This window comes from Trifolium pratense, linkage group LG6 (assembly GCF_020283565.1).
Source record: "Trifolium pratense cultivar HEN17-A07 linkage group LG6, ARS_RC_1.1, whole genome shotgun sequence".
Classification (NCBI taxonomy): domain Eukaryota; kingdom Viridiplantae; phylum Streptophyta; class Magnoliopsida; order Fabales; family Fabaceae; genus Trifolium; species Trifolium pratense.
The window spans coordinates 29,614,637-29,735,710 of NC_060064.1; the positions used below are offsets into that span (position 1 = coordinate 29,614,637).

General features: G+C 32.7%; 14 protein-coding genes, 1 long non-coding RNA gene and 1 other non-coding gene across 28 annotated transcripts; 7 read left to right on the forward strand and 9 right to left on the reverse strand.

The window, feature by feature from the left end:
• The first annotated feature begins 461 nt into the window (after positions 1-461).
• Positions 462-8,995, forward strand: LOC123890151. The gene is made up of 13 exons (XM_045939705.1): positions 462-596; positions 678-839; positions 1,020-1,124; positions 1,279-1,362; positions 1,466-1,581; positions 1,722-1,823; positions 2,173-2,286; positions 7,274-7,330; positions 7,431-7,497; positions 7,594-7,650; positions 7,731-7,805; positions 8,208-8,243; positions 8,733-8,995. The coding sequence occupies exons 1-13, from the start codon at positions 513-515 to the stop codon at positions 8,817-8,819; spliced, it is 1,146 nt and encodes a 381-aa protein (XP_045795661.1). The 5' UTR covers positions 462-512; the 3' UTR covers positions 8,820-8,995.
• A 1,668-nt stretch (positions 8,996-10,663) lies between these two features.
• Positions 10,664-15,225, forward strand: LOC123893108 (SUPPRESSOR OF GAMMA RESPONSE 1). 2 transcript variants are annotated; one of them, XM_045943029.1, is made up of 6 exons: positions 10,664-11,030; positions 12,457-12,592; positions 12,849-13,029; positions 13,514-14,001; positions 14,139-14,708; positions 14,796-15,225. In XM_045943029.1, exons 1-6 carry the CDS (start codon positions 11,023-11,025, stop codon positions 14,847-14,849), a joined length of 1,437 nt encoding a protein of 478 aa, XP_045798985.1. In that variant the 5' UTR covers positions 10,664-11,022; the 3' UTR covers positions 14,850-15,225. The 2 variants fall into 2 exon arrangements, with proteins under 2 accessions (XP_045798985.1, XP_045798986.1); XM_045943030.1 differs by having other exon boundaries at positions 10,664-10,907; positions 14,796-15,162.
• A 2,920-nt stretch (positions 15,226-18,145) lies between these two features.
• Positions 18,146-20,868, reverse strand: LOC123892578. Of its 2 annotated transcripts, none has more exons than XM_045942397.1 (2): positions 20,344-20,868; positions 18,146-19,627 (listed from the first exon to the last, which is right to left on the reverse strand). In XM_045942397.1, the coding sequence occupies exons 1-2, from the start codon at positions 20,404-20,406 to the stop codon at positions 18,530-18,532; spliced, it is 1,161 nt and encodes a 386-aa protein (XP_045798353.1). In that variant the 5' UTR covers positions 20,407-20,868; the 3' UTR covers positions 18,146-18,529. The 2 variants fall into 2 exon arrangements, with proteins under 2 accessions (XP_045798353.1, XP_045798352.1); XM_045942396.1 differs by having other exon boundaries at positions 18,146-19,630.
• A 5,194-nt stretch (positions 20,869-26,062) lies between these two features.
• On the reverse strand, positions 26,063-30,535 carry LOC123889784 (ribosomal RNA-processing protein 8-like). The gene is made up of 9 exons (XM_045939278.1): positions 30,317-30,535; positions 30,172-30,233; positions 28,556-28,607; positions 27,834-27,948; positions 27,639-27,733; positions 26,756-26,862; positions 26,553-26,667; positions 26,371-26,415; positions 26,063-26,291 (listed from the first exon to the last, which is right to left on the reverse strand). The coding sequence occupies exons 1-9, from the start codon at positions 30,455-30,457 to the stop codon at positions 26,217-26,219; spliced, it is 807 nt and encodes a 268-aa protein (XP_045795234.1). The 5' UTR covers positions 30,458-30,535; the 3' UTR covers positions 26,063-26,216.
• A 2,794-nt stretch (positions 30,536-33,329) lies between these two features.
• On the reverse strand, positions 33,330-38,298 carry LOC123889475 (altered inheritance of mitochondria protein 32-like). The gene is made up of 5 exons (XM_045938823.1): positions 37,964-38,298; positions 37,791-37,876; positions 36,166-36,471; positions 35,991-36,074; positions 33,330-33,948 (listed from the first exon to the last, which is right to left on the reverse strand). Exons 1-5 carry the CDS (start codon positions 38,183-38,185, stop codon positions 33,606-33,608), a joined length of 1,041 nt encoding a protein of 346 aa, XP_045794779.1. The 5' UTR covers positions 38,186-38,298; the 3' UTR covers positions 33,330-33,605.
• Positions 38,299-50,867: 12,569 nt separating this feature from the next.
• On the reverse strand, positions 50,868-55,194 carry LOC123889029 (protein kinase PVPK-1-like). Its single transcript, XM_045938202.1, has 3 exons — positions 54,691-55,194; positions 53,072-54,063; positions 50,868-51,884 (listed from the first exon to the last, which is right to left on the reverse strand). The coding sequence occupies exons 2-3, from the start codon at positions 54,043-54,045 to the stop codon at positions 51,038-51,040; spliced, it is 1,821 nt and encodes a 606-aa protein (XP_045794158.1). The 5' UTR covers positions 54,046-54,063; positions 54,691-55,194; the 3' UTR covers positions 50,868-51,037.
• Positions 55,195-60,582: 5,388 nt separating this feature from the next.
• LOC123892562 lies at positions 60,583-66,393 on the reverse strand. 2 transcript variants are annotated; one of them, XM_045942373.1, is made up of 2 exons: positions 66,002-66,393; positions 60,583-60,927 (listed from the first exon to the last, which is right to left on the reverse strand). In XM_045942373.1, exons 1-2 carry the CDS (start codon positions 66,203-66,205, stop codon positions 60,745-60,747), a joined length of 387 nt encoding a protein of 128 aa, XP_045798329.1. In that variant the 5' UTR covers positions 66,206-66,393; the 3' UTR covers positions 60,583-60,744. The 2 variants fall into 2 exon arrangements, with proteins under 2 accessions (XP_045798329.1, XP_045798330.1); XM_045942374.1 differs by having other exon boundaries at positions 60,583-60,924; positions 66,002-66,385.
• A 389-nt stretch (positions 66,394-66,782) lies between these two features.
• LOC123892963 (RNA-directed DNA methylation 4-like) lies at positions 66,783-73,673 on the reverse strand. 5 transcript variants are annotated; one of them, XM_045942871.1, is made up of 13 exons: positions 73,515-73,673; positions 73,350-73,424; positions 72,593-72,691; positions 71,113-71,226; positions 70,919-70,999; positions 70,100-70,188; positions 69,835-69,909; positions 69,610-69,651; positions 68,270-68,400; positions 68,069-68,184; positions 67,695-67,770; positions 67,547-67,617; positions 66,783-67,464 (listed from the first exon to the last, which is right to left on the reverse strand). In XM_045942871.1, the coding sequence occupies exons 1-13, from the start codon at positions 73,564-73,566 to the stop codon at positions 67,181-67,183; spliced, it is 1,305 nt and encodes a 434-aa protein (XP_045798827.1). In that variant the 5' UTR covers positions 73,567-73,673; the 3' UTR covers positions 66,783-67,180. The 5 variants fall into 5 exon arrangements, with proteins under 5 accessions (XP_045798827.1, XP_045798829.1, XP_045798826.1 ...); XM_045942870.1 differs by having other exon boundaries at positions 66,789-67,464; positions 72,593-72,700; XM_045942873.1 differs by lacking the exon at positions 73,350-73,424 and having other exon boundaries at positions 66,784-67,464; positions 73,515-73,670.
• A 2,027-nt stretch (positions 73,674-75,700) lies between these two features.
• LOC123891324 (RNA-directed DNA methylation 4-like) lies at positions 75,701-81,195 on the forward strand. The gene is made up of 10 exons (XM_045941162.1): positions 75,701-75,918; positions 76,021-76,101; positions 77,325-77,413; positions 77,636-77,710; positions 77,898-77,939; positions 79,522-79,673; positions 79,903-80,018; positions 80,318-80,393; positions 80,478-80,551; positions 80,638-81,195. The coding sequence occupies exons 1-10, from the start codon at positions 75,825-75,827 to the stop codon at positions 80,916-80,918; spliced, it is 1,080 nt and encodes a 359-aa protein (XP_045797118.1). The 5' UTR covers positions 75,701-75,824; the 3' UTR covers positions 80,919-81,195.
• Positions 81,196-82,283: 1,088 nt separating this feature from the next.
• Positions 82,284-93,004, reverse strand: LOC123891322 (ABC transporter B family member 26, chloroplastic-like). 6 transcript variants are annotated; one of them, XM_045941156.1, is made up of 18 exons: positions 92,595-93,004; positions 90,455-90,582; positions 90,006-90,048; positions 87,931-87,975; positions 87,682-87,804; positions 87,495-87,598; positions 85,898-85,952; positions 85,741-85,811; positions 85,075-85,177; positions 84,433-84,643; positions 84,272-84,345; positions 83,998-84,054; positions 83,843-83,917; positions 83,619-83,693; positions 83,262-83,543; positions 82,916-82,977; positions 82,779-82,839; positions 82,284-82,543 (listed from the first exon to the last, which is right to left on the reverse strand). In XM_045941156.1, the coding sequence occupies exons 1-18, from the start codon at positions 92,943-92,945 to the stop codon at positions 82,460-82,462; spliced, it is 2,004 nt and encodes a 667-aa protein (XP_045797112.1). In that variant the 5' UTR covers positions 92,946-93,004; the 3' UTR covers positions 82,284-82,459. The 6 variants fall into 6 exon arrangements, with proteins under 6 accessions (XP_045797112.1, XP_045797115.1, XP_045797113.1 ...); XM_045941159.1 differs by lacking the exon at positions 92,595-93,004 and having other exon boundaries at positions 87,682-87,757; positions 90,455-90,545; XM_045941157.1 differs by lacking the exons at positions 87,931-87,975; positions 90,006-90,048 and having other exon boundaries at positions 87,682-87,757; positions 92,595-93,002.
• A 3,252-nt stretch (positions 93,005-96,256) lies between these two features.
• LOC123891325 (high affinity nitrate transporter 2.7) lies at positions 96,257-101,723 on the forward strand. The gene is made up of 2 exons (XM_045941164.1): positions 96,257-97,682; positions 101,269-101,723. The coding sequence occupies exons 1-2, from the start codon at positions 96,535-96,537 to the stop codon at positions 101,516-101,518; spliced, it is 1,398 nt and encodes a 465-aa protein (XP_045797120.1). The 5' UTR covers positions 96,257-96,534; the 3' UTR covers positions 101,519-101,723.
• A 1,711-nt stretch (positions 101,724-103,434) lies between these two features.
• On the forward strand, positions 103,435-104,183 carry LOC123891326. The gene is made up of 3 exons (XR_006803065.1): positions 103,435-103,584; positions 103,678-103,778; positions 103,947-104,183. It is a non-coding gene; the product is annotated as an uncharacterized LOC123891326 (long non-coding RNA).
• Positions 104,184-107,254: 3,071 nt separating this feature from the next.
• Positions 107,255-114,844, forward strand: LOC123891327 (protein ANTHESIS POMOTING FACTOR 1). Its single transcript, XM_045941165.1, has 10 exons — positions 107,255-107,439; positions 107,557-107,657; positions 108,997-109,106; positions 109,204-109,270; positions 111,402-111,501; positions 111,824-111,940; positions 112,019-112,156; positions 112,558-112,639; positions 112,718-112,767; positions 114,361-114,844. The coding sequence occupies exons 1-10, from the start codon at positions 107,356-107,358 to the stop codon at positions 114,535-114,537; spliced, it is 1,026 nt and encodes a 341-aa protein (XP_045797121.1). The 5' UTR covers positions 107,255-107,355; the 3' UTR covers positions 114,538-114,844.
• On the forward strand, positions 113,950-114,046 carry LOC123893355. Its single transcript, XR_006803459.1, has one exon. It is a non-coding gene; the product is annotated as a small nucleolar RNA snoR109 (small nucleolar RNA).
• A 484-nt stretch (positions 114,845-115,328) lies between the features above and the next one.
• Positions 115,329-116,476, reverse strand: LOC123891328 (oleosin Ara h 10.0101-like). The gene has a single exon (XM_045941166.1). It carries the CDS (start codon positions 116,213-116,215, stop codon positions 115,577-115,579), a length of 639 nt encoding a protein of 212 aa, XP_045797122.1. The 5' UTR covers positions 116,216-116,476; the 3' UTR covers positions 115,329-115,576.
• A 1,807-nt stretch (positions 116,477-118,283) lies between these two features.
• Positions 118,284-119,302, reverse strand: LOC123891329 (2-hydroxyisoflavanone dehydratase-like). Its single transcript, XM_045941167.1, has one exon. It carries the CDS (start codon positions 119,300-119,302, stop codon positions 118,310-118,312), a length of 993 nt encoding a protein of 330 aa, XP_045797123.1. The 3' UTR covers positions 118,284-118,309.
• Between the last annotated feature and the right edge of the window lie 1,772 nt (positions 119,303-121,074).

Consider the following 121,074-nt stretch of genomic DNA (forward strand, 5'->3'; position numbering starts at 1 on the left):
TAGGATACTGACCTTAATATATGCGATTATATTCGATCAATTCAATTTCTTAAATTATTGTTATGTTTATGTTTGTATCGGTGATTCATAGATTATTGTATTATAAAATTGATAAGTTTTGTTTTGTTGATTCAAATGTACCTAAGAGTTTAGGACGGTGCTACTATATGGTTAGAGAATGTAGATTTCACTACTGATATATAATTAACATGTTTACTAAGTTTTTTACATGTATGATTTTTTCAGAAGTGATTATTTGGCTGCACATATATAAGATTCCTTTTCAGTAGAAAGGCATCTTGCATAGTCAATGAGTGCATACCCCAAAAGACATTGAGTATTATGGGGACTCCTACAAGAAGGTATGACATGGATATAAATTTTCATTTTCCTATATAGCTATTTCCTATTTCTCACTTGAAAAATAAAAGTAGCAAAGAAATTTGCATTATACCTCATAATACTTTTCTGTTTTGTCTTGTAGTGGAAATATTATAAAAACTAATGAAGTAATGAAGCTTATAGTAGCATCCATTGTTGGAGTTGTTTTTGGTTTCTTTGTAGGAGTATCCTTTCCAACACTATCATTAACTAAGGTATGTATAATTTTGCACCATATATATTTTATGGCATTTTAAGTGATTAATCTAACATTGTGAATTATGTTTTCATGTAAGATGAATCTCCCATCAAGTCTTTTTCCATCCATTGATCTCACATATGTTGAGGACAAGTACTCCAAAATTCAAGCTAATTCTATTTGGGATGCTTGGGATTCATTGAGAGGTGGTGATAGAAACTTGTTCAATGAACTTCACAAATTCTATGAGAATACAAAGGTATGGTACTATACTCTTTTTATTATACCTTTAACCTCAAAATCCTTTATATTGTAGCTGCAATTGTGTTTTCAGACCGCAATTTAAAACCTTGACTATAACTACTATTATCCATTCATTTTGAATATTGGAATCTTGCACTTATATAATTGATATTTGATACATTTGATTATGATGTAGATTTGGGTTCCTTCGAATCCTCGAGGAGCCGAAAGACTACCCCCTAGAATTGTAGAATCTGAATCAGATTTCTATCTTCGTCGGTTGTGGGGTTTACCACATCAGGTGTGCAAAATCAATTCACCTTATTCTATAGATGGCAGATGCTAACTAGTGTCTCGGATCACCAGTTAAAAAATCCAATTCCAAATATAATAAAAGTTCTACTATTTCATATTCTCTAATATGACTCTTTTCTTGATGGAGGTGGCACTTATAGGACCTAAGTATCCAACCAAGGTATCTTATAACTTTTACTGTCGGGTATGAACAGAGTGCCAACATTGATGCTGCAATTAAAAAGGTCTTGTTAATTAACTTTGTTCTTTAACTTTTATTTAGTATGTGCTCATTTTCCTAATGTCTATATATGTTTTTATAACTCTTGGACTTGATAAATATTACAGTTCTCTGAGAACTTCACTATTGTGTTATTCCACTATGATGGTCGAGTTAGTGAATGGGATAAGTTTGAGTGGTCAAAGAAAGCAATTCATATCAGTGCTAGAAAGCAATCTAAATGGTTAGTAACTCATTTTACATACTTCTTAATTGCTTCATTTTATAAATTACTAGTGAATAACCTATTTAGTCAATGACGAGTTTTATTTAGGCCTCTCTATTTATCAAGTTTTGACATAAAATTATGAAATTTGGTTGAAGGTGGTATGCTAAACGATTTCTACATCCTGACATTGTGGCTCCCTATGATTACATCTTCATTTGGGATGAGGATCTAGGCCTCGAGCATTTTGATGCAGAGGAGTAAGTATCAAAATTCTTAGCCATTACTAGTATATATGGAAATGGATTCAGCGCAGACATTTTTTGTGGAGTCAAACTTCAGTTAACAGCTCTCAACCGTTTGATAAGCATTAGGTGACTCAGATTTTAATGCAGTTTTGATTTTTTTTTAAAACATAAACATTTTGACTTTAAAATCTAAACTGTCTAATTAAAATCGAACGGTTGTGATCGCTCCGACTGCATGAAGGTGCTAAGTGCTGACCGCACTCAATCCACATCCTACTAGTATTACCCTTAGTTTGGGAATTAAAGTGTTAGTGAAAATTTAATTAGCAGTTGAAAAAATATTTCTTTCTCTCTATTGTAGGTACTTGAAAATTGTAAAAAAACATGGTTTGGAGATTTCACAGCCTGGTTTAGATCGAAGTAGTGATTTTACATGGGAAATGACAAGGAAAAAGGATGGTGGTGAAGTCCACAGGTAAGTTCATAACTTTTTAGATTAGACTGGTAACAAAAGTACTACAAATTAATAGTAATATCACATTTGGTTATTTAGTTCTCAAGAAATTCGAGAGTTTTGAATCGCAAGTATGTGTGTGCGCGCGCGTAAAAGGTCGAAAATTCAAAGTACAATGAGTACTGAGTCCAAGCCGAGAAGCTATAAAAAATTAAGTACAATGAGTCAATGATGTTACAATCTAGTTTTTACGTCAACTCGTTTCGGAGAAGTGGAATTGAAACATAAGCTCGTAGAGTTGCCTCAAGTTTAGGATTGGGAATAGGTCAGGTCAGCCTACACGTGCCTACGGCCTAGCCTACATAGGCTCATGTCAGACCGGTCTATTTCTTTAAATAGAGCAGACCAACGATTTCTTATAAGTCTAGTTAGCTAAAAATGTCAGGTTGCACGCCATTAAAAAAGTATTTTATGCCTACTAGGACGATCTATTTAAGTTATCATGAATAATAATTTTACTACTATTATTATTTATATATTAAATTTTATACTTTGATTAAATTATAAATCTATTAACTTTTACAATAGTTTAAGTTTATTAATCTTACATTAATTTTTCACATATATAAGTGTATTATTATGAACTAGAACTAGAATTGAAATATGATGTCATATATAGTCAAATTCTCTAAAATATCATATTAAACATCAAAAGAAGTTAATCTCATTGGTTTATTAGTTCATTAGAATATTTAAAAATAAATATAATTATTTATTTAAAATATTAATATGAAATAAACTTTTAAACAAGCAAACATATCATATAAGACTTTCAAAAGGTCAGATTCATGTCTTCAATTTTTTGACAGGTCAGACCTAGGCTTGGCAAAGTAGCTCAACCTAGTTTATGCCCAACCCTAATTTTGAATATAATCTTAAATTAATAATTTTATTTTTAATTTAAAAATTTAAGTATTATGAATAATAATTAAAGAAAATATGACAAAATTAATATATTATTAATTTTAAATATTAGATAATTTACACTTAATTGATTTTATCTCATTCTCATTAGGTAAATATGACTATAGTCATGCATTTTAATAAAAAATAACACGACAACTATACACCCATCAATATATCTTGTAAAGAAATAATATCAATCTCATTTTTTCATGTATTAAATATGACTCTTTGAATCATGCATGTTATGTGAGATTGATTTTTTTTTAACAAGCTTAAATGAAATATATATTAACCAAACAATATGAGATTGAATATTATATATATGATTGGAATTGGAATATATTGTGATTGTTTATATAAAAAAAATATAAAATGATTGTATATTTTAACCCCTATTGTTTTATTTTAATTTTACGAAACTCCTGTTATGTTGAAACTCCTATTATATTATGTATTTTTTTTACAATATATATATATATATATATATATATATATATATATATATATATATATATATATATATATAATATTATTTATCAAATTACTTATTATTATATTAAATGTTCACAAATATATTTAAATGCCACAAATCATAACTCAATCGACAAAAATGTCAAAATTGTTAGGTCGGACGTCATTTTGTCTATCTACAAAAACAATTATTATATTTAAATAATCCCATAAAATTTTGCAATATTATATTATTTTATCAAAATATAATTACTTATTTATTTTGTTTCTCACTTGTTTTAATCTATTTTTTTTGTATTTTTTTTTTGCACACGTGCATAAAAATATGATACATTGTTGGGAACACATGACCACTAAAAATTATTATTTGTGTCTAACTCTTAATGTACTTCTTTCGTTCCTCTGTTCCCTTTTATAAGAAAAATTTTCTTATTAGGATAATGTACTTGGTCCAAAATATAACAAGATAATCAATTATCTAACCATGAATTTTTATTTAAAAAAAGAAGAACAGACATAGTATACTATTATAAAAAATAATCACAGGTGTTACTTTTAATAATTCACATATGCTATTATAAAAAATTAAGTGTCTCTAGATATTTTATTGTATTGTATTTATTACTAATATGATAAAATTGAATTTTTGAGTTGACTAGTAAAAAAAAGTTTTGAATTGTTAGGTGAAAACATGTGAGTTTAAGTAATTTTATTGATTTATAGAGAGTTAAATTGTGTAAACTCATTCTGATTTCCAATTTGACTCAAAATGAATTTAGCTCCGATTTAACACGAAAGTCATATTTAAAAACATAGAATCCATAGGAGTTTGCGATTCATAACGAGATTTTAACAACCTTGCAATGAGTATCCTGGCCGAAAAGCTAAAAAGAGAAAACAAAAAACAAAATGTCATTATACAACAAAGAAACCAAAATAAGCAATAAAAAAAATTCGAAAAGGATCCCAAGAATGATATGGAAAGCCATCCCGACAACCAGATAAGGGGAAATCGAAAATAATAGAGTAGCCAAGAGTCCTTTTGACCGGAAATTAAACGATCCCGTCATGGACTATCTCAAAATCCTCACTCAGTTGGCTTTGGTTGGTGATTGTGGTGCTTACCATTTTTTGTTCTACAAAGCTCATCGAGGGTCTGTTTGATATGTAAGAGAGGTTGTAAAGAGAGAATTTGCTAAGAGATAAAGAGGTGAGAAAAAAGTGAGAAATAGAGCAGATCATATGTAAATGTAATGTTTGGTAGAAGAAAAAAAAAAAGAGAAATAGAAGAGAGAAAGAGAGAGTATTGTAATTTTTTTAAAACTTTAAACAAAATAAAAAGAAAACATTAAATTTTTCTTTCAACATTACTTAAGATATTTATTTTAATTTAATCAAGCAATTAATACTATCTTAATAAACTTCTTAAATTTTATTTTAGTTAATTATTTATTTTAATTAATTTTATTAGCATAAGTTATTTGATTTTTATGAATTAAATTAATTTATCAATTAAACAGTGCATCGATAAGTTTTTTTTTTTTTTTTACGGAATTAGCTCTCATTTTTTTCCTAGAAGCATAATTTCATAGATTAGGCAATAGGCAATAAAAAAAATATAATCCATTTATCCCTTACACAGTGTTTGCATTTTTGTCTTTTGTGGTATAAATGATGGGTAGAATAGGAAGATAGTAAAGTTTACAACTATCTCCTCCGTTTCTTCTCACATATGGGAAGTAGGGTTGGGCACAACCGACCCAATCCGATTGAAATCGTTCGGCCCAAACCGAAACAGAGCATTCGGGTCGGTTTCTGTGGAACCGCGGATTGGAATTTGTAAACCGTGGATATTAAGGCATTGAATGGGTGGTTTACGGTTGGAAGGTTTCGGCCCATCGCAAACCGAAACCGAACCGTTATTAATTTATTATTATTATTATTAATTATTATCAAGCATATAGCTACTAACAACATAATCATTTAAAAAAATAAGTAATTAAAAATTTAGATCAAAGATTTAGACAAGATATTTGGATAAAAAAATAGAAAATAATGGGCTAAGAATATGGCTAAGTTTAAAGGCCCTGAAATTGGGGAAAAAACGTTTGGACAAAAAATGACACAAGTAACCTGCAATTATATTGGGCCAATTTTAATTAAAAATTTGAGAAAAACAAAATTTTTAAAAAATGGTTTAAACCGTTGAACCGAACCGAAACCGAATCAATCCGAGAAACCATAAACCGATCAAACCAAGTATTTAATTGGTTCGATATAGTTATGCATATGTCACCCATCGGTTCGACTGGTTCTAAGGTTTGAGCCCGAAACCGAATCGAACCGAACCGATGCCCAGCCCTAATGGGAAGAGTGGAAGACTCAAATATAAGTGGGTCCCACAGATTTTAACTCTCTCTTCCTCACGCAACCAAACAAAGAGAAATTGTTGGTCTCTCTCCTAACTCTCTCTCTTCAAGCTCTTTCTCCTCTTTTTCACCTCTACCAAACACACCATGAGAGAGAGTCTATGCTAGTCTATAATCTAGTTACACCATTTGCTGTTTGAGACATAGCTATAGTCACCGGCTATTTTATGCAACAGTCGAGTTTTAATAGTTGTTTAGCCTTGATAGCTTTTGTTTCTTATTATTAAAACAAACTATGGGTTTGTTTTATTTTTCAATAAATGTGTTGTCTATTGTGTGAATTTATTTGAGTATATTGATAGCCTAATTGATTGTGTATTCTCTAGACAGTGATCTACTGTTTGTGGCATGTCTTCTACTACCTTGTTATGGTAGCTAGGAAAAATGTCAACCATATAACCATGCTTTAGACCAGCCAACTCGATTTTTCAGACTAACCTCTACCAGCCCAAACAAAGAATAGATTCCACCTCATACTCATTATCAAAAAGTCATTCCCCCGAAAAATATTTAACTTTATTCATATGCATAATTGTTACCGTCTTTCAACAGAAAATAGAATTGTTATGGACGTTCTAAATTGATCACAAAACTAATAACAATCCTAACCTGACTACAATGTATCGAACAAAGAAGACAAAGCTTTCGACAAGACCAACACCCACCCTAACCACCTTAATAATTCTATACAAATCCAAATGACTAGATTGCAAGCAACAAACAAATGGAAGGACGACTCCACCAAATCACCACATACAATGCGTGAAATACCGCTAAGGTCCGCTAATATCCTACATTTCCAAAAGTTTTTGTGAGTGGCATCCTATCTTAACGGAGCTATTCAAAACAAAAATCATAGATGGAGCTAAGCTCTACCAAACTAAAGCCAAAACACGGGCCTCGTCTTGATGGCGGCCACCCCCAACTTGGGAGGTACTGGAGATCAAAGAGTAAACCGATATAACGACTACAACCCAAAATGACATGAGTAATTCAATGTTCCTATGTATGTAGTGCTATCAAATAATTATATTGTTGCTTAATATTAATTTTTCATTACATCATATTAGTTATTTTATTTTTTACAAATTACATTATATTACTTAGTCAACAGTACATTCTTTTTCAATAATCTTTTGCAGGGATGCTGTGGAAAAAGATGATTGGTGTTCTAATCCACCAAAGCCACCTTGTGCTGCGTAAGAAAATACTATATGTTAACATTTTATTTAACGATTAATTAATTCTTAATATAAGAAGCACATTTCTTCATCAATTAATATATGTTAAAATTCTCAGATTTGTTGAGATAATGGCTCCAGTATTTTCAAGAGATGCATGGCGTTGTGTGTGGTATATGATACAGGTCTATACACATTTTTGTGTATTATATATGTATTGTTATTTTTCACCACATAATTAATTCAATTTCTTACTCATTTTTTTATTTATTGCCATGTAGAATGACCTAATTCATGGATGGGGCATTGATTTTGCTCTTAGAAAATGTGTGGACGAGGTTAATAATTTATATATTTTTTTTTTTATAATAAGTACCTATTTGGCCATCAAATTGGATCTAATGAATTTTGATTATAGCCTGCTCATGAGAAAATTGGAGTTGTTGATACTCAATGGGTTATCCACCAAAAGGTTCCTTCACTTGGAGACCAGGTAAATCAAGTTTTAAGATGCATTTTGTGTGGTGTTTAAGATTTTTGCACACAGATTATTAATAGTAATAATAATTATATTGTGAAAAAATGACAATTTTATTAAACTATTGGTGTTTTTTTTAAGCTATTAAAATATGATAATTAGAAGGTAATTGAAAATAAGATAATTATTTTATCTCAAAAAGTGTAAACAACATTCATTTTAAAATAATTTTTTCGTTAAAGTGCCACTTATTTTTAATCTGACGGAGTAACTTGTGTTTAACATGTTTTTTTTTTTTTTTTTTTGGTCAAGTGTGTTTAACATGTTTTATAGATTAAGACATAATTTTTTTCATCCAAATAATTAATTATAGTACCTCACAATGCAAAATTTGTTTGAATGGGTTCTGTCGTGTAGGGGCAATCGGAGGATGGAAAGGAACCTTGGGAAGGGGTATGTATAAATTTTGGGTTTTCAAATTTATATCAAAAAATGGTATCAATGCCTACAACAAAATTAAATTAAATTGAAGACTCATTTTAATCTCTTACAGCTTTTTGACGGTCTAATTTAAACCGTGATAAAAATAAAATCTTAATTAATCTCTAATATTTAATACTCGAGATGTATTAGTATATGGTTCGTTATAATGGTCCAATTTAGTCCTCAATTATAACGAACCATATACTTTTTAATGAATAAAAGTATATGGTTCGTTATAATTGAGGACTAAATTGGACCATTAAAAAAATATGAGAACCAAAATAAATCTTTATTCTAATTATAGTGTCACTTCCTTATAAGTTATTTGGGAAAATTTTCTTATATATTGACGTTGCATATCAATTAAACTCTATTGAGCAATTTATCTGCTTCTAGTACTAGTATTGTAATGAAACATGATGGAATTGAATTGAAGATGAATTTGCTTTGCATGATCAGGTGAGAGAGAGGTGTCATAGAGAATGGTCAATGTTCAAAGAGCGGTTGGCTAATGCAGAGAAGGATTATCTTGAAGCAGCAAATTAAGGGAATTGCCTTACATTTATTAAAGCATAAATCAATTTCTTAGTTTTTTTCTTATATTTGACTTTAGAGTATAGAGAAAATCTCATTGAATTAAATCAATTGGTGTTATGATTTTAGCATCATATATAGTGAACTCATTAACATTTTTTTTTTTTGACTAAGAACTCATTAAGATTTTATATTTGTTTTCTGCGTTGGCTTAATCTAATTATGTCGACTAAAAATCAAGTGATTAAACTTTTGTTGTGGGATCCAACTATTGCCATATCATCATAATCATCCGAAGACAAGTCGCATTTTTTATGATTATACAGATGTTGGTGTGTTCTGAAATGTAAAGTGACAAAATACATGTAAATGAGAAGTAATATATTTAGCACTACAAGAAAATACCAACTTCTTGGTGCCCAAAAGCCCTTAAGAAAAAGCAAAAGGGCCCAAAAAGTTTAAATTTGTTGGTAGCTAGCTAACGGTCAAAATCTGTCAACAAGCAGCTTATTGCTAAATTTCTTGGCCGCCGACAAGTGGAACGGAGAATTAACGACAACTTCTTGGAGGCTAAAGTCGCCAACAAATGGTGTGAAAGTTCCGGACGAAGCTGTCATCAAATGGTGAGAAAAGTTTAAGAGATTTAAAGAGAATTTAGAGAGAGAATGGTTGTGTATAGAAATGAATGAAAAGCGATGAATATATAGAGGAGAGAAAATGTAACTGTTGCACATTAGCCAATTTTTTGGCAGCCAGGCAGCCAGAAAATTAATTTACATCGAGCAAGAGTTGTTAGCTGCTTTAGTCTTTGCTATCTTCTGGGCCAACAAACTTGTTGGCGATTCGGTCGCCAAGAAAGGTTCCGTCAAAATTATTAATTTGTCCTTATTAGTTTTAATAATATTCTAAATTTTGTATCCTTTATTGTAATTTATCTAAAAAACAATTATTGAAAAAAAAAGAAAAAAGAATAAGATGAATACAATAAAAGAACTATATATGAATCCATACATAAAAATAGGAACAAAACAAAGACAATAAAAAGACAGTGTTAACTTGGTTTTTAAATTACAAAGAGGTAGTTTTTTAAATTAAAAAATAGTTTTCTTTTATTTTTTTAAAAATTAAAAAACACCAATAACCACCACCTTGTGAGTGGAACAACAAAAAATGCACTTAAAGCAATGCATGTAAGTCTTGTCCATAATTTTTATCTCAATAATAACAAAATTTCTTGTAGCTCCACTAACTTAGAATTATTAAGATTGTTTCGATAAAAAAAAGAAAATGTTAAATAGTATCTCCGACTCCGAGACACTAGTTAAAATAACTCAATATAGCAAATTTACATTAAAATTTGTGTAATTAATATTTGTAAAATATAAAAAAAATATTATTTTCAATAAAAAGTTTATCCTTTTTTATCCGGCTCTCGACACTAGTTAGCGAAATCTATATAAAAATAAAATAAAAGGATAATCTATACTATATGTAAAGAGGATTAAAAAAAAATTGGTGTGGACTTTTCATAATACCAACAATACCTTTGATTTTTTTTTAATAACAAAAATATTTTATTAACAAACTCACCATCATATTTTTTAGTAGCAATAATCTTTTATTAATAAACTCACTAATTTTTTTTTTTAAAGGATTAACAAACTTACCACTAGTACTAGTATAACATAAGACATCTATTTATATTTTTAGAACATAAGTTAGACACAGACAGACGCGAAAGACACCCTATCAGTACTCGCAAGTTATAAATAAAAAATATAAATGTGGACCCACAGGAGTTTACTTAACAATGTTAACTTGGTTAAACTTGGGGAACAAGGTGTCATAGTGCCAATCACTCTGTCTTCGAACCTCTAACCTACTGTTCAATATCCGAACCAAAAAGGCTCGGTTTTTGCTTCGGTCAACGCTATTCCCAACCAAACCACCCTCATTCCTTCGTTTAGTCTCCCCGAACCACAGGTTCGGAAACCGAGGCACAAATATACCAACATCAATACATATATCGATTTTCCCGCTCATACACACTCTCTGTCCGCTTTCACTCTGTCGATTGAAAAGGAAAGAGAAATCAGAAATGTATGAATGAATTAATCAATTTAATACTCTCAAACTGAAATTGAATTGAACTCTTCTGCTTCCTTCATCGTGTTCTCTATCGAATGTTTCTTCTTTCATTTCTGAGATTCTAATTATGGCTAGGTCAGCTTAGTAACACTTTTTTTTTTCTTTCTTTCTTTCTTTCAATTGCTCTTCTATCCGTGTTGCTCAGCTAAAAATACGCGACCAGAGACAGTTTCCGGTAGTATTTGAGGGTTTCTGAGTAACACGGATGAAAAGAGCAATTTTTTTTTTGTCTGGTAGTCTAGTAGTTAGACTGACTGATATGGTGTTCAAATTTCGACCCTTCTAAAAATTCCACTTGGTAACTGAACTACCCTGAGTAATCATCAATTTTTTTTATTTGGGGGTTTTTTGAAAAATGTGGTCTTTTGTAGTTTAATGTGTGACAAGGTTTGTTTTTTTTTGTATAATTTTTCTATGCATTTTGGGGTTTTGACTTTTGAAGAATGTGGTATTCTGTGGTCAATGATTGATGTGAATGGTTTATTTTGGATTTTTTTTCTTCTATTTTTGGAATGATAGTTTGTGGGTAAATAAAAGTGGATTTTTATTTTCTTCTAAATACACTATCGATAGCGATAGTGTGTTTAATGGGAAAAACAAACTACTGCTTCTGTGACTGAGTAACACAGGAGAGAAAGCAATTATCTTTTCATTTTTGGGGTTTTTGAAAATTGTGGTATTTTGTAGTTTAGGGTGCTACATTACATGGTTTATTTTTGGTTTAATTTTTCTACTTTTTTTTGGGGTTTTGAAGAATGTTGTATTCTGCAGTGGATGAATGATTTATTTGGCTTTTTTTACTTCTATATATGGAATGATAGTTTGTGGGTAAATAAATTGGAATCTTCAATTTGGGGTTTTATGAGTATAAATGTCAATCATTGAAGTTTTATTGACATTGCAGAAAATGGTATAAATGTTACTGATGCTAATGTTGAAGAAGCAATTGGTTGTATTTTATAAATTATAATCTTCATAGTTGTCTAATACAAATTAGAGAGACGCCGTAAATGCAATTTCTCAACTCAGTAGCCCTTATGAAAGTTTTAAATAGGGGTATGTGCCCGCAATATAAGCAGTGGCTTAGGGTTTTAGATGCCACTGTGACTGTAACACGGCCACATTGAGGATGAATCAGTTGTATTTGACTGCAGTTTTCCTACCATGTCAACGATTGTTACACGACCGCGTTTAAAAACTTTGTCTCTTGTATTTTGGTGTTTTACCGTGTTTTCTTTCGTTGATATTTTTCTAGACTTTGTTAAAGATATGCTGGTATTTCAAGTTTCATTCATCCGCCTGCGCATTAGTTCTTCAAGTTTGACTCAATTGTTTGTCCTAATAACTGATATGGTTCCTCAAAAGCCAACTTTCTTTGTGTTTTGTTAACAATCATCTTTTTAAGTTATCTGTAATAATGTATTACAAGTTCTTCAACTAGCGATTTTGTTTGTATGGAATAACGAACTTACGGAGTATTTTTGTTAATTTGTTCCTATAGGAGCTGCTGGTTTTTTAACAAAGGGGCATTTGCAAAGAAATTGAAAAGCACTACACTCTCTTTAGCTGATCAGATCAAGGATTGCGGTGCATATTGCGAATGTCCAAACTGTCATTATCGTATAGACAACAGCGATGTATGAAAAATTTATATTTTGTCATCATATTTGTTTTAAGTTCATAATAGCACCATATGCACCTATTTTTGCCAAAGTTTTTTACCAATTATTTGCCCCTATATGGCACCTATATATGCACCCTGCATTTTCTTCTTTTGGAAATGGCTGCAAACTTTACCTCCACACTAAATTAAATTCTTGGAAAGTTTAGCATTGGTTTTAATGATTGTAGAATGTAGATATTTCGTTAAAAATATTGGTTTTGTTTGTGTAGGTTTCGTGGCCTGGCCTTCCTCTTGGTACAAAGTTTGATCCTTCTGATATAGAACTATTGGAACATTTAGCAGCTAAATGTGGTGTTGGGAATAGAGAGCCTCACCTGTTTATTGAAGAGTTCATCCCAACATTGGAAGGAGACCAAGGCATTTGCTATGCACATCCTGAAAATCTTCCAGGTGAGAATTCTTCGATCAATTTAAAGTACTTAAACATTAAACATTATGTGTATTGTATTTGATCAATGAGCTGGTAAAATAAATTGAGTACACCTTACCTAATGATAAGGAAATAGAGGGAGATGTCAATCATAGTATTTAGCAGGGTAGATGAAATGGGGGATTGCCTCTGGCGTGATTTATTTGTTATAGAAAAGTATCAAAGAACTTGGAAACTCATTGTATGACACTGAATGTTGGACAGTAAAGAGCTAATAATATAACTAACTCAATGTTGTAGACGTTAAAATGTTGCCATGGACGAGTGGTCATACAATAGAAGAAAGGATCGAGAATCATGAAATACTACATCATATATTAGTCTAATGATAGACTATCTTCTGCATGCTAGCTTTCTACATGCTTTGACTTTTGAATTGTGTTCAATGACATTCACTGATCTTTTGTTGGTAACTAAGAACCTTGTTATCTGTTTTGCTTTTAGGTGCTAAGAAAGATGGGAGTAGTGTTCATTTCTTTCACAGAACAATGAATGCATATAGTATTGGTCAACGAAAGCGTCGAAAGATTCATCATCAAGGTTTGACTGAACCCCATGTACGCTGGCATAAGACTGGTAAAACCAAAGCTATAATAGAAAATGGAGTACATATGGGCTTTAAAAAGATCATGGTTCTATATATAAGATCTGGGAATGAATCCAAGTCCTACAAATCCGACTGGAAAATGCATCAGTACCATCTAGGGACTGATGAAGATGAGAAGAATGGAGAATATGTGGTTTCAAAAATATTTTATAAACAGGTTGAGAAAATCGAGGAGAAACCAATGGCTGAAGAACATGATGACAGTATAACATTGCGAACAAATCCAACGACTCCAAAACCAAATCCTCCAAATCCACCACGCACAGGAAAATGTGTTGAAAATGATGATAACATTGATGAAACTGCACATTTGTCATTTGTAGAGGTGAGTGGCAGTCTATGATGCGATATAATATGGTTATGAAAGCGACATAACAGTTTTAGTCATAGCTGTTAGTATTTCACCATGTCTATCTACTACATTGTATTGTTCATCTCTAACATTTAAATTTTATGAACTAGGATGCCAAGTCGATCACTGTAGAATCACGTGCCCCTCAATCTGATATTCAGGATCACGGCAATGCAGAAAACTCAGCATGGTTGGCTGGTGTATCACAGGCTTTGGAAAAATCCTTATATGATGACTTAGATGACATATTATTGTGCAAGGAGATTTTAGATTCATCTACTCTATTTGATGATTTTGGATTGGACTCAATCACTACCAATGGCCTTGCATATTATGAAAACAAAATGACGGGAAACGGTAATGTAACTAGTGGAACATCAACTTCTGTCCTGGATACATTGGAATTGAGTAATCCTCCAGAAAACTTGGCATGCTTGGCTGGTGAATCACAGGCTTTGGAAAATTCTGAATATAAAGGCTTGGATGACTTATTATTGTGCAAGGAGATTTTAGATTGGTCTGCTCTACTTGATGATACTGGATTGGACTCGATCACTACCAAGGACATTCCATACTATGATAACAGAATGACGGGAAACAATAATATAACTAGTGGAACAACATCAACTTCTGTTCTGGATACACTGGAATTGGGTACTCCTCCAGATTTTGATCTTTCGGTAAGCATCTGTGTATAATCACCTTGACTTCACTTTTTAGAATTTTCTGAGTTACTGATATGCTATGTATTCTCAATTTGAATGCAGAATTTGACATTTGGTTCTCAAGACAGCATCCTTGACTGGGTGGACCGGTTATGAGGTGTTTTTTGACGCCAGTTCTGTTTTGTACCGATGTTGTTAAATCATCTACCTAGTGCCTGAGTTTTCGCTTTCTTCACGAAGGTGGTATTTGTGTTAAATTAGTTTTGGCGGTGTATTTGGTTCCTCTATGGCCAATATAAACTTTAGTTTTGAATCATTTTGTTAAAGCCATGAAATTGGTGAATGGATATTTGGTGCTGAAATCCAAAATGGTGTATTTGATTCTTAGCTATATGTACGATATGTGAATTGCATGAATGAATGTAGTATTTTGTAGAGGGTACCCTTTATTGTTGGGGGTGTGCCATCTCTCAAATATTGCTTTTAAGTAACTTCTTTTTTTTTTGATATATAAGTAACTTTCTTTAGCCAATCATCTAACTAAGTGCTATGAGCTTCATTTGGTAAGGTAAAGTGTTCATCTTCACTTATACTTGTAGTCAATGAAGCACATACACGGATACGGGTATTGGATACGATACATATCCGATACGGTGATACGTCAATCTTCGAAAAAATAGGATACAATACATTTAAGATACATATACAAAAATTAAAATTAGACTCTTTTACACGGAATAAAAGGTTAGCAAATGATACAAATAACAAACTATTAAATTTAAAATATGATACTTTGATCACTCTAATATGAAATGTATCAAGCATGGTGTGTTTTTCTCAAAAGGCTTAGTGTACTATTTATATAGTGTTGGAACTTGGAAGTTAAACAATGTATATAATCTAACTGAAATAGGACTAAGTTTTTTCAAAATAATACAAATTAATATGTTCTACTATTCCATGTGAAACTCTAGAATTTTTATTTTCAATTGACACATTATATTACATATGCTCTATGTTTTAACACCACTAATAGTTAGATAATAGATAAACTAACATTTTAAGATTTTATTTTTTGAGTTTCTAGTTAAGTGTTTTTACTTACACCCCAAATATTTCTGGCTACACTCAATACGACAAAAATACCCTTAACCTTTTTGAGTTGTAGGATATTTTTTAGTTTATTAGTATAATTCCTATAAAGTAGGAATGTATATAGTAGTATATTGTTATTTCGACACATCTGAGAACTTATGAGAACTTTTTGTTGGGAAGCTACTGCAGCACTTGAACAAAGAATATATTGATAACGAATGCATGTACTTGAAGATTCAAAGCGTGTATATACAATAACTTTTAGGTTCGATTCGCCCCCATCAATTAATGTATATTGGACGCAATTGGGAAAACCAGCGAATTCCGTTCAGGATACTTTGAATTCCTTGATGTGGTTTGCACTAACACACCAAACTTATCTTTGATAATAGTTTACAAAAATATGATTCGTACAATTCACTCATCCATTAATGAATTGAAGGATGATTTAGAATAATGTAAATAGGAGAGAAATTGATTGAAGTAATTCCAATTTTCGGATGTCCTAAGTGATTCTCAATCTCTCTATTTATAGAAAGATTAACATCACTTGGTGAGGAGAAAGATCCCTTAACACAAGTCAGTACTGAACCGAACCTTTATTACTGTTGACGATTATATGATATAATCAACCGTAGATTTTGTAAAATTTACATTCGTTAAAGTGTTATTGAGCGGTGTAATATTATAAGCTCAAACATTATTTGAAATGAAATTTCATAAAACTTTATAATGGAAAATGCTAAACAGTGCCCCCAGTGCCCCAAGGACACTGATTAAGCATTCAATACCTCAAAAGTATCAAAAGTTATATGTTCATTATTATTAATTTTATTTTTTATTTCCTTTTTTAATATGTTTAACAAGTGCCCGGACATTGTTTAGCATGAGCCTTCGTAAAAAATAGTACAACTACAAGCTATTTTTATCATAAGCTCATACACTATAAATTGTACTTCAAACGGCCTTAATTATTAGCAAATTGTTACTTTTAGATTCACTAGGTAACCAATGTATCTAGTCTATAATGATGACTAGATACATTAGTTATTCAATTAATCTAAAAAGTAGAAATTTGCTTGTAATTAACGTCGGAGGGAGTAAATAAAATAGTTTTGGCATGGCCAAACATAGCTCAAAATGAGTATATTTTTTTCCTTTCTCTTGTCACATTTCTCTCTCATATCTTTCCCTTTTCCCAATTTTTCATCCCAACCAATCGCATGAAAGAAAGCACACTAAAAGATTCTAACTTAAAAGAAACATCCAAAAAGAACAAGTCAACAAACAAGAGTTAGCTCATGGAAACCATGTATTAGGAAATTGACCGGTTCGTTAATATGAGACACATAATATACCATATCAAAAAAAATTTGGAGGTAAAAGACCATATTAATAAAGGGAGTCAATAAGAGAATGAATATGAGGAATATTAAATTCAAGACGTGCTCATTACTTATACTGGTAGGGACTCCAATATAATTTCTCTCTAGAAAAAGTTACTCAAGGCACTTTCATGGTTGGTGAAAAGAAAAGCAACTTCATTCCTCCAAGTCTTGGAAAAGTAGTAGTACATGTCAATTTCCAAGTAAAATACTAGGTCAATTGTAACTCAATCAAGTCAACACAAATTCCACTCGCAAATATACTCCCTCCGGTTTCAAATACAAGCAGAAAATCAGTTTTTTTTTTTTCATGTATTTTGACACCAGAGGGAGTATATAAGTTGCAGATAAAGACGATTAAAAAAGAAGTTTAGACAAAAAATGTAAAAATTGATTATGGTCAATATTTACAAGCTTAGGGGGATATCATGTGACATATACCATAGACATGGGACATGCAAAGTATATTTCATGATACCAAATTTTAATATTTGCAGGGAGCGGGAAATCATGTGACAGACATAGGACATGCAAAGCCTCATTTGTCATAAATTTTAGGGACCAAACCTTATGGTAGCAATAAAGCAGTAGTATATCCAAATTCTGAGGAAAATGGATATGCAGCAGGCACAAGTTCACGTAGATATGCGTCTCAGACGAACATCAAATAAAGATTGGACGACGACTCGAATTATAAATTTGAATTAGTCAAGACAATAAGAGTCATCATCCAATCTTATTCACTCAACGGTCGAAGATAAGATTGGACGACTCTTATTGTCTCGAACTACAATCATTGCAGAGAATCCAAGTTTGTTATGACAACAGTGGCACAGGTGTTTCCAACAGTTGCATCACTTGATATCTGATATGATTCTAACAAATAAAATGGCAAAATATGCATGACAGAATGAGTTAATACAACGGAAATAGGAATCTAAATTCAAAACTAATCAAAATGGGGTCGAAAAGCAATTGAATTAAAAGTTAAAATCAGTAAGCAACCAAAGTGGTTGTTATGTGTATAACTTATCCGATAAAATCCAAATTCCCACAAGAAGAGCTCGGGATACGACAAGCAACTATTAGGGTTTATGCAAACCTAGAGATAAGGTACAAAAGCTTGCCCAAAAGCCATTAAAAAAAACTAGTTTTCCCTCATTCTCCTCACTTGAGAATCTCACATGTCTCTCCACAATCCATAAGGATTGAAAATTGGATAAACAGTGGTTTCCTGTCAAATTTCAAAATCTTATCAGGCTTATCTATCTGAGTATCCCTCTAAAGAATGACCCTAAGAATCATTCAATAAAGCTCAATTTGTACCAAAATTAAAGGAAACACCTACATTTGGAGTCAGCCACTTTCTCTTTTGCAGTTACCAGGTAACAAGTACTTGTATCTATCGGCGTTATTTAACAAATATGCAGGAAGATGCACTGCGGAATAAGAATGAGGAATAGGTCCTAGTTTTCCGATGATCTCCTTAAATGTATACTCTTCAGGAAGCATGTCGAATAAGTCAGCCCCTTTACATATCACATTCTGAATTCGGTCAGGATTTAAGTAATGAGGAAACCGCACCCGATCGTAGTGGCTGTAAGCTTTCATCTTAAATACAAATTGACTGATATGGCGGAAACAAAAGCTGCAATGCCAGCCAGCATCCGACAACAGTAGATCGGATTGTCTATAGTGTGCATACCTTGTCTTGTCAGCTTGGTATCTATGGATTGACGCTCTCCAACTTTTGTTGTCGAGAAAAAACTCGAAAGAATACAAGTAATTCCTCAGTTGAAGGTGAAGTATCGGAGGGATTTCGTCGCACCACCTCAAGAGATTAATTGTGTGTGCACTAGGAATCTCATCAACATCAGACATTATCAAAAGATCATCATCTTCAATGCCTGCTATCCTCAGAAGCTGATCCAAGGCAACTCTTTGATACGCCTCCTCAACGAAAGGATTTTCCTTTTTCCTAAATCTTCCACCAATAACCCCATATGTCAGCCGTTCCTCAATAAACTTGAACTTGTCTCGATTGCTTGCGAAAATCAACGGTTTGACAAATCCTGTAAACGTTGAGTTTGATTCGAGAAGTACATACTGAGAAACATACGGATACATTTCTTTCCACCGGATAGTAAGCATGTCAACTTCATTACTAAACAAAACAGCATCAAAGACTCGTCTAGGTGATTCGCGAATTCCCCACCCATGAAGTTTGCAAAGAGACTTCATCGACACATTCTCATGATAATAGTGAGGGATTTCATGAAACGGTTTCGGTGGAGATTCCCACAACGGTCTCAGAAAGTATGATATTTTCTGACCATGCAAATAAATAACAAAGAAGCCTACCGGGATTATCACAAACATGAATATATATGTCCTGAAGTCCAATCCTCGGAAAATACACCTCAGTCTCGACATACTCAGTGCTGCAGGTGTTCCCTGCTGCATAGAAAACATAAAATCCCTAAGCCCATAATTACAACTTAATCATCAAAATTTCTTTAAGCTAAATCCTTGTTTGCACAAAATTACATCAGAACATGTCAATCAGAACATACAAATATTAAAATGAAATTACATTACTTGAACAGAAAATGGTTCAAAAAACAACATATTCTCATTTTTTTTTTCATAATCTTCAAATGAAAACAACCATCATTTAAAAAGGAAACAACAAAAAAATTTCAAATTGAAAACCCTAATTCCAATGCTACATAAAACCTACATTTCAGACCTTGAAAAACCACAATGGTCTATTAATCAAAGGCTAAACCCATCAACAATTTGTACATTCCAAACAACAAATAGCAAAATAATCAAACATCAATACCCATAAACAAAGGGAAAAAATAGCGAAGAAGATTATATCATCAATTACATAAAAAAATTCAATTAAAATTTGAAGAAAAACAAAAACCCAATAAATATTTGAATTGGGTTCTGAAAAAAGGATAAATTTTCCGCACACAGAAAAAAAAAATCAACTTCCCAGTTTTGCATTGACAACAAAACCCAACCACAGAAACTCAAAAAACCATAACCAATTTTTTAAAAAAAAAAAAAAACAAAAATCATTTTTTTAGTAGAGTAGCAAAAGAAATTAAACTAAATAAAAATAAAAATAAAAAAACACAATCAAGAAAGAAAAAAATTACCTGTCCACAAACATCATCGCAGATATCATCAGTTTTCTTCGAATTAATATAGCTCTCAGACATGGTGAAGAACAACCAACGAAAACAAAAACAAAAGTTTATGTTTTTTTTTTTGTGTGTGCGTGTTGGAAAATATATAAAAATAGAAAATGCAAAAAAGGAAAGAAAAGTGGAGAATTTGTTTATGGATACTGTAAATTGAAAACCCTTTTAAATAAAAGGTGACAAAAAATGAAAAATAAAAAGGAAAAATGTAAAGAGGCAAAAACCCAGTAATGATCTTTGGTTTTTGAGGCTATGTTTGTTTCTCTCTCTTAATTGAACAGAAAAGAGAGGTTTTTTGTATTGTAATTGGAATTTGGAAAAAATTGTAGTAATTGGAATTTGGAAAAAATTGTAGTAATTGGAATTCTTAACGCCAATTATAGCCGTTTGGTGTGCGTTTTGTTGCACTTTATAAGTAGATAGATAGGGTCACTTCTCTCTCTATTGGATGAATGAGTGACGATACAATCGAACAAAGATATTAGTAATTGTATTAACCCTCTAATTTATAGGAAAAGAAGTTTTAGAATTCGATTTCGAGATGATTAAAGTCTGGTGAAATCCTAGAGTAAATAAGTGAAGAGTATCCGAGGTTTGAATTCAAACTCATACATATATAATATGTCATGTTTCTGTCAATTGAAATTTTAGTTTTGTATAAACTACACTTAGATACGTATTAAGAGTATTGATTAATAGAGACTAATGAAGAAACAAAGAAGAAGAAAAAAAATTATAAAAGAAAATGTCTTACTATGCTTATATAAAGTTTAGTTAGAAAATAAAAATAGATTGAATAATTGTTGATTTGGTTTGGTTTTATGAAAATTATTATTATTATAGTAAAAAGAAATAAAAATATATAATTGTTCCTCTAATGATTTTAGGGGTATATATTTAGTATCAGACTAGCAGGGTGCTAGGCAACGTTACTTTCCTGATGATTATGATGTCTTATATAGGAATGTCATAGGAGATAATGAAATGAGTACTTGAGAGATTGTATGGAGTAATGAGATGATAGTGGAGTAAACATATGGAATAGTGGGCTAGTTCAATGGCCTGGTCTTTTGGGCCTCTCTGACTTGGATGAGCGGCCCAATTAAGCATATTAGGCTTAGGCGAATGGTACCATGATATTTTGTTCGGTACACAGCCCCCCAAGCATGAGGCATGTAAGGGTGAAATGCTTGAGATAATAATCCTAGATAATTTTAATGGTTTCTTAGTAATACATCTAGTACATTTGTAGTTTTGATCATCCAATGATAATTCTCAATGCTAAGTGGATGAGAGTGGTCATGAAACGTCGCAACCGAATTGTTCAAACATTAGTGAGCGAAGTGTATATGAGTCTGTACAAGTGTACCCGAGTCTATCTGAGTCTATCAAAAACTGATTCTATACACGAGTCCACTCACTTTTGCTTTCTAGACTCGTAAACTCGTACGAGTTTAAGGGTCTACCCGCAAGTTTGATAACCATACTATAATTAATGACAAATCATTTAGGGATTATTTTCATAAAATTAAAATAATTTTAATAAAAAATATTGTAAAGAGTCAACGATTGGATAGGTTTGTTTATCAAATATTGTATAAAAGAAATTAATTAAAGATTATAGTTCTTTGTGAAAAAAACTTAGTTTTTGTAGCTAGCCGGACCTTCAATTTTTTTCTTGGTTACTCCTCTTGATCGTACACCCACCATTTTTGGATTGGCTTTATTTGTCCATTTCACTTTCAGTAAAACAACTTTGAAGAAATGCCTAGAAAACAAAAATTCAAAATCTAACGTCAAGACAAAGACTTTTGTGTGTTCAAGCCTTAATATGAGATGGCAGTAAATCAAATAAATACATCCATTCCATTTAATAGCTTTTCTTAATCATCATTGGGACCATAGTGTTAAATTTCAAGGTATGGACTCCAAATAAACCGGTATATACAATGTTCTTATAATACTCCATGAATTTAAAAAATGTCAACCAATATTGAATCGGTTCAGGTGATAAGAATTTTGGTCCTCTTAAACATGTGGTCTGAGATTCGATTCATCGTTTATGCTCCAACGGAGATTAATCATCGTTAATCGTGGTGGAAATTTCGTACCAATATCATGGTAAAACAAATGTCATAGAAAGATAATTTTATTATATTTAGTTTTTTCGATATGGGTCCATATAAAAATAATAGAAATAGATTACAGTTTGAATGTATTGCATTGTGATACCTAAATAAAAAAACTATTTATTAGAAGAAACGGCCTAATTAAGCGAGTTGGAGTTCGCAGAGTTTCTCTCGGTTTATAATAGGATAAGCGAATGCAAATACAATCAAGGCGAGTTGGAATTAGTATTGTTAATTTTTACTATGTGGAAATCGAACTCCTAATAACCTCCTTATCATTTCACTCTCTATCTCATCCACCTCAACGACCAAACCATCCTTAACTTCATTGTTTTCCTTTATTTATTTGGACACACCAATTTTGATCACATATTTAATGAACTACTTAGATGGACATTGCTGGAGACTTAAGTCAAACAAGAAAATAAAAGATCCTACATAGCTGCTATGTTTGTTACACCTGGAATCCTTCCAATATTTTAGACATTTGATGATATTAAGAAATCAACAAGAAAGAATAAACATATTTTAAATGACATGGGGACGTGTGAATCAAGGATGATTGACGGGACATGCATGACCCAATATGTTAATGAATAACATTCCCTTATTATTTTAATTTTTTATGAGAATATTCCTTTATTATTTATTTATTTATTTATGTACTTATATTTTGTCTTCAAATAATTTTTCGAGTTTAAAAATAATATTAGCAATATTCTATTGAGGTTCTTCGCATAGTTGAAAAGAGCATGACTTATGACGCTAAACTAGTTCACAAGAAAGAGACATTTCTTCCATTAAAAAAGAAAGAAAAAGAAGACAACATTTCTAGTTCTTTTTCTCTTCATAAAATGAGGTACTTGTTTCCTTTGAAAGTAACAGCTACACCAACTAGAAAAGTGCATTGCTTATAAAATAAGGGTCTTGCTAACTAGTGCCTGGGGTACTAGTTAAGGAACTAAAAGAGAAAATAAAAGAGAAGTTATGCATTGAAAAAATTAAAATTTAGACTTTTCATGTGTTGATTACACAATACTCAAGATAAACTTTCTACATTTGAATTTTTAACTAGTGCCCCTAGAGCACTATTTAGCATTTGCCATAAAATAAAAAAACAGAAAAGTGGAAGTTTAATACATGAAGAAGACAAATTTAAGAAGAGAAATATTTGTACAACTCTAAATATAAATCATTTGAGCACATATACATAAAACTATAAATCATTAGAAGAAACTTAAATTGTGAAACAAGTCTCGTGGTTAGAAATTTCATCCTTAAAGTAGATAAGTATGGTGTCTAGTTCGAATCTCGATCATGTATGTATAATGTAATGTCTTTACCAACTCAGTTAAACTCACGTTCAGATATAAATCATGGGTACACCATTTGAAGTAGAGTATCATCATTACGATTCGTAATGAGTACCAGTACTTGTACGTTACGTGTATGGTAGGCACCAAAACGGTGCCATTTTTTTTCCATAGTGTATTCCTCTGGTACACGTACAAGAGGTACACGAGGGGTACGCCAAACACAAAAAAGACATTTTTTTTCTTAGATTTTTTATCGAGAAAGAGTAAGATTTAAAATGAAGGAGCAGCAAAAATGTAAGATATTGGTAAAGATGAATGAAATCTATTTAAATGTAAGATATTGGTGGAGATGGATGAAATCTATTTAATAAATAGAGTTAGTATTCTTGAAGTTGCTAGTTTTTCTCTCGATGAACCTGAACCGAAAGCCGCTCTTTTGAACAAATGAATTTTTAATTTTGATGTTTTGTTATCATTTGAATTACTTTTAAAGTATGGATTTTTGTATGTTTAATTATTTATTTTAATAATGTAATTTTATTTATATAATTATATTAAAAACAATTATAGAGATGCAACCACACTTTAACTTTTATAAAATTACCGTATTCTATATCAATATATGTATGTGCCGGTAGCCCGGTACCGTACCCGTACCTAATAAATAATAAATAATCCTCCCCACCTTCTATGAAGTATGGAGGAAGCCACTCAATCATATATGTACAAAAGCATGATGAACACAAAATTACAACATATAAATCTATAACACCAAAAGTAACACCCAAACTAATTAAGAAGAAAAATCATTTAGATTGAAACACTTCTAATCCTGGTAACCATGACCGACCAAACTTATCCAAACACAAGAAAACAAGTAAGACCACATCATGTAAAATTGAACAAGGGTTTCAACACATCATATAAGTTTACATAGCAAGAACCTCCAACATATTTTTTATGGATATGAACATGAACTCTTACTACATAAAGAAGGACTCCAAATGTAGAAATTAGAATAGCGTGTGGGGAAGGAAGAAGAATGTTCATTGTCAAAGCAACAAAAGGAGAGACAATAAAAGTTGGTTTAATTAGTTGGTTAGGATTTGGATAATAATATTTGACAAGGATGTAGGTTTAGCACTCGATGAATGGCACGAGTCTCAAAAACTTAACTCACCTAAATATTTATATTCCTATTTTTTTCTCTCGAGAAAATGATAGTATTTTATCAAATATTACAAATTCAATTAACTACTTTATTCTTTATTAGTTAGTTTATCAACTATTTTTTACCGATAAGTGACTTATCGAATATTGTAGTAGGTGTGGGGGTAACAACTCTACAAATGAAAACAATACACCTTTTATTTGGGCTTAACAATTAGGTGATGAGTATTGTTGAATATACCCCAAAAATTGGTATTATACCACAACAACTACTCTCATAAATACTTCAGCTTAAATTTTTTTAAGGCTAGTGTCGGGAATGAATTCTCTCAAGTGTAATTTACACTTGAGAGAATAAAGTGTGGTTTGTTACCATTGATCAAGAGAGAGAAACATATAACAATTTAGAGAAAATAAATTTAGATGGTGTTAGATTACACTTTATTCTCTCAAGTGTAAATCACACTTGAGAGAATCCATTCCTGCTAGTGTCATAGCAAAATCATCACTCTTCTGATCTTTACGGCTAAAACAATAACATAATTGGAGTTAGTTCAATATAAATTATATTTTTATTTTTTGTTGGTTTAGTCAAATCAGTATCGATTATGTCATTATTTCAATCGTACAAATAAGAATGACCATTAACTTATATTTTCAAATAACAATGTATATCGTCGTCGAAATTTTAAATATATTTTAAGTAATGTTCTATGATAGATCATTTGTAGAGGTGGTCCATATAATTTTTATTTTTAGAAATAATTTCCACTTCTTGACCAAAAAAATTAATTTCCACTTACCGTAAAACGACTTTTAGACACCCTAAGTTCTGATACATTTTTTTCGATGAATAACAACAAACAATAAAAGTGACTTTTACGTCGACAAAGGTGCAACCATGTGACGTCTCTCTACGAGTTTCCTCAAAATTCTTCATTCAAACAACCGTAAATCCTATGCAACCATGTGACTTTTGCGTCGACAAAGGTGCAACCATGTGACGTCTCTCTACGAGTTTCCTCAAAATTCTTCAGTCAAACAACCATAAATCCTATGCGCCTATCAATCAACGAATAAATTGTACAGAACCTGGATTGTAAAGAACCAAATAATACAACAACTTTTGTGATTCAGGTGCCATGCTAACTACAAATATGATTTGACTTTCGTCCACACAATGATAGTGTATAAACATATAAAATAATCAGTCTCAACGACGCTTGTATAAACAAGGTTTAAGTGATGGCCATTCAATTTCCTTCTTCCTTTTAGAATCGTGCTTTTCCTACACGCGAAAATGCAAAATCAGAAGAGATAATCAAACAAGAGAAATGGAATCACGTTGCAATTCATTAGTTACATACCTTTTTCGTGAAGTAAAACAAAATAAACATTTTATTTGAGAAGTCCTGCAAAGTTTAAACATCAGTAAGTACAACCAAACAATATATTATAGGGGATATCAACTTTTGGTTTAACTTCTTCTCTTCCTATTTTACCCTTTATATTATCTTAACTACAATTTTTAAATGGAACATATTCATACCCTTTTCACAGAGTTAAATCCTAGCTCAGAAATAGCCTTTGAAAACTTCTCTGGGTCTGCACCTCCATTATTTGGATCAAACCTGCTCTTTACTTCTGCTATCAAGAGCCAGCCACTGTTCAAAACTACAATAAGTTAGATAACGAGGAAAGCATGAAAGCATGCCAGGTTAAAAACGATTAATTCATTATAGAAAAAAATACCCTAGCTTAAGCACCCTGTATGCTTCTTCAAGGTAAGTTTGATAGTTGGTTCCCATCAGTGAAAGACAGAACACAGCAACATCAGCAGATGAGGAATCTAGTGGAGTCTGCAAGTAACTCACAAAAATGAGCATGTCTTGTAAGCAATCTAACTATTAGAAAAAAAAATCATAATAAAATACATGCAAGTATAATTAGTCCAGAAGCCAACATGTACATTTTTTTTACTAAAGATAACTACTTGAAATGGGCCCGATAGAATTACGTAACTAGTATGACAGAAAACTAAAATTCTACTTTCCTTCAATATATCAATGAATCTGCTAGAAACCTGAATAATGGGCCCGATGTCATAACTGATATAGGCCTTAGTACATATTAGCCTGTCACTTGGAAGGTTTATTATAGAAAGTGCGGCCAGGGAGAGAAATAGATAAGTGAGGGCAATAATTAGAGAAGTCATGAGGGGTTTATCAAACTGTTTGTATTCTGTGTTATGGTTTCCACTGGGCAGAGAATTTTCATTCTCTGAAGGAGCTTTTGCTCCGGGGGTTATAGGAGGGAAAACTCTTGTAATCATTTACTTTTAATCAATAATAATACCCTCATTCTACACTATTCTGTTTTTGGGTTTCCATCAGAATCCGTTCAGCCTTTCATGATTTCACTAATGTACCTATTATATCTGCCATGTTTCCACCATAGGCTGTAATGCCATGTTTCAAGCCTGATTCGTTGTATTAGTTTCGTAATATATAAGCATTAATGAGAGCCTTTTGTACTCTCAAAAAATAAGTAATCATATACTATTAACTGTGATGTTTCCAATGCTATAAACTTAGTCTCCAACGGATACAAAGTACATTAGCCTAGCAAAACTTACATTTGCCATGTCACAAGCAATTACATCTGGATCATTGGAGACAAGGTCTAGAGAGAAGACAGTATTCTTCACGCTTTTGGAAATGAGTGCTTCCCCTAAAATGCAACAGAAAGATGAAAACATTAGCAGTGAACAATCCAAATAAAGGTATTGTGTAAAATATATAATTAACAACAAAATCAAGTGAATTCTCACCACAACCAAAATCAGCAACAACAAAAGAAGGGTTCTGTTTTTTCAGCCACTTAATAATTACATTAACTGGCTGTTCTGGCCAATTAGACATTTGTGTTTTGTACCCTGCATGATACTATCCAGATAAATGAAAAACAATTGAGACAGCTAATAAAAATGAGCAATTCAAACCATTACAATACATGCTAAATAGCTAATAGACTAAGATGTAAGAGGATATGGAGCTAAGTCACTAATCTTGCAAGTCACACTCATAGTCATATATTATAAGTTGCTCGGTGAATTCTAACACTGATTTCTTTAGTTACATTTTTAACTCTGATTTTATCATTAACAATGTGGATTTTGTTGTTTAAGCTATAAATTCCGGTGACTAGACCTGACAAGTCTAAAATTCCTATAACTTTTCAGTTCAATGTTTTGCCATTGTTCCAAATGTATCTTATATTATACGAATGTTAGGTACTTTGATGCAAGTAAAAAATATGTGTCATGTAGCTATCTTCATGGTTGATAATTACTTATGTGCAGATTTTTGGATATTTTACCTAAAGAAAGGAGGATTCAATTTGAGTTTCATCACAAACTAAACTACACAACTACTTAAGTCTTTTCCTACGTCGGTATCAATAACGCTAATCAAGGTACACTATTATATCTTACTGTAAGTCATGTCTAATGACAATTGATCCAAAACAAAAGTCCATGTAAACAACCCTTACCAAGTTAAATAAAGATGAATCTTCACGGAAATACTTAAGTGCCTCCTTCCCACTGAAAAGAAAAAGAAAGATCCTTAACTCTTGTCAACCAAAAAATAATTACAAAAAAAAAGAAGGAGACAAACCAGAAAATAGTTTAGGAAGTCAGGTTACAAGATCATTTAAACCAAAAACTGTCTATCTAAGCAAGTAATCTAATCCCATTGAAATAATGAGATCCAAAAATGATTTAAAATCAGCCTTATTTCCCAATTCACTGCCCAAATCACATAAAGGAATCCATGCAGAACCTCTCAACTTTCTCTAAGAGCGTGTTTGGATGAGTGAATATTTTGAGATAATTCAATTTTTGCTTTGTAAAATTTACAAAGAAAAATTTTAATTCACTCAAAAAATTACATTACCTAACAGTATTCTCTCATCCAAACACACTCTAAGGCTATGTTTGGCAAGTTCAAATTGTTAGTATAACGTTATGAATTACAGTACATTTGTTTAATAACAGTCCTTTCACGAGCTATTTTACACTGGCTTATAGTTTTTTTTTTTTCATGTGCTACTTTAAGTAGCGCTTAAGCATATAGCTTATAAACTATGAAGCACCAACACAAACTCAGACACCGGACAGGACACGACACATAGACACGAGTAAAAATTTGAAAAAAAAAGAATTAATTGAACATAGTCATATGTGCCAATGTCATGTCGATGTCAGACCCCGGACAACCTTCCATCAGAAGTGTCGGTGCTACAATGCATCATTTTCACACTAACATCTTACTTGAAAAAATATTTAACTAAAAATGTGATTTTATATTTATAAATTAATTTAACTACTAATTCAATTGGCTAGTTTATAACTAGTTTATCAGTTATCGGCTATATGCCCATATGCTATCTGCTAACTTATTGGGTACTTTTTACCAAAAGAGCTAATAGCTTATGCCCATATGCTCTATTTGGCAATGCTAGTTTATCACTTATCGGCTATATGCCCATATGCTCTATTTGGCAATGCTAACCTTCGAGCTTATAGCTTATGTTTTATAAGCACATCTTGAAGGAAAAAAAACCTGTTTGGTAATCTTTTTTTCTCACGACCTTATAGCTTATTTTTGCCAGCTTTTTTATAAACTAATTCAATCAGCTTATTGCTTATCAGTTTTTATCACAACTTTACCCTTGTCATTTTATGTCATTTCATATTTATAAACTAGTTCACCAGCTAATTTTACTAAATACTACAAATCCAATAAGCTAGCTTATCCATTGGACCTGTTTGGATTTGGCTTATTTTTTACCTTATGAAAATGGATTATGCAAATAAATAAACTTTTGTGTTAATTCATAAGTTTTCACTAACAAAAATTGTATCTTTATAAGCTATTTTCTCATAAACTACTTGAAAGCTTATAATAATAAATAAAAGTTTATTTATTTGCATAAGTTGTTTCGCATTAGCTCAAAAATAAGTTAATTCAAACGGACGGGTAAGTTATAAGCTAGCTGGTAAGCTAGTTTATCGGCTATCTGCTATTTTTTACTTACCAATGAATGCCATAAGAATAAATGAATTGCAGCAATGAGTGATAAATAACATAAGAATAACAACATACGTGCAAGTGTAGAGCTTCTCGTTAATCATCCTAAAGTGGCCACCAGATAACCTCGCTCGCATCTGCAAAACCAAAATCTGAAATAAAACTCTGAAAAAATAAATTTAAGAAATTAATAAATAAAAAGGTTAAGTTTTAGGTATGCCTTTTCGAGAAAATTGGAGGGTTGATTTGACTTTGTTCGCTTAGGAGTAGAAGAAGCTGAAGAAATTTCTTGCTGATTCTTTTTTGATACATCATTTTTGTTGTTGTTGTTGTTGTTTCTCTTTCGCTTTTTGTTGGTCATTGCCACAATTCTTCTTCTGATTTCTGTTTCAACGAAACTCTGCTTCTTCTCATAAACTACTTGACTGTGCGTGCGTCTGTTGGTATAGGGTTACCGGGATTATGTGACTTTATAGCGGGAAAGTCACCCTGATTTTGGAACAATGTGGTCCGCGTGATGAATCTAATGTACCATAACCAGCCACATGTTTATAAATTTTAAAATAAAAGTTAAAACACGCAAACAAGGAGAGAAAAGCACCACTATTTGCTGGCACTACCAAAATTACTGGCCGAGTCGCGGTTCGATACACTCTTTAAGATGTTTCACGGCACTACTTAAATTGTGCAAGGTAGACTATCAACCGTGAAGTCCCTAGGATAAAACAGTCAATTCAACAAATACCGTTAACTACTGCACCGTAGAAAACATGCAGAAAAACATCTTCGATGGTTAATGAACCAGTCTATATTGATATACAAATATCAATTCGAAGTGGTAACAACCACTTTTTGTGAAACAACAAAGTGGTAACTGAAGAGTATTTACAGAGCAAAGAATTGAACTGAAAATAAAGGGAGGATTTCTTGGGAGCCTTGATCTGTCAGCAAACCAAACGCGGCCAAAAAATTCGGCCCCCTCTGTATCCGTTACAAGACTTGGTCGAAGCACACAAAACATGTGCGATTTTTTTTTAAACGCAACACACATAGTGAAAAATAATTAATAATTATTTTTCCACTTCTGGATATTAAAAAATTAATATATCACCAAGCCCCGCCCGAGATGGCGGCGCGCGCGTGTGTAATATTCGACATGGTGTGCCCCGTTTACAAAACTGAGTACTTCTTTGGGGCATACCCCAAGTAGTGACCTAGTATATAAACACTACTCATGTGTGTGTTCCAACCAATGTGGGACTAATTGAAGTTTTTTTCAATTCACACATAGTTCTTCATTTGTGTTCATATTTCTACCAAGTTTTCCTCTACAAGTTACACACTTGTTCCAACAATACCCCACTAATATCGATGGATTAAGATTTCCTTCTCTAATATTACACATGCAATTTTGTGACGTACTACATCTCATTCATTAAGAATAGTACGATACTCTATTGGTGATATATGCTGATCTAATTCATCAATAGGGATATAAAGAAAGAAAAAAAATCCTTAGGACGTGCTGCTTGAAAACACCCAAAAATTGTTTTATGTCTTTGTGGTCATGTCAAACTTAACTTTCCATATCTTGAATAATTCTACCAAACAGAACACGTGCCAAAACATGTCGGGCTTTAAAGGATATAGTGTCATTCCTAGTTAAACTGCTCAAGTCAAAAATGAACTAGTAAATTAAGAAGTGAGATGAGAGATAAATGAAATAGTAGAATGAGTAGTGGAATGAGAAGTGAGTTGAGTAAGAAAAGAAGTTGTAGGATGTGGTATTTATAGAGATGGTGAGTAAGACGGAGAATAAAGATATTGGTTGAATTAGTTGAGTTGGTTAAGAGATTAATGTATTCATAGACTAATAAAGAAATATTAATTAATTTTTAATTCTCAAATCCTAAAAAAAGAAGGAAAAAAAAAAAACAAAGTTCAAGACTCAAGTCACGCCATTGCGGATGGGTGTTATCCTTTCATGGACACACTATTGAGATGGTTCATCCTAGTTCATGTTGCACCATTGGAGATGGTGCTATCCTTCTATAGACGCGCCATTAGAGATGTCTCATCCCTTCATTTGTCACACCATTGGGATGGCACATTCAATGCCTTAGATAAAAAAGTAGGACATGTTGAAGAAAAAAATTGAAAAGGTGAGTCATTTTTGTTGTCAGGGTTATAAAAAAAAAAATTTGATAAGTGTCTTATCTAAGTTTTTAGTCACCAAAGAAACAGGAACTTTCAATGATCATTTAGAAGTTGTTTTTAAAAAAATAAATCGGATCATTCAAAAGACCTTCACACAACACATGAATTGATAATGTTTTGCACCGTCATTGCTGCCACTGAAGCTAAACGATGTACTACTACAGTGTCTCAAAACATTTGATCATCATTACGACCACCACAATGCAATGACGATAAACACGTCTCTTGCTAATTGCTATGTTCATTTCAATTTTAAATTTGATTTACATTTATGTTAACTAATAATGTTTTGAGGGCCAAATTTTATTTTGGGTCAAAGTGAAAGAAAAAAAATATAAACTACGGCTCTGTTTGGTAACACAAATAAGCTAGCTTATAGCTTATTATATGAGCTTATAAGCTTGTTTCAAAAAATTAGAGGTGTTTGGTAACAAGTTTTTTGTACTAGCTTATAGCTTTTTTTCAGATGCTATTTCAAGTAGCATTTGAGCTTATAGCTTATAGCTTTTTACACTTTATTCCATTTTTACCCTTTAATTTAATAACTACCCACTCTAAAAAATAAACTACCCACTATCAATTATGTAATTTTATATTTAATAACCACTTTAAAAGCTAATTTTACCAAACACTTTAATTTCAATAAGCTAGCTTTTCAGCTATCAGCTATAAGCTAGCTTTTCAGCTATCAGCTAACTTATCAGCTATCAGCTAGCTTATAGCTTATTTTTACCAAACAGACCCTACATGTAACTGTAAGCTGCCAACTAATTCGCTCAATTCCAACAAAATTATTTTCTGACCAAATAGCATTTTCCACAGGTAGCATCGTAATGAATATAAATTCAATATCTTCAAATCAAATCGAAAAACACGGATTGTGCAATTTCGACCACAAATCTTGTTGTACCATTTATCATTTCCTAAATTCAATATCTTCAAATCAAGGCAATTTTCTTTGACCCTGTTTCACGTTTCAGCAGTGTAGCACAGTAACAGAAATAACATCCCTAAGCTTTCATCACAAAAAACTTCGAATTAATAGAATATCAGTAACGCAAACATAAGGGGACACCCAGCAGCGTATACAATCAATAATTGTGTTGAATTCAAAAAGAACAATAAAGCTTTTATCACTATATCTGTTGCTAGACTTTTACTATCATCCTTTGACATACCAATATTTCGTAGTCTTCGTATAGCTGGTTTTCGTAATTATTTCTTGCTTCATTGTACATCGACCAAAAAAAAATGTCTCCAAACAGCACTATAACACATTATTAGAGCTTAATTCATCCTGACCTTCTGTAAAGTTTGTAAGCCACAGCAACAGCAGCCACAGCTCCAAGCACACCAACAGCTGTGAGAACATCACGCTCCTTCAATACAGGCCAATTCTTACAGATTTTGCTCTCCTTAGTCTTGTTGGTTTGTGCAGGACTTGGAAAACTGCAACAAGAAACCCCATTAGCACCCTGGCAGCAACCACCAGTCACATTTTCGTCCCTGCTCACACTGTCACTTTCAATCTTCTTTTCAGTCTTGTTGGCATGGTCTCCATTAGCAAGTCCTCCATTAACAAGTTTCTGGTCATTCGCTCCCTCCACTTCTGGTACAGACGGCCCCATTTGTCCCCTACAACAATTTAAATAAGCTTAACTAATACAACTCTGTTATAAAGGATGTGCCAACAATGCAGTAATTACATTATGCTACTAAATGGCATCATAGATGGTGTGCTACTAAATAAAAGTGCGTAAAGCCACTGTGTATTACATTACAAAGGAAATAAACGGATTCAATTAAATAATCATAACAAAGGAAATAAAGCACAATGTAGCATCTGATAGATGAATGAGAATCAAGTTCATGGAAAATGGTTGAATGAAAACACCACTATATCCATATTTGATTTACGTGCTGCTCATAGGCTTTTTAGTAGGCCTGAAATGTTATTCATAAATAATCACCTCTGTCCAAGAGGCCAAGATAAAGGAATATATCAAGTGAGGAAGCCCTTTCTTAAGTGAGAGTGAGAGGAAATATTCTCAACGATCAGATCTAAATCAATGGTTCAGATTAAGTTATTAAGTAAAAATTCTCACGTGACACTCATTTTCACCCATGTCATCTCCAAAATCAAACTTTCTTCGTCCATCTCTGTATCATCGCATTTTTCATCACAGCTCCCATGTCTGCTCTTCACTTCTTTCCTTTTTTTTTCTTATGTTTTATGTTTCTTGATTTTGGACTCTTAAATTGTTAATGTGGTGGTAGGGATTTAAAAAAAAAGAAGAAAACAATATTTCATCGGAGTCATTTTTACAGTTTTTGCTTGAGTATTTTGATACAAAGATTTCAAATTTATGGTGGTAGAGATTTTGAAAAATATTTCATTATTAAATTTATGGTGGTGGCTCCAAGTTCCATCTCCAGGGAATGTTTCCAGCATATTAGATGACATAACTACATTGAAATTGCCTTCCCCAATCCCGAATGCAAGTTTCAAATCAAATTCTATGCCTAAATTGAAATTGGTATGCCCAAATAGAAATTGACTAAAAGGGGCCAAAAACAATTGTTACTCCTCAATTGAAATTTTTACAGTATAATTTTGAGCAAACAAAGAAAAATTGAAGGTTGCAAACTGAAAAGAAACAACAGTGTCAAAAGAGATCGAAGACTTGTTGACGTTGTCATTGAAAGAGAAAGAAGACATATTGGAATTGGACATGAGATATGAGTCTCAGAGGGGTTGGTAAAGAAGACGAGATGAGATGGTGGTTGTAGAAAACATTAATGGAGGAAGAAGAATAGGTGGACTGGGTTAATGGAAGAAGAGAAGACGGATCTGTTGGCTGCATTTTTGCTGGAATAGGTTGGAGAAGGTAACGTGAAGTCACTTAATAAACCTAATTTCAGCCATTAATTTAAATCTACAGGCTGAAATTTAATCCTGTCACTCTCACACAAGAATGATTTTTGCGGCCTCTTGCCACATCATGTTTGACAGTGTTATAGTTGGAGAGAGAGAGAGAGAGAGAGTAAAGGATATGAACAGTTAGAATAAAATTATTTTATACAGACAACCAACCACAATTCACCAGCACGATAAAGAATTACATAACTATTTTTATATAACACTGTCAAACATGATGTGGCAAGAGGCCAAGATAAAGGAATACATAACTACTATCTTTTATTACTCTATACAAAGTTCAACCAAGTCCTTGAAATGGCAACAAACAGAAATATATTTCACCTCATTTCCAATCACACTGTATAAGAAATACATAGCAAATGGAGATCATCAAACTATAGGCCACATTTTCGCCATCACTGGATAAATACATATTAAGTTTTTGATCGATGCCAAAAAAATGGACAGAAGAGGGTGGGAAAATAGAGACAACAACTCAAAAACTTGAAAATAATCCATTGTTAAGAGCTAAAAAAGGTAATAAGGATGGAGCAGTCTCCGATGATCCAAACACTCCTCAAAACACATCTCAAACCATGATCATTTTTATAAGTCAACACTATAGTTCAGTAACAAATCAAAGAATACTTTTGTTTAGACTCCTAAAGGGCACATGTTAACATTTTCCTACAAACAATGATCCTTCAAATTTTCATTTATTAAAAAATACAAAATGCATAATCACAAAAGTACCAACCTCCAAAGTCTTTGTATGACCTCTCCTTTTGCAATGTGTTGATCCAACAAATCAGGAACATCATTAGGAGTAACATAGCCGTACCTGTAAACAATTATTACACGTTACAATTAAACCATCGGCAGTGAACTGCTTTGAAATCTGAGGATGCAACTATGCAAGTTTATGAGCTTACCAGTGACCAATAGTTTTTCCATCTGGTCCTGGACTGTAGATGATTACATTTCCAGCATACTTGTGCCCACCAATGTGAGAACAAGCAGTAACAGATATTTGATCCTTCAGACCTCGAAGTTCGATTTCCTCATTAAAATTCTTGATGAGAAGTGGCCCACAAGTACCACATCTAACATCACGACTTCCATGGGCACATACATAAACATGTGAACCAGTTAAAACCTCCGGCACTCCAATAGCCCATGGTTTACCATTCACCAAAACATCTTCGAAAAAGCTCTCAACATTTGATTCCACCAAACCCCTTTCAATTAAAGGAAAAAAGAAAATTAACCTCAGAAACAAACAGAAAATTCTTAACATAAAAAACCCTTATTCATCAATGAAGACCAAATTTAATAGAGACACATCACTTCAACTAAATATCAGTTTGAGTAAGTTTAAAAATTCCACCTACACAGAAATATCATCACTTAAAGAAGAAACAAAAAACAAGAAAACTCTAAGTAGAAAAAACCCTTGCAAGTTGCAACTCCAGTCGCCATACGATCTCAAAATATATAAGTACAATCTTCAAAATTTAACCTAATAAGCATGGACGCAAACATGGAAAGCAGATGTAGGACTAACACCGACACAGTTAATAATTTGAGAAGATGGAAGTGATTGAATGAAACTATGTGTCGGTGTTGAATGATTGTCGAACACTGACATGCTATGTTGCCTAGGTATGGGTATGGTACCCGGTACAAACACGGGTATGATAGTACGGCAATTTATAAAAAAGTTAAGGTGCGCACGTCAATCAAAAACATGAGTTGGTGTTCAATTTACAACAAAAACATCACAATAAATGTTTAAAAAGTAAAAAATTGGGGATGATTACAACAGCAAAGAAACTTAAATACACAACTACTATTATATTATCATATATTATTATATTAATATATATAAGCGAAAGACCCAAATTTCACTCACAATAAAATAATAAGAAAAAATGGCTATTAAAGGTATCGGTAACAGGTATGTACCCGGTGACATGTGTTAGACACACTTTCGACTTGAAGTATCGGTTCTATACACTCCATTACGCTATTAAAGGAAATCATTTACACAAGAAAATCCATACTGTTATACTACCTCGATTTCCTTTTTATAAAGTCAATTCACTTTTTTAATTCATTAAATAACCAGTGTATAAACCAGATACTTCAGTTATTCAATTCAATGAATCAAAAAGTGAATTTTGTCTCTTGTAAAAATGATCGGAGCTTTCTTTTCTTTTCTTTTTTTTTTTTTTTTTTTTTGGCTTTCACCACCAGCTTAATTTGGTTCGGGGGTCAGTTCTGGCATCAAGTGGTTCCAGCCCATCCTGATCGCAGTTGGAGGGGATCAAACCGTACCAACTAACTGGTGGAGCTAGTAGTTTCTAAATACTAGTAAATACACAACTTAGAAAACATTCCTTATATGTTAGAAGCATAGAATCTGATATCAATTAAATACTCATAATAGATTAAATTTCAAATTAAGTATTCCTACTAGTAGTACCATATATATATATAACAAAATAGAAATAAACGTAACCCTAATAAATAATCACTCGCAAAATTTCTTGTTCACCTATATTTAATCATTTCAGGGAAAATCAAAACGTCACCATCAGCGAAACCAGCTTCCTCACTTGCTTCACACACAGTGATCTTCGTCTACCAAAACCAAACCAAACGAAATCAGAGCAAGAAAACCAAAACCGATTGAAATTGATTTGAAGCGAAATAGAGAGCGAAACGAACCTTGAGAGCTAAGTCGTTCTTACGAGCTCTAAACGTAGCAGCGACGAGTTTGGGAAGAGGATCATCGTCGGAAGCTTCGACACGTGGTGGCCAGGAGAGGTGGTTTTTGTAGTAGAGGAAAACGTGACGGTCGTAAGCGTCGACGGTGCCGGCGAGTTTTTCAGTGTACATCTCAGGGCGAGTGAAGCCGCTGTCGGTGGAAAGGTTATCGGCGGTGGCCATTGAAATGGGTTGCACGTCGGTGAGAAAGAGTTGAAAGTTAGGGAATGAATGAAGAGGGAATGATAAAAATCTTTGAAAGGTTATAATGATCTTGATTGGTGATTTTTATTTTTATTATTGGTGATATTAAATATGTTTATAATTATGAGGAGTGCTAGCAACACACTCTTTAACAAACACACTCTAACACACTCTCTTTTATTGGTTAAAATTTATATGGGTCTCATAAAAGTTATATGGGTCCACATTTTTTTATGGGACCCATGTGAATTTCAACCAATAAAAGAGAGTGTATTGAAATGTGTTTGTTAAAAAGTGTATTGCTAGCATTATTCTTATAATTATTGTTTTAAATATCATTGACTTTTTTTTTGTGCATAATAATATCATTGACTTTAGTTAATTAATTCATGCACTTCTCGTGGCCTACTGGCCTTTTCAAATGTACTATAACATTAATTTTTCTATGTTATTTTTGCAAATTAATTCATGAATACAGTAGATGAAATAAAATGATAAAAAGGGACTTGATAAAAAAAATTGATAAAAAGGGTAAAATAAGAATATTGAATGGTTTGTTGGAGTGAAGGGTTAAATGTAGGGATGAAAGATTTTTTTTTTCATAACTTTAACTTTCGTGAGAATGAATTCTCTAATGTTACATTATCTTCTGTTAATTTTGGGTATCAGATTGTAAATAAAAAAAATTAAAAAGTCAAAAAGTGAAATTTTGAAGGTGGATGTATGCACCGTTGGAAGGGGATTGTCTCCCGTGTAAATGTCACGGGAGAGTGTCCAGTTTTAACATCTACCCTTTATTCATTTTTTTTGTTATAATTAGGCACATGCAAAAAATAAAATGAATGAAATGGATTTAACTGGAGACAAATGTTACTGGAGACAACCCTCTCCCATGCACCGTTCCCTCTCTGGTCAGATTTGCACGGGAGAGAATCTTCTCTCAACTTTCCTAATGGACTATAAATTTGAAGTCCAAAAATATTTTTCTATTATAAATGTTAGAGAGATTCTTTATGGGAGTTGAAGGAGAGGTTATTAGAGGTTGCGTAGTATTAATGTGTGCTAAGGGTACGTGTTTGAATATTTTAATATAGAAATTGTATATTTAATAATGTATGAAATTTAATGCTTAAAAATTAAAATGCACATGTTTCAAAAAAATAGTTTCTACATTTGCATTATTAACATTATGTCATAAGGGCACATGTTAACATTGTTAATGAGGGATGTTATATGACGGGAGAGTTTGAGAAGTATCATGTTATACTTAGTTATATAGCCAAGTTGATCTCATATCTAGTTGAGATGGTGAATTGAGGTGGTTGGTTGAGATGCATATACTTTTTACGATGCAAGGCTAGAAAGATTAGGGATGGCAACGGGCGCCCATGGGTGCGGGTTTGACACTTACCAAACCCACACCCGAAATCATCATCCAAACCCAAACCCAAACCCAAACCCAAAGGTTGTTCGGGTGGCAAAACAACACTCACGCCCACACACATTGGGTTCGGGTTTTTTTCACCCAAACCCGCAACACATTTGAAAATAATTTGCAAATTTAAGAAATTAAATTACAACATAGACTTTGAATTAAATTACAACTAAAATTAAGGTCTTCCAAGGAAATTCAAACATAGACTTTCAAGAAATTAAATTATAACTAAAATTTAAGGTCTTCCAAGGAAATTGAGGGAGATTATGGGGGTAATTAGGTAATTATAAAATATTTCGGGTGTGGGTTTGACTGATACCAAACCAACACCCATATTATCGGGTGTCACCCGAACCCAAACCCAAACCCAGTCAAATCGGGTTTCGCCCGTTGACTTGGGTTTGAGTTCGGGTGGGTCTCTCGGGTTTGGGTTTTTTTGCCATCCCTAAGAAAGATGCAATGACTTGACATTTCAACTATGTTAGCATCTCAAATATTACAATGCAATCAACTGCAACACCTCTCACGAATATTAATGAGTATTACATAGAAAAAAGAAGGTACCCTCTATAAAAAGTAAAAAAAAATTATTTCAAAGATATTCGTCAAAGATAAAACCAGAAACATGATCCACCCATGATCGCCAACATGAGATGATTAATAATTTAATTTGTCTACAATTAGCCCAACAGTTGATGTTGTTATAGCAATTAGCCCAACGGTTGTGCATCATGATTTTATTCAAATCTGGATAATTTTAATCACTTTGCCTACGGTAAATGATTTTACAAAAATACATGATTTATTTTAATCACTTTGCCTACATTAAATAATTGTGATTAATATTATCAATTTGCTAATGCATACCAATATATGCATCAAAATTTAACAGAGGAATATAAGCCTTTGACATCATGTTTCTGCATTTGTTTATTTTGTTGATCCAATTTTTACTTATTGTAACTTATGTTGTTTTTATAATAGGTTTTGCCTTGGTATGGATTTGGTGAATCCGCCGTTGCATTTACTTTTTCCGAATTGGTGTTGGTAGATCATACTGGTACTCGGTATCCATGTAGCGTAACTTTTGGCGTTGATGCTCAGGGTGAACTTGCTTGCAAGGTATTTGGCTGTTGGGCTGATTTATGTTGAGGACATTACTTGGTTAAGGGTGACAAAGTTTGTTTCGCCGCTAATGAACCTGTCCGTAATTATGTTATGTATGTCTGTGTTTATCCTCAGATAGGATAGAAACCACTATTAGTTATCCTTTGAATGATGGCTGTTATTTACATCTGTATGTCTCCCAGCAGTATTTTGTGGCCTACTCTTGACTTGTGTTAGTGTAATTTGATCACTTTAATGTACTTTTTAATATATTGGTGTGTTTGTTTCAAATATTTGGTATTATCTTAATGGATTTTATCCAACCTTCACTTAATGACTTATCAAAAATCTTCCTTTAATTGTTATTATGTAGTTTGAAGTTTTTAAATTTACATTCCTCGTATTTCAAATTAATTGTTCAAATGGCTATAGATCATGGTTTCTATCTAACTTTCAATTTACTTTTATTAATTAAATGTATTCAATTTGCATTCAAGGTTTTTAAATTTATAGTGATAAGATTTCAATTCAATTATTTTGTTTTTCTCCTCTTTGAATAAGTATAAATTTTCAGTGTTTTATCATTCCAAAAACACAGTTGAAGGGGTTGGAGTGGATGATCGCTGCTTTGAGATTTTTTGGGATTAAAGTTACAAACAATGTAAACAAACATAATTATAATTTCAAGTGCAACGTCCATGTGTTAACCTTTAAAAGCAATATCTAATTTGATTACAAGAAAAAAAGTAAAAATAATTCAATAGTGATATACTCCCTCCGTCCCAAATTATAAGGAAAAAAATCTCATAGTTTTTGTATCCTTCTAATGGACATGTTTATGATTCATGCGCCTTGCTTATAGAGTTTCATTGTAATTTTTAAGCTTTCCTAATATCAAGATTTGTAGTTTATGTGCGATATTGAGATATACATATGATTCTTACTTATTAGCCGTTCCAGTATCAATAGACGTTTCTAATTTGTGTACCCTTCTAACAATGAGGTTTGTAATTAATGCACGCTGCTTATAGAGTTTGTTACTTTTTCCGCTTTCAACACCAAATCTTTACAAAATTTCCTTTGCATTTCCTTCCTTTTTTTTCCTAATTGAGTACAAAGTATCTCCGCATCATTCGAGTATCGACAAAAGTTCGTAATTTTTATGCGCTGTTAACATATAGGTTTATAATTTACGCTCAATGCTTATAGAATTTGTTAATTCTTTCGATTCAGGTAAATCTTTAATGGATAGTCTCTTAATCTATACAAGTTTAAGGTTTTTACGCGATATGGAGAGATTTTTAATTATTGCACTATTTTTAAACCTCTGAGTATCAATGAAGATTCACAATTTCTTTTTATTCGCCCTCTGAGTATCGATAGATGTCTAACAATTTGATGTACCACCTTATTGCACGATTTATGAACCTCCGAGTATCGATCGAGATTCATAGTTTTTTTTTCAATCGTCCTCCGAGTATCAATATAGATTCGTAATTTTTGTATCCTTCAATATAGAGGTCTATAATTTATGCTCGCTGCGTATAGAGTTTCTTAATTTTTTTTCGCTTAAGGCCAACTTTTAATAGAGAGTTTCTTAATCTCTACATCATATATTAACATATATATATATATATATATATATATATATATATATATATATATATATATATATATATATATATATATATATATATATATATCAATGAAGATATTTATAATTTTTCGCTAATATTTAGATAATGTCATCATATAATTCACACTTACTGAATAATATCTTTCGATAATCTCATCTTAAATTTTCGCGCCTCATATCAGTGTATAGATATCGATGTAGAGATTTATAATATATGCAGATGTTTACAATCTCTACATATCGACAAGCAACTTATATAAAGGTTTCTGATTTTTGCACCATACTTCCATAACCGAGTATCGACGAAGGTTCGTAATTTTTTTTATGCTTCTAATAGAGACGTTTATAATTACTGCGCGACGCTTATATAGTTTTTAGTTACCGGGGGTTTTATAATGTATGTACACCACTTATGAAGTTTCTTGATTTTCTATGCTATATGTCAAGCACTCTATATCCATATAGAGGTTTATGTGTTTATTCTTTTTTGCACAATAGTTCAACATATGCATATTGATAGCAAATAAATAACATACCCAATAAGTTTCATTGTTACAGTGTCCCTTATATACATGCTTGCAAAAAAACACCTTTTTCATTTCACTACAGAAATGGTCTTTCCTACCAATCAACTTGGATCACATATCAAGTGAAAGCTTCTTCTTCATTTACTTATCCAACTTGCACTGCGTGAACTGCCACCCAATGGAAAGACTTAGAGTGGCTTAGTATCCAAATGCTATCTCTCTAAGTATCATGATATCAAGTGACGGAGCCAGGATTTTTCAAAGTGGGGGCACCAAATATATAAATTTGTAACATTAAATATATAATTTTAAAAAACTCTCTTTTATAGATAGATCCAATTTTCCGCTCTCACAATCATCAAGTGCTTAAGGTTAAAATTGGAATAAAAGATAAAAAGTTATAAACTAATATCCTATGTTTATTTCAACCAATACAAGGACATGCAATTATCTCTCATAATTATTTCATTTGGTTTGGAAATATAAAAAAAATCAAATTGTAACTTATACAACCATCTTCATAACGTCCTTAAAAAAAATACCATCTTCATAACGTGTGAACAATGTATTTAATGGAAATTAATCTTGGTGACTATTACTATTCTATGGTTAACTCACATTCAACTCTACATAAAACATTCCATATTATTAATCTCATGTTGAAACTGACACTTAATAAAAAAAGACTTAAAAACTGATTTCATATCATATGTACTTACATAATATCATCTTCTTATTCACAATTAATAGAGATCATGTGGTAGACTTATAAATAAGCAGTGAAACAATAAACTGTTCATGATAGATGAATTAAATTCAAACAATGGTTTAGTAAATTTGTGTTAAATTAGGATTGATCCGTTTTACCTTGGAACTGTTGTCAACACTATGTGATATTCCTTATGGAACTTTTGTTCTAAGATTTAGTATCAATTAGCTTCCTTTTCTTGGTATGTGTTAATTAGTTTTAATCAATTGTTTGGTAAAATAATCACCATCATGTGATTTGCATCGTGCAACTTTTGTTCTAAGATTTTGTTTCACTTAGCTTCCTTTTTTTTTTGTGTGGGTTAATTACTTTCAACGAATTGTTTAGTACAATAACCAATATCATATGATAATCATTCTTCAACTTTTGATTTGTGGTATTCTTCTTTAGTTTGTTGAAAGCAATATAACAAATGATCTTCAATTGAAACAATTAGATAGAAATGATATAATTTTAAAAAATAATACATTTTAAAATTATATTATCAATTAAAATAGTATCAACGAATTGTTGATATCTTTTACCAATAATATGAATGATAGGTTCCTCAAGAACAAACCAAATAACCAAAACCATCCGATCAACATTCTTGAACTTATGTTTCGTGGTCTTCTTCTTTAGTTTGTTCAAATCAATGTAACAAATGAGTCTCAATTGAAACAATTAAATATGAAGATAGTTTTTTTTTTAAAAAAAAAAAATAGTAACATCTTTAAAATTGTATCATGAATTGATTATTCTTATAAGGGATATTGGAAATTACTAGACCAATCATGAATTGATTAAAATGGTTTTAGGAGTAATAGGAATGATAGTATACTACATGTATGTTCATATTGTATCTTTGTGAGTTGTTTTTTCTCAAGTACACATAACTATTGTTGATACCTCTTAGGAATAATATGAATGATATGTTCCTCAAGAACAAGCCATGTAAAAATATATGCAACTAGACCCCTATCATTATTCTTACACTCTAGTACATCACATATATTCATATTGCATAATATCATTTTAACTTGGAAGTTGTTTTTTCTCAACTACACATAATTGATGGATTGTATATATAGAAAAAAATTCAAAGTATGAACATATCATAATTTGGACAGCTTATTACATTGAATCATATATGAATCTTTTGTATTGTACAGCTATCAACCATCGATATGACAAATTGCATTATGATTTACGACCTTATGCAATGATGACGAAGACATGTTACATGAAATTTGATCCAATGAGTGTAAGTGGTGATGAATTTTTTAAAAAATGGTTTTGTACTAAATGGTCTCCTCATTCCATATTCTTAATATTTTCCTCTTCTCAATGTGGTGTTCGTTGTGCAGCATCGAGCGAAATTGCCTGACAATCTTTGCTCGCTGCTTTGGTCCAATCATCGGTCGCTCCATCTTTTTGCAGGATTTAAATAGAAATGAAATTCAAGTTTCTGTTGAAAGAAAGAATTCAAAAAAAATTTGACACATGATTGGTCTCGATTAAGAGATTTTTACGACATCAGTTATGGTGGTTGGTTAACCCTTCTGTACATTAATCCTTTCGTTTTTCACCTTACAGTTAGGAACATTACTGGCATTGAGGTAGCTTACTCTAAGAAGACTCCTCTGTGTAGACTTATGTTGGCCAAACCTTTTCAAGAAGGGCCTTCAAATGGACATATCCCATTCTTTATGCTTCCAACAATATTTTCCCATAAGCTTGAAAAGACTTTGACTATTTCTTATGTTGAATCTGGAACTTTGGTATGTATAATTTGTTATACTATAAATACATTAATAATTACTATGCATTGCTTATTTTTTGGTTAACAATCCAACAGACACTCTTCTGGAGGGGATTTTTCCAGAACGCACTTTCGAACGAGGAGACTCAACTAACCTTGATTTATTGGCTTGGAAATACATGGAACAAATGTCATTTTCAATTCGACAACAATCCTCATATGAGTTGCAAAATTTCTGGTCAATGGCGCGATGTTTGCAAGTTCATCGTTTAACAGAAGGTGTAACTGTCAAGTTTGGTGTCACCGAGGAATCAAACAATAAGATCGTCTACTTCAAGCTTTCTTCTTTCCTTGGCGTGAGGACAACCATGTTTGCTCCTTCAACATCCGGCAGAAGGAAGACTTTCTATCAATCTCAGCATTACTTCAAGCTTTAGAATTCCCGATATTTAAATTTCAAACTATCTTATTATTGTTTGTTTTTAATGTTGTGTTTTTAAATTTGTATCCAACTTGACTTCCATGCTCTTTTGAATGCTTTATGTTGACTAACTCAATTGACTCATTGCATCCATGATTGACATATATATGCCGATGATTGCCCCGTTTGATTAACAACAACCATGATTGTTATATATATGGCGTTCTTCTGCCAAACCCGTGCAATCATCGGCATATGTATGTCAATCATGAATGATATGTGTCAAGCGAGTTAGGCACAAGCAAACTTAAATTAACATAAAGCATTCAAAAGAGCATGGAAGTCAAGTTCGATACAAATTTAAAAAGACAACATTTAAGATAGTTCAAAATTTAAATATCAGAAATTATAGAACATGAAGTAATGATCAGATTGGTAGAAGGTCTTCCTGCTGCCGGATGTTAAAGGAGCAAACATGATTGTTCTGACGCCAAGGAAAAGAGCAAGCTTGAAGTAGACGATCTTATTTTTTGATGCCTCCGTGACACCAAATTTGACAGTTACACCTTTCGCCAAACGATGAATCTTGCAGATATCGCGCCATTGACCAGAAATTTTGCAATGCATATGAGGACTGTTGTCAAACTGAAAATGACACTTATTCCATGTATTTCCACGACAATCAATCAAGGTTAGTTGAGTTTCCTCATTCGAAAGTGCATTCCGGCAAAAACCCCTCCAGAAGAGTGTTTGTTGGATAATTAACCAAAAATTAAGGAATGCATAGAAATTATTAATGTATTTATAGTATAACAAATGATACATACCAAAGTTTCAGTTTCAACATATCAGAAGCAGTCAAAGTCTTCTTAAGCTTATGTGAAAAAACTTTTGGAAGCACAAAGAATGGAATAGGTACATATGAAGAACTTTATAGAAAAGGTTTGGCCAACATAATTTTACACGGAGGAGTCTTATTAGGGTAAGTGATCTCGATGCCAGCAATGTTTCGAATTGTTAGGTGAAAAACGAAATGACTAATGTACAAAAAGGTCAACCAAGCGCCTAAACCGATGTTGTAAAAATCCCTCAAACGAGACCATCCGTGCGTAAAATAAATTTTTGACTTATTTCTTTTGACATCAACTTGAATTTGATTTCGATTAATATCTTGCAAAAATATCGAATGACCGATCACTGGACCAACGCAGCGTGCATAGATTCCCGGTAGTTTTCCTCAATTCTGCACGACGAACACAATATTGAGAAGAGGAAAATTCAAAGACGACGGAATGAGGAAACCATGCAGTACAAAGGAATTCTCCAAAAAATTCATCACCACTTACATTCATTAGATTGAATTCCATGTAGCATGTCCTTGTCATCATTGCATTAGAACGTACATCAGAATGTAACTTGTCATACCGATGGTTGATAGTTGTACAATACAAAAGATTCATAAATGTTATTTTGTTTGTTCTTGAGGAACATATCATTCCTATTATTCATTATTAGGTATCAACAATAGTTATATTTACTTGAGGAAAAACAACCCACAAAGATGCAATAAGAACATACATGCAGTATACTATCGTTCCTATTACTCCTGAAAGCTATCAACAATTCATTGAGACTATTTTAATCAATTCATGACTGATCTAGTAATTTTTTCTATCCCTTATAAAAATCATCAATCCATGATACAATTTTGAATTCGCCTTTTTTTCGAGTTTTTAAGCTAAGAAACAGACATTCTGTGAGGTCAATGGCAGATAGAAACTTTCAAGCAATAGTAAAAACTAAAGGATAGGTTACAAAAATAGCATACCTTTGAAGCTAAGGAATATATATGCAAGTTGCACTAAGAAATATATATTTAACACTATAACTTTTGTTGTTCAATCTATATTCAGTTGTTTCATTCTTAGTATTTAGAGTTCAGGAGGTTTAAAGAATTTACCATTCAAAACACTACAAATGCATAAGTTGTGTCTTTTTATTTCTTTTTCCTGAATTTATTTTACTTCTTGATGTAATATAATGTGAATTAAATAAAAAATAAGACAAGTCTATCATTAAAGATACTCTTTACATCAAGATTCATCTTTACATACTTTGTATATGAAATGGTATACATGTTGAACTCGGAAATTATGTTACATATAGAGATTGAGAATTAAAAGTAAAATGACCATAGGTAGAGGTACATGACATACAGCTAAGGGATTTAAACGTGACAACAATTAATTATATGTCCAAATATGATAAAAATTTATGTAAACAATTTTTTTTTTTTACTTAACAATCTTTTAAAAATATAAAAAATGTTACTTTTCAATATAAAATTTATTTATTTTTTGTATGACCAATAAAATAAATAAATGAATACATGTGTTTGTATCACCACCCATGTATAGCTGCATAATTTGTGTGTACAAGGCACATGATTCATGATGCAACTTATGAATGTAGGAAACCCAACGGGGTAACCCTTTCTTTTCTTCCATGTCTCGTTAAATTCAGTACCCATTTGCTATTTCGGAGATATAAAGATAATTTGGTGGCTGAGGAGAATAAAATAGAAAGTAGAGTATTGGGTCACTATTATAAGGAAAAAGAAAAAAAAAATCATTTTTAGGTTCATTAATGTATTTGGTCGATATTATTGACTAGATACATTACTTTTTGAATGAATCTAAAAAGTGATTTTTTGTTTAAAATAGTGATCGGAGGGAGTAAAAAAGTCAGGCTTTGTTCTGTGATTGTTGCTCCGTTATCAAGGATATTGTATTATATGTACAAGGAGTCGGAGTTCGAACTTCGATCATCCCACTTATCCATAATTTTTGTCATTACTTTTTTTTAATTGAATTTTAAAAGGCATCTCTCTGGATCTCTAATAAATTTTATTTTTTTTGTCAAGTAGTTTAGCGACTAAAAAATCTACCTTAAAATTCGTCAAACTCGTCTCATTTGGGAGGAAGTACTATTTTTTGTGTCGCACTTCCCATTTCTTGAAACTCATCTCACTTGATCTAATCTAAACGTCTTGTTGTTACTCCTTTTATTAATGTCACAGCTATTGCTTTCAAGTTTCACAAATTTCAACTCTCTAATTTCAGATTTAAGCTTGCGTATAAATTAGGTATTACTATTTTTAAATTTTTTCCAATTTCATTATACTATTGAATTTATTGATAGTTACACATTACACATCATCTAGAAAGTTGGACGGAAAAGCAAGGAACCTATTTCAATATGGGAGGATCTTGTCTAAAAAAGCAAGGAACCCATCAATATCACTATTTACATCACTATGCATATTAATAAATATCTTTCAATAAAATTTATACTACCAAAAAATAATTACACTATTAGAAGATATTTTTCGATAGGAGAAGAAGAATAATTCGCTTAATATCGTTATGAAACATAAACCAAGTTTAGAGACCCAACATAGAAAGTCGATATAGAGAACCTAGAGACAAATCACGAGAGGATACTTTTCTAATCCCCGACATTAGTTCGATATATGGACCCGAAAAAATACCTAATTATTGTTGTTCAATTGTGTGCTTGTAGATAAGATAATTTGACTAGTTTGTCAATTTCCCCCTTATATGTTCAAAATACACTTCCAAGTTCAAGGAATGTGCTTTTATTAACAATTGAAGGGCATACTAAGAGATTATTGTCGTTCAAATGTGTACTTTCAGATAATTTGTATAGTCCATATGTATACTTCCAAAAACATGGATGAGTTTTAGCAGCAAGGGCTGAGGAAAAGCAGCGCCCAAAACGAAACTCACCCTCTCGCACGGATTGCAATCTCAACCATTGAGTGGGATCAAGAGTTGACCACAACACGCACTTGGCATCAAGCCAAAATTTGAGTTGCTTCATTATGAGAGTAACGATCTTTCCCGATGGAATTTGGTAACCAACCAGCCTACTATATATACCTCGGCATAGGCAAGTAAGCATTCTAGCTATCTACACACCACTCAATTGCTCAAAACAGAGTTCATATTAGTTGTATTAGGTTTTTACATTTAACCAAATTCATCTTTACAAAAATTGGTTGTAAAATGAGCAAAAGTCAGGTTCGAGTTGTTTCCCTTGGGTGTGGGGGGTCTGTTTAAAATCTCTCGAGCCAGGGTGACAAAATTATCCATCAAGAGAATCTAACACCGTTGCAGAATTCAAACTCATGATCTCTGATTAAGCCGAAAGAGATCCCCTCATGTTTTCTATTTCCATCACTTTCTCATATTTAAATGTTAGCCCGTATGTAAGACTCAAATACCCTATTAGTTAATCTGGTATATGGGTTTTAGAACCGTGCAAGTATCATTAGTTAATCTAATACACCTTAGAATAAACTTGGCTTTCATTATCAAAAATAAAATAAATAAAAAACTTTTTCCTTGACCAAAAAATGAAATAAACTTGACTTTAGTACAAGTGACTTATCTCAGCGTTGATTATTGTTACTCATTAACGGCAATAACCACCTAGAGGGTGACAAATGGCCAGCTGCAACCATAACATTATTTTTCTATTCTATTAATAACGACGCATGAACAGAACAATGTTTTAAAAACCAAACCGAAAATTAAATTGACGAGGTTTGATTGATTCAATAAACACGGCTATCAGTACAGTACATAAGAAAATGCAAAAAATAAAAACTGGTTGAACAAACTACGGATGAACTGATTCAACTTTAATTCAACCAAACTACAGTACAACCGATATCAAACTAACCGGAAAACTAGCCAGTTACTAGTTCATTAGGTTGAACAGACCGGTTTAGTTCAAATTACATCCAACACTTACACATCTTTGTTAGTTGCAAATCATAAATTTTACTTCACAATAATTTTCATGAGAATGTTATTGATAATTTGCATAGAGTTACCACCCTATCTAATTGACTATGCACAATAGCCAAGTTTTATGCACATTTAATAATAAAGGAACAAATATTCATACCAAAAAACATTGCAAATGAACGAGAATAAATTAATAGACCAGAGAGACTTTGTTCATCAATTTAAAACAATTTGGAGTTTCTTACAAGCGCGTAAACAAGAGTTGCATTCTTTTATACAATGGAAAGAACCGTAGACGAACAACAACGAAAAATAAAAGATGCAAAATAATTAGTTCAAAGTAGAAAACAGCGATAGGGATCAAAAGAAATCAATATCTAAATAGTTACCAGCAGGCTTCACTCCAGGCGGTTTCTTCTCAGGTGTGAGGGCTGCTTTCATGGCCTGTCTTGGCACTTCCGGAGGAGTGGCGCAACGGATCAGCGCCCAGTTAATATTTTGAAAGAATGGATGTTGTTTAATCTCTGTAGCTCCGCGTCTATAGGCAAGACGATGCTGAGGCTCTTTCACAAGTAAACCCCTAATCAAATCCCTGGCAGCAAAGCTAACACTTGGAGATTCCGGAAATCTTAAGGGCTGCCCAACTACATTAAATAAAGTTGCCCGATTTGCTGAACCTTTGAATGGCGTTCTACCGAACAAAAGCTCGTATAAGAATATCCCAAATGTCCACCAGTCTACAGCACTTCCATGACCTTCACCTTTGATGATTTCAGGCGCAAGGTACTCGTGCGTGCCTACGAAGGACATTGATCGGGCATTTGTGGGCTCGGCCATAAGCTCGGGCAGAGGTGTCACCTGATTGTGCACATCATTCTTAGGTTTCAACTTCTTTTCTTTCTTCTTGGACTTGCTTTGTAGAAAACGTGGCGTGAAACAAGAAGGTTTGATGCAGTCTGGCTGAATAACACAAGTTGGTTCGATGCAAGCGGGTTGAACGCAGTATCCTGAGCTTTTTGTCTCTAAGTTAGAATTTGCTGATTTTACTAGAGTTGGACTGACGGCGCACCTTAGAGAGAGGTCGAAATCTGATAGCATTATGTGACCATCTTCTCTCACCAACACGTTCTCGGGTTTGAGGTCTCTGTAGATGATTCCGAGCATGTGCAAATACTCCAAAGCAAGGAGAACTTCTGCCACATAAAACCTGCATAGTACGCATTATGAAAATGAAAACATGCTTACTTCTCAAAACATAAAAAAGAAAGTGTTTATGCCGTGCATGCCTGCTAAACATATTATTGAGAGCTACATAGAAACAGCTCGATCATATATTTGTCAAAAATATAATATGAGATGCAGGGGTGACTTCAACCTAGTATGCTATTAGAGGCCAAATGAACTGATATATACTCCATAGGTTTCTTTTTAGCTGTTGATCAAGTGCAGAAGTTATCGACAAGAAACCAACAAATTCAATAAAGTCCGAGCAACATTTCATTGATACATTTATTTTTCTTTTTACTGAATTATTTATCCAATTCGAAATTACAAGAGAAATGAAATGTAAAATTCTTGAGTAGTCTACCTCACTTCGAATGAGGAATCCTATATAAGAACATAATAAATACTGATATTTATTACATATCTCGAGACTTGTAAGAAAGCCAAGTCACGTGGCATTCACGACACTTGAAGTGAAAAGTGACAAGAAAAAAGGGATTTGTAGGACCAGTAAGCAATAACAAAGTTTATTAAATTCATTCGGAATGTCATAACTGTGGAAAAAGGGCGAAGTAGATAACTAAAGTATTTATTTAAGAAGGCAAAAAAGGTACAATAGACAATTAAAGGAAGCATAATTGTATCAAATTTGGAAGACATTCATAAATAGTTGAGAAATCTTGTGCTTTTATCAAACAATATTAGTGGAAAAGAATATCTTCGCTATTTGGAAATGTTGAGCCAAGTTTTGCTCAGTTTCTCATGTAGCTAGAGAGTTGATCGTCGCAAAGAATTACTATTAGAGCCTGTCTGGACTCTGGATTGGCTTAGTTGAGTTTATCTACCGGCATACACACTTGTGAGACTATTTTGGGAGAGTATATAGAAACAGCTTATAACATGTCCATAAGTTGTTTTCAGCGGATTTCCATAAGCTCTCCGGGATAGCTGCTTATGTTAAAACATATTAACTCTTTTGTTACTTTGTTACAAAAATAACTTATACAAAAGCATTTAGGCTATAAGCACTAAATTAATCCGATTTTCCATCCAAACAAGGCCTTAGTGGCATGTGACAAAATATACTAAAAGTTATCATGATCCAAAAGGCATTGTAACAGTACAGCTTTTCAATTTCATTTACATTGGGAACAAAAATAAATTGCTAACCTTGCAGCATGTTCTGAAAAATACTTCCCAGGTTGTCGTTGCCGGAGAGCATGGAGATCCCCACCAGGACAAAACTCCATAACCAAGCAAGAGAATGACTCCGTCTCAAAGTGTGTGTACAATGAAGGTAAAAATGGATGATCTAGAGACTGCAATATCTCTCTTTCTGTCTGAGCCCTCGGAAGCTTCTTACGACTCGACAATTCAGTCTTGTTCATCACTTTCATAGCAAAACAAGTCTTTGTGCTACTTAATTCTGCTAGATATACACTTCCTATGTCTCCACATCCCAATTTCTTCAACAACCTGAAATGTCTCATTTCCAATCCACCATCTCGAACTCGAATAGCTTGAATTGCTTCCCATCTTACATCATTCGCTTTATGTGGTTTATACAAAGAACTGCTCAAACTACTGATGCTGCTTTCATCGCTAACGTCACTTCCAGTACTCCCTCTACAGATACTCGTCTTCCTGCTCTCCCCCGAATTAGTAACCTCCCCGCTTTCAACCGACTTATCAACACTAACAGATTCCTTGATTCCGGTATTAGTGAAACTTTCTTTGGCTTCTGAATAAGCAGCGGCAGAATAAAAACTACTCTGAGGACTTGAGCAAAACATAATCTCCGAGTTTGTCTGATCCGCAAATCCTTTTGACGAACCTAATATGTCAGATTCTAATATCTCGTCGGAGTTGTGATTAGTGGAATCATCACTAATACACAATTTTGTTTCGATATTGGAAATATTCTTTGCCAAACAACTTTCAAAAGTATCGGCACGGCTCACATCATTAGGTTCCTGATAAGAGTCTTTCATCCTTCCTTGAGTTCTTCTAGATGATGCCATTAAAGGCGGTCGGGAAGAGCCCGGAACACCAGATGTCGAAGGAGGATTGTGATCCATTACGCCAGAAACAGAATTATTATAAACTTCTGGTGAACACTCAACTCCATCAACAGGTGAGTCCATCAAGAAATTCTTAATAAGCTGCAAAATCCAAATCAGCCGAAAAATTAGAGATTTAATCATTAAAAAAACTCAAAATTCACAGTTACATAATCTTATGACAAAAAAATAGTAACACAAATATTGCAGCTTAAAATAAAATTAATTAAAATGGATCAAAAATTTCTAAAAATAAAATTAAATCAAATAAAATGGCTCAAAAATTTCTAAAATTAAATAAAATGGCTCAAAAATTTCTAAAATTAAAAATCACTAGAAAACCATCCAAATATAGAAAAAGCAAACCCCTCTAACCCAAAAGAAAATAATTGACAAAATTCATAAAGACTTTGATTATATCAAAGTTTGAGTCTTTCACAAACTTAGTAAGAGTCAACATGAACAAAACAAAATCTTCAAAACCCAAGTTCAATCCTTGGTAAAAAATAATTCTTTGTCAGACTTTACTTACCTCGGGCCAAACTCTGGATTATCAAGACACTAACCATAGATTAAAAAAAAATCAAAGGTTTTTAGATTCCAAAAATTGTAATAACACTCAAAGTTAAAGTTTTTTTGTTCTTTATCTTTAATTATACTACAAAGAACAATAATTGAAGAGTATCCACAAAGAAAGGAAGAAAAAGGGTATAAAACACAGTAACAAACCTGATTAAAGGAGTAACTTTGCAATGAAATTGAAGAGAGAAAAAAGCTGTTCCATGATCATAGAAAAAAACCCAGAAAGTTATGATACTTTGATTTGAGTTTCTGAAAAAATTTGTGAAGAGGGTTCAGATCCGATCGAAACGAATAAGGAAAGGACAAAACAAAACAAAAGAAATAACAAGAACAATAGTATTAATATTAATTAATATTAAAATAGTATATTATGTATGATGATGTTTTTGTTTTTGTTTGTTGTTATTGAGGAATGGGAATTGAAGAAAACGAAGGAAAGTTGAGAAGCAAAGGTAATGAAAAGAATAAAAAGTGGAGTGAGTGAGGGAGTGAATGAATGAGTGAGTTACTCTAAATAAATAAATAAAAAAATAATAAAAATAAAAAATCAATTTTTGCCGAGTTTCATGTTCTTGTTTCCCAAAAAGTTTAATGCTTTTTGAGACTAAAGAGGAAAGTGAAAAAATCAAGGGGTGGGACTCGTGGGTGACTACTGACTAGGTGGGATGGGTATTCTTTCATTCTTGACCCAAGATTAAGGAAGTAGGGTAAGTTTAGATTAACTTTTTTTTAATTATCTTATTTTTTGTTTATGAAAAATAGTTTAGATAAATAAATAAATTTTTTCATTAATTTATAATTTTTCATTGGTGAAAATTGTATATTAATAAGCTATTTTTTTATAAATTATTTTGACAAACTTAAAAATAATAATGCATAAAGATTTTTTTTTTGACTCACATAAAGATTTATTTATTTGTATTAGTTGCAAACTAAGTCAATTCGAAAAGTTCATAAGTGCATGTTTGGTTCTGCATCTACGACCCCAATTTAAAACTAAGTGGATATGGTGTATGTGAATTTTTTTTAACGTATTGATTGTTGGGAAAGCAGTAAAAAAATCTCCACACAATAAATAAAAATTGCAATAATTTATTATTAAATCTACAACTTTTATAAGATGAAGTTGCAACCTTTCAATCTCACCTAAGAATTTCAGTTCAAACTCTCACAATTTTTATAATGGTTCAGATTTTAAAATAGTGATTATAAATAGACTTAAAATGCGAGTTGCTTAAGTACTGTTTTTTTATTTATATATGTTATTATTATTAATTCAACCAACGATAAATATATTGACCAATGTATTTATTTTTTGGTAGAAAAAGAGAACTAACACACATATATTGGTAAATTTATATAAACCACAAAAACTATGATCCCAACCGATATATTTGGGGTCTAAAAAGTCCCAAAGACTAAAGTGCCCCTACTCAAATAAGGCTCTATGGTAAAATAAAAAATTCAAAGTCCTATGTGTTAAAGTTGGACTGTACATTCCCCATTTTTTTTTCTAAGACAATTTAGTTTTTCAAAAAATTGTTCTCTATATGTTTTTCCATAATTTGTTTGGGAGGTTGGTCAAAATAAAGAGTAAGAAATTAAAAAAAATGAAATTATTATCTCATATATATATATATATATTTTATGTGGCTTGTTCTTATTAATCGTTGAGCAAATATCCCTAAATTATAAATGAATATAGTAAGTTTCACCTTATCGTAAATACAAGCTATCAATAATACTAAAATCCTCTTTTATTTTCTACTAAAAATATTAGCTTCTCCTCTCCGCTCCCTTCCTCCCGTCTTGCCCCTTCTCTTATCTCTCTCCCCTCCCTCTCATCTCTTTGTCCCCCCCCCCCCCCCCCCCCCTCTCTCTCTCTCTCTCTCTCCCTCTCTCTCTCCCCCCTTATCGTACAAGATAAAACATTGTTTACTACTTTAAAATTTTAATATATGTGTTATTTTGCCCTATATTTATCCTTTTACGAATCAATCTCACCGTTAAAGAACATTTTGAACCCCTCTCTCTCTCACTTTGAATTTTAATATACAATTGTTGCATTTGGGAGCCATAATTTTTTAAAAAAATTTGGGGCTTGAAGCCCTAGCTTTAGTAGCTTTGGGCTTGGGTCGGCCCTGAGTTCTACTGTAACGACCCACTAATTCGATCAATAACCTAATATTTTGATAAGATTGATCAACGATTCAAATTTCAAAACAGTGACTATGAATAGACTTAAAATACAAGTTGCTTAAAATACAAGTTGTTATTAATCCAACCAAAGTTAAGTATATCGGTCAATTTATGCAACCCACAAAACTATCACCCCAACCGACATGTTTGGGGTCAAAAAAACCCAATGACTAAAGTGTTCAGACTCAAATAAGCTTATAAGCCTCTATGGTAAACAAGAAGATCCAAAGTCCTATGGGTTAAAGTTGGTTCCTATTCCCCATTATTTCTAAAACAAATTAGTTTTTAAAAAAATTGTTCTTTATATGTTTTTCCATAATTTTCAAAAAATAAAATAAATTTGTTTGTGAGGTTGGACAAAATAAAAGAGTAAGAGACTAAATAAAAACTGAAGAATAATGCTAGCAACACACTCTTTAACAAACACACTCCAACACACTCTCTTTTATTGGTTGAAATTCACATGGGTCCCATAAAAAAATGTGAACCCATATAATTTTTATGGGACCCATATAAATTTTAACCAATAGAAGAGAGTGTGTTAGAGTGTATTTGTTAAAGAGTGTGTTGCTAGCACTCCTCAAAAACTGAAATTATTATCTCTCACTAAATCATAAGATAAATGATTATCCTAAATACAAACTATCAATAATACTAAAATACTCTTTTATTTTCTACTACGTACAAATATTACTCTCTCCTCTCCCGCTCTCTTCCTCTCATCTGATTTTTTTTTTCTTATCTCCTCCCTCTCCTCTCTTTGTCCTTCCCTCTCACTCTCACCCCTCTTTCTCTCTCACACCCTCTCTCCTATCGTACAAGATAAAAAATTATTATAATACTTTAAAATTTTAATGTGTTATTTTGCCCTATATTTATCCTTTAATGCCACCCTTAAAGAATACTTTGAATGTCTTAAGGTAATGGATAATGTTCTCTTAAATGTATTGATGATAGTAACAAGTCGCTAATTTGGAGGATAAATGAGTGGAGACGGAGTTCCTATGATATGGTCTTTGTTTTTGTTGATAAGCCTATGATATTAGTCTTTGATAATGATACATACAATACAACAATACAAGGAGGGGTGAGCCACCTATATACTAGGCAGCAAACAAGATTATAGAGGGTCACTGTATCTAGACCTTCAAGCTCTATTGCAAAGGGAAAATTTTAGGAAGTGATGATAAAAGAATGATGATAATGCAAAAAATGATGAGGACTAAGGACAAGGAGTAGGGTTCTACAACTTCAATAGTGGGAAACAAATAAATAAGACATAAACTATTGTTGTGAGAGTTTGAGAAAGGCTAGAGCAATAACAAATCAATGATTCAGAAATATAATAGAAAAATATTATATTTCCATCTAAAATCTTAAAATATTAAATATATAAATTGTCTTTTTTATATATATTTAATTAATATTTTACTCATTTATAATCCGTGTGTAAAATTAACTACCTACACTTAAGTTTGTCGTAAACTTTAAAGAGAATGAAACAATGATTGAATATTCATATTAAAGAAAACTTTTATTTAAATTTTAGATGTTTAATTACTTTAATCTTTAAAGCTTAAACTTGTTTATTTCCTTTACGAGAATAATATTTATACATTGATAGTATAATTTTTTTTACACATATGTTCAATCAAATTATATTATACAGTGCCATCGAGATTTGTTTTAAAAATATTTTTTAAATATCTGCATAATACGATTAGATTTATAAATGCATGAGTATAAAAGTCGTACGGTTATAGAAATTAAATTACTTTTTTTTTTTTGCAAAAAATTAAATTACTTTTTTACTTGTATGTTTTGCATTAGATTTGTGCCTTAATTTTTTTTTACTAGATTTGTGCCTTTAAATTAAAAACAATTTTTTAATATTTTTTTATTATGCTGAGTACATGTCATTACTAATTATTGAATGTGTTAGAAAAATTTAGAATAGCATGTTAAAGCAATGAACAACATTGAGAATCTTGAAATATAACTCAAAAATAAATTCAATAGAAGCCAATCAATCAAAATATTACTCCAAGATCAATACTTAGAAGGTTAAATATGCAGATGAATAAAGTGTTTTCTTTAAAAAAAAAACTTGGTATCCGGTCCTAGGACCGACTAATCCAACGGGATCAATCTCACCGCCCACTTGCGGGGGCCCATTTAAAGCCAAAGTTTTTGTTTTGCTCTGTATGGACTTAGCCCGCCGAAATTGGCTCTAGGGGGAATCGAACATGAGACTTTGAGAGGAACATACTTCAAGGACCCAAGTCAACACCACTAGACCAACCCCAAGTGGATTGTTGATGAATAAAGTGTAAATAATCATTTTGATCAATGTGTGAGTAGTGTTGGAGGAAGGAATGTTTTTAAGAAATAACTCACAATTTACTTGATTTGTTTCGAAGAATCCGAATTCAATTCTTAATGAAATAATTATTGATCAAAATTTATTTACTTTGTAGCTGAAATCTAAATAATCCATAGTTATCACTTATGAAAATGATCCACCATATTACTTACCTTGATATTGATATATTTAGCTAATTTTCAACTACACCAACAAAATAAAAAACACCATGTATTATCAACTCTAGACACTTGGCTAAAAAAAAGTTCCTAGCAATATATCCTGACACTAGAATTGGACCAGGCAATTCAATCAAATAACTTTGGAAGTTAACTAGTGCAATCTAAATATCTAATCTGTCCCTAGATTGATTGAAGCTCATGTTAATTATTGCCAACATACACGACAAGAGTATGAATAAAACAGGTGTACAACTTGGCACCACATAACTTTGCTCATATAAAAATAAAAGGATTACCCTAGCTACATGTATCTCAACATTATTGTTATGCTACTTTGCTCCATGTATCAATACTTTAGGATCTCCTACATGATAAAGGAGTCTGTCATACTTGTTAGCTGTGCACGTGAGAACTTTCAATGGTCCCCATAGTGTATACTATACATCTGTATCGAGAAAGTCCGAGTTTGATTTTTAAATAGAACAATTTTTAGGTTTGATTATATTATCTTACGGCTGAATTATAGATTATTAGAACTCTCTTTACTTAAAAATTGGAAGGTTAACACAAAAACAAATTATACATTTACATGTAGTATGTATTCAGGACCTAGCTCAAAAATTTCAAACTTCTTGATTTTTGGAACTCCAGACCATTATTAGAAAACTTGAATCCCTATGGTGAAAAAGGGGGCTAAGATTCACCCATGTCTCTATGTTGAAAGTACACTACACTATGAAAAGCTTGAATCTCTATTTTGCTTAATCAAGATTTTTTTTAGTAACTCTCTAGTTCTTAGGAATAGACTCCGTTAATTCAAAGTTCGGCCGTGAAGTAAGTAAAATCTGACCAAACATTGGTTTCATTATAAATCAAACTCGGGTTCTCTCACTAAAAAAATATTTATTACAAAACTATTCTATCAAAAACAATGTTTCAAAACATAAAAATAATTTATAATGGTGTGACATTCCATTGTCCATAAAAATAAATGGTGTGACTGTGACATTCTACATGTACAAGCCAATATTTATTACTAAACTATTCTATCAGAAAAAATCCATGTTTCAACTAATTTATAAATGCAACTTTGTAAGAATGAATTGAGTAAAAGATAAAACCTAATATGATGTTAGAGTTTAAAAGTTAGAGATATATTGAGCATTAGAGATATACCCAAAAATAACTAAGTCCCACATTCGAGAAAAATAAGGTCTAAAAGAAATTTATATAAAATGACATATTCCACGTTAAAAGTTAATTTTGAAATAATGAGTTAGGTCCATAAAAATCTAATACCTTCAAAGACATGAACAAGGTTTTAAATTTACTCATGTGTTGTGTGCTAGGCAGTTTTCACATTCTTTTTTAGAAAAACTAATTATAATGAAAGCTTTTCTAATTTGCCATTAATTCTGATAGTAGTTACATACAACAGACACAATCAAGCAATACTCATCAAGATTGTTCTAATAAATTTTCAAAATACAGATTTACTAAGTATCTTCCTGTCGACAAAACATCGAGTCTCTTCTCGCTTTGTTCGTATTTCCCTTTACGAAGCTGATATCGAAGCGTTACAGCTGAAATAGTATAAGCTTGTCCTTCAATTGTGACACTCTCTCCACACTGCAAGTTCTGCTTTAAAGAACAAAATAAATAAAAATGAGATCACTTTACTTAGATGCAACTGAATATGTCATGTTATAATGAATCATATCACCTAAAAAAGATGTGTTGGATCACAAATATATGCATAATTGAATCAAGAGGCTAATAATACAAGACATGACAGGTGATAAAATATTGCTTTACTAAACAAAGCATGAAAAGTTTAAATGAAGAATCTACCAAAACTTTTCTGCTTTCAGAACTATAAAGGCAAGGAACAATCACAGCTAGTTAACCAAACTACCAAACATCTTGTTTCATTTCCTCATCTCAGATGGACCCATCTGCATTAACTTATAATGTTTTGCCATAAAGAAATAAGATAAAAATCGTCTATGAAGCACTGACAGAGACATGGATACCAGACACGACACTGACATGTCAATACTGATAATAACTTGAGAAAATTAATTGAATGTAACTATATGTGTCGGGCATTAGACACGCATATGATTATGATTAGAAGTGTCAGTGATTTAAAGAAAACAGCAGATCCTAAAGAAGCAATCATAGCCACAATCCTCAGACTAATATAAAATTAATATACATAAAATTTTATTATCCTTTTAAATTTGTATTTTAAGGTCCAACACATGGGTTGTCTTCTCAATTATATGCCTAGGCTACCTCTTATAAATGATTGCATCTTTCATCACATGTTCACATATGAAAAAGACCTATAATACACAACTTTATTTATCCATTATGCAAAGGTCAATTTAAGGTAAGCATGTGAAGAGCTTAAAAGTTGAAATTACCCTTTTACATCATATTTTCATGGAGGCATATAACCTCCAAGTCACTGACACTCACTCCTATGAGTGAGAAGCAAATTCCAATCCAATAAGCAGGAAAAGGGCTCACCAAAGAATCTAAACAGAATCATGGTTTTTAAAACTTCAACGAATAGTTTCAATCACAATACCACATTAATCTCAGAGACTTGTACCAAAGCTCTTTTCTACAATAGCAAGCCAAATACTTGCAATATACAATGCTTTTAAAGTAGCCATATATAAGACCATTTAGTAAGGATCAAGACCACCAAGAGACCTGAACACCACATCTCCACTGAAAACCTGAACGTATTGGAAATGAGTCCCCTCTCTTACATATATTTGTTTTAGCCGATTCCTGATCGATGTAGGACTAACCAATGATTTCCAATAAAATAAACAGGCTGATGGCTCACCATAAGAAGTAAAGCTTTGACAGTTTTTTATCTTCAATTAGTAGTTTCTGTCACAAATTAGGGCTTAATACACCAGTTCAAATTACTTCAGGAAGGGATTCCATCTCACAGTTAAGCTTCCAACAATATTTTCAAGATTTAAACTTCATAATTTGTAATGAGAATCCTTAAACATGATTCCAGTCAACAATGGGGACACTGGTGCAACACAGTCTCATTAGTTAGTCTTTAATGATAAGTTGATGGTAACATTTTCTGTTTACAGTTGAGGATGCAACACTATTACGCCCTAAGCTCGTTGCCATTACTCCCAACAACTATAGTAAATAGTTTGCAATTGTAACCATTCTAGTCATGTAATACACATCACAGTGTTGTAAGGAATTTTTCAAATTTCTTTTTTGTTAGAACTCCTTTTCAACTAATATGGATGCACACCATCTCCTACACACCTAAAAATCCACTCTAAGCGTTTCATTCAACGATGTATCTCTGGATTTGAGTAGATCAAGAATCACTTAGAAAGAAATCCTTCATAACTTTTCTTTCATATTAATTGGACAAACCACTATGGAGAGTACTTTGGAACCAAAGAGCTTTCCCCAATTTTTATGAAATTGTAAGGTCCAAAAAGTTCCACTGGTTCAAAAGCAAGTGGCAGATGCTATATTATAAGGTCACTAGTATTCATCAAATACTTTATATATAAGTCCACTGAACCAAAGGCATTCTTTTAAAGGAAAGAGTAAAAGACAGCAATATAATGAAATCATTACTTGAAAGTACACTACTGGTCTTATTTCAATAGTGTGGCCTTCAAGGCTGTCCAATGATTGCATTTTAATAGTTATTAGAATATAAGAGTTATTCATGTGTTAGGCGGCTTTTTTTGTTATGTTGAACAATAGTATAAACATAAGTGCCAGGTTAATGTTTCGTAACACATCAATATATGATTAGATCTCAAGTATATATACATTATAAAAATAAAAATAACCAGATCTTGTAATATTAAGGGGTCCTCTCTATTGCTCTCCTTTGCATCTAACCCCATGTGTTGATGCAAACACAAATTATAGTAGGCAACAAATAGAAGAAAATAGAACATTAATGGAAACAAAGAGTGTACTATTTCCGAAAAGCAAAAGGAAAATACAATAGGACATATGTCCTATTGTACACAGAGCCAAGCTCCTATGGAGGCATGATGTCTACAGTCCATAACAAAATGTATGATTCTGGTCGATAACATTTTCTCTTGAGTGTCTACTCAACACCTATATAACAGAATCCCACTACACAGTTTGTTTGGCTGCCTCTCTCACTCTCTGCCATGTGAAAAATCCCACACTCTCCTTTCCTGTTCCTTATAGTGTTAAACCGGGCTTACGAGTTATTTTGTGCTAACGTTGACCAACATTTCTCATTTTTGGGTCCTAACACAACTTATCAACAATAGTCATACTTGTACCAATTATTAAACTTATAGTTACTCCAATTTAAAGATTCAAGTATAAGTGAATGTTGAGTATCTCAGACATTATTAAATTTATCCTAGACATGAATTCTCGGTATGTGACTCATGAACTGAATGATATTAAAAACAGAAGTTTTCCAAATAGAAGAAAACTAAACATGTTACATAGAAGATTTAAACTCTTGAAAAGTAAACAATGCCTTACAAAGTCAAGTCAATCAATAAAGCTCCTCAAAATTGAATTTGTCTCTAAAATTAACATGGGTATATAATCCATAGAGTTTTGTGTGTTAAGATTACAACGACGTGTTTTAAATTAAATCAATAGTGAATATAATCTTACTTGCTCATTTTAAAGACAAATCAGCTCTGTAATGTGACCTTATCTTCACTCATCGCGTAAGGGGATACATGGTTGGACATGCTATTTCTATTCTAATTCTAAATTTAGACAATTATAACACATGTATGTACCAGAATAAATAAATGAAAAAGATAATTGATTAGGATCCTCTTAAGCAAGAAAGTGATGAAGAAACTAGTTAGTATAATCATGGTTATCAGATCCAGGTTCAAGTTATCATCAAATTAATTTGGCACCCATGCTTGGTTGGATTGGAACTTAACAAATCCAGATTTGGTCAGCACGCCTTGGAAGTGATCCTGGTCCATCCTCTTTGGTGTTGCTACTTGGCTGCTGTGGAAGGAAAGAAACCAGCTGGTTTTCTCCCACACCTTGGCCCAGAGTCCAGATTCAGACTCGTATTGTTGCCAAGAAAATTAGCAGGCCTTGCACTTAAGGGAAGAAATGCAGCAGAAGCCATCAGAATAGTTGGAGTGCTCCTCCCGAAGGGTTGTTCAATTGTAATGTTGACTGTGCCTACCAAGTCTCTACATGTCATTATGTGTATGGAAGTTTGGTTCGTGATTCTACAGGAACGCTTATAAAGGGTTATTATGGCAGAGTGTTAGTAATGTGATGCATGCTGAAGTTTGGGCTCTGTTGCGTGGTATTAAATTAACCCATCAGTTTGTCCATCAACAACAGCATCTTAGAAACGGATTCTATGGTCCTGACTAATTGTGTGCGAGGAGTCTCTATGGCTGCTTCTTCTCTCCAATCTCTTCTTATATCAGATATCGAATATTATCTCCATCCCCGTGACTAGAGTACCTCCCTTAGCCATGTTTATCGCAATGCTAATCACAGCGCTGATTTCTCGGCTAAGTCTGGCTTACGAACCACAAAATAATTCAAGATTGAAGTTATAAATCAAATGACAAAAAAATTGTTGACTATACAAAGTGTCTGGCTAGTAAGATTAGGTAGTGATTTATCTGAATGAATTGGAATTCAGCACAGTGAATCGGGAATCATCAAAACAAATCAAAATCCAAGATGCAATGCAGGTCCAAAATAGATACAGACTAGGGATTCGTATCAATTGGGTTCAGATTTGTATCGAAACAAGATACTGGTAACCATGATTCTAACAAATAACTGTTGAGGTGACGACAAATGTTGAGATTGCAATCACATTTAAGTACATATTACATGAGTAAACTATTAACAAATAGAGATACAAAATAGTGAAGAAGAAAGAGGAACAATAAAGGAGGCTACGATTTCGATAGAATAGCATAGCTTATAAAAGTAAGAGTTACAACGAGAATACATAGTAATAAAACTTAAAAAGACTAGACTAATAATCTATTATCTAACATGAATGATAAACCAGCTTATTGGTCCCTGATCGTTCTCAAAGATAGGTCCTTGAGATTAAGAATATCTCAAAAAGGTCTCTTACTCTATTAATCAGTTAAGTTGGTCATAATATTTAACTAATAATTATCAATTAGGTTCTCATACTATATTTAACTGGACTATTTAAGAGTTAAGAACAAATTTGATGGTTTATCTTAGAGTTGAGAGTTAGCCCTAACTCAACCCTACAAAAACTGACTTGTAAGGTGAGAATTGTAACTACTTATAAATTTATGTTCAGGTCATCCCATATCCGATGTGAAACTCTTAACAGTTAACACACCTAACACTATTGAGTTTGGTGCGTGGATATAAACGGTGGATAACTCAACAGCGGAAACTTGAAAGCAGGTGGTCCATGGATTTTGGAAAGGCTCCAATACCTTAACTAATATTAGTGTTGAACCTAACTCAACCATACAAAATTTTACTCGATATTTTAACTAATAACTAACACAATCTTCGGTTCGGTTATTTTTATAAGAGACAATTCACATTTCTATATTAATTGAATAATTGATGTATCTGATCGATAATATAATATTATGTATGATAAATTATTAGAATGAATGAATGAATGAATGAGATGGGAGGGAGGGAGGTTGCTTACGGGAGGGAGACAACGAACGCCAAGATATTTGGGTGGAGGAGTGATCTCAACAACTTTATATGGAGGATGGATACTATTACTGCCTCGTTCTTTGTCTCTGTCTCTGTCTCTCTTTCTACTACTGCATGATATCTCAAACGACATCGTCTTGTTGGTTGAAACAAGAACACCCATGTTCATGTTCCATGATGATGCCAGTGCCATTCTCCGTAGCTAATCTTTTTTTATGACCGATCGACCGTAGCTAGCTACAGATAATTAATTCATCTTCTTCTCTTGGCAACAGGAATTCTCCAGATTTTTTTTTTGTTTAACTGTGGGACAGAGACGGGGTCTTACATTTATTATTATTTTCAAAGCAGTTTCTGTTCAGGGATTAAATTTGTGGTTGTGGATAATGCATCACTAAATTATAGAATGAATGTGAAACTCACTATTTTCTATATTTTTTTTTTAAAATTTCGGTTCAATTACATTCAATTTACATGGGTATCTAAAGAAAAGAATTTGACAGCTCGAAAGTTTGACTAAAAATTCTTTCTTTTAAGAATTGAATTCGAATTCTCTCAAACAATTTATCTTCAAAAGAATTCAATAATCTACTACAAAAAAACAAAAAAAGAATTCAATAATCATTTGAGCTTAATTTTCTTTTCGTACAAGTGCAATTAATTTTCGTAATATTAAACAAAAAAATAAATAGATTAGGTAAAAGAAATAAAAGTAAATAGATTCTAACAAAAAAATGTCCTTATACGATGTATGAATACGTTTTCTTATGTCTAAAGTAATACTACACACAATGAGATTTGAGCCTTTAAACAAGTGATTTAAGTCCATGATTCTTGCATAGGAAGAAAAAAAAAAGTACCATGATAAAAAAAATATACACATACAATTTTTTTGAGTTAACTATCTAGATTCAAATCATTCAATGACCAATCCTCATAACAGGTGATTTTTGTTAAAGCCCGTTCAATTTTTTATCCTAGTTTCCATCCCTAGCCTCATATATGTACAAAACATAATCAAGTCAACAAACTAAGCAATGCTTAACATCTACTACTAAAAATGTTTTTAAAAAATAAATTACTTAAAAGCCATCATTTTTTGCAGGAACTTTCTGATGGCTTCATCTGTAAGACTTACTTCCAATGTTCATCATCCACATCCTCATCATCATTTACTCTCAGAACCTTCTTCCAATGTATTTTCACTTGACAATTCATTACAGGTGCCGTCATTATTTATTTCTTCTGATTCACTCTCAGAACCTTCTTCTTCAGAAAACTTGGGTGTGCTTCCTTCTGATTCATCACAATAACTGCCATGCATGCTTTCTTCTGATTCACACTCAGAAACTTCTTCTTCCGAAACCTTGGCCATGCTTTCTTCTAGTTTGCACTCAGAATCTTCTTCTTCCGAAAACATGGCCAGATAATCAGTCACTGAAGTGTCTACGACTGCAATTGATAATTGACAGGTGTAAATGAGTTTTCAATATATAGTGATCTAAAAGTTACGGATAAAGACGAAGGGAAATACCATTTGAGTCGTCAGTTTCATAATCCGAATTGTCAGGCCCATCATAAAAGTGTTCATCATCAACTTGAACTCTGAGTTGATGATACACAACAGTGTCAATCAGCAAGAATATGGAACCGGGTTAAACAGGTATAGACAAAATACTCACAGTGGATAACAATATGGAGATTCTTCTTCAACGATCAACTCATCCATCACAGTGTAGAGATCATAAACATAGTCCTCTGTATGTCACATATGACAATGCACCATAACCATGTAAACAGAAACAGTTTAGATATAAGAGAATAGGTCAGCAGCCACAATAATTTCAAATCATTTATTGCAAGTGTTGATAAACAATAAACATTGATAAAGGCCCCCCAAGATAACTCCAAAATACATTTTTCTTCATTGACCTAGAAAGTGTGTTCCCCCAAGTACATGAGCTCCAATTATATCTCAATAATTTAAATAAAGCAAGTACAGGTTGAGGAAAAAGTAGCAAGATCTGTAGTTTATGACTAAACAACAAATAAAAACCTTGTTTGGAATGAACACTTGTGTCAGCTTCAATCTCTGCAGCAGCCTTTGGAATAACATCTATTAGTAAAGGGATGAAATTAGCCAAACGTCTTTGATCCTCCAAAGATATATCTCTGCATTAATCACAGGATAAGTGTTTTTTTATGACAATTGTTCATATACAAAGATAACAAAACAAACTTTGATGGAAATATTTACTCCTGTTGTTCCTCCTTAATTTTTTCTTCATAGTCAACACGAACAATGTCATAGAACTGGCATATTTTCTGTAATGCATTTTCATCTGATGTCTTCCATATTTGCTTAAAGCGAGCATCTATAGCTGAAGACTGCGAGAAAGAATGAGGCACAAAATATTTGCTGTTAGGGAACTTCTTATAGAAACTACTTCAATGTTTATATTACTCCCTCCATCCCATATATTATTAGTGTCATATTAGATTTTTTTCACAAAAATTAAGATATAAATGAAAGAAAGAGAACAATACTTTTATCAAATTAACCTTATCAACTATTAAGCATTGATTTGATCAAAAGAAAAAACTACTCAGCATTGATATATTCACCATTATCACAAATATAAAGTGGAGGATAAGGATAATGTCTTGCAAGTGACGCACAAAGTATTAACTACAATTGAAAAAGTAAATCATATTATATTGAAGGATTTGTCTAATGTGCACAAGTAAAAGAATCTTGCACTTTGCGCAAGTGTGTTTTTCACCCTTTTATTTATTAATAATAAGTCTCATCATATCACATTTGATCCAATGGTGGAATTTGTTGATTCAATGGTGAAAACTAACTTTTGGACTATAGAACTTGCCAAGATTGAAAACTGAAAGACAATTGTTTTGGGACAAACATTTTTTGCAAATGTGACACTCATAAAGATGGAGGGAGTATTATAGTGATGTACTTCATAATTTACAACTACCATAAACAGAATTCTCCCAACTCCCAAGTCATATATAAATTAGTTTGAAAGTTTGGCTGCTCTAAACTTATCAACTTAGACACTATGGTGTTTTTTCGTGATAAAGGAAATGATGTTCTAACTTTTAAGTGATTATGCGAACATATATTATCCAATAACCATAGATAAAATTTTAATTGTATTTGAATTTAACAAATTGGAATGATCAAGATTTGAAATAGAAGATGATTGAAACTAAACGAGCAACAATTTTTCATATACATTAATTTTAGATCAAGGTAAATATAATTGAAAGCAACTAGGAGAGTCAAATGATATGGAATTCTACAGCACAACTACAAAAACAACCGGAACATAGGAACAATTCCAAAACCAATCATATCAGAAAGAATTTCAGAAAGGGGACTATAGTTGAAAGTAGTATAAAAGGTTATAAGTAAAGACAGGATGCAAGGGCGTGTCTGAAAGTATACAGAAGAGACTTCAAACAATTCCTAATCCTAATAGTATATATTGGCATTCCTTAAGAAAGAGTATTAATAAGTGGCCAAACATATTTGCATACATAAATAGAAGAAACACTTAAGGGCATGTAACAAACCTCTTTTTCTTGTTTAGCTTTAAACACCAGCTGATCTTGCCTCTGGACATTAAAATAGGAAATGATGAAAGACGTGATTAGAAATGTGAGGCATGTTTGCGAAAAACAATTGGAGTACAGATTTATGGCTTTAAGCATGCATAAGCACATGTGTCTGTGTCGCACACTGCCCCTATGCACATGCAGAAAAAGGTGGGAGAGAGAAGTCAAGAAGAGAGGGCTTACATTGACTTCTTTGAAGAAATTCTTCCTTTCATCAACTTTTGACTTGGATTTGGAAGCACTTCTGGAACGAAGTTCCTTAAAAATCAGTCAATCAACAAGATGTTATGTATTCATATTACCAAATCATTTTGAGAAAACTGAAACAAAATTTTATAAATGGAGAGTAAATTGAAATGATAGTTTATATTAAAAAATAAACACATCACAACACTCCTATATCATAGGGAGGAAGAATTGTACAATGTCATCTAGATGGGATACTAACCAGAAATGATCGCACAATATCTAAAGTGTCCTCAGAGTCACTTATTGTCTTCACATGTTGCACCAAAACCTTCTTGTCATGAAATTCCACTAAAAGAAAGGGAAGAATTATATCTTGAGTTAGGCATAAATATTAACAACACATGCAGAAACAAAACATTCCAGCAGTTTTCAGCTCTTCAATCTGTCATAAATCATCTCAAGTTTAGCTAGATTATTTAAGGGCAGACTCCTTATGTGGCATTCGACAAACTTATTTTTCGTAGCATCATGACAGCTATTTTTGCAAATACATAGAAATGTTAATTAAAGAAATCCATGACAGCAAAAAAAACTAATGAAATAATAAACTATGAAGTCTTTTAGCACTTGAAACTAAAATAAATGCTTAAATAAGAAGCAAAAACAGTTTCTTCTCTACCATATCTGAAGAATTATAAATGCTATGATGCTTTTGTATGCGCTGAATAATCAGAAACTCGGTGTCTTGCTAATAGGTCTCAGAAAGGTATCCACTTACATCAGTGAGTAGGTTGTATGAAAGAAATAAATGGAAGAGTTGGGAACAATGTTATTAGCATATAATCATGTACTGGTAGAGAGTTCATTATAAAAAAATGCCAGAAAAAACATTTCTACAGATCTCGGTATTGTCAGTTATATCATCATATATTATCAATCAATTATGAAGGCAGCCAAACATCATATAAAATGCAGGGACCTCAGAGTCTTGCATTACATCCAAATCATATGTTTATTAACTAAGCAAACATACAGATAATAAAACAAAAAAATTGAGAGAAAAAGAAAAGCAGCATACTGTTTTGAGAAGAATTGGCGATTGATAGATTTCCAAAATCTGAGAGAGGATGCTTCAATGGCCTCTCCATGATTTCCAACCCTACATTTCCACAAAACAATTCCATGTAAAAACCACAAAACAATTGTTGAATGAGAATGAAAAAAATGATAGGAGTAATGAAAACAAGAAGAAGAAGAAGAAGGGAGGATTACGGAAAGCGTCAAGTGGAGATTGAAAAGGTTTTCGTTTGACCCTGACGAACACATGCTTGAGTGGAGGAGCAGTCAAAGAGCTCTCGGTCATGTTTGCTTCTGAGTCAGCCCCAACTGGTTGGAAACAAAGACCTTTAATTTCAGCTTTCACCTAACACAAGAGTTGCAATATATATATATATATATATATATATATATATATATATATATATATATATATATATATATATATATATATGTGTGTGTGTGTGTGTGTGTGTGTGTGTGTGTGTGTGTGTGTGTGTGTGCTCCTCTGTCTTGTCGTTTAAAGTACGTACACATCTTAAAAAAACCATGGAGTGTGCTAAATTCTATGATAAGTGAATTGGCTGAACTGAAAAATGATGGCAGTTGTTATGGTAACCAATAGGGAGGGTTGGCTTTGGTCGTATTATATTTGGAGATGCAGGGGAATGGCATGTAGTTTTGTGGGTGATATTGGATCTATAAATAATCTTCACAAACATTGGCGGAAATATAAACGGGTTTGATCATTTTTAGAATCACAGTTATAGTCTACAATTGAGTGTAAGGCCGTGAACCTGGTCCCCTCAATCCAGTTCAGCCAGTTAGTATATGAATTTTGTGTGCATCATTATGGTGCAATAATCACTGAAATTGGTAACTAGATTAAATGTCATGGAGAGATTTCTGCGAAGGTGGTAATAAAAACCTCTAATAGACATAAGGAACATTGTTATTGGCAGATGGTATAGAGTTAATCTAGGTATTATCCTTTATACCAACATATATATCCACATTATATTATAAATTATGAAGGCAATGAACGATCATATGAAAGTTCATGTGAAATGCAGGGACTCCTAGGACATGTTTTGCATCAAAATCCATAAGTTATTAACTAAAAGCTAAAGCTAAAGCTAAAGCTAACGTATAGATTAAAATCGTCATCACGTCATGTAATTAATAGGGAAATAACTAAGTTAAACTTCTAGCGTACACTGAAAATTGTTTGAGATGGCCAACAAGGGGAAGCCAAAAAGAGTGAATTGGGGGAGGAACTCTTATCAATGGATGGAAGCAGCGTTGTCAACCGCGGATGCAGAAAATTAGGGGTTCAAATTCCGCTACACAGAGTGATATAGTACCACTGTAGCCACTATATGACAACATTTTGCACTAAATAGTGATTCGTTCAAATTCCACTAGGCTATAGAGCCGCTAGTGAGAAACCACAAAAAAATGATGTGACACTACTTGTTGAAAAACCTTAGGGTGTTTGGATACAGTTTTAGAGAGGATGGACGGACTTATTTTTCTTATCTAACATGTTATTCTCTCAAAAAAAATTACAATCTCAAATATATACGAAAATATAGACTTATCCATCCATCATAATGTGTTTGATAAAGCAAACAATCAACATAACAAGATAGAGATACAAAACACAATTGAAAGGGTAAAAATAAATGAAACTAACCATTTTGAGAAGAATCCGAGATTGATAAATTTCCAAAATCCAAGAGAGAACGCTTCAATGGCCTCTCATTAATTTCCAAACCTACATTGCCACTTAGCCCTGCAAAACCTTAAATCAACCCAAACACACCCTTAACAATTGGATTTTACATTTGACATCTTAGCATAATTAATTATATATGAGTACCAAATATAGCTCTTTTAAATATACAATGTTCGGCCAGAGGTAAGTAAAATTTATATGATAATTGTTACATTCAGGATTCAAACTCAAGTTCTCGCGAATGATTTGTCATTGAGTAGAGTTCATTAATCATTTGAGTTCAATCAGAGATTATTGTTTTGAGAGCAAAGAGTAAGTAATAGTAGTAATTTGTGAAGCGCGGAAATTCCTCAGATTAGGGCTGTGTTTGGGAAGACCAATAAGCTAGCTTATAGCTTATAAGCTACAAGGTCTGTTTGGTAACAGTTTTTAAAAAAGAGCTTATAGCTTATTTTTCAAACGCTATTTCAAGTAGCCGATAAGCTTAAGTTATCTCCTATAAGCTAGCTTATCAACTATCTGCTATTTTAAACAGAGCCTAGGTGTATCCCAGTGACGGACACACGTCGGTGTAAGACACAAACACATTGAATTGTGTCATTTTCTCAAAATTATTATCGGTATTGACGTGTCAGTGTAGTGTCTGGTGTCAGTGTTTTGTTTCAAAGATAGTAATAAAAAAAAAAAAAAAAAAAAAAAACAGCATAACATATACCACTGTCATCAGAGATGGATAAATTTGTAAAATCCAATAGAGAACGTTTCAATGGTCCCTGATCAATTCGAAACCCTAGAATGGCATACAAAAGCGTTGTTACATTATTACATGAAAATGAGAAAAACAAAAAGTGGATTAGAGAGATTGATTGAAAGGGTTTACGTCTGGGTGGTTCAGCCAGAGACGAAGAGCTTTTGCGATCGAGGTTCTGCATGGGTTCCAAGTAAAGAATGACTTTAATTTCAACAACACTCGCTACTATTTTTTCAAAGTATTATTTTACTGACTCGTGACTTGCTTGAGAAGAAGAAGAAAAGGAGAAAGAGATATATATATATATCGAAGAAACATGCTGATGTGTCCTGGAGGGGGAGTAGGGGAATAACAATGAAAAGTGTTAAGCTTTTTAACATCCTGGCGCCGAGCTATTTTTCCGCAGGACCTCCCCTACAGTATCGTCACCGCAGTAGAGTTTAACCACCAAGTTCGGGATGGATTGGTGTGGTTCCTCTACGCCTAGGACACCAGAATATCGAACCATGAACGAAGTAAAGGCATGAGATAAAAGCATATTGACTATTTGGAGGTCCTAATTCTTGAGACACCAAAGGCCTCTGCCCTAACATCCCTATATTATTCAAGGGATGGGGGACAGAGGTTTTGGTTTTTTCATGTTGTCAAAGAGTTGAACAATTAAAATAGATGTTAGGTAAACATTGCGAATTATATCATCTTTTGTTTAATTTTGGATTAATTTATTATATTTATTTTAGGTTTTAATTTGGTTTATTGTGTTTAAGAAGTTTTGAGTTTGTGTTAAATTTTTGTTTAAATCATGGACTTGTCTAATGAATTTGTGTACGTGGACCACTCAGGAGAGTACTATCTGAAAGTTTTAGAAGAAATTAACTCAAAATTTAACAAAAAGTTAGAAAAATTGACTCAAAATTTAACGAAAAAGATTAACTTATGTTGAGATCAATAACATAAGGAACTAATTTTAAACTTTTTAAACATAAGAGACCAAATTAAAACATAAAATAAACATATATGCAATTAAACCTTTAATTTTAGGTTTAAAAGCAATCTTGACCGATCGCGTTTCACAATTGTGCGATTTTGACTCTCAAGTTTCAATTGTTTGATTTTAACCACTAAGCTTCGTAGTTGCTCGATTTCATCCCCATAAAACTTCAATTGCTCAATTTTGGCCTTCAAATTTACCCATTTTGCATTTGCTAACCCCTGTTGACTTTGTTGGATAAAAATTACTTATGCGGCATTTTAATTTTTTTAATAAATAAAATTCAATTAAAAAGAGGGATTAAATTTTTTTAAAAATAAATGACATTGTCTTTTAAAAAAGAACTTATAATTTTTTCTTTTGTTATATGTAGTTTCTAAAATAATTTTGTTATAAATAAATACTCGTAGTTCACAATTTTGTGAATAATTTAATCTTCAAAGATCAAAATCTCATCTCATAATTATAAAACTATTTGTCAAAAAAATTATAAAACTTAAAAATTCAAATAGATAAATTTTTATCTTTTTTTTTCCTTTCACAAAAGATAAATTTTTATCAATTGAAATTTTATTACTTGTCTCCTATCAAGCCCCGATACGTGACACGATACCGATACAATACGACATCGATACGGGAAAATTTTCAAAATTCTCGATACGATACGGCCACGATACGTTATTTAAAAAATAAATTTAAAATTAAATAACCCACTTGGGTTGGTGCATTGGTATTGGCTTGGGACCTGGGAGTGTGCTCCTCTTGAGGTCTGAGGTTCGATTCTCTTTGGCGCCAATTTGGGTGGGCTAATTTAGCTTCTTCAAAAAAAAAAAAAAAAAATTTAAAATTAAATATATATAAATGCACAATATACAAACATAACTAAAATAATGATAAAAAAATTAACATTCAAATTGAGCAAACAAGTAACAATTACCCCAAAAGGGGAGTCAGATGGGTAACTTAACTGATTAAACTAATTGAGCTAAGAGTTAAGGAGTTGAAGATTCAGGTTCAAGTTTTAACAAAGAGAAAAACTAACATAACAATATAATATCCTAATAATTTGCTTTTAAAAAAAAAATATACGTACTACCCAAAAATATAGTTGGTAACATCATATTTTAACATTCAATAAAGAAAACAAGAATTGTATCGGTCTCATTTCCATCATTAAAAAACATTAATTGTCGGATACTTTTTTCGATACGCGTATCTGAGAAGTATCCGACACGTATCGATTATATTTTTTTTAAAAAATAATATTAATTTTCGATACTTTTCCGATACGTATATCAGAGAATATCATTATCGAGTAGGTATCGGACACGATAATTCGTTCCCATCGGAGCTTGCATTTCTTTTTGTATTATTTTGGCGTTTACAACCCATCAGCAATCACTCGTGTTAGGGGCTGAACTCACTCACTGACCGATTCTCAAACAAATATGGCGGAAACCTCTTCGTCTCCGGCTGCTCCACCCAAACCTGTTGTCGTTAGGGTCAAACGAAAACCCTCTCAATCTCCTCTCGATGCTCTCTGTATGTAATCTAACCCTACCTTCTTCTTATTCTTCTTCTCTTTTTCTTTTTCTCGTTCTCATTCAACAAAGCTTTTTTGTTCCTTTTTGCATGTCAACTTAGGGTTGGAAATCAATGATAGGCCATTGAAGCGCTCTCTCTTGGATTTTGGAAACCTTTCACTTTCTCATTCTTCTCAAAACGGTATGTTAAAGATTCAATACCTTAAGCCTATGCTTCGATTTAGGGTTTTGGAGGAGGAGGAGACTATTTTGGACTTTATTTATTTTAGATTTTAATTTATTTTGAAAGAGTAGAATAGATTATTATATAACCAAGTGATGCTCAACTGTTTAACGATCTCTCCCCTAAGGCTGATTGTTCGGAAGAACCTGAGTTCGATTATTGGATGAAACAATTCTTGATTAGATTTTACTTAACTTTCGGCTGAACTGGCCGAACTTCAAATTACAATGTTCCAGCCGAAACCCCTTCCTGTGGAAATGTGGAAATTGGAGGGTAAATACAAAAAAGAAATAAATAATAGATTATCATATGACAACTCTACTAGCTGAAATTAACAATGTTCCTATGTCTGTTAGAGGCTTCACACATCGACTTCGCAGAAACCACTTCATGACATTTAATATAGTTATCAATTTCAGTGATTATTGCACTATAATGGTTGCTGAACTGGATTGTGGGAATGAGGTTCATGGCCTCACACTCTCAGTCCTGCTATATCCATGTGCTATTCCCTTGCTTCTCCTCAGATAATAACAACCAAAGCCAGCCCTCCCTAGGTTACAATAATAACCGACATCATTATTCAGTCAATTCTTTTCTAGGAGGAGACTATTTAAAATCTTGAATCAGAACTGTAATTTTATTGAATAATAACTGATACTGATAGCCATGGCCACACCGAGCGTGCAATCCCGTGATAACTCTTCCATTTCTTTCTGTGGTACACGTGTACTTACTGGTTGATTACTTTCTGAGACCTATTAAAGGATACTGAGTTTCTGATTACTCGGTGCATACAAATAGCATCATAGCAAGCATCCATAATTTTTGAGATATGGTAGAGAAGAGAGTATTTTTGCTTAAAATTGTTTAAACATTCTACTAGTTTCAATTGCTAAAAGATATGATAGTTTATTTCATTACTTTTGACCTATCATGAAATTCTTTTGACAATTAACATTTATATGTATTTGCAAAAATAGCTGTTATGAATTATGATGCTACTAAAAATAAGGCTGCTAAAGGACACATATAAGGAGAATGCCTTTAAATAATCTTGCTAAACTTGAGATCATTCTTGACAAATTGAAGAGCTGAAAACTGCTGGAATGTTTTTTTTTTGTTTAATGCGTGTTTAATAGTTATGCCTGACTCACTATAATTCCTCCCTTCCTTTTTAGTGGAATTTCATAACAAGAAGGTTTTGGTGCAACATGTGGAGACAATTAGCAGCTCTGAGGTCACTTTAGATATTGTGCAATCATTTGTGGTTAGTATCCCATCTAGATGACATTGTACAATTCTTTCTCCATATGATATACAAGTGTTGTCATGTGTTTATTTTTGAAAAAAGGTCATCTCATGCCAATTCACTCTCCATTTATAACATTTCGTTTCAGTCTTCTCAATAGGTGGCAAGTTTGTATAATCATTGCACTATTTTTTGACAAAATGAATAACTTAATAACTTGTTGATTGACTGATTTTTTAGGAACCTGGTTCCACAAGTGCTTCTGAACCTAAGTCAAAAGTTGAGGAAAGGAAGAACTTCTTCAAAAAAGTTAATGTAAGCCCTCTCTTCTTGACTTCTCCCCTCATCCTCCACCTCCTCCTGCATTTGCACACAGCGTGTGACACACATGTTTATGCATGCTTAACGCCATGAATCTGTCTTCTTCCCAGTTGTTTTTTAGTAAACATGTTTCACATTTCTAATCATGTCTTTCATCATTTCGTATTTTTGATGTCCACAGAAGCAAGACCAGCTCTTGTCCAAAGCTAAACAAGAAAAAGAGGTTTGTTGCATGCTCTTATATATTTCTTCCATTTATGTATGCACATATTTCTTCCATTTATGTATGCACATATTTCTTCTATTTAAACGATGGCACAATATATACTCGATTCTTCAGCCTATTAGAATTTATGCTGAAGTCTCTTCTGTATACTTTCAGACATGCCCTTGCATTCTTTCTTTACTTGTATCCCGTTATACTACTTTCAACTTAGTCCCCATACTGAAATTCTGTTTGTTTTGGAATTGTTCCTATTTTTCTATTTTTTTTGTAGCTGTTCTGTAGAATTGCATTTCATTCAACTTTCCTTGCTGCTTTCAATTATATTTACCTTGATATCAACTTAAAGTATTTAATGTATAAGAAGATTTGCTGCTCGTCTAGTTTCAGTCATTTTCTATGTCAAAACTTGATTGTTCCATTTTCTTATGTTCAAAAGAACTAAAATTTTATCTATGGCTATTGGATAATATATGCTACGAAGCAAGGGCATGTCCATGTAATCCCTTAGAAGTTAGAAGTGCATTGTTTCCTTGGTCAACAAGAAAACCCTAGGGTCTGTTTATTCCCATTTCAAATAAAAATTTCCTTCTAAAATAATTAAAAACTACAAAATTTGTTGGGTAAATCATTTCACAAATAGAAGTTTTGAAAACTAGTTTGTGTTTGTAGGTTATGGAAACTAAACAATCATAATTGTTAAAAAAGTTAGAGCAGTTTTTACTTTTAGTTTTTAATATAGTTAAAAAAAAAGGTGGAGCACTGGTACTTTTCATCAATGCCAACTTTTAGAATTATAAAAAGATTATCTTTATTTTTATATTGACACTCGTTTTTTCCACGGTTATTATTATTAACACACGCACAGAAGCTATGCTATTGTGTGACAAACATTTAACTTTAGGGAATGCATTTAGACATATACATTTCAGATAGTTTTCTTCTCACTTTATGTTTTTCAAATTTATTTAGTTTGATTGATTTTTAAACTTTTTCCCATTGATCTTTTACTGAATTGATTTTATTGTTTTGAAATCATTCAAATATATAATTAGTTTAATTTGATTTATAATATATCTTTTAGGTGTTGCAACTTAATAAGTATAAAAGATATATTTGAAAGCCAAATTCATGCTTAATAGCTCGATAAAATCAGGCTTAAGAACTCGAGGAAATTTGGGAGAGTTCTGTTTATGGTAGTTGTAGACTTTGGAGTACATCACAATAGTACTCATTCTGTTTTGTTATAAGTGTCGCATTCGCAAACGTATTTTTCCCAAAATGAGTGTAATTTTCAGTTGTCAATGTAACATTATCTTTTATCAATTGAACCCTATAATTGATACCCGAATACATGAATGCTTCAAGTCATTATCCTTCAATTCACATTTATGTAATGACGAATACATGAATGCTTAAAATGATTAATTTGATAAAATTGTTGTATTTTTGTGAAATATGCTAGTATTGTAATATTGTAATCATAATGAGGCAGAGGGAGTAATATTTAAACATTGAAGTAATTTCTATAAGAAGTTTCCTTGCAGCATAGTTTTATCTTATGCCTCATTCTTTCTCGCAGTCTTCAGCTAAAGATGCTCGTTTTGAGCAAATATGGAAGAGCAGGAAAGAAAACAAGGGGACAACTGATGTAAATGCATTACGAGAAATATGCCAATTCTATGATATTGTTCGTGTTGACTCTGAAGAAAAAACTAAGGAGGTGCAACAGGAGTAAGTATTTCCATCATAGTATGTTCATTATCTTTATTATGAGAAATTCTTAGGTGAGTCCTCACCTAAATTTCTCATAAGAAACATTCTTCACAATAAATATGGAAAAAGATCTGAGTTGTGATGTTATTTATTTACTATATCAATACTTCCTGGTTTTGCTTATTGTAAATAAGGATGGTTATTATTTATTGTCACTGGAAATACACTTAACCTGGGGTTAATGCAGAGATATCTCCTTGGAGGATCAAAAACTTTTGTCTAGTTACCTCCCTTTACTAAGAGAGGTTATGCCTAATGCTGCTGCAGAGATTGAAGCTGATATAAGTTCTCATCCCAAACAAGGTTATTGTTTAGTTGCAAACAACCATTGAAATGCTTCTGATCTTGCTTCCTTTTCCTCAAGTTGCACTTATTATTTCAATAATAGACATTTTTTGGGCCAATAAAGAAAAATATATTTTGGAGTTATCTTGGGGGCATTTTATCGATGTTATATGGTTATCATCACTTGCAATAAATAAATGATTTGAAACTATTCTCTTATACCTGAAGCTGTTGTTTGTTGTTTTTTTTTTAAAAAAAATATCTAAACTGTTTATATTTCATTGGTTATGGCGCATTGTCTTATGCGACATATACAGAGGACTATGTTTATGACCTATACACTGTAACGAATGAGATGATTGTTGAAGAAGACTCTTCATATTCTTATCCGGTGTGAGTATTTTGTCTTTACATGTTAAATCTGATTTCTTATTCTTAATTCTTACTACTTGACACTGTTGTGTATTGTTGACTCAGAATTCAAGTTGAGGATGAAGATTTTTATGATGGACCTGATGAGGATCCAGATTATGATACCGACGACTCTAATGGTATTCCCCTGTTTCTTCTCTCATCTTTACCCTTCTTAATGTAGATCACTATTGATTGAAAACTCATTTTCACTTGTCAATTGTAGCCGAAGGGAATATAAAAAATGATTATCCAGATGAGATTTCGGATGAAGATGAAGATTCTGAGAGTGAATCAGAAGAAAGCAAGGATGGCAAATCTAGTAATGAATCATCAAATGATGAGGAGGACGAGGATGATGAACATCATGGTTTTGGTAATGGTTATATTTCCGATCCATTGTATGATGAAGATTTTGATCATTATGAAGGTCAAGGTGCCGACAATGACGAGGATGAACATGATGATCTGGATAATGAACAAGCATGGAGGTGGTCTTACCGATGAAGCCATCAGATTATTCATAAATTTCTGCAGAAGTTTTTTTTGCATTTAAGGTCTTTTGTTTCCGGTATTTAGTCGACAATATTAAGCATTGCTTAGTTTGTTTTTAGTTGGTTCTTCGAGTGTAGTTAAGCTGGTTACTAGGGTTTTCAGATTGGGAATCAATCACATTCAGCTTGTTGACTTGCCTATGTGTTGTACATTTGATAGGATGTTCCGCGTTCTTAATATTAATAGGATATAACTCCCTCCTAGTATATAAAAAAAGAATGTTATTACCTCCAATCTCGTCTTAGTATTAGGATCTAAGATCTTGGGTTCAGCCATGTTAGTGTCCTTGAATCTTTCTCTGCTCCATTAGTGTTTAGACAATACAACCTGAGGTAGATTCTCCCAATAAACATTGAGAATATTACTCTTTCTTCCAATTCTTTTCTCTATTTCTGAGATATTAATTAAAAAATTAAAAGAAATATACCTTTAAGAGTTTGATTAAACAAATCGCAAAAATATTTATATATGCTTTTCTAATTAATGTTTCGGAGACATCAGTTAGCCAAAGCCCCTATTTTATATATGATCGAGAGAGTACAGTACATATGGATACACATGCATTAATTTACACTCTCCACGTGCAAGAACATTGTAGTTTAGTTTAAGAGTATGCCCACGTGGAAACACACCTTGAGTTGCTTAAATATTTTATATATGGAATATGGAAAGAAGAAAACATAATTAGCAAAACGATATATAGATAAGGATCGAAATTAAACAGCAAAAACAGTGGGTACTGGTGCCCTTAAAGAAGCAAGAACATGGATAACACCTCAAACTCACAAACAGATGAACATAAAGAGGTTAAAGGTGTAATTGATGATGACTTAGAAACAAAAGAGGAGTGCAAGTGCAAAGGCATAGATGATCAAAATCAAAAGACAAAAGGCTTGCCTCACCAACAAGTTCCACAACCAGAAGATTTCTCTACTGAAGCTGAAGCATTGGACAAAGATCTTCCACCCGCACAAGCCTAGCCTATTTTTTATCCTACGTTTATCTCAGTCGTTCATCCACCAATTTATATTATTGATTGCATTGCATGTAGTAGGCTGCGATGAGTGACTGAGTTTGCAGCAACACCGTTCTTTATAGCATTTATGATAGTGAAAATGTACCAATAGGTATCTGGATCCTCTCCAGCCATCTCTTCATTGGTTTTTTATCCTGCGTTGGTTATGTAGTAAACTGCGATGAGTGACTGAGATTGCAGCAACACCATTCTGCCACCAGAGAGGATACAAACCCATCTAGTAACCCTTTTGTTTCTTTATTGCATTTATGATAATGAAAATGTACCAATAGTATGTGTAATTGGATGAAATCATCATTTTCTTTATTTCATTTGTGTGAAATGGTTAAATGCGACAAATAGTACCGGATTTTAACATTCAAGTCAAACTTCTTCCATCTTGTCAAAAAAACAAAGTCAAACTTCTTCCATGATATCATTAATTTCTATTGGAATTGGCAAATAGAAAAAATTTGAATCAAGTTACAACAATATCTGCTTGAAATTTATTTAACTTCGCATAGAGTCCATTCTTGACTATAAGCTCTTCATGGTTACCCATCTGCAAAACAAAAGGGACACATTGTTTATTATGCATTGGTCTTAATCTGTACAAAAATTTACTTTTTCCTACGATAAATATATATAATCTATTCCTTAACTCATAAAGTTGCAAACAAAAACTTGCAACAGCCATATAATTGAACAGCTGTTTAATGTCTAAACCATAACTAAAGGAAACACATTCTTGGGGGTAAAGTGTTATGATAAAATAACCAAGTTTAATAGGAAATCACCTCAATAATCTGACCATTATCCATAACAATGATCCTGTCAGCAGCTTTTACAGTAGAAAGCCTGTGAAATTTTGCCAATTTCAGTGCAACTATTCTTATAAAGAAATTGAAACAAAGGGAGATGGTTAAGAATTTACCTATGTGCTATGATAATGGTGGTTCTTGATTTAGATTCATTTTTGAATGCATACAATACCTCCTAAAATGAGAATAACATGTAAACAACTGCATATGTCAGTTTCATTTAGATAAGCAAAATACATATAACAAAAATTGGAAGTTAGAACTTTAAAAAGTTAGAACCATGATTCTATATTGTGATATCGTTGCAAAGACCTCAAATTTGCAGTTGTGATGTGGTTGCAAAGACATCAAATTTGCAGTTGTGATGTCGTTGCAAAGACCTCAAAAACCATTATATCTTAGCTGCAATTGCCGTTGTGTACTGCAGTTTAAAACTATGGTCAGAACATGAGAATATACCTTGATGTAATGCTCACTTTCAGAATCCAAGGCACTGGTTGGTTCGTCAAGAATCATAATAACAGGGTCCCTAAGAATGGCCCTCGCAATGGCGATTCGCTGCTTTTGTCCCCCGCTAAGTACATTGTCATCAACAAGGGTTTCATAACCATTAGGAAGTGATGAAATAAAGTCATGGGCATAGGCTAGTTTTGCTGCCTGTTCAACATCTCCTTGATTTATGTTCCTAGGGCAACCATATTTTATGTTTGACTTTATGTCCATGTGAAAGATATGGTGTTCCTGTTTGAAACAAAAATAATTTAGAAAAACAATTTATAATCAAACATTAATTAAATATTGTTTCAGTAGATTAACCTGTGAAACATATCCGATGTTCTGCCTCAGCCACCTGATATCCAACTCCTTAAGAGGGATACCATCAATAAATATCTGTGAATGAAAATACTATAGACTATAAGAAATTGTTACCATATTAATGCTTATGTATAGTTTCTACAACAAAAATTGAATAGCTTAATTATACTATCTATCCTCTGTCATTTGTATCATCATAATATTATAAGATATAAATATTTTACCTGGCCGCTACTAGGCTCATAGAGACGAAGTAAAAGGTTGATTAATGTGCTTTTTCCACTACCACTCAGACCAACCTTGGCAAGGTAGAAAATATACAGTTAATCTTTGAGCATCACTAACTTCAAATCACTATGAACAATGAGACAAGTCTTACAATGGCAATGACTTGATTTGGTTTTACAGAGAAGTTTAAGTGATCTAGAACAGGCATCTGTTCAAAAGTCAGGAACAATGAAAAATTAATGATAACTTAAATCAGCTACATACACGTTCATGCCTCGAAATTGAATGGTATAGTAAAACAAATGAAATATATAAACTGAAACGAAAACTGAAACGAATGAGAATATGCGTTTTAATTTTGTGTAGAAATGAGTAACTCAAAAACATGTTTATTATAGCAAATGTAGTGAAAGACAAACACATACCATACTCCTTGCTGGATATTGAAATGATACATTTACAAACTGAATATGACCTATTAACCTCTGCAACTTAATTCCTGTTGAAGTGGGAAGAGCATTATAAAATAATATATAATTCTATATCTTATGAGTAATAAGAGAAAGGGACTCTAATAATTACTTGCCTTTCACTAAGAATTGGTCACAGGGCAAAAGATTCATCAATTGGAAAATTTGTTCAGATGCTCCAATGGACTGCAGTAATGATGATAAGCTGTTTGTCACCCTCCAAGCAGCATAAATCAACCACTCACAGTATAATACATACTTAGTAAGTTGCTCAGCAGTTACACGACAGCTGAGGACAGACATTCCGCCAAAAATCACTGCAACTATCTGCAAGTTGCAATTTAACAAAAAACCATTAAATATTGCGAACTTTGTCCCTAAATATAAGACCTTGAAAATTTTCTTATCTATTTTAATATGACCTTTTTCAAATTTGATTGCATTATTTCTTTATCAAAATAATCCTAATTATATTCTATCTTTTTTTGTAACCAAAAAGCAATAACTACTATGAAGGGTAAACTTCTTTGAAAAATGATATCACTTGTTAACAACATTAATACAACTTTCTTAATTCCCATGAGTCAACGGATTCCTATATTTAGGGGCAGGGTTAGAATATCTATCAAGGTCACGCTAATAGAATGTAATGCAACTATTTCTTTACAAAAGTAAAGGATATCTACTAACTATATCTTTACAAAAAGTAGAGCAAAGAAATAATGACGAAAGTTTTAATAAGGTTAAATGAGCCACACCTGAGTTGACCGATAAAGAGTGTTAAAGCTCAGGTTCCAGAAACCATTACCCACACTCTCTCGAACGCTAATAAATGCTAATTTTTGTAGCCACTGATGGTACCTGATTATATGTAGTATAGGTATTAAGGATATCGCTGAATAATCATTTACAAACACTCAGGATGCGTAGATGAATTCAAAAATTAAATGATGTTAACAACACTGCAAATATCTGCAAGATAGGATAAGTTAATCATGTTGCCTTATCTTATCATGTCTCTTTAGTTAAATTCTTATCCGAGGTGGGGGGTTAGGTTAGAAACCAGAAGGATTGGATAAGAAAATGACTTCCTCATTTACCCTTATAAAATATAAATTCAAAAAATAAAATGTGTGTATTGGTGTATAAAACAAATGACATTTTAGACCAATGTAAATAAATTCTATTGGTTGTGGTTGTGCCATTTTAGAACTAAATTCAACGGTAAGTCCTAGAACTAGAATTTAAGGGAGGGTAAACTTGTCCTAGTAGTACAAGAAAAATAAGTGAAAATGGTTTAAAACACAGGAGGAAATACAGAAAGTTGAAGTTTACAAATAAAAGGAAATAAGGAAAGATAAAATCATACATTACATGCCAAAATATAGATTTTCAGCAAGATAAAATCAAACAAAACAAATCACCTTTCAAATTCTTCTTTTCCGGTTCCATACACTCGAACAATTCTTATCAAAGAAAGTGTCTCCTGAGCTACCTGTAATGGAAAGTATATTAATAATTAAAATAAGGTTATGGTCAATATTTCAGAAACAGTATGTACCAGTAAATCAATGTCTATACGTCATTGGCACAAGCTGTGAAATCTTGGGTTAACCTTGCTGCTTTTCTTTGATACCTATTAAAACAACAAAAACATGCATTAGACAATCAGCATGGGTAGATGATAATACGGCCAGAGATAAGTTTATGTATGACAGATTTAAACCTATGAGCATTTATCATCACAAGCGACATTTTCTTAGTAAAAACATATTCATCATTTGTATTCTGTCCGTCTTCAAGAGTGACAAATAAAACCCTTCATCTCAAACATGAGGGTGCAGAAAAAGCTAGTTATTTATTTAGTTTGTGATACTCTTGAATTTTGGGTTGGGCCTAACTCAACCTTACAAATCGGCTTGTAAGGTGAGGATTGTCCCTACGTATAAACATATGTTTAGGCCATCTCTCATCCAATGTGAGACTCTTAACCATGGTTGTCAAAATCAGGATCAAAGTCGTAGAATCCATGGACTTTGCGACTTTGCTTACCCTCAAGGATCTGGATTCTAGGTAAAATCCAAAAACAGAATAAAATCCTTGCAAAATCGCAGCAAAATCCACGATTTCGTATGGATTCCACCGATTGTGGGTTCTTTTGTTTGGGTAATTTTGGAATGGGTAAAGACAACCCGTTTCAGTTTTTGACCCGGTTGTAAGCCTTTTATTTAAGAAATGGCAAAACCCTATTTTCTTAATATTCATTTGACATTTGCACTTCTACATCAACCGTATTTCTTTCTCCTTCAAGTCGTCAACCTTTTGTCTCCTTGAAAGCAAAGGTTGAAAAAGATCAGCGATCGCAACCCTATACCATTTCAATTGTATTGTATGTTATATATGCCCATCTCTCTCTCTCTCTCTCTCTCTCTCTCTCTCTCTCTCTCTCTCTCCATATAACAGAATACTCATTTCACTCTGCTTTACCCTCTGCCACATCACCAGATTTCTTGTGGACTGTATTATTTACCCGAACATAAACCTGTCCCTCTACGGGCTTAGATAAAGTATGCACCAACTGTCCATTGGGATCCAAATTCTTGTTTGCAGCCCCATCACTTTGTTATGGCAATTACTATTACAATTACTTTATTATCCTATACAAACACAAGATTGAAACAAACATGTACTAGAATGAATGAAAAATTCCAAACAAAGACACACACCAAGTTCATGCTTATGTGGTTGTCAGCAGTTTACCGACATAACTTCATTGCACTATCTAAATTTATATAATTTCAATAAGAAAACAAAAACAAGGTTACATTATCAGATATTTTAACAATTTAGAAAGATCAATAAGGAATCCAACCAAAGCAGAAGGAAATCATCACAGAATTAAGCATGGATCATAATAAATTCAAATAACGCAACTAGTACATGTGATGTTGATGCATCTTTGTAAAAACAAAAATAATGAAACACATTCAATAACGCATTTTTTCAGGTAGGAAAAAGAAAAGAATTATGAAGATAAAAAAGATTAATGCAACAAGAATGGAGTCTATATTATCATCTTAACAAGAAGACAATACAAAAGAGAGAACCAAAAGAAAAGGAGTCCGTGAAGCAAAACTGCAGTCCTTTAAATAAAGCCAGAAAAGTTTCCAACACTTGCCTGCCATAAACCAGGAAAATTGCAGATAACACAGCACAAATCATCAATGCAGATAATGCTAGAGGCCAAGATAAAGCCAGTAAATTAATTATCGCTCCTGTTCCCTAGATATCAAAGAAAAGAACAGGTAATGCACGGAAAAATAATGCAATTAAATTTAACCAGAATATTAATATAAAATCAAGACCTGGAAAGTGTTGCGTAATATCAACTGAAGATCATTTCCTATAACATGCGAAAGCCGTTGACAATCTGCGGCGAGCCTGCTTGTCAAGGTACCAACTTTGTCTTTATCAAAATAAGATATGTCCTATATAATACATAATACAAGCCTTGGGTAACCATAAGAAAAGAAAAGCAACACAAATAAATAACTAAAAAATGCTAAGCATCTCTGTTAACCCAGAATATTTCACTTTGTAAAACATATACATACCTGAAAAAGAATGGTTGCATACAAGTTTTCTCGTAGACGCTTTACCTGAAAAATGACATGTGGAGAATGGGATGACGTGCTCCAAATCAGATAACACCAATAGTAATTAAAAGAAAAAGCAATAATCTGTATCGAAGTTTAGAGGGGGGAAAATCTTATACAATTGCAGTGAAATTATAATTGTTAGAATATACGAAAATATCTTACAGTTCTTTGATATTATGTTAGAGTATCATAGTTTATATTGTAAGACTAGTTTTTAATCTTAGAGTGTCTTATATTATCTCCTAAGATTGGTTTCTATATTACCTAGTTATTATTATGTTTATTACGACCAATTTCTTTACTTTTCACTCAATTATCCCTTGATCTAAGGGAGAGACATTATTGTAACTCTTCTACTTAAGCAATGCATTATTCACATTGGAATTAGACAGAAGATTTCAAATATATACGCTGAGAAAGTAACAAGGAACCATTAAACCTGAAGAAAACTCTTGAATTTCAAAATTAAAATTTGACCAGCAAGCAACAATATCATACAAAACCCCCAACAGAAAGAACAAGAATACCCAAAACATACTATGTTGGTTGTAAACCACTGGCATGAAATTGTTCTAGATGAGCTCCAATTACTATAGTGATAAACTCCAATTTAGTGTATTTTATGTAGATACTTTTTGTGTTAATTTAGAGTAATTATTTATTATTATATAAATAACTCACTTGATTTGCACTATATTATACAAAAGAGAAGAAAAGCTAAAAGATGCAAATCTACTTTTTGAATCACTTAATGATAAACATTATATATATTATACTATTTATTATTATTATTATTATTATTATTATTATTATTATTATTATTATTATTATTATATGAAAATGAAATTAAAACAATGTTACAGGTCCAAAAGAAATCAAACACACGAAGGAAAATTAAAGGAAAGTAACATGTGCCTTCTCAAAGGGTAATTAGAGACAAAAGTGGTGATTAAAAGTGGAGCCTTATCAATAACAAAATTTATTTCTCTTCCTTCTCAGTAAGAGAGGCGGCAGCAACACAATGAATTGGGATTGCAAGTTGAAGTCTGACAGCAAAAACAAAATGACAATTTGAATGGCAAATTGACACCAGACTTAATGGTAAAGTTTTCTCTACAACGAGACAATAGAGGAAGGGCGGTTTAATCATTCAAGAAGGTTATAAATAGAGGTTCTTGGTTTCAATTGAAAATCACGTTTTTCTTCTGAGAACATGCTGTACATAGAGAATACCAACAACAATTGAAGTATTTTTGGGTTATTCTCTTCTCTTAATTTCATGAATCTTTCTTTTATTTTAGTGTTCTTCATAACTATGTATAATTAAATCTTTTCTAGGGCTTATGGTGAATCTTGCAATTAAAATTCCTTTTGCTATGTCTTAGCTTATATGTTCTAGTTTCTAATTTGAATTTCAATATTTTGTTCAATTAATTTTATCCTATTGATTTTATCACATGATTAGGAATGATCAACCTATGAATGTTTATAATCAATTGATTGATCAGCGACCGTACTGCAGTTAATTGGTGGACCTATAGGATAAATGAGACTTAGATTATTGCATGACCAAACCTTAATCTTAGTCTCCCAATCATTCAACCTTTTTGTGCTTTATGCTTTTCTTAAATTTCAACTCTTTGCATGACCAAACAAGGGGTTAATTTAGGGAAAAGAATATTAATCACGAATGACCAAACGGGTTAATAGTTTTAGTAAAGGGGTTGGATATTGAGTTAAAATAAAGGAATTCAAGTGGAATTAGACATAGGGAATCAATGATTGCGAGTGAAACCATGACCCTAGGCCTTTCTATTTTGAATCACAACTTTTACTTTTGTTCTTGTTCGTTATTACTTTTTACTTACTTATTTAGCTACTATAAACAATGAAATTATCGATCAGTCTAAATAATAAATAATCTTAACTAGTTTGATACTTGTTAATTAATCCCTGTGGATACGATAATCTTTTATACAAACCAATGTTACATTCAAAATCGAAATTAGGAGAGATAAAAAACCACTAACCAATGTTACATTCAAAATCCCAAAGCAGCCACTTCGCAAACCACTGAAATTCAAATGAAAGAACCAAATAACCACCCCTCGATCTCAATTCTAAAACATATAACAAGTATATCATACCAAGAGGAAATTAATTTTGAGGCAAGCATTCCTTGTTTGGACAATAGTGGATATAATGACAAGTATGGCACTTTACAAGGTTTTATTTTATCGCCTAACATATGGGTTGTGTGTTTTGAGAGCCCTGACAACAGTAGCCTCCTACCTTTACACTGTGAAGTAGCCTGGTTTCCTCAGGACAAGGTCATTTTTATAGGACAAGATCCTTGATTAGTCTACAGTGCATTTTTGGTTTTGTACATTGGATAAGCTTTTTTACTTATAATTATAGCTTTTGAAAAAATTGACTAAAAAATAGGTTAGAGAAAGAAATTAAGCTCTATAAGAATTACCTGCATATCCCTGAAGTAAAACATAGAAGAACCAAAAACATTGCATTCCTAGAAAATGCCACAGTCTCACCACTCTGTGCTGAAAATATTGATGCTGCTAATATACTTGGCATGGTGATTTCGGAAAGCTACACAAGTAGATAAAAAAATGAAGGTTACTGTTGAGAATAAATACAGTGCAAGTGCAACATAACATAAGAAAGATTTTTGAAGCTACAGTACTAAACATATATCATGTTGCACCAGTCATTTATGAAAGCAGTGCCATTGTCATAGCCATTTGAAATTTAACGTTATATGATATCTGATAGGATTTCATTTAAGCCTCTAGAGTAGATAATGAAGGAAAATATAGTAATATAATGAGAACACTGTTGTATTGATGGACCTTGAGAATCAAGGTGATCCAAAAGGGAAAATTACAGTGTACAATGGAAAAGATAAAGTGCAGAAATGTAAAGGTAAACTAGGCAATTTGAGAAGCCTAGGGATCTCCTAATATGAGTCACCAAATTCTTGCTTAACTCTTCCACAAGTACCTCCCTCCTTTTATACTCTCAAATTCCCCCAAATCTCTCTCCGTCACACAAACAGCACCTCTGCCACCTCATCATTCTTTCAACAAGTTAGTTACAACACTGGTGATAATGATTCCCTGCTGCACCTCCCCGCCTCTCCTAACGTGCACCTCACTAATTCTATCATATCAAATATCATTTAGGCTGCTTCGCAGGAACTTTAGCCTACCCTCCCTCAAACCAGATCTTACATCTTTGTAACCAAAGATTGAAAACAAAATTAGAATATATAACTTTGAAGCAACTTAGAGAGTTCAGTTTTGATCCATCAGATGAAAATAGAGCCCGGAGGCTTGTCAGAGCTTATGGTCCAGGCCTGCTAACTAAATAAGCTAGGCTAAGACATTTTAGGCTTTTTCCATTATTGTTATTGTTTTTGTATTGCATTTTATAAATATATATCTAGAAACTATACTTTTGTTTACCTATATAAAAGCTTAGGCTTGTTGACAACTATAAAGGCTTGAGATTGTTTAGAGGAAAAACACATTGTCTATTTAAAGGGCTTTCTACAAAGCATACCTTGAAAGAGATAAAAAGATATACCGAGATTTAAAAGGGTCAAATCATTCTTAAAAATGGCCAATAATATATATACTTTAACAAACTCAAAGCATGCTCTTTCAAAAATCTCACTCAAAACCTTGAGACTTTCTGAAACTCTCCGAAGACATTATTTTGCTGTCAATGTCATGGTTCACAACACCAGGACCGGTTATTTTCTTTCTATTGCGCCTGTTTAGCAACTTACTGTGAAGCAAGAAGACCAGAAGATACATATTTGAGATAAAATCAGAAAAGGTGTGAATTCAGGGGCCCTGCTTTGGACTTTCTGATCGGAACAAGCATGAAACACCACACAGCTTCTCTGGTTAGATGATTAATGTTCCCATCGGAAGTTTTATTTTACTGGATGTTATTGAAGTAGAGGATCTTGTAAATGACATAAAATGAAGAAATGGATATGCACACATACTAAAAATTTATTCTGTGAATGTACAAAATAATCACGAAAGACAACATATTCAATATGTTCTGTTTTGTCAAACCATCTCTACAAAGACACCGTGTTTGGTGACTAAACTAAAAAGAAAACATTTTTAAGGAAAAAGTTGCAGGAAGGATTCATTGTTGGTTTATTGTTATATTGATTTGTTGATTTGATTTTATTTTTTAAAAAGTCTTAACGCTGTTGCATGCACAAGCCGTCAGGGATCGAATTTAGTACTTCGATATTAAGTTAGAAGAGACCCAGGTCCAGGTCATCTCATCTAAGCGCTCTTAGGGAGAGTTTGCTGCTCATTTCCACAAAGCTCGAGGGATTAGTCTCTGCTGCGCGCAGAGGATACCTGATTTACGCCAACATAATAACAACAAAAAAAAGTCTTCTAAAATCCTACCAAGTCAATATAATTCAACTAGTTTTTTTTTTTTTTTTTATCAAAATAGTCTCTTAAAATCTCAATCTAATACACTCCTAAGTATATATATATAAATTGTAACTAATCAAAGATTGAAAATTTAAATGCTAAATTGAAACATTGCTTGTTTGAAAAACTCACAGCAGCAATGACAAGAGACCCGAAAGCTCCAAGTGCGACCCAGCGCTCATCAGCAACCAAATCCCACATTCGTCTGAGAGCGAGCATCGCCGCAGTCGGTTCTGCATCGTCTTCTTCGGGATGATTTGGTAATGTCCACCAATCACCTCCGGGTAAAATGGAGGCAGGGGACCGGAGGTGTTTGGCGGCGAGAGTGTTATGGAAGTTAGAGGAATGATGGGAGAATTTGGATATGAGAAAAGAGGTTTGGGGTTTCTTGTGGTTGGAGATGAAGAAGGTGTGGAAGTTGTGAATGTTGGAGTGTGGGGAAGGAAGTAAATTTGATATGATGGAGAAGGAGGAGGAGGACATGGCTTATTGCAAAAGTGCTTAAAAATTAAGTTAACTTCTAGTTAATTCTCATCGAGTTTGAATTACTGTTCCTTCTTCAGTCGTGTTTGTGTTCGTTTGATTAAAATGCGAAATATCTCTGAAATTTTAAATTTTGTCAAATATTCTTTTAAATTTGAAAATAGACAAATATTCTTGAAATTATAACATATCAATCAAATTGTTTCATGCTCCGTTTACTGTCTATTTTAACGAGGAAAAGAGTGGAAAAGATCGATGAGACAAAATTTGATAAAGAATATGATGCTGGTGATTGATGTTTTTTGTCTGGTTCTGAATCTGATGACTCATGATGGTCTATTGGGTGGTTAAAGCCTCTTGATTCTGATTTTGAAAACAATGATAATGATGATGAGGATATTGTTGAATGAGGCTATTGTTGTAAAATTGTTTATTTAACTTCTTGACACACAAATCTCTCCTAATATGGAGAGATTTGTTTTTGACAGTTACTTTTTTTTATGAGATGGAAATAAAACAAACAAAACAACAACAAGAAAAGAAATTAAGCTCGTAGACGAGCAACACCCACAACATCAGCCATCAACACAAGACTGAGTTGAGGGTGACAACTATTCCAAATCTTCAACGTGTCACCGCAGGAGGCTCCGGTCTTTGCAAGCCAATTGGTACATTCATTACTCTCTCTAAGAGTATGCTGAAAAGAGACATTCTACCCCCTGGTGGAGATGGCGAATTTGTTGGATAAGCGATGCGTAAGGATGAAATTGAGAAGTTCCATGAGAAGCAAAATTAACAGCTAAAGTGGAATATGATTCGATGATAATATTTCTGAATCCTTCAACTTGAGCAATCTTGAGACCATTTAAAATTGCATGAAGCTCAGCACATAAGGAAGTAGAGATTCCAATAAATCCAGAGAATCCAAGTAACCAATTGCCATTACATTCACGCAAGATACTGCCGAAGCCCGATCTTCCAGGATTATTGAAAGAGCTTCCATCCACATTAACCTTTATGGTGCCTTCAAGAGGAGGGATCCAAGTGACCGCGCACATTGGTTTCTGGATGGTAGAAGTACCTATAGGAGCTATATAAGAATGAATTTTATTAAGACATTGTCAGATAGTCCACTTACCATCATTGAAAACTAAGTCATTTCGGGCCTGCCAAATAACCCAACAAGTGACAATAAATATAATCTCGTTAGAAGATGTTCCATGGTCAACAAACCAATCAAGGAATTGTGTTATGGACATAAAATTTCCTTTCGGGAAGGGAACCATATCCCAAATTGCCACAAAGAAAGGACAATCTCTGAACAAATGAATAAAACTCTCCTCATGTGCAAGACACCTTTTACAAGTGGAGTCGGTAGTCAAATGACGTTTGAGGCGGAAGGCATTAGTGGGCAGACTCTCATGCATTATAAGCCAACATGAGTCGATTTTTGACAGTTACTAACCATTATACTTATCTCCTTCCTTATTTCTCTTGTCATCCGAACTATAGAAATAGCCAATTTCTTTGTTATATCTCTATCTTTCTTATTTCTATCTTTTGTAAAATCTACCTAAACAAACAGAGTGTAAATGTAAAAGTCGAGTTTCATACATCGGTTGAGAATACAATCAATAAGAAGTGTATCATTTGCCTTTTATGTTTATATGTGCGCGGATATTTTTCTATTAGACAAGTTTCTCTATCGAAAATTAACTATCTAAATTTTAACTAGAGTCTCCTATTTATAGAAAACTATAAAATCGTCTTCAAATTTGCATGTAAGCCACATGTTCTGCCACCTATCTTCGAAAACAGTTTGTTTTTATCAACTTGGGCATTCAAATTTTGCATTTCAAAATCTTGAAGGCAAGTCTCTTTTTGGGGCCTTTGAACGGTGTTTCGAAATGCATGCATTCAAACTCACCTTTGTCTGCTGTTGAAATTAAGTCATTCGGCTTGCCATGATTAAGCTTGAAAATAAAATTTTAGATAATAACACGAAGATCACAGATCACAAACGACAAACCACTGAACCATCGGAGTTCAAAAATCGCAAAGGAATAGGAAAAGAATAAATAGATATTATGGAATGAAGGGAATACCATTTATTGTTAGGATTGACTTATTTTTAAACTTTATGCGAAATAACTTATGTAAATAAATAAGTTTTTACGTGTTATTATAAGTTTTTGAAAGTAGATTATATAAAAAATCTTATTAAAAAAGCAATTTTTGTTAGTAAAAACTTATAAATTAATACAAAAGTCTTTTTTTTTAATAATATAAAATTCTATTTATTTACATAATAAGTTAAATATGGTTACGAGAAAAAGTCAAATATAATTTGTTTTTTATAATAAAGTCAAAATATATTCAAGCCACTAAGTTTGGTCTACTGGTGAGGGGTTTGGGTAGTACGTTATAGGTTCTGAGTTCGATCCTCAACTCATTGTAAACAAAAAAAAATTCAAAATATAATTTGTTGCCTATAATAGAGCATTAATAAGTTCCATTTTTTACAAAAAAATAAAATAAATTAAAGAGTATTAAAAAAAATACTAGTCCAGCGAGTGAAAACCGAACAATCGTTAGTTAATACAATGGTGATTGATGTTAAATTTGGTAGGGATGAACACAGTTCGATCACCCGCAACTTCGATTAGGAAGGGACTGAAACCACTTGATATCAAAACTGACATCCGAACCATATTAAGTAGTCCAGTGGACGGGATACGAGTGAAAAAAACAAAAAAATTATCACTTTAGGTTAATAAAATAATTGGTTTTTTTGGGGCATAAATTAGATATTTTCCGCGCGCAATTGTAAAGATTAATCATTCAGTTTTGTGCGATTCAAATGAGCAGCAAACTCTCACTACGAGTTTTAGTACTGCTGCATGTCCAAGTCATAGATTAAACCTAGGAGCTTGGTTAAGAATCTTAAGATATAAGAGATCCCACACAATCTTATCTAAGGGCTCTTAGGTAAATAATTGATTATTTATTCTATAATATAAATCATTATTATTAATTATGTACTCCCTCTAGTCCTTAGTATAATAAAGAGTTGATTTTTAGATACATTGAAATATTGATGTATGTAGACTATGATGTTGTCTAGATACATCATCTAAAAACTGAACTTTTTTTATATTACGGATCGGAAGGAGTAATAAATTTAAAAGTGAAATATTTAATAAAAATAATAGACAATATAATCAAGATATTGAAACTAAGAGGTTAATGAGATATGGTTCAAAAAAAATCGAGTTTAATTTTAATTTTTTATCAGATTTTACTTATTTCGCGGCAAACTCTAGACCACTCGCCCTTTAGTTGAGAACATGAGGTTAATACAAAAAAAATCTAGAGATAATATTACCTGTATTGGTACAATGTTACAATCAAACGGAAACGGCCACACATCTTTATTGATTATGTTCAGTATCACTCAATGTCAATCCGTCATGCATCATGTAAAACTCAATAGTTTGTCCTGTTATTCATTACATGCAATAGAAATTGTTGATTTCTTCATTCTACAACAAAAAGAAAAACTTAAACAGAATCTAGAAATTAATCCACCATGGAAAAACACCACAAACAATCCTCTCATGACAGTGACGAGAAAACAACCGAATTCCGACCATTCTCGCCGGCGGTAACACCTCATATGCGTACATTTCACCTATCATGGTTAAACCTCTTCTCATGCTTCTTCACCACCTTCTCTATCCCCCCTCTCCTCCCCATCATCCGCGATGACCTCAACCTCACAGCCGCGGACATAGGCACAGCTGGCTCCGCCTCTTTTGCCGGCTCCATCCTCTCCCGTCTCTTGATGGGCCCTATTTGTGACCTTGTAGGTCCTCGTAAAGCCTCGGGTATTCTTTCTCTCATAACCGCGCCCATCATCCTCATCACTTCCATCGCCTCAACTCCAGGTGAATTCATTGTCGTTCGCTTCCTTGTTGGCTTCTCTCTTGCCACTTTTGTTGCAAACCAATACTGGATGAGCTCCATGTTCTCTGGAACCGTTGTTGGCTCAGCCAACGCTTTCGCTGCTGGCTGGGCCAACACTGGTGCCGGAGTCACACAACTTCTTATGCCTCTAATTTACTCATCTATCTTATATTTCCCACATGTTTCATCCTCAACCGCCTGGCGGTTATCATTCATAGTTCCCGCCGTTTTTCAGGCCATTACAGGTATCTTAGTTCTAGCATTCGGCCACGACAACAAACACAAAAAACAAAATCAAAACCATCCTCGTACTACTCCTTTGGATTCAGTCAATCCAAAGGAGAGTCACGAGAGTGCATTGAAGGTAGTTTTTCGCGGGTTAGGCGATTATAGAGGATGGATATTGGGATTACTCTATGGATTCTCATTTGGGGTTGAAATGACAACAGATAACATAATAGCAGAATATTTTTATGACAGATTTGGGGTGAATCTACAAAGTGCAGGAACAATTGCAGCATGTTTTGGGATGACAAATTTTTTTTCAAGACCAATGGGAGGGTTTGTTTCAGACAAAATGGGGAAGAGATATGGTGTGAGAGGGAGATTGTGGAGTTTGTGGATTGTGCAAACAGTGGCTGGGTTGCTTTGTGTGTTACTTGGACGAGTTAACTCGTTGTGGAGTTCTATTATTGTTATGTGTTGTTTTTCGGTTTTTGTTCAAGCTGCTTCTGGCCTCATATTTGGTGTGGTCCCTTTTGTTTCTAAAAGGTACGTTAGCTATAACTTCACACTTCACACTTCACACTTCTCTCATTTTTCAGCTTCTATTCATATAACTAGAATGGCCAATTCTAACGTGAAAGAGCGCAGGAAATGGTGCATAGTGCACAAGTTCCGAATAACACTATAATGAATACGAATTTTATAAAATTTATTGTTGGATTGAAAAATTATATTATATAGACCGTCCCTATTTTTTTTTATTTACCGGTTTATGAGTTTTTATTGAATACCGTTAATTTTGATGGGTCTCAATAATATATTAAAAATTTTCAATTTCTCTAAAGAAAATTATAGATGATCTATATGATATAATTTTTCAATCCAACAGTGAATTTTGTAAAATTCGTATTCGTTATAATATTATTAGTAACTTGTGCACCATGTATCAGTTTCTTCACTCTTAGAAAAAGCCAACCAGAATATATAGAATTTTATTGAGAATTCTTCTCTTTGTTGACCCACTTTTCACTTGACTTTGTGGATACTTTTAGTTTTAGAAAACGACGTGGTTATTGGTTAGACAATATTTCACGGTTCTGTTGGGTACGTAGGCCAGTATGTTGTATATAATGGTGATTATGTGTTTTGTTTTCTTTCACAACACCATACATATATCATCCTCTTTCTCCTTTGTTTTGACAAAGTCATTTCCGTTCCGCATGTGAATTTAGTTCAGTTAATATGAATATCACATTTTATATATATAGGAATCGAGACTCGAACTCTAAACACTATGTTTATTCATTTTAGAAGTGAAATTTTAGCCACTAAACTATTTTTTTAAAAAAATCATCACTTAATTAACTGTGGTCATTCATTGTTTAAAAAACTCACCACATAATGAAATATAAAAGATAATTTATTTCTTATAATAAGAATTGAAGGAAAGTAGTATTTATATTAGTATTTCGCACTTTGAGTCTCACTTTAAGGCACCTAATGTGGAGAGGCCGGGGGTTGAAGACCTTCAATTCAAGCGATTGAATCAGATGGAGATTGGAGGTTTAACCAAACCCTTTACGGAGGTTGAGGTGAAACAAGCGGTGTGGGATTGTGACAGTTATAAAAGTCCGGGTCCCGATGGAATTAATTTTGGTTTTATAAAAGATTTCTGGGTCGAGTTGAGAGGTGACGTTATGCGTTTCCTTGTTGACTTTCATCGGAATGGTAGGTTGTCTAAAGGTATTAATGCTACATTCATTGCTCTGATCCCCAAAACGGATAGCCCTCAAAGGTTGAATGACTTTCGGCCTATTTCACTCGTGGGAAGCCTTTATAAAATTCTGGCGAAGGTTTTAGCTAATAGGTTGCGGCAGGTGATTGGTAGTGTAATATCTGAGTCCCAGACTGCGTTTGTGAAGAATAGACAAATTCTTGATGGTATTCTAATTGCAAACGAGGTAGTGGATGAGGCGCGTAAGTCTAAAAAGGATCTTATGTTATTCAAGGTAGATTTTGAGAAAACATATGATTCGGTGGATTGGGGGTATCTTGATGACGTTATGGGGAGAATGTCGTTTCCAACTTTATGGAGGAAGTGGATTAGAGAGTGTGTTTGCACGGCTACAGCTTCAGTGTTAGTTAATGGTAGTCCGACTGATGAATTTCCTCTTCGGCGAGGTCTTCGGCAAGGTGATCCGCTTTCTCCTTTCCTTTTTCTTTTGGCGGCTGAGGGTCTTAATGTGCTTATGGAAGCGATGGTAGCGCGTAATTTGTTTACGGGATATAGTATTGGTAGTCAGGAGTCCACCAGGGTGTCACATCTTCAGTTCGCCGATGATACTCTTTTGTTGGGGGTTAAAAGTTGGGCAAATGTTCGGGCTCTTCGTGCTGTTTTAGTGCTGTTTGAGACTATGTCAGGGTTGAAGGTAAATTTTAATAAGAGCTTATTGGTTGGAGTCAATATTCCTGATTCCTGGTTAGGTGAAGCTGCGTCTGTCTTGTGTTGTAAAGTGGGAAAGATTCCTTTCCTTTACTTGGGTCTCCAGATTGGGGGTGATTCGCGGCGCTTGGTGTTTTGGGAACCGGTGTTGACTCGTATAAAGAATAGATTGTCTGGGTGGAAAAGTCGATTCTTGTCGTTTGGTGGTCGTCTGGTTTTGTTAAAGTCTGTCTTGACTTCTTTACCTGTCTATGCTCTTTCTTTCTTCAAGGTTCCCTCAAGTATCATTTCCTCTATTGAATCTCTTTTTATTAAATTTTTGGGGGGGAGTGTGAGGATTCTAGGAAAATCTCTTGGGTGAGTTGGAAAGACATTTGTTCGCGTAAGGAGTATGGAGGTTTGGGGGTTAGACAGTTGCGTGAGTTTAACCTAGCGTTGCTGGGTAAGTGGTGTTGGAGGATGTTGGTGGACAGAGAGGGCTTGTGGTTTAGAGTTTTGGCAGCTCGATATGGGGTTGAGGATGGTAGACTTTGTGAGGGAGGTCAGCGAGGCTCGGTGTGGTGGAGGGAGATAGTGCGTATTAGAGAGGGTGAGGGTGAGTTAGGTGGGAGGTGGTTTGGAGAGCATGTTATGAGGAGGGTAGGGGATGGTTCAGATACTCTTTTTTGGACTGATCCTTGGTTGGATGAGATCCCGTTGAGGGAGCGGTTTGGTCGCCTTTTTTCATTGGCTGAGACCAAATCGCGCTCGGTCGCAGAGATGTTTGATTCAGGGTGGGGGGCAGGTGGAGAGGCGTGGGTGTGGCGGAGGCGATTGAGGGTGTGGGAGGAGGAGTCGTTGAGGGAGTGTCAGTTGTTACTTCTTGACATTTCTTTGCAGGATCAGACTTTGGACAGGTGGCAGTGGCGCCCAGATCCTGATGCAGGGTATACTGTTGCGGGAGGTTATCAGATTTTGACTCATCAGGCTTTTGTTATCTTACATGATGCGGATAATCTTATTTGGCACCCTCAGGTTCCGTTGAAGGTTTCCATCTTCACGTGGCGTTTATTGCGGGATAGGTTGCCCACGAGAGCCAACCTGGTCACTCGTGGAGTTCTGTCTTCTACCGCTGATTCTTGTGTGTTTGGTTGTGGAGTGACTGAGTCGGTCCATCACTTATTTTCATCTTGTAGCATTGCTGGCTCTCTTTGGGACTTAGTCTATGCATGGGTAGGCATTGCTCCGATGGATTTCATTACTTTGCGTGATCATTTTGTCCAGTTTACAGCTTCGGCAGGGGTATCTCGAGCGCGACGGTCTTTTCTACAGCTTCTTTGGCTAGTTTGTGTTTGGGTGATATGGTCAGAGAGAAATCATCGTTTGTTCAAAGGCTCAACAGACACACCTCATCTTTTGTTGGATAAGATCAAGTTTTTCTCATTTAGGTGGTTGAAGTCGACGAATTTTACGTTAGCTTTGAACTACCCTAGCTGATGGTCTAGTCCATTGTTGTGTTTGGGTCTTGTATGATTTGATTGTGATTGTATCTCTATGACTCTATTGTAAACTTTTTAGTCTACCTTGGCACGTCTTGTGCTGAGGAGGCTGTTTGTGTTAATATATCTCATTTTGGCTTCTTCAAAAAAAAAAAAGTATTTGCTAGCAATGTTTTTCATTTTTTTTTCTTATACATCCATATATATGCAGATCACTAGGCGTAATATCAGGAATGACAGGGAGTGGTGGAACTATAGGAGCTGTTGTGACTCAAATGCTCTTGTTCTCAGGTGATAAATTATCAAAGCAAACAAGCATATCATTAATGGGCCTAATGATGATATTATGTACTCTTCCTGTAACCTTGATCTACTTCCCTCAATCTGGTGGCATCTTTTGTGGTCCTTCTGCAGATCATGATGATGATGATGAAGAAGAAAATTATAGCTTGTTGGAGTAGTTTATTTAGAACAATAAATATTCTATAAATTTTTTTAAAGAGTGCTTCAAAACACTCGTTAGAAAAACATTATTGTGATAATTCTGCGGTGTATGTACAAAGTCCCCGACACCAATCGATTTTGAATGACTTCTTTTGTGAAGCATCCAACTCCAATAAGAAATGTTATATGCGTTTGTTTATAATAAACATGTTTATGGGACCATTTATGATGCCACCCACTTTGAACTTAATTAAATCCGTCGTTTGTGTTTGGAATACTTATATATATAAAATGTGATATATCTACCAAACTGAACTAAACTTACCAAAACTTTATTTCTTTTATTTTGGAAACTAATTATATTTTTTTTTTATAAATTTATACTTTTGTTTAAAAATTGATTGTTCAAATAACATTTTTCTATTTAAAGACAACAATGTTATGGCACTCGGTTGTTTTTCCACTCACATTGGTATATATCAATTTATCTTCATGTTGAATTAGTGGGAGCAATGTTAGCTATTGAGATGGTTCATGCTGAAGGTTGGAAGTTCCTTTGGCTAGGTGGTGAAAATATCTTTCAACAACAAACACATTGTTCCTTGGACTCATTATAATAGATGGCTTAATTGTCTAGAACTTCTCAAGGTTATGTACTTTGTTGTAACTCACTTTTTTTTTTTTTAATATCATGGTCTTCCTATTTAGATTTAAATGAAGTGTCTTGTTTATTCATTTTGTAATCAAAATGCATCAATTGAGGAGATCCACCTTCCATACACCGAACTCGACCCAGTTTGTTTTAAGGCCCATAAGTGTCTTCCCCTGCTTAATGGTTAATGAAGCCTCGACATCAGAATGATTGACACTTACTACCAATCAAGGCTATCCCGCCATTTTTCGACAATCATTAACGGCGAGGTCGACAAAACTGTCCTTCCATTAATGACCTTGCACTCCACACCGCAGGCTATTTAAAGCCTTTTAATGCAGAAGACACAGGTACATTATTCTCTAACTCTTAAAACATTTGCTTCACACTCTTGCTAAGTTGAGCGTCGGAGCACTTGCATGTACAAAACCCTCATCTCATTCACAGAATTGAGGAGCATCATCATCATGCAAGATCTTCTCTAACCAAAGAAACAAATCAAACTACCAAAAAAATATCTAGTTAATCAAATAAATGAAAACATAAACCCTTTATTAAATTCAAGAAGTAAAAATCTTTAATTTAAACCTATTATATACAATTTTTGATGTTCAAAAAAAAAAACTCTTAAAATAAAAAATGACCAAAGAAAACTAAAATAATTAATGATGAAAAAAAATAAAAACATGTTAATGATTAATAGTTGTCAATACTTTTTATTTACATTGACGATACACAACAATTAAACTCATGTATTATTCCTACGACTAATTTTGTCATCACTCTACGCTATAATTTTTCTTTTGTGAGTTTTCTTTGTCTTTTTTTTTCTTTCTTTCTTTCACCGTCATACTAATGTAAAGTATCCATTGATTATAATTGACTAATCTCAATCGAATTTTTTTATTAGTGCCATCTTAAATAGGATCTTCTATTCCTAACCATATAGATATTTAACCACAAGATATGAACATGAGACTTTCATGATATATGGGACCAGTTACTCTCATATACCAAAAAAAAATAATGTTGGTTTTCCTCTCTTAAATATGAAAGGCTCGATAGGAAATAAAAAATAATAATGAAAGGTTGATAAACGATTAAGCTTTAATTAAAAATAAATTTTTTTGTGAGATCTATTATATGAGCTAAAGAGCTAAATGTGATTCATCATTATACTTTAGAGACATTTAATAATAATTAAAATTTTAAAGAAGGATTTCTTTCAACAACATAATCATTAAAAACTACGTAAATAACGCAAGCATCCAGAGAGGTTTTATTTTTATTCTTTTATACTACTATATAAAGTGACTAAACCATATTATATTTGTTACGTTCAAAGGTGAAAAAAAATGACTGAAACTCACGAGTTTGTTTATAATGTGATGATTTTTGTTTCCATATTTCTCTTTGTAATCTTTGATGAAAGTAAGCTCATTCTCATGATTATTTTTTTGTTTATTTCATGCCAAATGTTTCACACCCATTTTAATACTTCTTTATTCTTTTACTACATTACAGGAAAATATGAATGCTATAATGATGCCGATTGTAATAAACTATATCCTGATCCTCCTACTGGAAAAATAATGAGGTGCTTTGGCGGTTATTGTAAAAGCTTGGTATAACATATTTTTTTTGTTATGTATAAACCTTTCATTTTCTTTGCTCATCATATGATATGATCTTAATGTTGTTACTCTTTCAAAAAAAAAATTGTTACTCTTTTATAATTTCTCTTACACTTTCATATATTTCTTTGATTTTGCAAATTTCTCTTACTCTTATAGTTTTCATGGGAAGGAGCCTTATAATGCAGAGTTCGATTGGATGATAATTCAATAATGTTTGACCAAGGATCATTCCAACAAGAATTCAAACGTTTGTCCTTAATTAAAGCTCAATAACCATTTGTCTCATGTTCTAAAGGATCTATTTATATTCATATCCTACATACTACTCCGATCTCTTTTGTAAGCAAAAATTCCTTTTTGCACACTTATTAAGGAGTATCATTTTTATCTTAATTTTATGTGATATTTCGATTGAAATTCTTAAAATGACATTACAATATATTAAATATGCATCAGGACTCTACAATCATGTTAAAAAGTAGAACAATTAATAAGGGTATTTTTGGAATAATAACATTAAATAAAGTTGATTTTGGTAACTTTTGCTTATATTTAAGGCCAAAATATTTTGTTGACTTTTGCTTATAAATAAGGTCGGGGGAGTAATAATCAAGTTCTTGTATTCTTACGATAAAAAAAAAAGTTCTTGTATTCTACAAAAAAATAATAATTAAGTTCTTGTAAATTCCACTAATGAATGTAATTATGAATAATAGAAAAAAATGTGTATGATATTTTAATGGCTCTAATCTGTGTGTTCTAAGGACACATGTTAAGGAATTTAAAAGTAGAATTATTGTACCAGAAAATACAACCCTTTAACTTTTGAAAAGTGAAATACACAACTCTTGAGAATAATATTTTTATATTAAGTTGTTTATCATGTGCCCTTAGAAATTTTAGCACTTGCCTATATTAATACTCCCTCAGTCCCTCCAGTCCTATATATAAGAAAAACTTTACTTTTTAGATTCATTGTAAAATTAATGAATCTAGACTATATTATTGTCTAGATTCATTAATTTTACAATGAACCTAGCTAAAACCAAAATTTTTCTTATAGGATCGGAGGGAGTATTGACATACCTCATATACATGTTATGTTAGATTACTCTGTATTATTTCTACTTCCACATATTTTTGTTTAAATCTAAATTTTCAAATCCAACAGTGAGATAAAATACCCAAGTTTTCATACAATATCTTCATTTAAAAGCAATGGTTCGAATACATGAACACGAAACAATGAATAATTTATCTTTAGTTCGGTGAGAAGTGAGATGAATAGACATTTGAATATTGTTCATATGTGGTTGCAAAAGAAAAACTTATGGTTCACACAACCTGTATATATAACATAAAAGGTTAAATATGTTATTGGTTGATTTAAATATTTAACCTAACGTAAATTACCTATTTAACCATTTTTTTTTATAATAAAAAATATATTATAAGGGAGTATAAAGGGGTACTCAAACCCTTACAACAAAGAGCACTAAAATAAGTTCTCAGAATAAGACATAGGATTTAAACACAAAAAGAGTACAAGTCCTACGCCCATACCGAGTCACCGACTAGTGAACCACAATCAAAAATGAAGTTTGATTGTCTCCAATAACGAAGAAACATCCGGAATATTGCCCTTAAAAATTATTTTATCGCGAAGATTCCAAATATTCCAAGTGGTTGCCAACCATATAAAGTATTGGACACAGCCTTTGTCTTTCATTTTGAACAAATCACCAAATAAAAGAAAATGATTTCTACCTTCGACTCCGGTTTGTAACGATATCCCTAACCAAATTAAAATTTTGTTACATACTCCCTTACTAAAATGACATTAAAAGAAAAAATATTTTTCATTCTCAGCTTGTTGAAAACAAAAGACGCATGATATATTTAACCATAACATAAATTACCAAAAGTTTGTATATTTAGAATTAGAATGACCAATAATATATTTAACTCTAACATAAATTACAACAATACTCCCTCCGTCCCGTAATATAAGCAAAAAAAACCTCTTTTTGATCTCCCAAAATATAAGTAAAAAACAACTTTTTTAATACTAAAATTACAAAATTACCCTTAGTCATAATTCACTATTGTTTAGTTTCCCAATAAACTTTTGGGTAGTTAGCTTCTTTCAATATGACTTTTTCTTAATTGTTTGTTTTGATAAAATTTAGAGTTTCTTAATAAGTGTGAATTTTTTTTTTTGCTTATATTCCGAGACGGAGGGAGTACAATTAGATTATAAGTTAAAGGTCAACCATGTAGACGAAATATAACAAAAAAGGATCAATTTAAAAAGGAAAAGAAAAGGACAGACTCAAAAATAGCATATACAACAATTCTAATGTTTGCATAGTTTAAACATCATATCAAAATATTTTCTAAGAAGAAATATGCACTCACATTCCTAATTAGGGATGATAAGTTTATATTTCCTGTAAATTTTATCGTTGTTCACTTTGAAGCTAATGATGACATACCAATAATTTTTAGAAGAGCTTTCCTTACTACTATGCTGCTAGCTAGGAGAACCATGATTGATGTACAAAAGGGTGAATTGACAATGAAAGTGAATGACCATCCCATTAATTAATTTCAACATACCTAATGCTATGAAATATCATGATGAGGTCAAGAATGCTCATTTCTCACTTACAAGATAAGTGGATTCCTGAGTTCACAAATATTTATTGCAAGAGGACCTTGTAGAGTTGAAAGAATCAAAAGATATGGTGACAAGTGAAGATTCAAGGAAAAATTTGCCTTACATTGAAGCACCACATGTGTATGTGTTAAGCCCTACTCATACAAGAAAGACCATGATAAAATAGAATGTCTAACGGTAAAGAGATAGGTTTTGCATTCATGTGTTCGAGTTCTACTAATATTTTTGGAGAAAGGTAAATGTAAATATTTTTGTAAGCGCTCTTTGAGCTTTAATGCGTTCCCTTTAACTATTTGAGGTTCGTTTGGATGATTTATTTTTGAGTTTACGTGAAACTACTTATACAAATAAATAAACTTTTATGGATTATTATAAGTTTTTCAAAGTAGTTTACGAGAAAACAACTTATGAAGATATAATTTTTGTTTGTGAAAATTTATTAATTAACATAAAAGTTTATTTATTTACATAAGTTAAAAAATAAGTCAAATCCAAACGAACCATTGGTCCCGCGTTAGATTTATGACCGGGACGTATAGAAATTTTGAAAGAGGTCAACTGTTTAAATTGATTTCAATTACCTCGAGCGAATTTTGCGCGTGAATGATAGTCCTTTGATTTAAAATAAAATATTAGTTAGAACAAAATTACAATTTTTTTTTTTAATTTAAGAATTCCTAAATAATTAACCCAAAAATATAACAATAAAATACAATAAATCGTAAAAATAAATAAAAAAATAAAAAATAGTGTAATGATTAAAAAGGAGTAAGACTGAGAAGTTTCTATAAAATAAAATTTTAAAAGAAAAAGAAATAGAAAAAAAAAAAGAGTGTAAAAGATTGTTCCTTTGTTACTGTACTTGGTTTGCTCGGGTCGGCTGGGATGACGACGACGACGACATCAGTTTCAGAGCTTGATGACGTCATTATCCGGTCCATGTCCGTAGGAGCTGTTTTCTCCGACTTCGTAACTCTTCTTTTCCCTTCTCAAATGCTTTTGTTGTTAATCTGATTTCTCTTTTATACCGAATTAATTAATTAATTCACTTTTCAATTTAATTACTTATATATTTGTATTTTGAAGGTTGGGAAGATATTTTCGATTGATTTCCATCGTAAAGATGATTTACTTGTCACAGCTAGTGAGGATGATTCAGTTCGATTATATGACATTGCTAATGCTAAGTTAGTTACCACTCTCTTACAATACAATTAAATTCTTGTGCCTCGTCAAAATTCTATTTTTTTAATCAAGAAAATTGCATTGTTTTCTTAGCATATAGGGTTTGCTTGGATCAACTTATTTGAAATTACTTACTGACATAGGTTTTGTCAGACTGCTTAGGAGAACTAATGGATATACTAGGTTATGACAATTTTTTGCAAGTTTTTTTTTTTTAACTTATTTTCATAAGTTCTCCAATATAGCTTATGAAAATAGCTTGTAGCATATATATAAAAACAATTTATTGGTTATATTAAAAAAATAGTGATTTTGACATTCAATAATTAGAGATTAGTTTTTAGAGATTTTATAGAAAAGTAGAATTTACTTTGTGTTTGTTTATTGTAATAAAAATCACTTTTTTAAACAAAATAATCTTTAGTTTGTTTGGATGCAACATGTAAAACTGATTTTTTTAATTACAAGATATTATTTGACACTTGTTTTCTCTTTTTCCTCTAAAAAAATATCTATTATTTGAGAAGCCACTCTTAGCAGCTTCTCATTTTTAGTTGTTTTCCGATTACTTTTAGCTTCTGATTTTTTTTAAGAATCCATAACAAACAGATGAAATATTTTTAAAAGTGATTATTTTTATAAAAAAAATGATTTTTTTCTAAAAAAAGCTGTAACAAACAGCCTCATAAACGTTTGTGCTATAAGCTGCAAATAAGTTGTTCATCCAAACAGACCGTTAATATGAAAAGAGGTTTGTTTGTTGATAATGAAAGTGAAATGCGCAATGCTTTTTTTCTATGCTTTCCTGGTAATTGTTCTTCTCCACTCGCAAATTGCTCAGAAATATGCGCGCGGGGGGTGGCGTGTATGGTGAAAACTGCCTTTGCTTATAAGCCCATGTTCAGGCCTTATCTAGTAATTTCTTGTTCTTGATGAGCATCACTATAAACTTCAGCAAATTGCTATGCTGGTTGTTGCTAGCGTGATTCACTAGAAAGGAGTCAAACAATGTGCTATTCACAATTGCTTTTGCATTTAGCTGCTGTTTGTATAAATGATTCATTCACCATACATTACATTAACTCCCTATAATTTTTTTGTTCTTTAGAAACTGTTCCCAGTCGTTTTATATTACCTGACTGTTACCATACATTAAATTGACTGTTTTATGTTTGCATCTATGTTTTGTTACTTTAATAAAGTGATTAAGCCCTTTTGGGGGATGGTTTTTCAAATTACTGCTAGTTTATATGATTTACAACTTCTTATATGATTTTTATTTTGTTTACTAGACATTTTCGCATATCTCAAGCATTTTATGTTTTTTACCATGAATTCCAGGTTGTTGAAAACCACTTATCATAAGAAACATGGTACTGATCAAATATGCTTTACTCATCACCCGAGTTCTGTCATATGCTCTTCAAGATACAATTTGGAAACTACTGGAGGTGAGCTTCTCTATTTGACATTTTGATAGTTGTGATTTCAGACTGCAAATTATGCCTGTGACTGCGATTATTGACTTCTTTTTTCTTTGTGTGCCAGAATCGTTGCGGTATTTATCAATGTACGATAACCGCTGCCTACGATACTTCAAAGGCCATAAACAGAGGTTTGAACACTTTCTTCTTATGAATGAATCTGTTTCCTTGCAGAAGTGCTTTTGTTTTGTTTCTAATTTTTATCTTATTTCTTTATTTCTTATCATCGTATGATTTCCTTCTTGTTTGGACATATTTCTACCTGCTAGGATTATGATTTTTAATTTCCCTCCAGCATAAAAGAGAACAATTGAGTCTTATTTTCACTCTTTGGGGAATTTATTTTATTTTGTCCTCTTTTATTTCTCTTCGGTTTATATACTTTACTTCTAATTGATGAATGTAGAGTAAGACAAATTTGAAATTCCTCAATTGATATAAGAATTTGATTTGTATACGTCGATAGTGTAACTTTTTTTTACATGCATCAAATTAAATCACACCATGTAGACATTTGTGAAGATATTTTAGGAACTAACCTAAGAAAGTGACACTATGGTGTGATTTTATTGAATGTATGTGTAAAACAGTACGGATGTATAGAAATTAATCTTTTGATGTAATAGCACAAAAACAAATTACGGTTTATAGATAACTGTACAGATGATTTGAGAGAGCCGATAAAGGAATGTAGGCCCCAACTTTAAAAAAATAAGACTCAGGAGACTTAAGTACTCCCCTAAATTTAGAAATGAGGGAAGAAAGACTCATCTTCATTAAACATGACATCCTTGTTGACAAATAACAGTGATTCAGAGGGTGGTAACATTGAGAATCAAAAGAAAACATATTTGATGCCCCTATGAATCAAGTTTTGAACAATGTTGGCATTGGACATGAACAAAAGCTACTCACCCAAATTCATATTAAACAAGAATGTGAAGATGATGTTGAACAGAATGTAAAGATTTGGTCATATTTGCGTTATACATGTTATTTCGAAACAAAACAAATGCCATTTGAATGCTAACATGGCTACAAGTCTCTTGACAACCAAGCATAAGCCCAAAGACCATAGAGAAACCAAGTACACATAGCGAAAGAGGGAAGGGAAGGTTTCAGTCACAGCCCTCAGTCTTCGCCTCCGTAGCCTGCGCTGGAAAGAACGGTGTTCATGCCGAAATGAAATATGCTGCCGCTGCTAGGTTTTGTCAGAGTAGAGAAAAGGGGAACTGGTGGTGGGGCTTTGTGTACAGAACAGAGAGGTTTGATAGTGTCTTTCAATCTTCATGAATGAGAGTGGGGAAAAGATGTAGTGTCACACTTATATCAATAAAACGAAATGACCAAACCCCTTAAAAAAGTTGAACCGAGATAGTGCTATTCAAACCCATGCCCTAGTTGCGGTCACAATTTGAGCTGCTATTCACGCGCGCGTGTGTGTTGGCATTAATGTATTTGTATATATAGTATACTTTCTATAAAACATTAGATAGTACTTTGTAGCTCAGGGTTAAAACTGCATATTGCTCGTAATAGGTTGCGGGATTGAGTCCTCCTTCCAACATTTCATTTATATTATTTTGAGTAAAAATAAAAAATACCCGGATTTTATATAAAAAAAAATGCTGGAAATGTGAGTCAAACTTTGGTCTTGACAATTAAAAGAATCAAGCCTTGCCACTGGACCAACAATAAATTATTTTTATTTAATTTACATTGTATGTTATAATTATTTGGCCCACCCGAAAAAAATATCCAAGCTCCACCACAGCGCCTCACTATCAGCACTGGAAACCTGCGATTGTGCACAATCACCTTATACTATTCTTGTTCAAAAAATCACCCTATACTATTGACTTCATAGTTTGACACTGAATCGAAAAGATGGGAAATTTGAAAGTTATTCTTGAAATGATCCAATAGTACAACAAACACAAATTCCAGTTTATAGATTACTATACAAGGATTAAGGGAAATAAAATCTTTCATAATAACAGGATAAAATAAATCTATATAGAATGGAAATACAAACTGTACGAATAAAAGGAATAAAATAAATCTATACCAGTAAAAGGAAATATCAGGATATAATCCCATATTAGTATTACAATAAGTTTTCCTTTACCCCATCCTTTCTTGAAACCAATTGAGCCAAGGTATATAGTTTTCATAAGTGAGATTAGGAAAATAATTTGTTAATGATTGACTTTCGTGTACGCGATTGCCCTGCTGATTTATTTTTTATGACTTGTTTTGCAGAGTTGTTTCTCTCTGCATGTCTCCTATCAATGATAGCTTCATGTCTGGTTCTGTAGACCACAGTGTTAGGTTATGGGATCTACGTGTAAATGCCTGCCAGGTTGGTCTTTTTTTTTCAATTTATTTTTGAAGCGGCTGTTTTAATGTAGTTACGTAACTTTCTAGGCCGGATAAAAGAATATCATTCTTAGTTATATTAGTGAAGAACCTTTACGGTACAATACAATATAAGAACCAAGTATACTCTATGTTAAATGAAAAACTAGCTACTTTTTGTAGTATACTTTTCAAAACTCTCATGATATTATTGAATTCAGTTTCAGTTGCTTCCAAAGATTTAAATTCGCACATTTTATCAAGGAAAAAATAAATATATATAGAGAGACAACATTATGATTTATGCTCACTGTTATAGTTTCCAGGGAATCTTACATGTACGTGGTAGGCCTACTGTTGCCTATGACCAACAAGGTCTGGTCTTTGCTGTAGCAATGGAAGGGGGAGCTATTAAGTTGTTTGATTCACGTTCGTATGACAAGGTTCTTATCTGCAATTTTTTACTTTACGTATCATAATTTCACAACTTCACAACTTTGACATTACCCATGCTGGTTTAGGGTCCCTTCGACACCTTTCTTGTAGGTGGTGATACAGCTGAGGTTTGTGATATTAAATTCAGCAATGATGGCAAATCAATGCTTCTGTCTACAACTAATAACAATATATATGTTCTTGATGCATATGGAGGAGATAAGGTTAATTTCTTTCATAGTCAAAGCTTCTATGTTACATTTAGGTTTAAATGTTTTTTTATGACAAATTTAAATAGGTTTTTGGTCCTTGTATATATACCATTTTTTGCGTTTAGTAGTCTTGTAAATTTTTTTTTTTTTTGTTTTTTCTTTTAGTCATTGCAAATATACCACTTTTTGCTTCTGGTCCTTGTTATTAGTCGTAATGTTTTTTGTCCTTGTATATATATATACCATTTTGTGTAATATAAATTTTAGTCGTTGTGTATAAAATTTATTCATATTAAAGGGATAAAAAGAAAAAATGATATATTTGCAAGGACAAAAAACTCATTTAAATCTACAATTTATTTATGCAATTTGTTCATAACATGTTGAAGTTGACGGTGGAACTTCTTGTGCAGCGCTGCGGGTTTAGTTTGGAACCATCTCATGGCACCTCAATAGAGGCTACATTTACCCCAGACGGGAAGTATGTAGTGGCAGGTATAAATTTTTTTCATTTACTCCCCTTATCATTATTTATTCAGGATTAAAACTAAAACTAAATTTCTAATGTTCAAGGCTCAGGAGGCGGGACCATGCATGCTTGGAGTATTGACAGAAAAAATGAGGTATTTATCTGTTTTCTACTAGAACATGATTCTGCAATCCATAAAAATTTACTTAATTTAAAGAAGATTCTTTAAAATATATTTCATACTATTAAGTATATCCGAGCCATCATATTTTAGCTCGTAGAAGTAGAGGTGTATGCATATATTACTGAAATAATTTTGTCTAAATGCTCTGCGCCCAACCTGATTTATTGAAACCAATTATTTTCTTGGTTGTCCTGTTGCCAAATGATTTTATTCAAAACGACTGTGTACCTCTAAATGAGTGAATTCCCTCTAGATTGTCATAACCAATTCTTCCCTTCTGAGATATGGAAGTATGATTTTCAAACAGGCGTAACAAAAAAATGGGTTAAATATCTTCTTTTTTTTTTCGTCATATAGTGTTTTAGTCCCTGTAAAATTTTCCTTCAAACAATAGTCCAATTGCATATTTTCCGTTACAAATTTTAGTCGGTGCTGCTGTTAAATATCATTACAGCTGCATAGTCACATGGCTTCGCTGATGTGGTAGTCCACATGGCTTTGCTTCCATGACGCTGCTGTTTTGATTGCTGTCCCTACTGCTCATCCCGGTAGATTTGTGGATTTTGGATTTGTAGATATGTTTGTCGTTGCTGGTGAAAATGAAATGAAATTGAAGGGAGAGAGATGACTAGAGTGTCATTGGGTCTACAAACAGGTAGCTATGGTTCTCTGCAGTTGATTTTAAAACTGCAAGGTTTTGGAGGTTCATGTGCTTGTTCGTAGACCTTCACTGGGGATGAGAGAAGGGGGGCGGGGGGGGGGGGGGGGGGGGTGGGGATACGCCGCCGTGGGGCTTCTGGTTGGGATTGTAAACAGCAAGAAATGGAGAAGTTGGGAAATAAAATGGAGGCAGAGGAACACGAACACTTGGTTTTATAGGGACCATATACATATTTAACTGTTGTTTTAATTAATCTATTAACCCTAAATCATAAATAAACTTAAAAACCCTAAATCTCAACATTTCAACAGAACTGGTTTAGCATGTGGTACTGGAACTAGTCTCCAGTCTCCACTCTTGTATAAATTCCCAATATCAACTTTTTTCTGTCATGGTTTTGTACTGAGTTTATTTTTCTTGATTTTATTGTGATGAGGCTACATGTACCAAGAGAAGGGTGGGAACAAAACAAAAAACCAGTACCTTCGATCTTGCTGTAGCCAAATTAAATTGAAGAAGTTTACTGGTTTTTGTGAGATCCATTTTGTGCCTCTGTCAACAATTCTGCTTACCAAGCTTCTCACATTTTTTATGTTTTCTTTCAAGCTCCCTTCAAAGTTATTTTCTTTAGTTTTTAGAATCATCCGGTGGATTAGTTATTTATACTTCATTAATTAAATTACAAAAATGAATAGTTTCATGTTGATCACTCTAAATTATGAGTTCAGATCTGCTCCATTAGCTTATCCTCCAGTTTCTTCCGGTACCTTACCCAGATCGTGACATGTGGCAAAAATGTTCCACGTCACTATTTTTGAGTTTGTGCAAAAGATCAAATTTCACGGAAAAGGGTTATATTGTGCATTTATAAACTAAACTATGGTTTTCTTCCTTTCCTGTAGGTAGCATCTTGGAACAGCCATATTGGTGTGCCTTGGTGTTTGAAATGGGCACCTCGCCGGGCCATGTTTGCCGCAGCCTCAACTGTTCTCACATTTTGGATACCAAACAACGAACCAAAAGCCGAGTATGGTGGCACAGACGCTGAACCGGGACCTCAGCCTCAACCACTTAACTGAGTAAGCTATTCATATGAAACCGCAGTACAATTTCTTTATCTTTTGGTGCATCAAGAAATCAATCAAGGCCTTGTGAATTTGTCATGCTTCCTCCTAGTTTGCTGTTGAGCATGCAAATTTGTTGTTGTAAATTCCATAAATTTTGACTATTGAATCCTCTATTAATATTATAGTTAGACAAATTTATTATCACCTTATTACATAGGATGACTACATGGCTATCAGACCTTTGACATGTTAATGTTCACATTATTTATTTAATAATTAATAGGATGACTATATGGCTATCAGACCTTTGACATGTTAAGTACACTTTTATTTTTATTTCTGACTTTCACCACAAATTTAATCTGGTTCGGAATCTAGTTCAGGGATCGGTTCTATTATCAAATGGTTCCAATCTCCTGCCAATCGCAGTTGCGGGAGATCAAACCGAGTACACTTTTAAATCATGAGTGTGGTCTTATTAGAATGAAAAAAAAAAATCCACTTTTAAATCATGAGTGTGGTCTTATTAGAATGAAAAAAAAAAAATCCAGCTTGTCGATATGTAAAATGTTTAATATATTTTGAACAACATCTTCTACGCGAAAATGTTCAATTTTCATAAGATCTTATTGACTCTTATTCAAAAATTCCAATAATGTATGTATATTAGACTTTTTAAGACAATTATAGATCCTGGGAGGCAATTCTAATTGGTCAGTAAACATGGAATATATAGACAACTGGATCAACTAAGAAAGAGATTACTTATTACACCAACATAAAACACTGGTTCACATATTGAATTCAACAATTCAAGACAAGTAGACAACAAAACATCATGAGCTAACCACCATTATCTACATAAAGATTGTTGACACGTGACACTTCACCCATTTTATCTCATAATAAAAACTGACTTACCCTACTAAATAACCCAACAAAATAACAAACACACAAACTTCACCACATTACAACACATCATTTATTATTTTCCCACATAAACCGCAAACAAAAACACTAAACCAACAAAGCTATCATCACTTCCATTTCCTTATGCTGCTGCTGTAATTGTTGTTGCTCCTGTTGTTGTTGTTGTTGTTGTTGCTCCTGTTGTTCCTGTTGTTCCTGTTGTTGCTGAGTTTCTCTTTGCATCCTGAGCCTTTGACTGTATCTCTTGTCCAACTTCCTTTGTCTTCTGTCCTGCCTCCTTTGTCTTCTGTCCTACATAACCTGCCACATCAGCCACACCTTGTTTCACATACTCAAGTTGCTCTGGCACAGTCCCTTGAGTCTCCCTGATGTAATTCAGCACCCATGAAAACGACGAAAGAGCCGTCAGCCCGAAAGCACCGGAAGTCAAAAAGCCAGCAACAGCCAAGCCAATGATAATGGTGGCCGGAACAATAACAGGACTGAAGAGGATGAAAAGTGGTGTTGTCACTGCCAAACCGGTAAGAGTCCCGAGCAGTGAGAGTCCAGCAAGTGAAAGAAGTATGAGTCCTACAGGAAAACCTGTAATGACAGCAAGAACTTGAGAGGCTGATGGAGATTTTTCTGAGTAATTATGAGTAACTCTACCACCACCAACACCACTTTCAAAACGCTGTTGAGGGGTAATAGTGTCGACATAACGTTGTGTTGTTGTGTGAACTAAGACTTGGTGTGGTGTTGTACGTTCTGTTGTTGACATTGTTGATGAGATGTGTTCTAAAGTTTTGCTTTTTTGAGAAGAGAATTTGAAGAGGTGTGAATTGAAAGAATGGTGAAACTATAGTATAGTGATGATGATATGGTGTTTTTTATTTTTATAGAAAAAGTGATGTTGTTGTGTGATGACACGTACGTATGACATGGTGAGTAAGGAGGTTTGCATGAGGAACATGTATCAACAACTATTTGATTTTGGTTAATTTATTTATTTAAATACAGAAAAAGAGAATATTTATATTGAGGAAAATAGTTGGCAGACGCTCCATTGCACATTATATTTTGAGGGAGAAAGAAACAAAAATAAAAATTTAAAAGTGACAGATTTTTGGTACATAGTATCATATCATCTTTTCTCGACGCATTCAACGTCGGGGTTTGTGTTTTGGCCCAAAGAAAAACGCACAAGTCGTCATCCACCGAACCAGAGGCAAGCCGAGGTATTGAATACCTTAAACCAACTCTATATATTCAAACTGATTCACGTGTTGGTCTGCATGTAAGACATTCTCAAATAGGCTCATAACTTTACTAATATGTTAAATTAGTCCTTATATTTAGCTACTTGTCACCAATTAAGTCTCTAGATTTTCATAATTTATTATCATTTTGATCTTTTATTTTATTCATTTACTATCAATTTAGTCACCAACATATTTTTTTTTACCAAGTCACTACTAACATACTTTTAAAATGACTAATTTTGGACAGAATTATAAATTTTTAAAAAATATTCATAAACTCAAAAATTATTTGAGAACGCCTTGTGTGAGATGGTTATTATCGGCAGAAAAAGGTGAAAGTGCTTGCTTGCCAAGTCACTCTGAGGAGTTGCTGTGTTGTGGGCATTGCATTAAAACAGCTGCGTTTTTGGGCAGGTCTTTGTAGGCATCCAATGTTACTCCATCTTCTTGTATTACACATTGCTTCAATTTTTATGCTTGTTTAAAATGGACCACTACCAACATGAGGTTGATTTGAGTAAAAATAAAATAAAATTGTGTCAAGTGTGAGGTGAGTTAAGTTTTATAATGTTTAGAAAAATTGAGGTTGAACACTCTAGTAAGATAACTCATAAAGCTAATGTTTTAGATAAAAAAATGGTGTTTAATTCACTTATATCGTCTGAGTCTAATATGTATAATTTCTTGCTCCCTCATGACCTGCAATAAGTGGTAAAAAATTTGTACACTTCAAACAAATAATCACACCTTTAATTTTTTTTTTTTTTTTTTTTTACATATGAAGATATTTTGGTTGGGAGGAAATTGTGTTTTTCATATACTTTTTCACGGAGATAAAAGAAATGAGATTTAGCGCGGTATCATAATCTTAGCAATTTGATGAAAGTATCTAGTACTAGTATTTCTTTGTTCTTCATATATATGCTTGGCATAACTTGAACTGAAGCTACAATATTGGAACCTTCATGTCATTCTTTTAACTTGAAACATGAACCGGACGATGAAATGCCTAGATGAATCCTAATGTGTAGACACTTAATAATTCTTCTATACATACTTAACCTACACACTTGATCAACCAGTTAGTAGATCATTGAGTACTAATCTATGATTACAATATTTTTAATTTTTCGATAATAGATGGATAATTAAAGGTCAAATACTATTATATAATATTTTAATTTTTTTTAATAAAATAACTTGTTCAACTTAGATTAACATGTTTGTGTTGTGTCAGGTATCTGTATCAAAATCAGTGATTCATAGATACTAATTATTCGGTCTCATATTATAAGTCGGAGAGAGAACTCTATTTACCTATTATATTGTTTATTATTTATTTCTATTTTTTTTACACATTCTATCTATTTTTTAATTTCTCTTTTTCATATCATTCGTGAACTATAATTTTGTAAAATTACTCGTAATTTTTTTTTTTGACTATTAACCATAATATCCTCCATACATTTTTGTCTAAAGAAATGTCTCTTTATTATTTCCATTAAAACATAAACCCTTAAAAGAATAAAAGGACATCTATTATTGATAATAAAAACAATTACAAAAGATCAAATCAAAGAAAGATATCACGATTCTTCGAATCTGGATCCTCTTCAGTTTATCTCCTGCAAAAAACTTACCAATCGCTCAAGAAATATCTTAGCACTCTCAGATTCTGGTTTAAACAAATGATAAACATGATCCTCATCTTTCTCTTCAAACAATTCCAATTTTCCATTCCAACCACTTTTCTTCACACTTTCAAAATACCAAATCCCTCTATCCCTTAACATATCTTTTCCAGCAACAAAAACAATAATTTTAGAACAACCAAGTTTTTCCAAGCTAGGTGCACCTTCACCTAAAGGATTAATAAAAGGGTTATCAATTCCAAAAGGTGCATTTGGATACACCAAATTCCAAACCTTATGAGCAACATTATTTTCAGGCTCAACAATAGGTTCTGACCCAATCGGATAAGAGCTTTGAAGATAAGGATGAATTATAATAGCTCCTAATATTTTAACATCAAAAGGTAACAATTCAATACCAGCTTGAATTGCCATGTTATGAGCAATGTTAGCACCGGCACTATCACCACCAATGAAAATTTTACTAAAATCACCATGTTCAATTAACCATGGTTCGGCATTGTCGAGGGTATTATTGGAATGAGAAGATACCCATTTGAGTGCAGCCCAACAATCATGGTAACATGTTGGGAGAGGATACTCAGGAGCAAGTCTATACTCAATTGAAACAACTATAACATTTGCTTGTGATGCAAGTTTCTTCAAATGTCCATGGTATTGTTGAGAGAATGCGGATTCGAAGATGAAAGCGCCGCCGTGAAAATAGACCAAGATTGGTAATTTGGAAGATGGGTTTGTGATTTTTGGAAGGTAAATTCTAGATGAAATTGTGGGGTTGTGTGAGATTACTATATCTTTTGATGAATGATTTGGGTCATTGAGAGTTGGTGGAACAAATGGTGATTGTGGTTTTTCTACTGAACCGTCACTAAAGATACGGATGAGTGGTCCCATGTTGGGAACTACTATCTCTTTAGTGACAGTTTTTGGTGTGTTGGGTGTTGTAGAAGCCATTTTCAATTGAGGGTTGAAAGAAATTTTTGAAAGGAGTTTATGAGGAAAATAGTACTAGCTATGGTGTGATGTTTTACTTGGTGATGATATAACAACTTAGTATATATAAGAAATACATTCATGCATCTATATGAGGGTAAATTTGTGATTTGACGATGATACGGTATATATGTTCATTTTTTTTTTATTTTTTAATTCATTGAATAATATTTGATGTATTTAGTTTATAATATAGATATTCAATGAATTTAAAATGTAATTTGTCCTTTTTTAGAAAAGAATCGAAATAGTAATAGCAAAAATGACAGTTTAATTACACTTTTTTACCTTCTTTGAAAAATATAAAAATAAATTATATTTTCCCTTTTTTTTGTTGAGAATGATATTTTACTTTATTTGTGTTATACAAACAAGATTTGCAATGTTGGATGAAATATAATTTTTTTAAAATAATGAATATACTTTCTAAAATATTAAATTTTACGAGAATAAGTAAAAAAAAATTAAGATAAATTTTAATTTTCTTTTTTATTTATAATTTTCTATCATAAACTAACACACACAAGTGAGTGAGTCGGATTTGAATTCCGATCATCGAGTTCGGCCTAACAAATTTGATATGTTTTGTCTGTTGAGATATGACTTGTGAACTATAATTAGTATGTGCCACGCCGAAATATATATTCCAATAAACCTCAGTTTATTTGTACTAAATTAAATTTCTTTGTGAGCTAATTATGTCACACTAGAGTCTCTGTTTGGTAAGGGTAGATTTTGAACTTATAGTTTATAATTTATAGCTTATAAACTCATATGGAAAAAAAATGTGTGGTAAACGTTTTTCAAAAAGAACTTATATCTTATTTTACTAACTTATAATTTATTTTTCAAACGATATTTCAAGTAGCGTATGAGCTTATAATTTTTTTTTTCTTTCTTTCAATTTTACCATTGCCATCTTACTTAAAAAAATTATATATTAATTAAACAATTTTTTATGTCATTTCATTTTTATTTTTTTTGACAAATATGTCATTTCATTTTTTTTATGTCATTTCATATTTATGAGTTAGTTTAACTGTTAATTTTATCAAACAGTATAAATTCAATTAACTAACATATTCGCTATAATTTAGTTTATCAACTATCCACTATTTTTATCGAACAATATATGAACCCAATCCGAGTCATACTCAATAGATGAACAAAATGTAGTTTATAATATTTTAATTATTTTACATTAGGTAATAAGTATAAGTTTCTAAATAAAATAACAACAATGATTTGATTTTGTATAGTTTTAAAATAATCAATTGTATCGCTCATTGGACCAACTAAGGATTATTTTTATTTTTATCATCTAAGAAAAACAAATAATAAATTGAAGAATAAATTTTTGTGTTTTTGTTGAAATAAGTATGTAAAATAATTTTTATTGGTTTTTTTCTTTGATTTCATCACCAGTATCTGACTCATTGGACCGCCTAATATGGTTGGAGGTCGATTATGATATCAAGTGGTTTCAGCTCTTTTTCGATCACAGTTACGGAGATCGAACTGTGTCACTCCCTACCAAGTCCAGTATTAATCACCACTAGACCAACTAAGGATTGATAATTAGTGAATGGATTAATAATAATTACTAGTTCAAGTACATGTTATCAATACATTTCCACTCATGTACTTGAACCCCAGGATATGTGGTTCAACCCTAGAGAAGGTAAAAACTCTACTAAAGACAAGGTAGAGAATATTTTGAGGTATAGTGTCGA

What these genes read in the sequence shown, in the direction of transcription:
- LOC123891325 (XM_045941164.1), top strand. Translation starts at nt 96,535, where the DNA reads ATGGAAAAACACCACAAACAATCCTCTCATGACAGTGACGAGAAAACA. An exon ending in GTCCCTTTTGTTTCTAAAAG is followed by an intron (nt 97,683 to 101,268) that starts GTACGTTAGCTA and finishes ATATATATGCAG; the next exon opens with ATCACTAGGCGTAATATCAG.
- LOC123889784 (XM_045939278.1), bottom strand. Translation starts at nt 30,457, where the DNA reads ATGACCAACAAAAAGCGAAAGAGAAACAACAACAACAACAACAAAAAT. An exon ending in TTGCTTGTGACATGGCAAAT is followed by an intron (nt 26,863 to 27,638) that starts GTAAGTTTTGCT and finishes AGTTACTTGCAG; the next exon opens with ACTCCACTAGATTCCTCATC. An exon ending in TGTTTTACTTCACGAAAAAG is followed by an intron (nt 26,292 to 26,370) that starts GTATGTAACTAA and finishes TTTCGCGTGTAG; the next exon opens with GAAAAGCACGATTCTAAAAG.
- LOC123893108 (XM_045943029.1), top strand. An exon ending in ATCGTATAGACAACAGCGAT is followed by an intron (nt 12,593 to 12,848) that starts GTATGAAAAATT and finishes TTGTTTGTGTAG; the next exon opens with GTTTCGTGGCCTGGCCTTCC. An exon ending in CACATTTGTCATTTGTAGAG is followed by an intron (nt 14,002 to 14,138) that starts GTGAGTGGCAGT and finishes TTTATGAACTAG; the next exon opens with GATGCCAAGTCGATCACTGT.
- LOC123889029 (XM_045938202.1), bottom strand. Translation starts at nt 54,045, where the DNA reads ATGGACTCACCTGTTGATGGAGTTGAGTGTTCACCAGAAGTTTATAAT. An exon ending in TTTTCAGAACATGCTGCAAG is followed by an intron (nt 51,885 to 53,071) that starts GTTAGCAATTTA and finishes CGTACTATGCAG; the next exon opens with GTTTTATGTGGCAGAAGTTC.
- LOC123890151 (XM_045939705.1), top strand. Translation starts at nt 513, where the DNA reads ATGAAGCTTATAGTAGCATCCATTGTTGGAGTTGTTTTTGGTTTCTTT. An exon ending in GTGTGTGGTATATGATACAG is followed by an intron (nt 7,498 to 7,593) that starts GTCTATACACAT and finishes ATTGCCATGTAG; the next exon opens with AATGACCTAATTCATGGATG. An exon ending in GAAAGGAACCTTGGGAAGGG is followed by an intron (nt 8,244 to 8,732) that starts GTATGTATAAAT and finishes TTGCATGATCAG; the next exon opens with GTGAGAGAGAGGTGTCATAG.
- LOC123891327 (XM_045941165.1), top strand. Translation starts at nt 107,356, where the DNA reads ATGACGACGACGACGACATCAGTTTCAGAGCTTGATGACGTCATTATC. An exon ending in TATGACATTGCTAATGCTAA is followed by an intron (nt 107,658 to 108,996) that starts GTTAGTTACCAC and finishes CATGAATTCCAG; the next exon opens with GTTGTTGAAAACCACTTATC. An exon ending in CAATTTGGAAACTACTGGAG is followed by an intron (nt 109,107 to 109,203) that starts GTGAGCTTCTCT and finishes TTTGTGTGCCAG; the next exon opens with AATCGTTGCGGTATTTATCA.
- LOC123892578 (XM_045942396.1), bottom strand. Translation starts at nt 20,406, where the DNA reads ATGTCTGAGAGCTATATTAATTCGAAGAAAACTGATGATATCTGCGAT. An exon ending in GCGATGATGTTTGTGGACAG is followed by an intron (nt 19,631 to 20,343) that starts GTAATTTTTTTC and finishes TTTTCTATGCAG; the next exon opens with CAGGGAACACCTGCAGCACT.
- LOC123891322 (XM_045941156.1), bottom strand. Translation starts at nt 92,945, where the DNA reads ATGTCCTCCTCCTCCTTCTCCATCATATCAAATTTACTTCCTTCCCCA. An exon ending in CTCTTTATCGGTCAACTCAG is followed by an intron (nt 84,644 to 85,074) that starts GTGTGGCTCATT and finishes TGCAACTTGCAG; the next exon opens with ATAGTTGCAGTGATTTTTGG. An exon ending in ACATCGGATATGTTTCACAG is followed by an intron (nt 83,544 to 83,618) that starts GTTAATCTACTG and finishes TGTTTCAAACAG; the next exon opens with GAACACCATATCTTTCACAT.
- LOC123891329 (XM_045941167.1), bottom strand. Translation starts at nt 119,302, where the DNA reads ATGGCTTCTACAACACCCAACACACCAAAAACTGTCACTAAAGAGATA.
- LOC123892562 (XM_045942373.1), bottom strand. Translation starts at nt 66,205, where the DNA reads ATGGCACTGGCATCATCATGGAACATGAACATGGGTGTTCTTGTTTCA. An exon ending in GCGTTCGTTGTCTCCCTCCC is followed by an intron (nt 60,928 to 66,001) that starts GTAAGCAACCTC and finishes TGTTCTTTAAAG; the next exon opens with CAGAACTTGCAGTGTGGAGA.
- LOC123889475 (XM_045938823.1), bottom strand. Translation starts at nt 38,185, where the DNA reads ATGGCCACCGCCGATAACCTTTCCACCGACAGCGGCTTCACTCGCCCT. An exon ending in CCTGAAATGATTAAATATAG is followed by an intron (nt 36,472 to 37,790) that starts GTGAACAAGAAA and finishes TTTAATTGAAAG; the next exon opens with GGGTTTGGTGGAATCAAATG. An exon ending in GGAAAAACTATTGGTCACTG is followed by an intron (nt 36,075 to 36,165) that starts GTAAGCTCATAA and finishes AATTGTTTACAG; the next exon opens with GTACGGCTATGTTACTCCTA.
- LOC123892963 (XM_045942870.1), bottom strand. Translation starts at nt 73,566, where the DNA reads ATGCAGAACCTCGATCGCAAAAGCTCTTCGTCTCTGGCTGAACCACCC. An exon ending in ATTTCTTCAAAGAAGTCAAT is followed by an intron (nt 69,652 to 69,834) that starts GTAAGCCCTCTC and finishes TTTAATGTCCAG; the next exon opens with AGGCAAGATCAGCTGGTGTT. An exon ending in TGAAACTGACGACTCAAATG is followed by an intron (nt 67,465 to 67,546) that starts GTATTTCCCTTC and finishes TATCAATTGCAG; the next exon opens with TCGTAGACACTTCAGTGACT.
- LOC123891324 (XM_045941162.1), top strand. Translation starts at nt 75,825, where the DNA reads ATGGCGGAAACCTCTTCGTCTCCGGCTGCTCCACCCAAACCTGTTGTC. An exon ending in ATATTGTGCAATCATTTGTG is followed by an intron (nt 77,414 to 77,635) that starts GTTAGTATCCCA and finishes CTGATTTTTTAG; the next exon opens with GAACCTGGTTCCACAAGTGC. An exon ending in AAGTTCTCATCCCAAACAAG is followed by an intron (nt 80,019 to 80,317) that starts GTTATTGTTTAG and finishes CGACATATACAG; the next exon opens with AGGACTATGTTTATGACCTA.
- LOC123891328 (XM_045941166.1), bottom strand. Translation starts at nt 116,215, where the DNA reads ATGTCAACAACAGAACGTACAACACCACACCAAGTCTTAGTTCACACA.